At 38.0% G+C, this 144,179-nt stretch overlaps 2 protein-coding genes across 7 annotated transcripts; one reads left to right on the top strand and one right to left on the bottom strand.

Annotated features, from left to right (window-relative positions):
* Window positions 1–8,117: 8,117 nt before the first annotated feature.
* Window positions 8,118–120,275, bottom strand: EDA2R (ectodysplasin A2 receptor). 6 transcript variants are annotated; one of them, XM_053202410.1, is made up of 4 exons: window positions 120,049–120,275; window positions 91,027–91,123; window positions 60,626–60,790; window positions 8,118–8,825 (listed from the first exon to the last, which is right to left on the bottom strand). In XM_053202410.1, exons 2-4 carry the CDS (start codon window positions 91,079–91,081, stop codon window positions 8,776–8,778), a joined length of 270 nt encoding a protein of 89 aa, XP_053058385.1. In that variant the 5' UTR covers window positions 91,082–91,123; window positions 120,049–120,275; the 3' UTR covers window positions 8,118–8,775. The 6 variants fall into 6 exon arrangements, 5 of the variants coding, with proteins under 5 accessions (XP_053058385.1, XP_053058384.1, XP_053058383.1 ...); XM_053202409.1 differs by lacking the exon at window positions 8,118–8,825 and adding an exon at window positions 40,878–51,139 and having other exon boundaries at window positions 91,027–92,039; window positions 120,049–120,251; XM_053202408.1 differs by lacking the exon at window positions 8,118–8,825 and adding an exon at window positions 40,878–51,139 and having other exon boundaries at window positions 120,049–120,247.
* Window positions 53,997–57,751, top strand: LOC113597467 (tumor necrosis factor receptor superfamily member 27-like). The gene is made up of 3 exons (XM_027053628.2): window positions 53,997–54,141; window positions 54,286–54,372; window positions 56,974–57,751. Exons 1-3 carry the CDS (start codon window positions 53,997–53,999, stop codon window positions 57,354–57,356), a joined length of 615 nt encoding a protein of 204 aa, XP_026909429.1. The 3' UTR covers window positions 57,357–57,751.
* Window positions 120,276–144,179: the final 23,904 nt, after the last annotated feature.

Consider the following 144,179-nt stretch of genomic DNA (forward strand, 5'->3'; position numbering starts at 1 on the left):
ATGGTGGCATAGTAAGAGAACCTACACTTGGGCTTCTTCTATGACTTGGATATTGTAAATAATTCTCAATTAATCATAAGGGTTCATATAACCTTTTGAATTAGTGTTTTCACATTCTTTGGGTAAATACCCAGTAGTATGATTACTGGATCATATGGTAGTAATTTTTATTTTTATTTTTTTAGGGAACATCCATACAGTTTTCCAGAGTGGCTGTATCAGTTTGCATTCCCTGCAACAGTGCATGAGGGTTCCTATTTCTATATAACATTGCCAAAAACTGTGTTTCTTGTGTTTTTGATTTTAGTTATTCTGACAGGTGTGAAGTGATATCTCATTGTACTTTTGATTTGTATTTCCTGATGATAAGTGATAAGCATCTTTCCATGCTTTGTTGGCCATCAGTATGTCCTCATTTGAGAAATGTCTACTCATGCATTTTTCCCAGTTTTAATTGGATTGTTGGGGGGGGGTGTTGAGTTTTGTAAGTTCTTTATAGATTTTGGATACTAACCCTTTATCAGATGTGTCATTTGCAAATATCTTCTCCCATTTCATAAAGATGCTTTTTAGTTTTTTGATTATTTCCTTCACTTCTACAGAAGTTTTTATTTTTATATTGTCCCAATATTTTATGTTTGCTATTTTTTCCCTTGCCTCAGGGAACCTATCTAGGAAAATGTTGCTAACGCTGATGTCAAAGAAATTACTACCTGTGCTCTTTACTTGGATTTTTATGGATTCAGGTCTCACATTTAGGTGTTTAAGCCACTTTGAATTTATTTTTGTGTATGGTGTAAAAAAGTGATCTTGTTTCATTCTTTTGTGTATTGCTGTCCATATTTCCCAACACCGCATGTTGGATAGATGGTCTTTTTTCCATTGGATATTCTTTCCTGCTTTGTTGAACATTAATTGACCATATAGTTATGTCTTTATTTCTAAATTTTCTATTCTTTTCTATTTATCTACATGACTATTTTTGTGCAAGTACCATACTCTTTTGATCACTACAGCTTTGTAATATAACTTGAACTCTGGAATTATGATTTCTTTAACTTTGTTTTTTCAAGATTGCTTTTACTGTTTGGAGTATTTTGTGCTTCCATACAAATTTTTGGATATTTGTTCTAGCTCTGGGAAAAATTATGGTTGTATTTTGATAGGGATTGCGTTAAACGTGTAGATTACTTTGGGTTTGTAGACATTTTAACAATACCTTTTCTTTCACTCAAAGAGCATGTAATGTCTTTCCATTTCTTTGTGTTCTCTTCAATTCCTTCTATCAGTGTTTTATAACTTTCAGAGAAAAGATCTTTCACCTCTTTTGTTAGGTTTATTCCTCTGTGTCTTCTTATTTTGGGTGCAATTGTAAATGAGATTGTTTTCTTAAGTTATTTTTATGCTGCTTCATTTTTTTGCGTATAGAAATTCAATAGATTTCTGTACATTGATTTTTTATCCTGTCGGTTTATTGAATTTGTTATCAGTTCTAGCAGACTTTTGTTGGTGTTTTGGTTTTTTTATAGAGAGTATCATGTCTGCAGAGTGAAAGTTTTACTTCTTCCTTCCAATTCATATTCCATTTATTTCTTTTTGTTGTGTGATTGCTGTAGCTAAGAATTCCAGTACTATGTTGAATAATAGTGGTGAGAATGGACATCCTTGTCTTTTTCCTGACTGTAGGAAAAAGACTCTCAGTTTTTTCCCATTGAAGATGATGTTAGCTGTGGCCTTTATTATGTTGATGTTTGTTCACTCTGAACCTACTTTGTTGAGGGTTTTTATCATGATTGGATGTTGTAGTTTGTCAAATGCTTTTTCTGCATCTATTGAAACCATCATATGGATCTTATCCTTTCTTTTATTGATGTGGTGTATCACGTTGACTAATTTGCAAATACTGAACCACATTTGCAACCCAGGTGAATAATTCTTTAAATGTATTGTTGGATTAGGTTTGATAGTATTTTGTTGAAGATTTTTGTATGTATGTTCATCAGAGTTATTGGCCTATAGTTCGCTTTGTGGTGTGCTTACCTGGTTTTGGTATCAGGATAATTGTGGCCTCAGAGAATGAATTTTGAAGTTTTTCTTCCTCTTCTATTTTTTGGAATTGTTTGAGAATAAGTGTGAGTTCTTGAAATGTTTGGTGGAATATGCATACGAGACCACCTAGTATTGGACCTCTATTTTTTGGAATTTTTTGATTACTTAATTTTTATTTAAAATTGTTAAATATTTATTTATTTTTGAGATATATAGAGACAGACACAGAGTGTGAGCAGGGGAGGATCAGAGAGAGAGAGGGAGACACAGAATCCTAAGAAGGCTCCAGGCTCTGAGCTGTCAGCATACATACAGCCTGATGTGGGGCTCAAACACACGAGCTGTGAGATTATGACCTGAGTCAAATTTAGACATACAACCGACTGAGCCACCAGGAGTCCCAGCTTAGTAAATTTCTTAAAGCTTATTATTTATTTTTGAGGATGGGTAAGGGACATAGAGAGAGGGAGAGAGAAAATCCCAAGCAGGCTCTGCACCATCAGCATAGAGCCTAAGGCAGGGCTCAATCACATGAACTGTGAGACAATGACGCAGGCTGAAATCAAGAGTCAGACGTTCGACTGACTGAGCCTCCCAGGCACCCTTAATTCATTTATTTATGGTATATTTGACTATTTCAATTTTCTGTTTTTTTTTCTGTTTCAGTTTTGGTAGGTTATATATTTCTAGAAATTTATCCATTTCTTCTAGGTTTTCCAATTTATTGGCATATGGTTTGCGATAACCATCTCATAATTGTATTTCTTTGATATTGCTCTTTCTTCTCTCTTATTTGTGATTTTAGTTATTTGGGTCCTTTCTCTTTTTTCTTAATAAATCTTGATAGTGGTTTATCAATTTTTAAATTTTTTTCAAAGACTAGCTACTGGTTTCATTGATCTGTTGTATTGTATTTTCACTTTTTATATACTTAATGACTGCTCTATTCTTTATTATTTCCTTGCTGATGATTTGGGGTTCTGTTTGTTATTCTTTTTCTAGCTCCTTTAGGTGTAAGATTAGGCTGATTAATTGAGTTTTTTTTGTTTTTTGTTTTTGTTTTTGTTTTTGTTTGTTTGTTTGTTTGTTTTGCTTCTTGAGGAAGACCTGTATTGTAATAAACTTCCCTCTTAGAATTGTTTTTGCTACATCCCAGAAACTGTGGACTGTTGTGGTTTCATTTTCATTTGTTTCTATGTCCTTTTTTTTATTTCTTCTTCTTCTTTTTCTTCATTGATCCATTCATTCTTTTGTAGCATGTAATTTAACCTCCAAATATTTGTGGTGTTTCTTGATTTTTTTTTTCTTGTGGTTGACTTCTACTTCCATAGAATCTTGGTCAGAAAAGATGCATAGAATATTGATATATTTTTTTAATTTGTTGAGGCTTGTTTAGTGAACTAATATATGATGTATTCGGGATAATGTTCCACATGCATCTGAAAAGAATGTGTAATTTTTAAAAAAGAATATGCTGTTTTAGGACAGAATGTTTTGAATATATCTGTTAAATCCACCTGCAATTTTTCATTCAAAGTCATTTTATCTTGTTGAGTTTCTGTTCAGAAGTTCTGTCAATTGATAATAGTGGCATGTTAAAGTCCCCTAGTTTTAATGTATTCATTAGTTCCTTAATGGTTATTATTAACAGTTTTATTTATTTGGGTGCTCCTTTGTTGGATGCATAAATATTTACATTTGTTGCATCTTCTTGATGGATTGTCCCCTTTTATATTATGTAGTGTCTTTCTTTGTCTCTTTTCAGTTTTTGTTTTAAAGTCTATTTTTTTCTGTTGTCAGTATTGCTTTCCTGACTTTCGTTTGGCTTCCATTTGCACAATAAATATTTCTCTATTACATCACTTAATTTTTTTTAATTTTATTTTTATTTTGTTAAAATTTACATCCAAATTAGTTAGCATATAGTGAAACAATGATTTCAGGATAGATTCCTTAATGCCCCTTACGCATTTAGCCCATCCCCCCTCCCACAACCCCTCTAGCAACCCTAAGTTTGTTCTCCATATTTATGAGTCCCTTTGTTTTGTCCCCTCCCTGTTTTTATATTATTTTTGTTTCCCTTCCCTTAAGTTCATCTGTTTTGTCTCTTAAAGTCCTCATATGAGTGAAGTCATATGATATTTGTCTTTCTCTGACTACTTTCACTTAGCATAATACCATCCAGTTCCATCCACCTATTTGCAAATGGCAAGATTTCATTCTTTCTGATTGCTGAGTAATACTCCATTGTATATATATACCACATTTTCTTTACCCATTCATCCATCAAAGGACATTTGGGCTCTTTCTATTATTTGGCTATTGTTGATACTGAAGCTATAAACCTGAGGGTGCATGTGTCCCTCTGAAACAGCACGCCTGTATCACGTGGATAAATGCCTAGAACTGCAATTGCTGGGTCGTAGGGTAGTTCTATTTTTAGTTTTTAGAGAAACCTCCATACTGTTTTCCAGAGTGGCTGCACCAGCTTGCATTGCCACCAACAATGCAAAGGAGATCCTCTTTCTCCACATCCTTGCCAACATCTGTTGTTGCCTGAGTTGTTAATGTTAGCCATTCTGACAGGTGTGAGGTGGTATCTCATGGTGGTTTTGATTTGTGATTCCCTATGATGAATGATGTTGAGCATTTATTCATGTGTCGGTTGGCCACGTGGATGTCTTCCTTGGAGGAGTGTCTATTCATGTCTTTTGCCCATTTCTTCACTGGATTCTTTGTTTTTTGGGTGTTGAGTTTGAGAAGTTCTTTGTAGATTTTGTTGTCTGTGTCTTTATCTGATATGTCATTTGCAAATATCTTCTCGCATTCTGTCGGTTGCCTTTTAGTTTTGCTGTTTGTTTCCTTTGCTGTGCAGAAGATTTTTATTTTGTTGAGGTCCCAGTAGGTCATTTTTGCTTTTGTTCCCTTGCCTCCAGAGACATGATCAGTAAGAAGTTGCTGTGGCCAAGATCAAAGAGGTTGTTGCCTGCTTTCTCCTCAAGGATTTTGATGGCTTCCTGTGTTACATTGAGGTCTTTCATCCAGTTTGAGTTTATTTTTGTGTATGGTGTAAGAAAGCGGCCCAGCTTCATTCTTCTGCATGTCGCTGTCCCGTTTTCCCAGCACCACTTGCTGAAGAGACTGTCTTTATTCCATTGGATATTCTTTCCTGCTTTGTCAAAGATCAGTTGGCCATACGTTGGTGGGTCCATTTCTGGGTTCCCTATTCTGTTCCATTGATCTGAGTGTCTGTTCTTGTGCCAGTACCATACTGTCTTGATGATTCCAGCTTTGTAGTATAGCTTGAAGTCTGGGATTGTGATGCCTCCTGCTTTGGTTTTCTTTTTCAAGATTGCTTTGGCTATTTGGGGTCTTTTCTCGTTGCATACAAACTTTAGGATTGTTTGTTCTAGCTCTGTAAAGAATGCTGGTGTTACTTTGATAAGGATTGCATTGAATATGTAGATTGCTTTGGGTAGTATCGACATTTTAACAATATCTGTTCCTCCAATCCAGGAGCATGGAATATTTTTTTTTCCTTTTTTTGTGTGTCTTCTTCAATTTCTTTCATAAGCTTTCTGTAATTTTCAGTGTATGGTTTTTATTTTATGGTTTTTGGTGCACCTGTAAATGGGATTGATTCCTTGATTTCTCTTTCTGTCACTTCATTGTTGATATATAGGAATTCAACAGATTTCTGTGCATTAATTTTTATACCCTGCCATTTTGCCGAATTCATGAATCAGTCTAGCAGTTTTTTGGTGGAATACTTTGGGTTTTCCATATAGAGTATCATGTCATCCGCAAAGAGTGAAAGTTTGACCTCCTCCTGGACAATTTGGATACCTTTTATTTCTTGTCTTATTGCAGAGGCTAAGTCTTCCACTACTATGTTGAAGAACAGTGGCAAGAGTGGACATCCATCTCTTGTCCCTGACCTTAGGGGGAAAGCTGTCAGTTTTCCCCAAATGAGGATGATATTACCATTGGGTCATTCATATATGCCTTTTATGATCTCAAGGTATGATCCTTCTTTCCCTACTTTCTTGAGGGTTTTTATCAAAAAAAGGATGTTTTATTTTGTCAAATGTTTTCTCTGAATCTATTCAGAGGATCATATGGTTCTTGTCCTTTCTTTTATTGATGAGATGAATCATGTTAATTGTTTTGTGGATATTGAACCAGCCCTGCATCCCTGGTATAAATCCCACTTGGTCCTGGTGAATAATTTTTTTTAATGAATTGTTGGATCCGGTTGGCTAATATCTTGTTGAGCATTTTTGCATCCATGTTCATCAGGGAAATTGGTCTATAGTTCTCCTTTTTATTGGCGTCTCAGTCTGGTTTTGGAATCAGGGTAATGCTGACATCATAGAAACAGTTTGGAAGTTTTCTTTCCATTTCAATTTTTTGGAAGTGTTTCAAGAGAATAGGTGTTAACTCTTCCTTAAATGTTTGGTAGAATTCCTCTGGAAAGCCACCTGGCCCTGGACTCTTGTTTTTTGGCAGATTTGTTATTACTAATTTGATTTCCTTACTGGTTTTGGGTGTGTTCAAATTTTCTATTTCTTCCTGTTTCAGTTTTGGTAGTGTATATGTTGCTAGGAATTTGTGCAATTCTTCCAGATTGCCCATTCTGTTGGCATACAATTGTGCATAATATTCCCTTATTATTGTTTTTATTTCTATTGTGTTGGTTGTGATTTCTCCTCTTTCCTTCTTGATTTTATTTATTTGGGTCCTTTCCTTTTTCTTCTTGATCAAACTGGCTAGTGGTTTATCAATTTTGTTAATTCTTTCAAAGAACCAATTTCTGGTTTCATTGATCTGTTCTACTGTTTTTTGTTTTTTGTTTTTTGTTGTTTTGGTTTCGATAGCATTAATTTCTGCTCTAATCTTTATTATTTCCTGTCTTCTGCTTGTTTTGGGTTTTATTTGCTGTTCTTTTTCCAGCTCCTTAAGGCGGAAGGTTAGGTTGTGTATATAAGATCTTTCTTCCTTCTTTAGGAAGGTCTGGATTGCTATATACTTTCCTTTTATGACCACCTTTGCTGCGTCCCAGAGGTTTTGGTTTGTCGTGTTTTAATTTTCATTGACTTCCATATATTTTTAATTTCCTCTTTAACTGCTTGGTTAGCCCATTTATTCTTTAGTAGGATGTTCTTCAGTCTCCAAGTATTTGTTACTTTTCCAAATTTTTTCTTGTGTTTGATTTCGAGTTTCATAGTATGGTCTGAAAATATGCATAGTATGATCTCGATCTTTTTGTACTTACTTAGGGCTGATTTGTGTCTCAGTATATGGTCTATTCTGGAGAACGTTCCATGTACACTGGAAAAGAATGTATATTCTGCTGCTTTAGGATGAAATCTTCTGAATATATCTGTTAAGTCCATCTGGTCCAATTTGTCATTCAAAGCCATTGATTGTTTGTTTATTTTTTGATTAAATGATCTGTCCATTGCTTTGAGTGGAGTGTTGAATCTCCTACTATTATGGTATTACTATTGATGATTTTTTTATGTTTGTGATTAATTGATTTATATATTTGGGTGCTTCCATATTTGGCACATAAGTGTTTATGATTGTTAGGTCTTCTTGGTCTATAGAGCCCTTGATTATGATATAATGCCCTTCTGCATCCTTTGATGCAGTCTTTATTTTAAAGTCTAGATTGTCTGATATCAGTATGGCTACTGTGGCTTTCTTTTGTTGACCATTACCATGACAAATGGTTCTACATTCCCTTATTTTCAATCTGAAGGTGTCTTTAGGTCTAAAGTGGGTCTCTTGTAAACAGCATATATATGGATGTTGTTTCTCATCCATTCTGTTACCCTATGCCTTTTGATTGGAGCATTGAGTCCATTGACATTTAGAGTACTGAAAGACATGAATTTATTGCCATTATGATGCTTATAGAGTTGAGTTTCTGGTGATGTTCTCTGGTCCTTTCTACTCTTTTGTTGCTTCTGGTATACCAAAAGCAATATTTATATATATATATATATATATATATATATATATATATATACACACATACATATATATTTATCTTTTCTCCCCTCAGAAAGTCCCCCTTAAAATTTCTTGCAGGGCTGGTTTAGTGGTCACAAACTCCTTTAATTTTTGTTTGTCTTGGAAACTTTTTTTTATCTCTCCTTCTATTTTGATTGACAGCCTTGCTGGATAAAGAATTCTTGGCTGCATATTCTTCTGCTTCAGCACACTGAATATATCTTGCCACTTCCTTCTGGCCTGCCAAATTTCTGTGGATAAGTCTGCTGCAAACCTGGTCTGTCTTTCCTTGTATATTAGGGACTTTTTTTCCCTTGCTGCATTCATGATTCTCTCCTTGCCTGAGTATTTTGTGAATTTGACTATGATATGTCTTGTTGATGGTCGGTTTTTGTTGAATCTAATGGGAGTCCTCTGTGCTTCCTGGATTTTGACGTCTGTGTCTTTCCCCACGTTGGGAAAGTTTTCCACTATGATTTGCTCACATAACCCTTCTACTGATTCTCTGTTCTGCCTTGTCCATCCTTGCCGCCACTTCATCCATCCATGCTTGCAGCTCAGTTATACCATCTTCAATTTCATTCTGGCTATTTTTTACTTCTTTTTTCTCTGAAGAAAGGGATTCTAATCTATATTCAACTCCAGCTACTATTCTTATTATCGTGATTCTAAATTTTGGTTCAGACATCGTGGTTGTATCTGTGTTGGTTAAATCCCTGGCTGTCGTTTCTCCGTGCTCTTTCTTTTGGGGTGAATTTCTTCATGTTGTCATTTTGAAGGGAGAAAAGGAATTAAAGAGGTAGAAAAATTGAAATTAAAAAATTAAAATAAAAAATATTGAAATTAAAAATTAAACACACACACACACACACAAAAATCAAATAGATGTTAGATCCTAGGTGTGTTGTGTTCTGGGTGTTGAAAGTGGTTTGACAGATTAGAGAAAAATAAAAAAGGGGGGAGGAAATTGAGAATTTGAAAAAATGAATACACTGAAGTAGACTAAAATGAGTTGATAGGGGTAAAGTAGAATTTGAAAAAATATACACAAAAGTTAAAAATGTAGTAGAAAAAATTTAAAAATATATATATTTTTAATAAAAATTAAAAATAAATATGTTTTTTTATTTTCTGTATTTAAGAAAAAATAAAAGAAATGAAAAAGAGAAAAAGAGATAAATAACCGTATGAAAATTTTACAATGTGAATACACTGTATTAGAGTAAAATAAAATGATGGAAGTAAAATAGAATTTGAAAAAACTTACATAACAGCAAAAATATAGTAATAAAAATTAAATAAAATATTTTTAATAGAAATTGAAAATAAAATTGAAGGTTTTCTCTTTCTGCATTCAAGAAAATGAAAAGAAATAAAGAAGAGGAAAAAAGAAAAAGAAAAAAAGGAAATTGAGAATTTTAAAAGGTGAATACACTGAAGTAGATTAAAATAAAATGATGGAAGTAAAGTAGAATTTGAAAAAATTTACACAAAAGTAAAAAGTATAGTAATAAAAATTAAAGATATTTTTAATAAAAATTGAAAATAAAAATGAACTTTTTCTCTTTCTCTATTCAAGAAATAGAAAAGAATTGTAAAAGAGAAAAAGGAAAAAGAAAAAAAAAGAAAATTGAATAGATGAACCTGGTAACAGATTGAAGTAAGACTGAAATTGCTTTAGAAGTCAGTCTATGTAGCTCTTTATAGTCCATAAATTAAGTTGGCGCTGAGACTTGTGTTCTTCACGAGCGAGGTTGTCCCAGTTGGGCGGGTCTCAGGGTAACAGCTCCACTCTCCACTAGGTGGCGCTCCTAGCCTACTGGGGTGGATTGTTGCAGGTCGTAGGTGCATATGCACATGCATAGGAACAGTGAAAATGGCCCCACCCGGCTACCCAGTCTGTTCTCCCAGATCAGCAATCGCGCACCTGTCCTCTGTCTTCAGCTCTTGTCCACTCCGCACTTCTTCACTCTCCGTGACTAGGCCCCAGGCAGCACCTCTCCCAAGCCTTGCCTCAGATGTGGCTATTTTCCCCAGCTCCCTACTTCTGAAGGACTGTGGCTTTGGCCCATTCCTCCCCTCTGCAGGAGGGTCTCGCTGAGAAATGGCTGAAATAGCAATGGCCAAATATTGGCTGCACCCAGGTATGCCCACTGGACCCTGTAGTTGTCGGTGCCCCTAGACTGTGGCCAGGTGCCAGCCCATTCCAGAAAATGTTCACAAGACAGTGTAGCAGTAGTGTCTCAGGGATTATGGAAAATCACAACACACATCTGACACCAGGCTTCATTCACCCTTAAGGATCTTGCCCCAGCACCAGCGAATGTGGCCACCTTCTGGGGTCTGCTGGGACCAGGTGGCATCAACAGTCTCTACAAAATGTCCTTCCAGCAGTGGAACCGCTTATCACAGTGTGGTCCGAGAACCTCCCGGACCCCACTCTGTTCCTGGGGATTTGCCTTTCCCACCAGAGCACTGCCAGGTATCGAGCTGCAGAGTTGCAACCTTTGCACTCCCCTTGTTTACAATCTTAATGGAATTTAAACCCTCTCCTTTCTCCTTTCTCCGTTTTTAGTTTAGACCCTGTGGCTGTTTCCAATTTTCCACTTTCTCTACAGCTGCTCTTGGGGAGGGGTGATTTTTCTGTATTCTCCCCTCCTCCCCAGTCTTTATCCTTTCTCCACCCACAAAAGCAGTTCCCTACCTTTCGGGGCTTCTTGTTCCCCAAGTTCAGCTGTCTGCACTGCACATGTACCTGCTGAATTCTGTGGTTCAGGTTGTGCAGATTGTTGTGTTAATCCTCAGATCAGTTTCTATGTGTGTATGATGGTTCAGTGTTGGTCTGGTTGTATTTTATGGACGTGAGACACACAAAAAGCTTCAATGCTGTTCCGCCATCTTGGTTCCTCCCCTCACTTTAAATTTTTTAAAAATGTTTACTTATTTATTTTTAAAAACAGAGAGAGAGAGAGAGAAAGAGAGAGAGAGAGAGAAGGGTGGGGAGGGGCAGAGAGAGAGGGAGATAGAGAATCCCAAGCAGGCTCTGTGCTGTCAGTTCAGAGCCTAATGCAGGGCTTGATACCATGAAACCATAAGATGATGACCTGAACCAAAAGCAAGAGTCAGACACTCAACCAAATAAGCCATCCAGGTGCCCCTCCCATCATTTTCAGTGTATAGATGTCTTTAGGTCTAAAATGTGTCTGTTTAAGCAGCATGTAGATGGGTCCCGTTTTATTCCAAATTGTCACCCTATGTTTTTTATTGGACCATTTAATCCATTTGCATTCAAATAATTATTGAGATATATATATATATATATATATATATATATATATTGCCATTTTATTACTTGTTTTGTCATTATTTCTGAAGATTTTCTCTGTGCCTTCCTTATCTTTCTTTCTTTTGTGTTTTGCTGATTTTCTTTGGTGGTATCTTAAATTTCTTTCTCTTTCTCTTTTCATATTATTAGTGTTTTTTGATGTATGGTTACCATTAAATTTGTATATAATCTCTTCTGCATGTAACATTCTATATTAAGTTGGTGATCCTTTAAATTTGAACCCATTCTTACTCCTCCTCTACCCAAGTTCTAGGTAAATTTTGTCATATTTTACATCCTTTTATTTGTGAATTCATTGACTTATTTTAACAGAAATATGTTTTTTTACTACTTTTATGTTACCTACATTCATAATTTCACTTTTGGTCTCTCCTTTCCACTCCAAGAGTCCCCTCTAATATTTCTTGCAGGGTTGGTTTAGCCATCACGTACTCTTTTATTTTTTGTTTCTCTTAGTATGGATCTGCTTTTGTTGATTTGTTTGGGGGTGCCCTGTGACTCCTGGATCTGGATATGTTTCCCTCCCCACATTAGGGAAGCTTTCAGCTATTATTTCTTCAAATAAGTTCTGTGTTCTCTTTCATCTCTTATTCTTCTAGGTCTCCTATAATACAAATATTATTATGTTTGATGGAGTCACTAAGTCTATTCTTGTTTTGCATAATTTTTTTTCTGTCTTTTGCTCAACTTGATTACTTTCCATTATTCTGTCTTCTGGGCCATTACTTTGTTCCTCTGCTTTTTGAACCTCCTGTTCATGTGTGCTTCTCACTTCATTTATTGAGCCATTTATCTCTGCTAGCTATGTTATTCCCTATCTCTGTGGTAATGGTCTTAATGATGTTCTCCACTCTTTTCTCAAGTCAAGTGAGTATCCTTATAATCATTTCTTTAAAATTTCCATCAGATATATTATGTCTGTTTCAGTTAGATCTTCAGTCATAACCTTGTTCTATTGTTTTATTTGGGACAAATTCCTGTTTTCAGCACAGAGCCTGACGCGGGGCTTGAACTCACAGACTGTGAGATCATGACCTGAGCCGAAGTCGGACGCCAAACCGACTAAGCCACCCAGACGCCCCTGTGCAGTGTTCTTTAGATGTCTAATTGGTTTATAGTGTTTAAGTCTCCTATTCCCTTCCATTTATCTTCATATTTGTTCTATCCATTATTTAAATTGGCTATTGAAGTCTCCAACTATGGTTGAAAGCATATTTATTTCTTCAATTCAGTCATTTTTGACTCATGTGATTTGGGACTCTCTGTTAGGGTCATGTATGTTTCTAATTGACATATCTTCCTGATTGATTTTTCTCATTATAAAATGCCCTTCCATGTATTAAGTGGATGCATATTTATTGAATTACAATTAGTTCTATATTAGTTTCAGGCATGCAATATACTGATTCAACAATTATATACATTACTCAGTGCTCGTCAAAATAAGTGTACTCTTTATTCACTTTATCTATTTCCTGCAATGACCTTCCCTCTGGCAACCACTAGTTTCTCCATAATTACAAATTGTTTTTATTTGTTTGTTTGTTTCTCTATTTTATTTTTACTTTGAGCATTTATATTTTTTCTTAAATTCCACATATGAGTGAAATCATATGTTATCTGTCTTTCTCAGATGACATATCACTTAGCATTATATGCTCTAGATCCATCCATGTTGTTTCCAATGGCAAGATTCTTTTTATTGATGAGGAATATTCTGTCGTATATAAATATCACATTTTATTTATCCATTCATCTATGGATGAACACTTGTGTTGCATTCATATTTGGACTATTATAAATAATGCTTCAATAAACATATGGATGCATATATCTTTTCAAATTAGAGTTTTTGCACTCCTTGGGTAAATATTCAGTAGTAAAATTTCTGGGTCACATAGTAATTCTATTTTTAATTTTATTTATGAACCTCCACATTGTTTTCCAGAATACCTGCACCAGTTTTCATTACCACCCTTAGTACACAAGAGTTCCTTAATCTCCACATCCTTGTCAACTTTTTGTTTCTTGTGTTTTTTATTTTAGCCATTCTGACAGATGTGAGGGGACATCTCATTGTGGTTTTGATTTGCATTTCCCTGATGATTTGTGATGTTGATCATCTTTTCTTTCCCTTTTTTTTAAAGATTATGTATTTTGAGATAGAGAGCGATCAAGTTGGGAAGGAGCAGAGAGAGAGGGAGAGAGAATCCCAAGCAGGCTCCACTTTCAGTGCAGAGACTGACATAGGGCTTGATCTCACAAACTGTAAGATCATGACCTGAGCTGAAATCAAGAGTTGAACGCTTAACTGACTGAGCCACCCAGGCACCCCTGCATCTTTTCATGTGTCTTTTGGTCGGATGTATGTCTTCTTTGAAGAAATATCTGTTCATATCTTTGGCCTATTTTTAATTGAATTATTTGTTTTTAAGTGTAGAATTGTATAAGCTCTTTATATAATTTAGTAGGTTGTCTTTTAATTTTGTTGATTGTTTCCTTGCAGTGGAAAAGCTTTTTATTTTGATATAGTCCCAATAACTTATTTTTGATTTTGTTTTCTTTGCCAAAGAAGCATATCAATAAAAATGTTGCTATGGTTGCTGTCAGAGAAATTACTACCTTTGTCCCCTTCTATGATTTTTATGGTTTCAGAACTCGTATTTAGGGCTTAAATCCATTTTGGGTTTATTTTTGTGTATGGTATAAGAAAACAGTCCACTTTCATTCCTTTGCATGTAGCTGTACAGTTTTCCCAGCACAATATGTTGACTAGACTGTCTTTTCCCATTGAATATTCTTGCCTCCTTTATTGAAGATTGGTTAAGTTTATAGCTAGGTATTTTATTATTTTTGGTCCATGTAATTGACCATATAATTGTGAGTTTATTCCTGGGTTATCTATTCTGTTTTATTGATCTCTGTATCTATTTTTGTGACAATATCATAGTGTTGTGATTACTAAAGCTTTGTACTATATCTTGAAATCTGAGTTTGTGATACCTCCAACTGTTTTCTTCTTTCTCAAAATTCTTCTTCCATTTGGGATATTTTGTAACTACAAAGTTCCATACAAATTTTAGGATTTTTTGTTCTATTTATGTGAAAAATGCTACTGGTATTTTGATAAGGATTGAAATAAATGTGTAGACTACTTTGTGTAGTATAGATATATTCACAATATTTGAGATTCCAATCCATTAGCATAAAATATCTTTCCATTTGTTTGTGTCATATTCAAATTCTTTCACCAGTGTTTTATGGTTTTCAGAGTACAGGTCTTTCATCTTGTTGGTTAAGTTTATAGCTAGGTATTTTATTATTTTTGGTCCAATTGTAAATGGGATTTTTTTCTTAAATCCTCTTTCTGCTACTTTATTATTAGTGTATAGAAATGCAAACAATTTCTGTATATTGATTTTGTGTCCTTTGTCCTTACTGAAATCATTTATCAGCTCTAGTAGTTTTTGGTGGAGTTTTTAGGGTTTTCTTTATATATTATCTTGTCACCTGCAAAGAGCGAAAGTTTTACCTCTTCTTTGTAAATTTGGATGCTTTTTTTATTCCTTGTCTAATTAGAGTGGCTAAAATTTCCAGTACCGTGTTCAATAAAAGGGGGAGATGGACACCTGAGTGGCTCAGTTGGTTGGGCGTCCAACTTCGGCTCAGGTCATGATCTCACGGTTTGTGGGTTTGAGCTCCATATCGGGCTCTGTGCTGACAGCTCAGAGCCTCGAGCCTGCCTCTGATTCTGTGTCTCCCTCTCTCTTTGCCCCTCCCCGGCTCATGCACTGTCTCTCTCTCTCAGAAATAAATGTAAAAAACAATTTAAAAATGGGGAGATTAACATCCTTGTCTTGTTTCTGACCTCAGGGGAAACACTCAGTTTTTCTCCACTGAGTATGATGTAGGCTATGAGTTTTTGATATATATGACATTTATTTTGTTGAGGTATATTTCCTCTAAACCTGCTTTGCTAAATGTTTTTATCATGAATGGATATTGTACTGTGTCAAATGGTTTTCCCTCACCTATTACAATGATTATATGGTTTTGATTCTTAATCTTCTTGACGTGATATATCATGTTGATTCATTTGCAAATATTGAACCACTCTTGCATTCCAGGGGTAAATTCTACTTTATCATGATGAATGATGTTTTTAATATTTTGTTAGAGATCGTTGGCTAATATTTTTTGAGGATTTTTGTGTCTATGTTCTTCAGATGTTGACCAGTATTTCTCTTTTTTTAAGTGTCTTTATCTGGTTTTTGTATCAGAATAATGTTGGCCTCATGGAATAAATGTGGAAACTTTCCTTTGCCTTCATTTTTTTTGAGTATTTTGTGAAGAATAAATGTTAACTCTTTTGATATTTTTAAAAATTTACCTGTGAACTCATCTGGTCCTGGACTTTTTATTTAAGTTTTTATTTAAATTTCAATTAGTTAACTTACAATGTAATATTAGTTTCAGGTGAAAATATAGTGATTTAGCACTTCCATACAACATCTGGTGCTCATGAAGAGTACACTCCTAAAACCCCATCACCTATTTAACCCATTCCCCCACCCTTCTCCACTCTGGTTAGCCAGCAGTTTTTTCTCCATAGCTAAGGGTCTGTTTCTTGGTTTGCCTTTCTGTTTTTTCTTTGCTTGTTTCTTTTTTTTCTTAAATTACACATATGAGTGAAATCATAATTCATTTGTCTTTTTTTGACTGATTTGTTTCACTTAGCAAAATACCCTTTAGCTCCATCCACATTGCTGCAAAAATCAAGATTTCATTCTTGTTTATAGCTGAGTAAAATTCCATTACACACACACACACACACACACACACACACATCTGGTGCATGTATCCCTTTGAATTAGCATTTTTGTATCCTTTGGGTAAATACCTACCAGTGCAAATTCTGGTTCATAGGGTATTTCTATTTTTAAGTTTTTGAGGAACCTCAATACTGTGTTCCAGAGTGGCTGCACTAGTTTGCATTTCCACCAACAGGGTAAGGTGGTTCCCCTTTCTCCACATCCTAGCCAACATCTATTATTTCCTGTGTTGTATTTTAGCAAATTAGACAGGTGAGAGGTGATATATCATTGTATTTTTGATTTACAGTTCCCTGATGATGAGTGATGCTATGCATCTTTTCATATTTCTGTTGGTCTGTATGTCTTCTTTGGAAAAATGTCTATTCGTGTCTTCTGCACATTTTTTAATTATATTTTTCATTTTTAGGGTGTTGAGTTTTAAAAGTTCTTTATATATTTTGGATAGTAACCTTTTATCAGATTTGCCATTTCCAAATACTTTCTTCCATCCCGTATGTTGCCGTTATAGTTTTGTTGATTATGTCCTTCCTTGTGGCAGAAGTTTTGTATTTTGATGAATCTGCACTTTTATTTGTTGGGAGTCATTTGTTTTTTATTTTTTACTAGTGATTTAATTTCATGGCTGGTAATTGGTCTGTTCAGATTTTCTATTTCTTCCTGATTCAATTTTGGGAGGAAATAAGTTTGTTATGTTATAATCCTTTGTATTTATGTAATGTCAGTTGTTATTTCTCCCCTTTAAATTCTGATTTTGTTTACTTGAATTCTCTCTGTCTCTCTCTCTGTCTCCCTCTGTCTCTGTCTCTCTGTCTCTCTGTCTCTCTCTCTCTCTCTCTCTGAGTCTGGTTAAGGCTTATCAGTTTTATTGATATTTTTAAAGAACCAGCTCTTGCATTCATTGATCTGTGTTAGTTTTTTTTTTTATTTCAAGTATTTTTGCTCTCATTTTTATTTTTTTTCTCCTTCTTGGAATTTTGTTTGTTGTACTTTTTCTAGAAAATTTAGGTGTAAGTTTAAGTTGTTCATTTGAGGGTTTTATTGTTTCTTGTGATAAGTCTGTATTGCTATAAACTTCCCTTTCAAAACAGCTTTTGCTACATGACAAAAACTTTGAATGGGTGTGTTTTTATTTTAACTTACCCATATGTAATTTTTTATTTCTTCTTTGATTCTTGGTTGACCCATTCAGTGTTTAGTAGCATGATATCTAACCTCCATGTATGTGTGTTTTCTTCTGATCTTTTCCTTGTGATTGATTCCTAGTTTCAGAGCTTGTTGGAAAGAAAACGTGCATGGTAAGAATTCAATCTTCTAAAATTTTTTAAGACTTGTTTTGTGGCCTAACATGTGGCCTATTCTGGAGAATGTTCCATATGCATGTGGAAACAATTTGTAGTATGCTATTTTAGGATGAAACGTTCTGAATATATTTTTATCTCCATCTGGCCCAGTGTATCATAAAACATAATTATTTCCTTGTTGGTTTTCTTTTTTTTTCAATATATGAAATTTATTGTAAAATTGGTTTCCATACAACACCCAGTGCTCATCCCAAAAGGTGCCCTCCTCAATACCCATCACACACCCTCCCCTACCTCCCACCCCCCAACAACCCTCAGTTTTTTCTCAGTTTTTAACAGTCTCTTATGCTTTGGCTCTCTCCCACTCTAACCTCTTTTTTTTTTCCTTCCCATCCCCCATGGGTTTCTGTTAAGTTTCTCAAGATCTACATAAGACTGAAACCATATGGTATCTGTCTTTCTCTGTATGGCTTATTTCACTTAGCATCACACTCTCCAGTTCCATCCATGTTGCTACAAAAGGCCATATTTCATTCTTTCTCATTGCCACGTAGTATTCCATTGTGTATATAAACCACAATTTCTTTATCCATTCATCAGTTGATGGACATTTAGGCTCTTTCCATAATTTGGCTATTGTTGAGAGTGCTGCTATAAACATTGGGGTACAAGTGCCCCTATGCATCAGTACTCCTGTATCCCTTGGGGCAATTCCTAGCAGTGCTATTGCTGGGTCATAGGGTAGGTCTATTTTTAATTCTCTGAGGAACCTCCACACTGCTTTCCAGAGTGGCTGCGCCAATTTGCATTCCCACCTACAGTGAAAGAGGGTTCCCATTTCTCCACATCCTCTCCAGCATCTATAGTCTCCTGATTTGTTCATTTTGGCCACTCTGACTGGCGTGAGGTGATATCTGAGTGTGGTTTTGATTTGTATTTCCCTGATAAGGAGCGACGTTGAACATCTTTTCATGTGCCTGTTGGCCATCCGGATGTCTTCTTTAGAGAAGTGTCTATTCATGTTTTCTGCCCATTTCTTCACTGGGTTATTTGTTTTTCGGGTGTGGAGTTTGGTGAGCTCTTTATAGATTTTGGAAACTAGCCCTTTGTCCGATATGTCATTTGCAAATATCTTTTCCCATTCCGTTGGTTGCCTTGTAGTTTTGTTGGTTGTTTCCTTTGCTGTGCAGAAGCTTTTTATCTTCATAAGGTCCCAGTAGTTCATTTTTGCTTTTAATTCCCTTGCCTTTGGGGATGTGTCTAATAAGAGATTGCTATGGCTGAGGTCAGAGAGGTCTTTTCCTGCTTTCTCCTCTAGGGTTTAGATGGTTTCCTGTCTCACATTCAGGTCCTTTATCCATTTTGAGTTTATTTTTGTGAATGGTGTGAGAAAGTGGTCTAGTTTCAACCTTCAGCATGTTGCTGTCCAGTTCTCCCAGCACCATTTGTTAAAGAGACTGTCTTTTTTCCATTGGATGTTCTTTCCTGCTTTGTCAAAATGAGTTGGCCATACGTTTGTGGGTCTAGTTCTGGGGTTTCTATTCTATTCCATTGGTCTATGTGTCTGTTTGTGTGCCAATACCATGCTGTCTTGATGATGACAGCTTTGTAGTAGAGGCTAAAGTATGGGATTGTGATGCCTCCTGCTTTGGTCTTCTTCTTCAGAATTACTTTGGCTATTCGGGGCCTTTTGTGGTTCCATATGAATTTTAGGACTGCTTGTTCTAGTTTCGAGAAGAATGCAGGTGCAATTTTGATTGGGATTGCATTGAATGTGTAGATAGCTTTGGGTAGTATTGACATTTTGACAATATTTATTCTTCCAATCCATGAGCAGGGAATGTCTTTCTATTCCTTTATATCTTCTTCAACTACGTTCATATGCTTTCTATAGTTTTCAGCATACAGATCTTTTACATCCTTGGTTAGATTTATTCCCAAGTATTTTATGCTTCTTGGTGCAATTGTGAATGGGATCAGTTTCTTTATTTGTCTTTCTGTTGCATAATTGTTAGTGTATAAGAATGCAACTGATTTCTGTACATTGATTTTGTATCCTGCAACTTTGCTGAATTCATGTATCAGTTCTAGCAGACTTCTGGTGGAGTCTATCGGATTTTCCATGTGTAATATCATGTCATCTGCAAAAAGCGAAAGCTTGACTTTATCTTTGCCAATTTTGATGCCTTTGATTTCCTTTTGTTGTTTGCTGATGCTAGAACTTCCAGCACTATGTTAAACAACAGCGGTGAGAGTGGGCATCCCTGTCGTGTTCCTGATCTCAGGGGAAAAGCTCTCTGTTTTTCCCTGTTGAGGATGATGTTAGCTGTGGGCTTTTCATAAATGGATTTTATGATGTTTAAGTATGTTCCTTCTATCCTGACTTTCTCAAGGGTTTTTATTAAGAAAGGGTGCTGGATTTTGTCAAAGGCTTTTTCTGCATCAATTGACAGGATCATATGGTTCTTCTCTTTTCTTTTATTAATGTGATGTATCACGGTTGATTTGCGGATGTTGAACCACCCCTGCATCCCAGGAATGAATCCCACTTGATCATGGTGAATAATTCTTTTTATATGCTGTTGAATTCTATTTGCTAGTATCTTACTGAGAATTTTTGCATCCATATTCATCAGGGATATTGGCCTGTAGTTCTCTTTTTTTACTGGGTCTCTGTCTGGTTTAGGAATCAAAGGAATACTGGCTTCATAGACTGAGTCTGGAAGTTTTCCTTCCCTTTCTATTTCTTGGAATAGCTTGAGAAGGATTGGTATTATCTCTGCTTTTAACATCTGGTAGAACTCCCCTGGGAAGCCATCTGGTCCTGGACTCTTATTTGTTGGGAGATTTTTGATAACCGATTCAATTTATTCGCTGGTTATGGGTCTGTTCAAGCTTTCTCTTTCCTCCTGATTGACTTTTGGAAGCATATGGGTGTTTAGGAATTTGTCCATTTCTTCCAGGTTGTCTAATTTGTTGGCATATAATTTTTCATAGTATTCCCTGATAATTGTTTGTATCTCTGAGGGCTTGGTTGTAATAATTCCATTTTCATTCATGATTTTATCTATTTGGGTCATCTCCCTTTTCTTTTTGAGAAGCCTGGCTAGAGGTTTGTCAATTTTGTTTATTTTTTCAAAAAACCAACTCTTGGTTTCGTTGATCTGCTCTACAGTTTTTTTAGATTCTATATTGTTTATTTGTGCTCTGATCTTTATTATTTCTCTTCTGCTGGGTTTAGGCTGCCTTTGCTGTTCTGCTTCTAGTTCTTTTAGGTGTGCTGTTAGATTTTGTATTTGGGATTTTTCTTGTTTCTTGAGATAGGCCTGGATTGTGATGTGTTTTACTCTCAGGACTGCCTTCGCTGCATCCCAAAGCGTCTGGATTGTTGTATTTTCATTTTCATTTGTTTCCATATATTTTTTAATTTCTTCTCTAATTGCCTGGTTGACCCACTCATTCTTCAGTAGGGTGTTCTTTAACCTCCCTGCTTTTGGAGGTTTTCCAGACTTTCTCCTGTGGTTGATTTCAAGGTTCATAGCAATGTGGTCTGAAGGTATGCACAGTATGATTTCAATTCTTGTATACTTATGAAAGGCTATTTGTGACCCAGTATATGATCTATCTTGGAGAATGTTCCATGTGCACTCGAGAAGAAAGTATGTTCTTTTGCTTTGGGAGGCAGAGTTCTAAATAGATCTGTCAAGTCCATCTGATCCAAAATATCATTCAGGGCCCTTGTTTCTTTATTGACCATGTGTCTAGATGATCTATCCATTTCTGTAAGTGGAATGTTAAAGTCCCCTGCAATTACCACAGTCTTCTCAATAAGGTTGCTTATGTTTATGAGTAATTGTTTTATATATTATGGGGCTCCGGTATTTGGCGCATAGACATTTATAATTGTTAGCTCTTCCTGGTGGATAGACCCTGTAACTATTATATAATGTCCTTCTTCATATCTTGTTACAGCCTTTAATTTAAAGTCTAGTTTGTCTGATATAAGTATGGCTTCTCCAGCTTTTTTTGGCCTCCAGTAGCATGATAAATAGTTCTCCATCCCCTCACTCTCAATCTAAAGGTGTCCTCAGGTCTAAAATGAGTCTCTTGTAGACAGCAAATAGATGGGTCTTGTTTTTTTATCCATTCTGATACCCTATGTCTTTTGGTTGGCACATTTAGTCCATTTACATTCAGTGTTATTATAGAAAGATACGGGTTTAGAGTCATTGTGATGTCTGTATGTTTTATGCTTGTAGTGATGTCCCTGGTACTTTGTCTCACAGGACCCCCCTTAGGATCTCTTGTAGGGCTGGTTTAGTGGTGACAGATTCCTTCAGTTTTTGTTTGTTTGGGAAGACCTTTATCTCTCCTTCTATTCTAAATGACAGACTTGCTGGATAAAGGATTCTCGGCTGCATATTTTTTCTGTTTAGCACACTGAAAATCTCGTGCCAATCCTTTCTGGCCTGCCAAGTTTCAAAAGAGAGATCAGTCACGAGTCTTACAGGTCTCCCTTTATAAGTTAGGGCACGTTTATCCCTTGCTGCTTTCAGAATTTTCTCTTTATCCTTGTATTTTGCCAGTTTCACTATGATATGTCATGCAGAAGATTGATTCAAATTACGTCTGAAGGGAGTTCTCTGTGCCTCTTGGATTTCAATGCCTTTTTCCTTCCCCAGTTCAGGGAAGTTCTCAGCTATTATTTCTTCAAGTACACCTTCAGCACCTTTCCCTCTCTCTTCCTCCTCTGGGATACCAATTATGCGTATATTATTTCTTTTTAGTGTATCACTTAGTTCTCTAATTTTCCCCTCATACTCCTGGATTTTTTTATCTCTCTTTTTCTCAGCTTCCTCTTTTTCCATAACTTTATCTTCTAGTTCACCTATTCTCTCCTCTGCCTCTTCAATCCGAGCCGTAGTTGTCTCCATTTTATTTTGCATTTCGTTTAAAGCGTTTTTCAGCTCTTCCTGACTGTTCCTTAGTCCCTTGATCTCTGTAGCAAGAGATTCTCTGCTGTCCTCTATACTGTTTTCAAGCCCAGCGATTAATTTTATGACTGTTATTCTAAATTCACTTTCTGTTATATTATTTAAATCCTTTTTGATCAGTTCATTAGCTGTTGTTATTTCCTGGAGATTCTTTTGAGGGGAATTATTCCGTTTGGTCATTTTGGATAGTCCCTGGAGTGGTGAGGATCTGCAGGGCACTTCCCCTGTGCTGTGGTGTATAACTGGAGTTGGTGGGCAGGGCCGCAGTCAGACCTGATGTCTGCCTCCATCCCACCACTGGGGCCACAGTCAGACTGGTGTGTGCCTTCTCTTCCCCTTTCCTAGGGGCGGGATTCACTGTGGGGTGGCGTGGCCCATCTGGGCTACTTGCACACTGCCAGGCTTGTGGTGCTGGGGATCTGGCGTATTAGCTGGGGTGGGTAGGCAAGGTGCACAGGGGCAGGAGGGGCAGACTTAGCTCGCGTCTCCTTAGGTGATCCTTTTCAGGAGGGGCCCTGTGGCAGCGGGAGGGAGTCAGATCTGCTGCCGGAGGTTTGGCTCCACAGAAGCATGGCATTGGGTGTTTGCGCGGAGCGAGCAAGTGCCCTGGCAGGAACTGGTTCCCTTTGGGATTTTGGCTGGGGGATGGGTGAGGGAGATGGCGCTGGCGAGAGCCTTTGTTCCTCACCATACTGAGCTCTGTCGTCCGGGGGCTCAGCAGCTCTCCCTCCCTTTGTCCTCCAGCCTTCCCGCTTTCCGAGCAGAGCTGTTAACTTATGACCTCCCAGACGCTAAGTCGCGCTTGCTGTAGGAACACAGTCTGTCCGGCCCCTCAGCTTTTGCCAGCCAGACTCAGGGCTCTGCTTGGCTGGCAGGCTGCTCCTCTGCCCAGGCTCCCTCCCGCCAGTCCGTGGAGCGCGCACCGCCTCGCCGCCCTTCCTACCCTGTTCCATGGGCCTCTTGTCTGAGCTTGGCTCTGGAGACTCTGTTCTGCTAATCCTATGCCGGTTTTCTGGGTTATTTAGGCAGGCGTAGGTGGAATCTAAGTGATCAGCAGGACGCGCGGTGAGCCCAGCGTCCTGCTATGCCGCCATCTTCCGACCTCTCTCCTTGTTGGTTTTCTATTTTGAAGATCTATCCATTGATGTAAGTGGGCGAATAAGTTTCCTACTATTATTTTTTTACTATCAGTTACATCCTTTATGTTGGTTATTAGCTGTTTTAGGTATTTGTTTATTTCCGTGTTGGGTGCATAAATATTTATAATTGTTATATCTTGTTGGAATCTTCTTTTCAAGATTATGTACTGTCCTTTGTTGTCTCTTCTTATGTCTTTTTTTAAGGTCTTTTTTTTTCAATATAAATAATGATACCCCAGCTCACTTTTTGCTTCCTTTTACATAATAAATGCATTTCCTTCACCTTCACTTTCAATCTGCATGTGTCTAAAGTTTTGTAATGGGTCTTTTGTGTACTACATATAAAAGGGCCTTGATTTTTTATCCATTCAATCCCCCCATGTATTTTGACACATTTAGTCTGTTTACATTGAAAGTAATTATTCATAAGTATGTACTTATTTCCATTTTGTTACTTAGTTAATGGTTGTTTTTGTAGTTATTGTCTATTCATTTCTTCTCTTCTCTCAAATTTTGCTGGCTTTCTTTAGTGATATGCTTTGATTCCTTTCTCTTTATTTTGCATCTCCATTACCAGTTTTTGATTGTGTTACCCTTAGGTACATATATAACCTCTTATACATATAACATTCTATATTAAGCTGATGACTGCTTAAGTTTGAGCCCATTCTAAAAGCACTAAATGTTATTTATCCTTTCCCCATGTATCATGTATTTGATGTCATATTTTACATTCTTTCATTTTGTGAATGTCTTGAGTGATTTTGATTGATATACTTAATTTTACTACTTTTGTGGTTCATACTTTTCTTACTCCTGCTTATAGTATTTTCATTCCAAAAATTTTCTTTAATATTTCTGGTCAGTCTCATTTAGTGGTGACAAATTTCTTTAACTTTTGTTTATTTAGGAAACTATCTCTCCTATGTTGAATGATAGACTGATGGATAGAATTTTTTTAGGTGTTTTTTGTTTGTTTTGTTTTTATTTTTTACTTTATTTTTGTTTTTTATGTTTCACCACTTTGAATATATCATGCCGCAACCTTGTCTGCAATTTTCTACTGAAAAATCATTTGACAGCCTTATGAGGTTTCCTAGAATGTGACTGTTTTCTTTTTTCTTGCTGCTTTAAAATTTTTCCCTTCATCGCTATGTTTTGCCATTTAAATTACTATTTGTCTTGATGTGGCTCTCCTTCAGTTAATTTTGTTGAGGGTAATCTGTGCCTCCTGTATTTGGATTTCTGATTTTTCCTCCCCATTCAGGAAATCTTAAGCTATTATTTCTTCAAATAACTTTTATGCCTCGTTTTCTGTCTCTTCTGGTATCCCTATAAGGCAAATGTGATTAAACTAATGTTGCTGAGATCCCTTAATCTATTCTCACTTTTTATTAGTCTATTAGCTTGTTTTCCATTACTCTGCCCTTTAGAATGCTGATTCATTCTTCTACTGCCCCTAGTGTGCTATTTATTCCCTTTTGTATATTTTTAACTTCAGGTATTGACTTGTTCATTTCTGATTGGTTATTTTTTTAGTTTTTTTTTCTTTGCTGAGGATCTCATTGAGGTCCTCCACTCTTTTCTCAAGTACAGTGAGTATCTTTATGAGAATTAGTTTAAATTCTGTACCATGCATATTATTTACCTACATTTCATTTAGCTGTCTTGCTGTAATTTTGTTCTTTTATTTTGGAAATATAAATTTGTCTCTTCACTTCATCTAACTCTTTCCATCTTTTTCTTTGTGTTGGTAAAGTCATATACATCTATCACTTTTTAAAGTAATGTCCTTATGAAGAAAATTTCCTGTGGTGCCCTGTAGTGCAATGTCCCATATTCACCAAAATTTGGTGCTTCACGGGTGTCTCTTATGAGTGTTTTGTGTTTCGTACAGTTGTAGCTGAGCCACATTTACCTTCAGTCCAGTTGTCTGCAATGAATGTCAGATCTAAATAAACTTTTCTTTCCAAATATGACATACACATGAACAACAGGTACATGAAAAAATGTCCAAATTCCTAAATATCAAAAAAATGTTGATCCAAACAACATTGAGATATTATCTCACACTTGTAATAGCTAGTATCATAAAGACCAGAAATAACAAGTGATTGTGAAAATGTGGAGAATAGGGAACCCTTGCTCACTGTTGGGCATATAAATTGATGCAGCTCTATGGGAAAAAAGTATGAATGTTTCCCAAAACATTGAAAATAAACTACTATACAATCTGTCAGTTACCTTTCTTGGGATTTACCTGAAGAAAATAAAATGCTAACTTTAAAAAATATATTTATTTCTGGGGGACGATCCAAGATGGCGGAACACCATGGAAGTTTTTTGTGTGTTTTGTGTCCATGAAATATAGCCAGACCAACACTATACCATCCTACACACCTAGAAAACTGATTGGAGGATTAACACAACAATCTGCACAACCTGAACCACAGAATTCAGCAATAACGTGGTGCAGAGAGTTGAACTTGGGGAGCAAGAAGGAGCAGGAAAGGAGGTGCTTTTGCGAGCAAAAAGAGGACAGAGGCTGAGGGGAGTAGAATACGGGAAAAGCACCCCTCCCCAAAAGCTGCTGGAGAGAAAGTGGAAAATTGAAGCAGTTGCAGGGACTAAACTAAAAGGGAGAAAGGAGAAAGGAGAGGGTTTAAATTCCATTAAGACTGTAAACAAGGGGAGCACATTCTGCAACTCTGCAGTTTGATACCTGGCAGTGCTCTGGTGGGAAATGTAAATCCCCAAGAATAGAGTGAGGTCTGGGAGGTTCTCAGACCACACAGGGAAAAGCAGTTCCACTGCTGGAAGGAAATTTGGTAGAGACTGTTGATGCCACCTGATTGCAGCAGAACCCAGCAAATGGCCACATCTGATGGTGCTAGAACAACGTCTTTAAGGGTGAAGCCTAGTTCCAGATGTGTGTTGTGATTTTCCATAATCCTTGAAAAGCTGCTGCTACACTATCTCACTTTTTCTGGGGCAGGCTGGCACCTGGCCACAGTCTCAGGGTATCAGCAGCAGCAGGGTCCACCAAGCATTCCTGGGTGCAACTGGCATTTGGCCATTGCTCATTCAGCCATTGCTCAGTGAGACCCTCCCACAGAGAGCTGAAACGGGTCAAAACCACTGTCCTTCAGAAGTAAGGGGCCAGGGAAAACAGACGCATCTGAGACAAAACTCTGGATAGAGGTACTGCCTCGGGCCTGGTCACAGTGAAAAAGTAGGGAGTGGACGAAAGCTGAAGACAGAGTACAAGTGCGCGATTGCTGATCCAGGAGAACAGAGTTCCAAAACTAGAGACTGGGTAGCTGGGTGGTGCCATTTACACCACTCCCGCGCATGCGCATATGCACCTATGAGCGCCACAACACTCCACCCCAGTAGGCTAGCAGCGCCATCTAGGGAAGAGTGGAGCCCTTACACTGAGCCCTGCCCAACTGGGCCAACTTTGCTCTTCAAGAACACAAGTCTCACCACCTGCTTAGTTTATGGACTACAAAGTGCTACATAGTCTGACTTCTAGGGGAAAACGAAGTAATTTCAGTCCTACTTCATTCTGTCAGCAGGTCTATCTATTCAATTTTTTTTTCTTTTTCACTTGTTTTTGTTGAATACAGAAAGAGAAGAAGTTCATTTTTATCTTCAAATTTTATTAAAAATATTTTTCTTTAATTTTTATTACTATACTTTTTACTTATGTGTAATTTTTTTTCAAATTCTATTTTACTTCCATCATCATATTTTAGTCTACTTCAGTGTATTCATTTTTTTCAAATTCTCAAAAGATTTCCTTTTTTTCTCCCCCCCCCTTTTTTTCCTCTAATCTCTCAAACCACTTTCAACACCCAGAGAAAAACACACTTAGGATCTAGCATCATTTATTCTATTTTGTGTGTGAGTGTGTGTGTGTTCAATTTTTTATTTTAAATATTTTTTTAATTTTTTTTTAAATTTTAACTTTTCTACCTCATTAATTCCTTTTCTCCCTTCAAAATGACAAAATGAAGGAATTCACCCCAAAAAAAGGGCACGAAAAAATGACAGCCAGGGATATAACCAAAACAGATACAAGCAAGATATCTGAACCAAAATTTAGAATCACGATAATAAGAATACTAGACCCCAAATAGCCAAAGCGATCTTGGAAAAGAAAACAAAAGCAAGAGGCATCACAATCCCAGACTTCAAGCTATACTACAAAACTGTAATCAATACAGTATTGTACTAGCACAAAAACAGACACTCAGATCAATGGAACAGAATAAGGAACCCAGAAATGGACCCACAAACATAGGGCCAACTAATCTTTGACAAAGCAGGAAAGAATATCCAATGGAATAAAGACAGTCTCTTCAGCAAGTGCTGCTGGGAAAACGGGACAGCGACATGCAGAAGAATGAACCTGGACCACTTTCTTAAACCATACACAAAAATAAACTCAAAATGGATGAAAGACCTCAATGTAAGACAGGAAGCCTTCAAAATCCTCAAGGAGAAAGCAGGCAAAAACTTCTTTGATCCTGGCCACAGCAACTTCTTACTCAATGGAGGGAAGGGAAACAAAATAAAAAATGAGCTACTGGGACCTCATCAAAATAAAAAGTTTCTGCACAGTAAAGGAAACAATCATCAAAACTAAAAGGCATCCAACCAAAGGGGAGAAGATATTTGCAAATGACATATCAGATAAAGGGGTAGTATCCAAAATCTATAAAAAACCTATCAAACTCAATACCCAAAAAACAAATAATCCAGTGAAGAAATGGGCAAAGACATGAATAGACACTTCTCCAAAGAAGACATCCAGATGGCCCACCGACACATGAAAAAATGCTCAACATCAGTCATCATCAGGGAAATACAAGTCAGAACCACAATGAGACACTGCACTTGCCAGAATGGCTAACATTAACAACTCAGGCAACAACAGATGTTGGTGAGGATGGGGAGAAAGAGGATCTCTTTTGCATTGTTTGTGGCAATGCAAGCTGGTGCAGCCACTCTGGAAAACAGTATGGATGTTCATCAAAAAACTAAAAATAGAACTACCCTCTGACCCAGCAATTGCACTACTAGGCATTTATCCATGTGATACAGGTGTGCTGTTTCAAAGGGACACATGAACCCCCATATTTATAGCCACACTATCAACAATAGCCAAAGTATGGAAAGAGCCCAAATGTCCATCAGTGGATGAATGGAGAAATAAAATATCGTCTATGTATACAATAGAGTATTACTCGGCAATCAAAAAGAATGAAATCTTGCCATTTGCAACTACATGAATGAAACTCGAGGGTAGTATGCTAAGTGAAATTAGTCAGTCAGAGAAAGACAAAAATCATATGACCTCACTCATATGAGGACTTTAAGAGACAAAACAGATGAACTTAAGGGAAGGGAAACAAAAATAATATAAAAACAGGAAGGGGGACAAAACAGAAGAGACCCATAAATATGGAGAACAAACTGAGGGTTGCTGGAGGGTTTGTGGGAGGGGGAATGGGCTAAGTGGGTAAGGGGCATTAAGGAATCTACTCCTAAAATCTGTATGCTAACTAATTTGGATGTAACTTTTAATAAATTAAAAATAAAATTAAAAGAAAATGTGTGTGTGTGTGTGTGTGTGTATCCATGTTCATTACAGTATCGTTTACAATACCCATGATATGGAAACAATCTCAATTGTTCATCAATGAATAAATGGATAAAGAGAATGTGGTATATATATGCAATGTAGTATTCAGCTGTAAAAAAAGAATAAAATCTTGCCATTTGTGAGAACATAGATAGATCTCAAAGATTTTGGGTTACATGAAATAAGTCAGATAGAGAAAGAAAAGTACCATATAATCTCACTTATATGTGGAATCTGAAAAAACAGAAACTTAAAAACAAACTAAAAAACCATGTTCATTGACACAAAGAACAGAGTAGTGGTGCTAGAGGTGGGGAGTAGCAGTGGGAGAAATATGTGAAGGGGGTCAAATGGTAAAAGTTTCCACTTATAAAGTAAAAAAGTAATGGGAATGTAGTGTACAGTATGGTAACTATAGTTAATGATACTGGCAGTGCATGTTTGAAAGTTGCTGAGTAGTTTTTAAAAGTTCTATTCACTAGAAAAATTTTTATTTTTATTAAGGTGACTGATGTTAACTGAATTTATTGTAATAATTTCACAATGTATACAAACAATTATGTTGTACACTGAAACTCATATAATCTTATATGTCAATTATACTTCAATTGGAAAACATTTAAAAAGAAAACATTGTTTTCCTTTAAGACTATAAAAATAATACATACTCAGAGTTGAAGTGTGGACAATACATAAGCACCTGTAATCATATCTGAGATAACTACAGTCTGAAGTATTTACTTCAAGTTCTTAAAATTATGCACATTGATTTTTATTTTTACATAATTACATAATTACATTTTAATAATACACACAAGGTACACATACATGCCCTAGTTTATTTTTACTAAATATTACTTTTATTTGTTACTGTTATTACAGACTTTCTTTAGAATATGCTTTTCCTGAAATATGCAGGTATTGGGGGGGTTAAGATGGCTGAGTAGTATGGGTACCCTGAGCTTGTCTTGACCCTGAAACACAGCTAGATCAACATCAAACCATTTTGAACACCTAGGAAACTGATCTGAGGATTAATGCAACAATCTTCATAATTAGGCAAGTACCTTGACAAGTATGTGGTGCTGAGCAGTGAATTGGGGGAGAAAAAAGCCACAGTACTGCGCAAGGTAGGGAGTTGTTTTTGTGGAGGTAGAACATAGAAAAAGTGGGAGAGAATGCAGTGCATTGAGATTATACAAGAAAACCATTCCCTCTGAAAGTAGCTGGAAGGAAAGAGGGAGGGAAAGAAAGAAAACACTTGCAGGAGACTAGAAAAGAAATCTGTTCCCCAAAAACATTGATGGGGAAAAAGAAGAGGATGTCAATATTGCCATTGTTTTTATAAACCATGGACTGCAGCGTCTGAAGTTTTGGAGCTCAGTTCCTGGAGGTGCTCTGATGAGGAAGTAGGCAGTGTGGTCTGAGGGGTGCCTGTTCCACATGGGGTGAAACAGTTCCCCAACTTGCAGTGCATTTGGTAAAGGTGATATGGCCTCTCTGTGAGCAAAATCCCCAGAGAGCTGCCATATTTACTGGTATGGGAACAAAGACATTGGCTGAGGGCAGCAAACCCTGGTGCTGGCTGTGTGTTGCAAATTACTATAAACTACGAGCCACTGCCACTATAGGAACAGGTGAGTCCTTTCTGGGATAAGTAGGTACCCAGCCATTGTTTGGGAGACCCTCCCCCAGAGGATCAACAAGGACCGAGCTGCAGGGGTCTCTGAAGTGTGAGGTTTTGAATTTGAATGTATTTTGTTTGTTTGTTTGTTTGTTTGGAGAGTGGGAGGAGGGGAAAGGGCAGAGAGGGGGAAAGAGAGAATCTCAAGCAAGATCCGAGCTATCAGCAAAGAGCCCAATGCAGGGCTGAATCCTATAAACTGTGAGATCATGACCTGAGCTGAAATCATGAGTCTGACACCTAAGCAACTGAGCCACCCAGGGACAACTGCAGTGTGAAGTTTTGAAACACAGCCCCATCTGAGATAAAAGTCTGGAAGGATCAAAAAGAAAAAGGAAAGGACCCAAATAAATAAAACCAAGAATAAAAGAGGAGAGATCACAACCAACACAGCAGAAATAAAAACAATAATAAGAGAATATTATGAGCAATTATATGCCAATAAAATGGGCAATCTGTAAGAAATGGATCAATTCCTAGAAACATATATACTACCAAAACTGAAACAAGAAGAAATAGAAAATTTGAACAGACCCATAACCAGTAAGAAATCGAATTAGTAATCAAAAATCTCCCCCCAAAAAAACAGACTTCAGGGCCAGATGGCTTTCCAGGGGAATTCTACCAAACATTTAAGGAAGAGTTAACACCTTTTCTCTTGAAGATGTTCCAAAAAATAGAAACGGAAGGAAAACATCCAAACTCTTTCTATGAATCCAGCATTACCTTGATTTCAAAACCAGACAGAGACCTCAGTAAAAAGGAGAACTATAGACCAATTTCCCTGATGAACATGGATGCAAAAATCCTCAACAAGATATTAGCCAACTGGATTCAACAATACATTAAAAAAAATATTCACCACGATCAAGTGGGATTTATACCTGGGATGCAGGGCTGGTTCAATATCTGCAAAACAATTAACATGATTCATCACATCAATAAAAGAAAGGACAAGAACCATAAGATCCTCTTAACAGGCGCAGAGAAAGAATTTGACAAAATACAGCATCCTTTCTTGATAAAAACCCTCAGGAAAGTAGGGATAGAAGGAGCATACCTCGAGATCATAAAAGCCATATCTGAACGACCCAATGCTAATATCATCCTCAATGGGGAAAAACTGAGAGCTTTCCCCCTAAGGTCAGGGACAAGCGATGGATGTCCACTCTTGCCAGTGTTATTCAACATAGTATTGGAAGTCTTAGCCTCTGCAATCAGACAACACAAAGAAATAAAAGGCATCCAAATTGGCCAGGAGGAGGTCAGACTTTCACTCTTTGCAGATGACATGATACTCTATATGGAAAACCCAAAGTATTCCACCAAAAAACTGCTAGACTGATTCATGAATTCAGTAAAATGGCAGGTATAAAAATTAATGCACAGAAATCTTTGAATTCCTATATATCAACAATGAAGTGACAGAAAGAAATCAAGGAATCAATCCCATTTACAAGTGCACCAAAAACCATAAAATACCCAGGAATAAATCAAACCAAAGAGTTGAAAAACCATACACTGAAAATTATAGAAAGCTTATGAAAGAAATTGAAGAAGACACACAATAAAAGGAAAAAAAAATATTCCATGCTCCTGTATTGGAGGAACAGATATTGTTAAAATGTCGATACTACCCAAAGCAATCTACATATTCAATGCAATCCCTATCAAAATAAAGCCAGCATTCTTCACAGAGCTAGAACAAATTATTCTAAAATTTGTATGGAACCAGAAAAGACCCCAAATAGCCAAAGCAATCTTGAAAAAGAAAACCAAAGCAGGAGGCATCACAATCCCAGACTTCAAGGTATACTACAAAGCTGGAATCATCAAGACAGTATTGTACTGGCACAAGAACAGACACTCAGATCAATGGAACAGAATAGGGAACCCAGAAATGGACCCACCAACGTATGGCCAACTGATCTTTGACAAAGCAGGAAAGAATATCCAATGGAATAAAGACAGTCTCTTCAGCAAGTGGTGCTGGGAAAACGGGACAGCGATATGCAGAAGAATAAACCTGAACCGCTTTCTTACACCATACACAAAAATAAACTCAAACTGGATGAAAGACCTCAATGTAACACAGGAAGCAATCCAAATCCTTGAGGAGAAAGCAGGCAACAACCTCTTTGATCTTGGCCGCAGCAACTTACTCAACATGTCTCCAGAGGCAAGGGAAACGAAAGCAAAAATGACCTACTGGGACCTCATCAAAATAAAAAGCTTCTGCACAGCAAAGGAAACAATCAGCAAAACTAAAAGGCAACCGACAGAATGCGAGAAGATATTTGCAAACGACATATCAGATAAAGACACAGACAACAAAATCTACAAAGAACTTCTCAAACTCAACACCCAAAAAACAAAGAATCCAGTGAAGAAATGGGCAAAAGACATGAATAGACACTTCTCCAGAGAAGATATCCAGATGGCCAAATGACACATGAAAAAGTGTTCACCATCACTCATCATCAGGGAAATACAAATCAGAATCACAATGAGATATCACCTCACACCTGTCAGAATGGCTAACATTAACAACTCAGGCAACAACAGATGTTGGCGAGGATGGGGAGAAAGAGGATCTCTTTTGCATTGTTTGTGGCAATGCAAGCTGGTGCAGCCACTCTGGAAAACAGTATGGAGGTTCCTCAAAATACTAAAAATAGAACTACCCTACGACCCAGAAATTGCACTACCTGACATTTATCCACAGAATACAGGTGTGCTGTTTCAAAGGGACACATGCACCCCCATGTTTATAGCTGCACTATCAACAATAGCCAAAGTATGGAAAGAGCCGAAATGTCTCTCAATGGATGAATGGATAAAGAAAATGTGGTATATATATATATATATATATATATATATATATATATATATACACACACACACAATGGAGTATTACTCGGCAATCAAAAGGAATGAAATCTTGCCATTTGCAACTACATGGGTCAAACTGGAGGGTATTATGCTATGTGAAATTAGTCAGTGAAAGACAAGTGTCCTATGACTTCACTAATATGAGGACTTTAAGAGACAAAACGGATGAACATAAGGGAAGGGAAACAAAAATAATATAAAACAGGGAGAGGGACAAAACAAAATAGACTCACAAATATGGAGAACAAACTGAGGGCTGCTGGAGGGGTTGTGGGAGCTGGGATGGGCTAAATGGGTAAGGGCCATTAAGAAATCTACTCCTGAAATCATTGTTTCACTATATGCTAACTAATTTGGATATAAATTTTAAAAAATAAAAAAATAAATAAAAAAAAAGAATACTAGTTCAGGTTGAAAAAGCATAGAAGACAAAAAGAATATCTTTCTACAGAGATAAAGGAACTAAAATTTAACCAGACAGGAAGTAAAAATTATATCTCTGAGATGCATTCTCAAATGGATACCATGATGGCAAAGATAGACAAAGCAGAACAGTGAATAAGTCATATAGAAAAAAAATTATGTAAAATAATGAAACTGAAAAGAAGAGGGAAACAAAGGCAGAAGATCATGATACAAGACATAGAGAACTCAGTGAGTTGTTAAAGAGGAATAACATTCATATCATAGGACTCATGGAAGAGGAAGAGAGAAAAAAAAGGGGGCAGAAAATGTTTACTTGAGCAAATTATAGCTGAAAAATTCCCTAATCTCGGGAAGGACACAGACAACAAAATCTAACAAACACAGAGAACTCTCATTAAATTCAATAAGAGCCTACCATCACCAAGGCATATCATAGTTAAATTCACAAAATACTACATACAATGAAAGAATCATGAAATTAGCAAGGTAATAAAAGTCCTTAACAGACAAGGGGAGAAAGATCAGGTAGGCAGAAATCTGTTCACAGAAACTTGGCAGGCCTGAATGGAATGCCAAGGATGTGTTCAAATTGCTGAATGGGAAAATTATGCACCAATAATTCTTTATCCAGCAATGATACTATTCAGAAGAGTGGGAGAGATAAGAGTTTCTCAGGAAAGCAAAAACTAAGAGTTTGTGACCACTAAACTAGCCCTGCAAGAAACTTGAAGGGGGACTCTATGAGTGGAGGAATAAAAAAAAAAAAAGACCAAAAGCAGCAAAGACTAGAAAGGATTGTAGAACATCACCAGAAACACCAACTCTACAGGCAACACAATGGCACTAAATCCATATCTTTCAATAATTACTTTGAATGTAAATGGACTAAATGCTCCAATCAAAAGATATAAGGTATCATAATGGATTAAAAAATAAGATCATCTCTATGCTGCCTACAGGAGACTCATTTGAGACATGAAGACACCTGCAGATTGAAAGTGAGGGGAAGGATTACATCTATCATGGTAATGGATGTAAAAAGAAAGCCTGATTAGCCATACTTATACACACAAACTAGATTTCAAAATAAGACTGTAAGAAGAGTTGAAGAAGAGCATTATATCATAATTAAGGGGTCTATCCCTTAAGATCTAACAATTGTAAATTCTTATGCCCCCAACATGGAATTCCCTAAATATATAAATAAATTAATCACAAACATAAATAATCTCAATGGTAATAATAAAATAATAGTAAGGTACTTTAACACCGGCCTTACAACAATGAACAAATCATCCAAGCAGAAAATTAACAAGGAAACAATGGATTAAAATAACACACTGGACCAGATGGACTTAACAGATATATTCAGAACATTTCATTATAAAGCAGCAGAATAGACATTCTTCTCAAGTACACATGGAACATTCTCCAGAATATATAACATATTGGATCATAAATCATCTCTCAACAGGTACAAAAAGATTGAGATAAAACCATGCATATTTTAAGATCACAATACTATGAAACATGAAATCAACCACAAGAAAACATTTGGAAAAACCAGAAATACTTGGAGGTTAAAGAACATCCTACTAAAGAATGGATGGTTTAACAAAGAAATTAAACCGAAATTAAAAATTACATGAAAGCCAATGAAAAGGAAAACACCTTAGTGCAAAATATTTGGGATGTAGCAAAGGCAGTCAAAAGAAGGAAGTATGTAGCAATTGAGGCCTTCTTAAAGAAGGAAAAAATGTCTCAAATACACAACCTAACCTTACACTTAAAGGAACTAGAAAAGAACAGCATATAAAGTGTAAAACAAGCAAAAGAAGTAAAATAATAAAGATTAAAGCAGAAATCAATGATGTTGAAATAAAGAAGAAAAAAAAAACAGTAAGAGAGATCAATGACACTAGGAGTTGGTTATTTGAAAGAATTTAAAAAAATTGATAAACTTCTATCCAGGCTCACCAAAAAGAAAGTAGAAAGGACCCAAATAAATAAAACCATAAATGAAAGAGGAGACATCACAACCAACATTGTAGAAATACAAATAATAATAGAATATTATGAACAATTATATGCCATGAAAGTGGGCAATTGGGAAGAAATGGATAAATTCCTAGAAACATATAAATGACAAAAACTGAAACAGGAAGAAATAGGAAATTTGAGCAGACCCATAAGCAGTAAAGAAATTGAATATGTAATCTAAAATCTCCCAACAAATAAGATTCCAGGGCCAGTTGGCTTCCCAGGGGAATTTTAACAAACACTTAAAGTAGAGTTAATACCTATTCCTTTGAAACTCTTCCAAAGAAAAGAAATGGAATGAGAAATTCAAACTCATTCTATGAAGTAAGCATTGCCTTGATTCTAAAACAACACGGATACCCCCACTAAAAAGGAAAATTACAGATTAATTTCCCTGATGAACAGGTATGTAAAATTTTCCAACAAGATATTAGCAAATTGAATCCAACAACACATAAAAAAATTATTCACCATGATCAAGTGGGATTCATACCTGGGCTACAGAGCTGGTTCAATATCTACAAATCAATCAACATGATATACCTCATGAATAAGATAAAGGATAAGAAACTTATGATCCTCTAAATAGATGCAGGAAATGCATTTGACAAAATACAGCATCCATTCTTGAATAAAAAAACTCTCAAGAAAGTAGGGATAAAAGGAACATACCTCGACATAATAAAGGCCATATACAAAAGACCCAGAGCTAATATCCTCAACTGGAAAAATCGAGAGCTTTCCCCCTGAGCTTAGTAATACAACAATGATGTCCACTCTCAACATTGTTATTTAACATAGAACTGGAAGTTCTACCTTAAACAATCAGACAAGAAAAATAAACAAAACGCATATGAATTGGCAAAGAGGAAGTCAAATTTCCACTCTTCACAGATGACATGATATGCTACATGGAAAACCTGAAAGACTACACCAAAAAATTGTTAGAACTGATACAAGAATTTAGCAAAGACACAGGATATCAAATCAACGTACAGAAATCTGTTGCATATCTATACACCAATTATGAAGTAGCAGAAAGAGGAATCAAGGAATCTACCCCATTTACAATTGCAACAAAAACCATAAGATACTGAGGAATAAACCTAACTAAGGAGTAAAACATCTGTACTCTGAAAACTATAGAATGCTTGCAAAAGAAATCAAAGAAGACACAAAGAAATGGGAAAATATTTCATGCTCATTAATTAGAAGGACAAATATTGTTAGAATGACACATTTCTTTGTGAATTCATGAGTCAATGGGCATTTGGGTTCTTTCCATAATTTGGCTACTGTTGATAATGCTTCTTATAAACATTGAGGTGCATGTGCCCCTTCCAATCAGTATTTTTGTAACCTTTGGGTAAATAACTAGTAGTGCAAATGCTGGATTGTAGGGCCTTTCTATTTTTAAATTTTTTAAATATCTTCCATGCTGTTTTCTGGAGTGGCTGTACCAGTTTGCATTTCCAACAACAGTATAAGAGAGTCCCCCTTTCTCCACATCCTCAATAACAACTGCTGTTTCCTGTGTTGTTAATTTTACAATTCTGACTGTTGTGAGGAGATATTTCATTGCAGTTTTGACATATATTTACCTGATGATGAGTGATGTTGAGCATCTTTTCATGTGTCTGTTAGCAATCTAGATGTCTTCTTTATTAAATATCTATTCATGTCTTCTGCCCATGTTTTATATGGATTATTTCCTGTTTGGGTTTTGAGTTTGATAAGTTCCTTATTTTGGATACTAATCCTTTATTAGATATGTCATTTGCAAATATCTTCTCTCATTCTGAATGTTGCCTTTTAATTTTCCTGATTGCTTTCTTCACTGTGCAGAAGCTTTTTATCTTGATGAAGTACCAATAGTTTATATTTTCTGTTTTCCTTGCCTCAGGAGACATATCTAGTAAAAAGTTGCAAAGACTGATGTCAAAGAAACTACTGCCTGTGTTCTTCTCTAGGATTTTTATGGTTTCCTGTCTCATATTTAAGGCTTTGCCTCCTGGATCTGGATGTCTATTTCCTTCCCCAGACTAGGGAAATTTTCAGCTATAATTTCCTTAATTAAGCCTTCTGCCCCTTTTCTCTCTCTTCCTCTGGGACTCCTATGATACAAATGTTATTATGTAACATGTAGTCACTGAGTTCCCTTAGTCTACTTTAGTGATACAAAATTTGTCTTTCTTTTGTTTCTTCAGCTTCATTATTTTCCATAGTTCTATCTTCTATATGACTTATTTGTTCCTCTGTTTCATGCATCCTTGTGGTCATTACAACCTGTCGGTTTCAAATCTCGGTTATTGTACTTTTCATTTCAGTCTGATTTTTTTTTTTTTTTAGCCTGGCTACTACCTTTCCGATTGTTGCTTTAGTTTCTGGATAAGTCATATTACTTATATCTGCTTTGATTAGATCTCTGGCAATGAACTTGTTCTTTTTTGGGGGATGAATTCCTCCATCCTGGCATTTTGTCTAGGTCTCTGTATTCTTCTCTTTGTTAGAGAAACCTGTTATGTTACCTGCTCCTGAGAGTAATGGCTTTATGAAGAAGAGATCATATTATGTCCAGGGCCTACTGTCTCAGGAAGTGTCTCTGGTGTATGCTGCTGTATGAATTCTGCTCCTGTGTTTTGGTTGCTCTATCCCTCAAGTCAGTCTTATGTAGATGTCTCCTTGCTTGAAGTATGGAGTGTTTGGGCTTTGGCCAGAATGTGGTGAGTTTTAACTAGGTGTGCTCTGTTTTGCTTGTTAAAAGAGACCTTATCCTATTTCCACTAGAGCTGAAGCTTTGCAGAACTCTATGATCAGTAGATGAGGTGCCTGTGGAGGTTTGTGCCAGTTTTCTGGGGAAGGTCTTTGCTGTGCTGGTCCTTACACACATTTGCTCAAGAAAAGCAATACCAGCAGAGTGCAGGGGCCAGAACTTGGTGTAAACAAGTTAGACCATCAGTGTTGGCCCTGCACTGTTGGTGATGTTGGTTTATCCTGAGGGGCAGGGGAGGAAAATAGCACCTATCTTTTCCTTTGTCCCCACAGAAGGGAGTTCATTCTATTTGCTGCCAGTGAAGCACTTTCAGGGGAACAAAAAATTTCCCCTCATGTGTCACAGGTATTTGTCAGATCGCTGTTTTCACACAGTCTCTGGGTCAGTGGCCTGCCTAGAACAGTGCAGTGCACTGTAGGCTCTACCCCAACAAGGCCTGCTGATTTTTAAAATTCCAAACTTCAGTGACCTGTTGTGGCTGGGACCTATGCTGGTCCTCTGGAAAACGGTCTCACCCTGGTGGAACTGATGCAGTTATGATTAAAAAGGGCAGTTGCATCAGAGTGTAGGGGAGTGGGATTTGGAGCAAAGCACATTAAACAGCCAGTATCTGGGTTAGCCACCTTCATCAGCTGTCTCTTTGACTTTGGGGAGTGAAATGGCTTCTGACTGTCTTGCCCCCAGAGAGGTAATACTACCTCTCAAACATGAGCTCCAACTGTCTCTCCCTATGTGCCTTAGGCAATCCTCAGATTGTGCAGTCTTCTCCAGGGTCATTTTCCTGCCTCTTTTCCAGGTGTAGGGAGACATCTTAAGGTTCTGTATTCCAGCCAAGCCTGGAGACCTCTAAAACTTCAGTCTTTGAGCCCCACTGGTTGCAAAAACTCATGAAAATAAGTCTCTCTATTTTCCCCAGCCAATGGCATTGGGGAAGTGTTCTCCTTATGCATATCCATGTGCTCTCCTCTCTCTCTCTCTCTCTTGCCTTCCCTTATGACCATGGCTCCCTCCCCTTCACAGTACCTGAGATCCATTCCTCCCCCAAACCACTTCTCCCTACTTCCTACCTTCCTCAGTGTGGCCTCTTCTCTGCCTCTAGTTGTGCAGTTTGTTCTCTAAGTCCTCAGTTCAATTTCTTGGGTATTCAGAATGATTTTATCATTATCTAGCTGTGTTCAATGGATGAAGGGATGAAGCAAGGTGTCCATTGATAGATTAATGGATAAAGAAGATAGGTATATTTATACAATGGAAAATCACTCAGCCATAAAAAAAATGAAATATTGCCATTTGCTACACCATGGATGGATATAAAGAGTATAATGCTAAACAAAATAAACAAGTCAGAAAAACAAATGTCATGTGATTCACTCATATGTGGAATTTAAGAAATAAAACAAGCAACCAAAATAGAGAGAGAGAGACGAACCAAAGAAACGGATTCTTAACTGTAGACAACAAACATATAGTGAATAGGGAATCTGCATGGAGGATGGGTAAAGTAAGTGAATAGGATTAAAAGTACGCTTACCTTGATGAGCACTGAGCAATATATGGAATTTTTGAATCACTATATTGTACACCTGAAAGTAATATAACATTGTATGTTCACTACAATGGAATTAATATAAAATAAAATAAAATAATTAAAAACTATTAACTGAAAATAAAGAATTGTTATATCGTCATTCTGTACACCTACAACTAATATAGCACTGTATGTTAGTTATACTTCAATAAAAATTAAATATATATATATATATAAACATATTTAAATATACATAACATTTTAAATAAAATCTAAAGAGAAATTGAATGGCCAATGGTGGCCAAGTGGGGTAAGAATATTTGAAAAGATCTGTTCTTGTTTTTCCTCCTGTTTTCTAAATTCCCTGCTATATGGTCATATTGCTTTTTAAGAAAGTAGAATAAAATCTATGTAGAATGTGGATATGTTTGAGTTGTGATATTAAGCAAAAAGCAGAATGCAAAGCTGGATCAACAATATAATTACAAGTATATAAAAACAGGCATAGAAAAAATACTGGAATGATGTATTTCAAATTGCTAAAAGTGTTTTTGTTTTGAGAGTTGAATTAAAGAGATTTTATCCATGTTCTCAATTTCAAAAATGCTGTAAAATGTGGTTATATTGCTTGTATAATATTTAAAGAGTAGATTAATTATGAATACTTCTTAGAACCTCGGAAAATATTTATGAAATAAGTGTCAACAGCCCCTCATACTGGGCTGAAGGTAAGGTTACAATTATGATTAAATCCTTCTGCCTTTAAATAAGGTGTTACTTTAAAGGAAGAAAGAGAAGCATAATGTTATCGTGTTAGGGTGGTATGGTGAAATATGTTATTTTCCTTCTTTTTAAACATTCAAAAGTCACAATGTTTTTCAATGAAGTGATGGTTTGGAGTATTACAAAGCAATATGGAAAGAAGGAAAAGTGAAAGATCCAGAATAATATAATTAGCTGAACTCTTTGCATACAATTTTTAAATATATTTTTAATGTTTATTTTTGAGAGAGAGACAGAGCATGAGCAGGGGAGGTGAAGAGAGAGAGAGAGGAAGACACAGAATCCGTAGTAGGCTTCAGGTTCTGAGCTGTCAGGACAGAGCTTAATGTGGGGCTCCAACCCAGGAACCACAGGATCATGATCTGAGCCAAAGTTGGATGCTTAACCAACTGAGCCACCCAGGCGTCCCTATTTTTTTAAAGTATGTACAAGCTGAGAAAATGCTGAAATGAAATAGAACAGAGTGATCAACAGTGACCTATGTTCCAGTATTTTGTTTTGTTTTGTCTTGTATTTTGTATTAGGGTATTTTGTCTTCTCTGCAGTCTCCAAGTATTCTGTATTGTGATTATTTTCCTTATATAATTAGTAAATGTTCTTTTTTAAAATGAAGGAATAGACTACATGATATCTAACAGATGAAAAGGTGGTTAGATCTGAGGTCCAAGGCTGTATTCTAGTTATAATGTTTAGAGATGAAATGGAAGATTAGAAGTGGTTGACTCACTGATTAGTTCACTGCTGGTGGTTCTGCCAAACAAGTGAAAGAGACGCGGTTCCACAGAGTGGAATGTAATGCAAATGGTGTCAGCTCAAGACTTCACATTGCTCCCTGTAAAGAAGATGGGAATATGAAGTAGGTATTGACTAGAAAATTAACCTCACAGGAGGAGTTAAGATGGTAGAAGTGAAAGGGAACCCTAAGCTTGTCTCATCCCTGGAACACAGCTAGATAGTAATCACATCACTTTGAACACCCAAGAAATCAATTGGAGGTGTAAAGGAACAAAGAAACCCTGCAAGTCCACAAGTAGAAAAGCAACAATGTTTTGGAAGTTAGAAGGTGCAGAGAGTTGACTTGGGGGAGATATAAGTGAATATGATGGCAGGGACGGAGCTTGCTTATGGGAAGCTACTGTAAAATATTATAAACAGTGGAGCACAAAATCTGAACTTTTACAAGTCCACTACTGTGGGAGACATGCCTGGCTTAAAGATTTTCAGGTGGAAAAGCAGGGTGGAGTCCCAGGAGTGACAGCAAAGATGGAGAATCCCCTGGGTTGCAAGAAGAAACCAGAGTGGTGCCAAAGTGCTGCACTCTTACCAGACATAGAAACAGGGACTCTAGCTGCAGGAAACGAGCTGGGGGGCTGGCTTAGTTCTCTATTTTGCCATAAACTTTGAACTGCTGGAGTCATGCAACCACTTTCCTTGCATGACCAACAAATGGCAAAAGCGTGGTGAGACCCTCCTCCAGAGGAACAGTGCAGGTCTGAACTGCAGGAGTTTCTAAAATTTGGAGTTTCAAAACTCAGTCTCATGCCTGAGATACAAATGTTTGGACACAAACAGGGTAAATGCAAGGTTAGATGAAAACTGGGGACAGAAGAGGGGTGACTATTTGCTCCTCTGTGAAGGTTCTCTGAAAACTGAAGGGCACAAACTTTCAGCTCTGGGGCTAGATAATGGGGTGCTAACATATTCATCCCTTGCATTAGTGCTAAAGGTCTTCAGAGAGCAAAACAGCACCACCTAGTGGAGCCCAAATCTATGTACACCAAACCCAGCCCCTCTACCTCAGAGGTGCATTTACACTACAGCAAGTCCACTTGAGAATCAGTGCAACAGGACCCTGCCCCAGAAGACCAACACAAACAACTCCCTTGCAGCAATTCTGCTGATTGTAGGGTGCTGCAAATTTCAGTTCTTGGGGAAATGGGATCAATTTTCCTTTTTACTTTTATTCTTTATTTTTTATTATTATTTTTCATTTATTTGCTTATTTTTTCAATTCCTATTATTCATTTATTATTATTATAATTTTTTTATATTTCTATTTAAATTTTAAGTTTATTTACTTTGAGAAATGGAGACAGAGACGACATGAGTGGGAGAGGAACAGAGAGACAGAAAGAGAGAAAGAATCCCAAGCAAGCTACATGCTGTTAGCATGGAGCCGGACATGGGGCTCAAACTCACAGTGAGATCCTGACCCTAACCAAATCAAGAACCAGACACTCAATCGTCTGATTGAGGTGTCCTATATATAGGGCATAGGTGTCCTATATATATATATATATATATATATATATATATATATATATATATAATTTTTGTGTATTTATTTTATTTTATTTTTTCTATTTTTAGATCTAGTTATTTTAACAAGCAGACTAAAACACACCCAAGATCTCTTTTTTGTTTTGTTTTGTTTTGTTTCTTTGTTTTTTGTTTTGTATCTTTTATTTGTTTTGGTTCAATTTTCTTTTATGGACAAAATGACAAGATGGAAAAATTCAACCCAAAAGAAAAAACAGGATCTATACCTCATGACCAGGAATTTAATCAATATAGATATAAGTAAGCTGTCTGAACTAGAATTTAAAATAACAATTATAATGATACTATACTAGCTGGGCTTGAAAAAAGTATGAAAGACAATAGAGAATGCCTTTCTGCGGAGATAAGAAAACTAAAATGTAATAAAGCAGAAATTTAAAAAGCTACAATGAAGATGTAAACCCAAATGAAAGCCATAAAAGCGAGGATAGGTGAAGCAGAGGAGCAAATCAGTGATATAAAAGATAAAATTATGGAAAATAATTAAGCTGAAATGGAGAGAGAAAGAAAGGTAATGGATTATGAAGGTAATGGATTAGACATAGGGAACTCAGTGACTTATTAACATGGAATAACATTCATATCATAAGAGTCCCAGAAGATAAAGAGAGAAAAAGAGGCAGAAGGTTTATGTCAGCAAATTATAGCTGAAAAGTTTCCTAATCTAGGGAAGGACACAGACATCAACATCCAAGAAGCACAGAGAACTCTCATTAAATACATCAAAAGCTGACCATTGCCAAGACATATCATAGTCAAATTCACAAAACACACAAAGAAAGAATCCTGAAAGCAGTAAGGGAAAAAAAAAATTCTTAACCTACAAAGGAAGACATATCAGGTTCACAGCAGATCTGTCTACAGAAACGTTGTGGGCCAGAAAGGAGTGGCAGGATATATTTAACGCGCTGAATGCGAAAAATACGCAGTCAGTATTTTTTTATCCAGCAAAGCTATCATTCAGAATAGAAGGAGAAATAAAGGGTTTCCAAAGCAAACAAAATGTAAAAGAGTTCGTGATCACTAAACAAGCCCTGCAAAAAAATTTTAAGAGGGACTCTTTGAAGGGAGAAAAATAGACCAAAGCAACAAAGACTAGAAAGGACCACAGAACATCACCAGGAACACCAATGCTACAGGCAACACAATGACACTAAATTAATATCTTTCAATAACCACTCTGAATATAAATGGACTAAATGTTCCAATCAAAAGACATAGGTTATCAGAATTAATTAAAAAAGAAAGATCCATCTATATGCTGCCTATAAGAGACTGATTTTAGACCTAAAGACGCCTGCAGATTGAAAGGGATGGAGAATCATCTGTCATGCTAATGGTTGTCAAAAGAAAGTCAGAGTAGCCATACTTATAACAGACATACTAGATTTTAAAACAAAGACTGGGGGATCCTGGGTGGCTCAATCACTTAAGCGCCTGCCTGTTGGTTTTGGCTCAGGTCATGATCTCACGGTTCATAGAATCAAGCCCTGCATTGGGGTCTGTGCTGACAATGCAGAGGCTTCTTGGGATTCTCTGTCTCCCTCTCTCTCTGCTGTTCCCCCACTTGTGCTGTCTCTGTCTCTCTCAAAATAAATAAATAAAACTAAATAAACTTTTAAAAATTTGAAGCAAAGATTGTAACAAGAGATGAAGAAAGGCATTGTATCATAATTGAGGGGTCTATCCATCAACAAGATATAAAAATTATAATCAATTTTGCCCCCAAAGTGGAATCACCCACCATATAAATTAATCAATAAACAATGAAGCAACAGAAAGAAAAATCAAGGGATCAATCACATTTACAATTGCAACAAAACTATAAAATAACTAAGAATAAATCAAACCAAAGAGGTGAAAAAAGTATACACTTGAAAACCATAGAAAGCTTATGAAAGAAATGGAAGAAGACACACACAAAAAAAGGAAAAAGATTCCATGCTCCTGGATAGGAAGAACAAATATTGTTAAAATGTTGATACTACCCAAAGCAATCTACATATTCAATGCAATCCGTATCAAAATAACATCAACATTTTTCACAGAGCTAGAACAAACAATCCTAAAATTTGTATGGAACCAGGAAAGACCCCGAATAGCCAAAGCAATCTTGAAAAAGAAAACCAAAGCAGGAGGCATCACAATCCCAGACTTCAAGCTATACTACAAAGCTGGAATCATCAAGACAGTATGGTACTGGCACAAGAACAGACACTCAGATCAATGGAACAGAATAGAGAACCAGGAAATGGACCCACCAACATAGGGCCAACTCATCTTTGACAAAGCAGGAAAGAATATCCAATGGAGTAAAGACAGTCTCTTCAGCAAGTGGTGCTGAGAAAACGGGACAGCGACATGCAGAAGAATGAACCTGGACCACTTTCTTATACCATACACAAAAATAAACTCAAACTGGATGAAAGACCTCAACGTAAGACAGGAAGCCTTCAAAATCCTCGAGGAGAAAGCAGGCAAAAACCTCTTTGACCTTGGCTGCAGCAACTTCTTACTCAACATGTATCCAGAGGCAAGTGAAACAAAAGCAAAGTGAACTATTGGGACCTAATCAAAATGAAAAGCTTCTGCACAGCAAAGGAAACAATCAGCAAAACCAAAAGGCAACCGACTGAATGGGAGAAGATATTTACAAACGACATGTCAGATAAAGGGTTAATATCCAAAATCTACAAAGAACTTCTCAAATTCAACACCCAAAAAACAAAGAATCCAGTGAAGAAATGGGCAAAAGACATGAATAGCACTTCTCCAGAGAAGATATCCAGATGGCCAACCAACACATGAAAAAATGCTCAACATCAGTCATCATCAGGGAATCACAAATCAAAACCATCATGAGATACCACCTTACACCTGTCAGAATGGATAACATTAACAACTCAGGCAACAACAGATGTTGGCATGGATGGGGAGACAGAAGATCTCTTTTGCATTGTTTGAGGCAATGCAAGCTGGTGCAGCCACTCTGGAAAACAGTATGGAGGTTCCTCAAAAAATTAAAAATAAAACTACCCTATGACCCAGAAATTTCACCACTAGGTATTTATCCAAGGGATACAGGTGTGCTATTTCAAAGGCACACATTCACCAGAATGTTTATAGCAGCACTATCAACAATAGCCAAAGTATGGAAAGAGTCCAAATGTCCATCGGCGGATGAATGGATAAAGAAGATGTGGTATATATATACAATGGGGTATTACTTGGCAATCAAAAGGAATGAAATCTTGCCATTTGCAACTACGTGGAGGGTATTATGCTAAGAGAAATTCATCAGTCAGAGAAAGACAAATGTCATATAACTTCACTCGTATGAGTACTTTAAGAGACAGAACAGATGAACATAAGAAAGGGAAGTAAAAATAATATAAAAACAGGGAGGAGGACAAAACATAAGAGACTTAAATATGGAAAACAAACAGAGGGTAACTGGAGAGGTTGTGGGAGGGGGGGATGGGCTAAATGGTAAGGGGCAGTAAGGAATCTACTCCTGAAATCATTTTTGCACTATATTCTAACTAACTTGGATGTAAATTAAAGATAATAATAATAACATTTTGTCTTAAAAATAAATAAATAAATTTAACAATAAAAAAAGTAATGAATGTGTAAAAAAGATGTGATTATATATATTTCTCAGCCATAAAAATGAATGAAATATTGCCATTTACAAGGACATGGAAGGAGGTATTGTGTATTATGGTAAGCGAAATACATCAATAAGAGAAAGACCCTATGAATTCACTCATTTGTGGAATTTACGAAACAAAAAGAATGCTCATAGGGGAATAAAAGAGAGAGGCAATTAATTAATTAATTAATTATGTAATTACTTACTTACTTAATTAATTGCAACATAATTAATTAATTTATTGTAATTAATTATTAGAGAACAAACTGATGGTTACCAGAGGGGAAGTAGGTGGGGGTGGATGTGTTAAATAGATGAAGGTGATTAATGAGGGCACTTGTGATGAGCACCGGGTCTTGTTTGTAAGGGTGGAATAACTACATTATACACTTGAAACTAATATTACCCTGTATGTTAATTAACTGGAACTTAAACACTTAAAAAGTGAGGTATATCTATATTTTTATTTTTTTTAATGTTTATTTATTTTGAGAGGGGGAGAGAGGCAGAGAGAGAAAGAGGGAGACACAGAATCTGAAGCAGGCTCCAGGCTCTGAACTGTCAGCACAGAGCATGTTGTGGGGCTGGAACTCACCAACCGCGAATTCATGACCTGAGCTGAAGTCGGATGCTCAACTGCCTGAGCCACCCAGGCACTCTATGATATATACTTTTTTAAGTTTTGTTTATCTATTTTGAGAGAGAAAAAGAAAGGGTGGGGGGACGTGAGTAAGGGAGGGGCAGAGAGAGAGAGAATCCCAAACAGGCTCCACACTGTCAGCAAGGAGCTCCCCGTGGGGCTCAACCCACAACAGGTAAGATCATGACCTGAGCCCAGGCAAGAGTTGGACACTTAACTGTCTGAGCCACCCAGGTGCGCTGAGATATGGTTTTATAGATAGCGCATGAATGAGTAGAAAAGTTATATATGCACCATTATATATGTCTCTTTGTTGTTCCTACTTAAGGAAAGTTTACTTTCTTAGGAGCTGCTGGAAGATCTGTGGATAATCTTTAGGGGCACTTTTTAATCAAAATTTGGTTAAAATGTCAGGGGATTAAAAAGAGCTGATTCCAAAACGGAATGAAAACATCAATAAAGTTCATAAATTGAAAAAAAAAATCACCTCTTGTTATTCACTCAGTTGTTTTCTAGTCACCATTTCTGGTTATTCTTTTCCTGCCTCTCCTTTGAGAACTCCTGCTACCAAGAGTGAGTCTACAGCAAAGCTAGATCTTTCATGTTCATTGCCTTTCAGTGTTGTAAGGCTCTTAGAGATCATTGTGTCTAATCTCCTTTGCGCACCAAGGGGAAAACTGAGGCCGAGGAAAGGGAGAAGGGTATTTCACCTAGGGAATGATGGAGGTGCAATAAGAACTCAGATCTACAGGATGCTCTCTCATTGACAGCATTGTGGCCAAAAGACAGCATAAGCAATGTGGTTCTTCTGATAATATGGGAATGATCATCATGAGCTGATAATACATTGACACTATTTTGTTATACATAGAAATTCCCAGGGAGACTCTTTGATGTAGCCTTCTAAACTATGAGAAATCCAGTGGGATAAATAGGATTCTCTTTTCTGGGGCCTGTCTTAGGGAGGCAGCTGTGGCATAATGGGGAATGCTTATGCTTCAGAATCAGACAGACTGGGGCTGGAATTCCAGCCCAGCACTTACTGCTGTATAACCATAGAAAAACCATTAAATCTTTTTGGCTTCAGTTTCTTCTTTTGTAAAATAAAGATTATAAAGAACACTCATCACCTAGGAACATCATGAGTATTAAATGAAACAAAATATGAAAGTGAGAAAACACATGAAAGGTAATTTGTAAGGGCTCAAAAAAAAAAAAAAAACAACAACTGAATCGGACTCAGGTTCGATCTCTTTTGTCCTGAATTGAGTAATTGGGTGTTGTGTGTGTGTGTGTGTGCATGCATGCACGTGTGTGTATGTGTGTGTATATGGGGGAGGGGCAGGGGAGGGAGGTAGAAAGATAAATTGAAATTGTTTGGGATTATTTCTGGCAATGCAGGTGTTTGGAAAGTAATAAAATTGGTAAACACCAGAGTCTACTCATAAATCTGTGATCATAGAATATTTTTAAAAACAGCTTTTTTGAAGTATACTTTACATACTGTAAAATTCATTGATTTTGAGTGCACATTTTAATGATTTGTATTACCTTTACTGAATTTTGCAGCAGTCATTATCATAACCCAATTTTAGAACTTTAATCCCCAAATAAGATCCTTCATGCCTATTTACATTTAATATTTTTTTCTCACCTCCAGCTCCAGGCAACCACTAATGTACCTTATGTCTCTATTAGCTTGCCTTTATGAACACTTTATAGAAATTGAATCATACAATATGTGGTCTGTTGTATCTGCCTTTTTCAATTATCATGCTTTGAGGCTCATGTATAACATACTGTGTGTCAGTTCAATCCTTTTTTATGACTGAATAGTATTCCATTATGTATATATGATTATTTGTTTATCTACGCACAATTGATAGACATTTGGGTTGTTCCTACTTTATGGATGTTATAAATAATGTTTCTATAAATATTTGTGTAAATATTTTCAGAAGATCTAAATAGAATAAGCTTGCATTTAAAAAATATGATAAAAATGAAAAAAAACACACACACAAACTCCTACAAATTGCAGACTTCAAAAGACATATGCACAGTCTTTTAGAACCATGGAATCCTGTTTAAGAAGTATTAGTTTAGAACTCAACAATTTCTAGTACATCTATAGCCCAGACTAGAAGATAAATGTTATAAACAATTTAAAAAGATAGAAGGATAGCTTGGACTATAATCCATATATTCTGAGTGACAAGTTACTGGATTCCACTTCCCCTGATGCCACACCCACTGTAAGAAACACATTTTCTTATTCCCTGTCTGTATTCACTGAGCAAAGATACACCAGCCAAGTGAAACACTCTGGTTTTTTTAAAAATAGAGGAAAAAAAGTGTTTGGAAGTATTTCTGTTTACTGGCTAACATGAAATTTTTCCAGAACATCAAAAACAAAACCTAACTCTGCCAGTAGCCACACATACATATGACTCAAGATTTAACACAATTTCTATAAATCACCAATTTATGAGGGAAAAGTAATTAGAATTTAGTTACATTCAAAGTTAAACACCAAAGAACTTGATAGTAAGGTGGGCAGGGTGTTAGGGGCATGAGAGATTATCTTCCAAGTATAGTAGGACTGTATGTGGTGGAAAGAGTGCAGCAGTAGTGACATTCTTACCTAGCCTGGGTATGAGAAACTTGAAGAAGAAAATTGCTCTCCCAGATTCTTTCCTGTCAAAATCCAAATCCAGGTATACAGAGAGGAAAATAGTGAACCAAAAGCAAACTCATTCCCAGCAAATATCTCCCCTCCCATACAAACAAAAGCAACCTATTTAGCTAGTTCAAATATAGACAATTCAACAATTATGTAGACTTGGGGGCATGTTGAAAATGTTTTTATCAGGGGCACCTGGGTGGCTCAGTTGGGTAAGTGTCCAACTTTGGATTTCAGCTCACGTGATGATCTCATGGTTCATGGGATCAAGCCACACATCGAACTCCATGCTGAGCATGAAACTTGCTTTGCATTCTCTCCTTCTCTGTCTGCTCTTCTCCAACTTGCGCTTTTTCTCTCTCTCTCAAAATAAATAAACTTTAAAAAAGTTTTAAAAATTGTATTTATCAAGTGCCCTTTGTTCTTCCACTGACCAATAACTCTCCAGTAGAAAATAAATAAATACATACATAAAAACAAAGCACTCAAAGATGCCCACACTTTAACAACAATGGGAAGGAAATCTTTAAAAGTATTCTCCAGAAGCAAACAATTGAGTGTGATATTTGACATGGCCAAACAGCAGTTACAAAGAATAAAAATATGTTTTACCTCACCTCTGCATAAGACACCTTAAAAAGCAAAGTAAAACTTCATTTCCCTATTCCAATTGCCAATGCCAATTTTTGAACTTTAGAAAGGAAATTAGAACCAAGGTGATTCTGAGTATATTTTGGGGTGGACACATTGTGTTCATACTATGTGGACTTTGCTGTTGGCTGGCACACCTGTGAACTAAGGTAGCCCGAGCAACCAAGGCTTGTATTTTCATTTCTACAGGAAAAGTCAGTGCTAAGAAGCTCTTCTGGGCTAGGTAGTCCATCAAGGAAGTCTGTTGTTTTGGGTGGAGCTCACACTGACCTTTGTAGTTACTGTGTTTATAGACACACCACTGGGGAATTTTGCTACCTGGAAGCTGCTTTTGTTTTGTTTTGTTTTGTTTTGTTTTCTACAGTGTTGCCCCTAATGCCACTATGGTAACTCTACATTAAAACAGTTGTTAAAGGGGAATCCATGAAGCAAAGGAGAAAGCTTGCTCTGGGAATTAGAAGACTTGGGTCAGACTAACCTCTGGCCTGACAAGCCATATATCTAATCTGAGCTTGTTTCCTCTTCTTTAAAAAGGGATATAATAACACCCAATTCAGTATATCTTTCTCTGTCCCTTGTGGGATTTCCTCTCTCTCTCTCTCTCTCTCTCTCTCTCTCTTCTTCTCCCTCTCCCTTTCCCTCTCCCTCTCTGTCCCTCATTCACTTGTGTCCTCTCTCTCTCTCAAAAATGAATAAATAAATAAATAACACCCAATTCAGGATCTTATGGGGATGAAATGGGTGTGAATGAGCTTTGTAAATTATAAAGTTTAGAGCAGGAACAGTGAAGAGTGCCATGTCATTTTTGTCATTGTATTATTGTTGTTATTGCTGTGTTACAATCACTATCTTTTCCATAGAACAGCAGTATTGGACTTAACCACTGCCAGATGCATGGTGACATTGGAATACCTAAGGCCTGCTCAAGCTGAGTTATCATCTTTTTTTTTTTGAGAGTGAAAGGGGGAGGGGCAGAGGGAGAGGGAGAGAGACAATCTCAAGCAGGATCCATGCCCAGCGTGGATTGAGCCACCCAGGCACCCCAATCTGAATCATCTGTTTGGGTACTAGTTCTTTCCCTACTAGAAGGTAAAAAGATGACTAATTAAAGCCAGTGACATAAGAATAAGCCATCTCAGAAATAAAAGAACAGAGAACCTAAACTCCAAGGCCTAAATCCTTGGTTCATACATATTTGCTAATACCTGTGTGATGTTAGGCTGCTTGGTGCAGGCTTGTGTTCAATTGCTTCTAATACCCAGTACAGTACAATGGGGCCATTTTACTTTTTCTTAGGTGCTTTTAGCACCCTGATCAATGGGTTGCCCCAGGAGCCCTTAATCAATGATTATAGATGGACTATCCCCAAAGATGCATTTAATAAAATCCTGAAAGCAAAGAACTTGCTGTAGAGAACATTCCTTTGCCAGGGCTAAAACCTGATGATAAAGTGTGCAAGCTGCCTAAAGTACTTTATTAACCACCAAGTATTTGTGGGGTGGGAGCTAGCTCTACAGTATTCAGAAAGATAACTGGATAATAAAGAAGAATACAGTCTCCAAGGAGCTTATTCCCCTCTACTCTAGAGATACATGAGTAGAAGCTAAAGCAAAAACACACTTCAGCATCATATGGGAAGGGGTTATGAGAGACCTGGGATCCAATTAACATGATAATAGAAACACACAATGAGGCTCCTTCCCTCCTCCCACTCAGATGCCCCTAAATTGATTGAAGGATCTTTTTGGGAGACTTCTGGGAGGTAGTTTGGGGAAATTAAACTCCAGAAGGACGGTCAGCTTGGCTCAGAAAGCTTCTGTAAGGTTCAAAGAAGGCAAGCCCCAGCCTTCCTCCTTTCTGGAGTTGCAGAATTATAGCACCTCAAATAAAGGGTGAGGCTCAGGTAATCCACTGGAAAATCACTTGCCCTGCCCTATGCTGCAGTGCAGAAACATTGCTCTTCAAACATGTGTTAAGAGCCTCCAGCTGACCCAGGGAGTGCAGTGCATCTAGAGGAACCTGGAAAAAGGCAGAGGAAAACATAATGGCCATTGGAGGTAAGAACTACAGAGAGAGAAAAGAAAAAAGACAACTTTTATATCCTGGATGCAGATGAAATCCTATGTTATTTTTCAATGGAAGACCACTGTTACCTTAGCAATTTACAGACTATTGGGCCAGACGTTTTTCATAATAGTAGAGATGAACTGCTTTAACCCATCTCCTAAGTCTCTTCCCTGGGCGCATTAGTGATCCTATAGGGTTATTTAGGCAGTGTCTAGTGGAAAGAAAGAACTAGTGCCCTTCAATAGTCTTCCCTGTCCTTTGTCATAACCATGGGCAGATTTCGCTCTACTTGTCCTTCCCTGGACTGCATATACGCTTATCCATAGGATCCACACTTAGGTCTGAGAGTGGGAGTGGGCATGTGGGACAGGTGGCATTTTCCAAATATGCATTGCTTTGGGTAAGTTACTACCTTTTTAGGCCTCACTTTCCTCATCTTTAAAATAGGCATAATGTGTGAGTAAATTTTTATAGACTATGAAGTACTGAAGTTATAATTGACATGTTTGCTCAAATATCTGCAATTTACTTGGAGGAGGCTTTCAAAGATGAAATAACTGCACTCCTCCCACCTCCAAATAAAGTAAAGTCTCAAGTCTTTGTCCAAACTAAGATCAGGGACTATGAAATTGGACAGTGGAATGTGGGTAGGGGGCAGTAGAATGGATGCTCTTACTGGCTCCAGGCTTTATCTACTGTCTTTGTACCACACAGGTAAAAGACAATAAGATAGGCAGATAAAAAGAATCTTGTCTGGCCTTGCAGCCCTTCTCACTTTTTGACCTCTCAAGGGACAGTGCTAAATGGAAAGTCTCTTCGATTTACACTGGGGTCAGACTTGGCAGAGAATATACATCCATACCGGCTGCAGGATGGGGGTAAGGGAGTTTCTGGAAAGGGTAGAGCATAGACTTGGTACAGTGAGCAAGAACATTACCTCATTCACATCCAGGTATAAGCGCTTTATTTGTCTCTCCACCTTTTTTCTTCCAAAGATTATTGTTTTCTGGAACACATATGCCAGAAAGTCAATATCTCTTTACTCAAAAACATTGTCTTCAAGAACATCAAATTTTCAAGAAATTAGAGAGGACTTGCTATTCACCCTACATCACTGAGTAACTTAAGGCTAGTCACGTTCCATCTATGGACCTCAGTTTCCTCATCTGCAAACTGGGAATGGTAATCCTTGCCTTGCTCATCTTAGGGTTTGTATAAAGATCCAATAAGATAATGTCTGTAAACACACATTGCAAACTGTAAAGTGCAGCACCTGTGTATGCAGTACATTTCAGCACTTTCACTCCTAGGATAACTGTGTCCTATCTTCATCCTTTGTTTTTACAAATTAAGTTACATCCAACATTCTGGACTATATAAGCTGTTCCAAAAGAGAGAGTTGCTCTACTCATCTGGGAACTTTTTTTTTCTTCCAAACCTGATCTACTGTGGGGGAGTGTACATCAGATCAAGTGGCCCTTTATAGACATAAGAGGAACTTAAAAATAATCCATGATGCTCACATCTCAGCGCTGAGGTTCTCATTTGTCCTGTGCCATCAGTGTTGGAGAGTGAAGTTCCACCTTATTCTGGGAAGCAGGTGAAACTGGTGGTGAGTGCTCAGAAATTGATTTGTTCTACTCTAAACCAAGAAAGCACAAATGGTCCCTTAGCTTCCCTAAGGTCAGACCTCAATGGGAAACATTGGCCCTCAGTGCTCCCACCCCAACCTCAAGAACTTCACTGTCACCTCAAAGACCAAAGTTCTGAAGTAAGTTTGGCCCTTGGGATCTACAGATTCAGCCTTGGGCTTTTAGATGACCAGCACCAGGAAGGGACAAAAGAGGCAAAAGTAGGAACTTAAATAAAAATAAAATGAACTTTACGAAGTACCATTTTAAAGATCAAAAAGATATTGAGTTGAATCTCTGCTAAAGAATGGTAGAGCCCTATATATGGGGAGGAAGACCCTGGTAAGTGGGCTAGATCCAGAGCTGTCCCAGCCACAGAAGTCTAGGAGATGAATGGGGAATCAAGGTGTCAGGCCTCCCCCAAGATGCATATAGAGGTGTGTGTGTGTGTGTATGTGTACTAAGAAGGGGGCAGTGTGAAGAAGCTAAAGGGGGAAGGATTTGATTTTGTCCCTAAAGTGCTAGATAGACATATCAATGTCTGAAGAAGAGGCATCTCCTTCAGGTGTGCCAGACAAATATGCAAGGAGTAAAACTCTGCCCCATTCATTGGCATCCCCTCCCTTTTTATCTATAAATAACTGAGGTAGGAACATGCCTGGTTGTTCCATGGCCAAATAATCTGGCTCTCCAAGCTGGCTAGAATAGGGAAGCAAGAAATGCTGCAGGTAAGTCTTGGGGAAATGGTGAAGAATCAATCCTTGGTGGGATGGGATAAGATGTTCCCCATCCATAGAGCACTGGCTGTTGTGGATACCACATCTCAGGCCCCTGCTACCATTGTGGTATAGGAACAAAGCAGGAGAGTCCAGAGAGAATGACTGGGCAAGGTTGCCAGAAGCCCAAGGAGGGAGGAAAGGGAGGAGGGAGGAAAGTAAGTTAGAAATCTGTAGGGGCAATCTCAATATTTTTCTGAGCTCCTTATCTCTGAAAACAAAAACAAAAACATAGTGTAGGTTAATCATTGAGGATTCAATAGCAGAAATATATCACTTAGCTAGGTTGATGATAGTTCTACCCTCTTCTATATGGGTGAGACCACTCCTCATGAAACTGGGTTCAGTTTCATACTGAACATACTTTAGAGAAATCCAAAGTGATATTTTCCAGAGAAAAGATGCTTTCTTCAGATCTTTATAGGGCTGTCAGAAGACAGAGGAAGTAGATGAAGTCTGTGGCCCATGGAACAGAGCCAGGACCCATGAGTAGGTACTACAGGGAGACAGAGGTTTTTCTTTACATTGAGCTCCAATCTACCAGTCACAGCTGCAATACACATTGGGCAGTAGTGAGCTCTCTGACATTGCAAGTATGTGAGCAAAGGTGACACAAATATTTGTTGGAGATATTACAAAAGGACCTCAAACATGGATTGGAAGACTTGGAGGGGAAGTTGGACTAGATAATCTGGAAGGTATCTGAGCTAATCTTAATTCCATTTGCAATGTGCTTCTTGCCATATGACACAACATAACACACAAGCATAACACCAAAGGATAAAGATTATGGGGGAAGAGGGTCAAAATCCTGCTGCTCACAAAAGGTTTCTCTTTCTCTGGAGAAATTGACTGTTTTCCCTGATACACCACTAGATAACCTCAATTTGATACCTCAGTGTAAGGGTGTTTCCCAAGTGTATCACCTCATCCTGGTGCTAGGTACTTTGATCCTCAGGGAGGGGAAGGGGAACACTAGTCCCCAGACAGTTTCCCATCTTGTACTCAGGACCAGGTACTCCACTGAGAGGAGCTCTTGCCTCTGGGTGACCCAGTGACTTTCTGCTTCAAGTTGCAGGAGATTCGCTGCAGTTTGAGGCTGACAAGGCATCAGAGGAAGAATCTCTTTTCACCATGCCACCTGGCCAGGAGACTAGTCCTAAGTCCCCACTAGGTGAAAGCATCTTTGAGAGCCAGCCACTTAACCCCATCCTGGATGACGACTGCAGTTCAACTTGTGGCTTCCCCACACAGAAGTCTTTTACCATGGCTTCCTGTGCCTCAGAAAGCCACTCCCATTGGCTCCACATCCCCATCGAATGCACAGAACTAGACCTGCAAATGTTTTCCAGCTCACCCTCCTGCACTGGATCTGAGACATTGGGGGGGAACACAGCTGAAAACTCTGAAGATAGGCTGGAGTTCAATATGCCCTTTGAAGTCCCCAGTGATTAACTCTACAGAGGTGAGCTCGAAAGGTGGGACAGAAAGACCAGAAATTGGGTACCACCCTCAAGGAATTTTCTTTACAGTACTGTTGTTCAGTAGGGCTAGGGGTAGAGGAACAGCAAACTGGAAACACTAAAGGGGGCAACAGTGACTATGCTAATCTTTGGAGTCTGTCAGCCAAACATCACATTTCTGGGCCTACAGCTGTCAAGGTAGTAAGTAGCTTGGTTGATATGATTGCCAGTCTTTCCATCCTGGCCTTTTACAAGCTTTCTCAGGACCTCAATATCTAATAGTGATATTCAATTATCTCTGCTCATTTATAAGCACCATGAAACAGTGGGAAAATATGGAAACTTTGGCATCTGGTAGTCCTGTGTTTCAAATCTACCTCTATTCCTTAATAGCTATGTGAACCTTGTGTAAATCAATTTAGCTCTTTGAGCCCAGAGCCTGACGCGGGGCTGGAACTCACAGACCGTGAGATCATGACCTGAGCCGAAGTCGGATGCTCAACCAACTGAGCCACCCAGGCGTCCTTTTTTAATTTTTTTTTTAATTTTTTTTACATGTAATCTTAAAAGTAGAAAAGAAAAAGCAGAATAGTCAGAGAAAGTATCAAAGAGATGTAACATGGAAAGGACTTGACCCACCATTCTAGTTTTGAAAATGAAAAGTAGTCATAAGCCAAAGAATGTGGGTGGTCTCTAGAAACTGGAAATGGTCCTCAACTTATAGATAGCATATAAATGTCACCTCATCCCTAAAACTGCAAGTAATTAAATTATTCCATGTTCTGGAATGATAAAGAAAATGGATTCCCCCCAGAGCTTCCAGAAAGCAACACAGTCCTGTGAACACCTTGATTTTGGCCTTGTAAGACTCTAAACAGAGATCCAGCTGAGCCTACAAAGATTCTGACTCATGGAAATGGTGAGATAATAAATGGGTGCTGTTTTAATCTATTAAATTTGTGGTAATTTTTTATGGCAGTGATAGAAAAATAGTACATACTTCATGAATAAGTCTGATTCATCATTGAGTTATAAACTGAGAGCCGATGGTATCTGTACTTGTTTGACCCTTCGCATTGTGGTGGTTTTATTTGTTATTTATTTATTTATTTATTTATTTATTTATTTATTTATGATGGATGGATTAGAATTCATCGTCAGAGGTTAAAATTATTTCATACGGAAATTCAGATTTCTGGATTCTTTTGAAAATTCAACAGATCTCAAGCATTGAATATTTCTTCATGGTAAAAAAAAAAGAGAGAAAGAAAGAAAAGAGAAATTAAGTCACCTGGGCTGAGTAGCAGATTCCCATTTGGATAGTAAATGAACTCACTCTTTACTTTACCATAGCCCCTACTTCTCTCTATTGCACTGTTGATCAGATCTGATTCACACACTGATTTTCCCTATACAACTCCAGTATGCATAAGTCCTGATAAACACCCTTTCAAAAAAAAAAGGTTCATCCTCTTTCCCCTATGGAGACCCTAGTGAGCTGCTCACCCTCACATCCCCAGAGAAAGGTACAATATTATTATCTTGAGGACAGAAGAGGAGCAGAAAAGTGTTACCCATTTCTCATTTCCTGTGACAATAGGAAGGACACAGGCAGCTCTCAAACATTGCCTCATCTTCATCTTTCTGGGCTGTGGGGCCCAAATGCTTCATTGTCCGTATTTCATGCCCATGCTCAGACACTGGGTAGCAGCTTTCTTATTTGACAAACTGGCTCCAAAGTGGGAGACAAAATGGTCCACCCTGAACCACAATGTTCCAGAATCCACCAAAGAGTAGAAGAGAAAGAAGCAGAGCTTGAGAAGGGTCATAAAGGGATAATAGTACTCCTTTTGTGTCCCTGCAGCCCATGAAAAGATAGATTCACCACTGCTTAAGTCAAAAATATATGCTAGGTCTTTTGAAGATTAGCTGATATATCTTACAGCCAAACTTACCCATGTCTATATAAAAGAGATCTTCCCACAAAAATAGAGGGAGGTTAAAAAAGTGATATCGTTTTGTTCCTAGTATCCAGTGGGCTGAGGAGGAGTCCTGAGCACCAGTGTAAGAAAATTTATCCTGTAGGGGCGCCTGGGTGGCTCAATTGGTTGAGTGTCTGACTTTGGCTCAGGTCATGATCTTGCATTTGTGGGTTTGAGTCCCATGTGGGGCTCTGTGCTGACAGCTCAGAGCCTGAAGCCTGCTTTGGATTCTGTGTCTTCTTCTCTCTCTGCCCCTCCCCTGCTCATACTCTGTCTCTCTCTGTCTCAAAAAATAAAATAAAAACGTTATATATTTTTTAAAATTATCCTCTCCTTTTCTTACTAAATACACTTTATTCACTAACATGGATTCCTGTTTAGGTATCTCTGCATAGATTTTAGTTCTCTCAATGACACTGAAGCTGTCCAGAGCCTTTGTACTCTTGGCTGGAGCTCTAAGTCTCTTACCTATTGCTGGCCGGTGCACCATCCCATCTCCCCCAATCTTTGCCCTCAGTGATCTGAACTTTCTGTGCCACATTTTGGCTAATGGCCAGAGTTGTGCTGAAACAGATCATAATGGTACTCTTGACTTTAAATATGACCTTCCATCTGCAATTTCACATGACAATCTCCTATGGACTGGGCCAGACCTCTTTGGGTATCAGTACTGTCTGGGAAAAAATGTCTGGGTCCACCAATTCCTCTGGACACTGGGCTCTCAGTTACCCACATTTGAGATATTATTATACTAATAATAGTTGCCCAAGACCTCACCCACTTTTATTACAGTCATGTCTCAAATCCATCCATCCATCCATCCTCCATTCCTGACAAGCTCCAGTGTCTATACCTATAAGTGGAAATGGAGAATTGGAAAATAACTTAGAAACCAACTAATCGAACACCATCTCTCATTTTAAAGATTAGGGATAAAGAAGCCCAAAGAAGTTAGATGACTTGTCTACATTTACATAGTAATTTATGAGTTGATTTAGAACCTAGGTATCCAGATTCCTTCCCCGAGGGTTTTCTCATGATGTTGTGTTAATTTATGAATTCCCATACCTTAGTGGATCAGGTTCCATAAGCTCATAGGGTTGAACTCAGTTGTCTCTGAAGCCCCATACTTTCTACTGCTACCTCCAGATCATTTACCGTTAAGGTTTTCCAGCACTGTAGGGAAGGCCCATTAACTCTCATCCCCAGAAAATTCCTCTCCTCTGCTAATCAGAACCTTGCCCCTAATTCATGTAATATGTGAAGAAGCCACCCTTACCACGCTGGCAATGTCTGTTGAAGAACTGCTTGCAGTAGAGGAAGAAGAGCCCCAGGAAGACCAGGGTAAACACCATGAGAAGACTGCTCATCATTGCAACAAGTGTGGCCTCCTGAGGGGGCACTGTGTGTACATTTTCCTTCATTAAGCTCAACTGGAAGGCACCTGTGAGACAAGAAAGTGGGGGAAGTCAGTCACTGTGTGCAGTCAATAAACACCCTGACCCTGGGCCTGGAATTCCTTAGGCCATTGCCCTCTCTCTATAACCTTCCCCAGGTAGGGTTGCTAAGCTGGTTTTAATTCTTTGTAGAGCAGGAAAAAATATAAAGAACAAAGTGAAGGAACTTGCATATACTGTTGGTATGGTATAAGTTAATACAATTATTTGAAGATGCACATGTTGTGTAGTCTTTCTATGTCACATCTAGTTATAAAACCTAGAAAAATGGAAACAAACTAAGATGTTCATCAGTAAGGCACAGGAACAATAAATCATGATATAATCTTATGATTTAATATTATTATATAACTTAAAATAAAAGACCTGTATGGATCAACATAAATAATCCAGAAGGGAAAAGCAAATTGAAGAAAGTGAGTATATAGCATGAAGTAATTTATAGGAAACATCAAATATAAAATAATGGCATATATTTTCTATGAATATATATCACTAAAAATACAAGTATTAAAATATGGCAGTCATAGTTCTCACCAATTATCCACCTGTGTTTCCTATACACCATTGTAGTAAGGCCATCAGAGTACTTCTGGCCAATGGTCTGTGAGTGGAAGTAATGTGTGTCCCTTGCAGACTGAAGTAGTTAAGAGCCACTATGTCTCTTCCATATTTCCCTTGTCCCATCAACCTAAAAGCCACATGGTCTAGATGGTATAGTCACAAGATGGAGGGATGCTTTTGTGCAGTAAAAAATAAACTTTTATTGTATTAAGTCATTGAGATTTAGAGATTTGTTGTAGCATAACCTACCAACAAGATGCATGCAATTTTATGACTGTCGTTGCCTTTGGGGAAGTAGGGAGAGAATGAAATTCAGGGAGGATCAAAAAGGGAATTCTATTACACCTGTAGAATCTTTGTTCTTTTTTTTAAAAAAATATTTTAATGTTTATTTATTTTTGAGAGAGAGAGAGAGAGAGAATGAATGTGAGAGCAGGGGAGGGGCAGAGAGAGGGGGAGACACAGAATCCAAAGCGGGCTCCAGGCTTTGAGCTGTCAGCACAGAGCTCGATGCGGGAATTGAACTCATAAACCCATGAGATCAAGACCTGAGTCGAAGCTGGATGCCCAACCAACTGAGCCACCCAGGTGCCCCAATTATTTTTCTTTTAAAAAAATATAAAGCAAATATGCAAAACGTTAAAATGTATTAATTCTACGTGTTCTGTAACTAGCCATTTATATTTTTATTTTTTTCTGGATTTTAAATATTTTTACATATTTGAAATATATCATGATAAAAAAGTTTCAAAAACTTAAAAAGAGTTAGTATATGTATGTATGGTAAGTAGATAAAAATGATAGATAAATGGATAGTGGTATGGGCATAGACTAGATCCTAGTATTTTATTCAGCCTTTTCTATTATTAAGCAGTAGAGATTCCTATAAACCTCATTATCATCTACAAATATACAAATGTTATAACTTATAAAGTGTTTTCTCAATATATTAATTTATTAGACCTGGGCAGCCATCCAATAAGGTATGAAGAATGGTGATTATCATGATTTACATTCTTTTCAGATGATGTGAAGAAGGTTGTGCATCTGCACAATATATTGTGAAACAATATATATTGTGAAATAAGAATTCAAATCTGATCCCTTACCAATCTGTTCTACAGGAAAGAGTACGACAGGATAGGGGAAGTCTTTACTATCCCATCTTGATACTACTCAATGGGTTGGAGAGAAAACTGGAGAAAAGAACTGGATACATGCACTGAACCTCATAGGTGGGTGTCTGTTTTGTGCATGGGATACACTCTTGGTCTTGCAGTCCTCCAATGCGTCTTTTGGTAGAAACTATGGTTAGAGATATAAAGAAAGGCAAGGTAATAAAATGAGCAATGCACTTGGGCTGATCTTTACTGAGACCATAAACAGCTTCTAAAAGTCTTGCTTTCTTGGAAGCCAGCACCCATTCCCAACCTTCATTAATTATTTGCCTCTATGTCTGATTCTGAATCAAAGTACCAGATGCTCCACCTCTTTGCTCATTCACCACACCCTATAGCCAAAGGGAAATTAGTCTCATAAGAGAGGGAACACTGCTTTGACATCCACTGTTTCATAACCTCTTTGAGGTCTACAGTGGGATTTACCTTGAATCTTGGGTCTTGGCTTCAACATGCCAGCATGATGAAAAAGCAGTTAAGTACTTATTTGTGGCTGACCATGCACTAGGCACTTTGTAGGTTGATCACAGGAAGACACTGTTTCTCCCTCATGGGAGCTTAAGCTCATCATGATATGGACCATTAGAATGCTTCAACTAGACTCTGGGAAAAGACCTCCAAAGAATATAAAGGTCCAGAAAAGCTTTCTCTCATACAACAGTCTCACCTAGGCAGACAGTCCCCACAGACGGCATTAGAGGTAGCTGTGCATTTGGCTTTTTGGATACAATTGATGACAGCACAGGTGATGCAAGTCTGACATCTATGGTGGCCCCAGCTGCTTTTGTATCTGCAGGGAGGACAGGCTGTGCAGTATGCATCTCCACCTTCTCCATAACCACAATCCTGTAGAGAGATAGGAATCACTAACTTTGCTCTACAGAAACTTGGAAAGAAGATCAGCTACAGGAAAAGTGGACATTGTATACAAGAGTGCTTTACAAACTGCAAGTTGCAATGCATTTATGACTTATGCTAGTTTAAGACTAGCATCGAAAATTGGGAAAAAAGACAAAATAATGATATCAAATATCAAAGTGCTTGTACTAAAGCTAAGTATGAATCAGCATAGGCTAGGTTATGCTATGGAATAAACAAATCCTAAATCTCAGTGTCTTTTTTTGTTGTTCGTTTAAGAACAAAAGTTTATTTCTCACTCACACTATTTGCCTACCAGAGCTTTACTGGGAACTCTGCTTTACAATATTCTCACTGGGTTACACAGGGAGACAGGAACTTTATCTTTGTGTTGTCATGAGTGGAGCATCAGGGAAAAGAAAACATTGTGAATTGCCACTGGCTCTTACTTTCTTCCAGAAATAATCCATTTCACTTTGCTCACATGCCTTTGACATATCACCTGATCATTAGTAATTACAAAAAGTAAAAGAAAGTGAAATTCTACAGTGTGCTAGGAGGTGGGGAGATAGAAAGATTTGACAAATACTGCCTGTAATCATTACCTATACCTCAATATTGTTTTGTAAATTTTTTACAGATAAAATATATATAAGTATGTGTTAGATCGTGATGAAAAATTTATTCCTTACTCTTGGCAATGGTAAAAAAAAAAGTTTTAATGCCAATGATATAGAGGAGAGATGAGTGATCTAGCTGGCTCTTGTCTTAGGTCTGATATTGGCTTAGTGTGGCTCTAGCCATTTCTGAGCATCAGAGGCTCCAACATAGGACTAGGCTGAAGTGGATAGTGTCTAAATATTCTTCCAATTCTGACATTCTAATTTAGGTATGAGGCTTCTGCCTGATATGTCATAGTTCTTTCTCCAAGACACAACTCTAGTTATCAAGGGATATTAACTATTTGTTAATCGTGGTAGAAGCTGGTTGATTATTTGCCAAACTCATTCTTCTTCCTAAGAATACCTCTAGCCAACATTCCCTAATCTCACTGTAGTTAGGTGGGGCCATGTGCCTAATTTTTACCAAATGGAACACGTATAAAATGATATATGCCTCTACTAAGTGTTAAAGGAGTGCTTCAGTATAGACCCAATCTGTAAAGACTGGGAGAGGTATGTTTTTGTTTGTTTGTTTTTGTTTCTTTTAACTTCTGGCAATCAAGGAAATCTATCAAAATATTAGCTAACCATGATATAAATGAACACATATTAAGTGATAACATATGTAAAGGAATACAGTGACTTCAAAAATAGTTTGGAAGTGGGGTGCCTGGGTGGTGCAGTCAATTGAGCATCTGATCTCATGGTTATGGTTATGATCTCATGGTTCGTGAATTTGAGCCCCTGTTGGGCTCTGTGTTGACAGCTCTGAGCCTGGAGTCTGCTTCAGATTCTGTGTCTCCCCACCCCCTCTCTCTGGCCCTCCCTTCCTCATACTCTGAGTCTCTGTCTCTCAAAAATAAATAAACGTTAAAAAAATAGTTTCGAAAAACACCTAAATAAATGAACTTATATAGCCTTCAATGAATAAAATTTAAAAAGCTAAATGAAAGGAAGGAAAAAAGTCTGATTTCTAGTTACCAAATTATAATAAAAAATGACTAGTTTTGAACAAACAAAAAATGACAAGATATACAAAGAAACCCAAATGTATTAATCATTTAAAGAAACAAATAGAATTGATGAAAAGTGTTTTTGAAGGAGTCCAGACATTGGACTTAGTAGCAGTGACTGAAAGACTAAAATCTTAAATCTGTTCAAAGAAAACCATGAACTTTAAAAATCAGGAAATAAGTATGTGAACAAAATAGTATTATCAAAATTATAAAAAGAAACAAGAAAGAAATTATAGAGGTGAAAATTAAGATAACTGAAATGAAAACTTCACTATAAGAGTTCAATAGCAGCTTTCAAAAGGTACATAAAAGAATGAGCAAACTTGAAGGCAGGACAGTTGAAATTATCAAGTTCTGGGGAACAGAAAGAACAAGGAAGGAAGAAAGTAAACAAAATCTAACAGACACCACCAAGTAGACTAACATACAGTTGGGATTCCCAGAAGGAAAAGAGAGAGATAAAAGAGCAGAAAGAATATTTTAAGAGATGATGGCTGAAAACTTGCCAAATTTAATGAAAGACATGAATAAATACATCCACAATGTTCAACGAAATTTAAGTAGGAAAAATTCAGAGATCCATAATGAGATATATTACAAATAAGATGTAGACCTTTGGGGTTCAAAGTCCTTTGGCATCAGCATTTCTTTGAGAGACATGGGAAGTACAGATCGCACTTTCAACAATAGCCAAATTATGGAAAGAGTCTAAATGCCCATGAACTGACGAATGGATAAAGAAGATGTGGTTTACATATACAATGCAATACTACTTGGCAATGAGAAAGAATGAAATCTGGCCATTTGCAGCAACATGGATGGAACTGGAGGGTATTATGCTAAGTGAAATAAGCCAGGCAGAGAAAGACAGATACCGTATGTTTTCACTCATATGTGGATCTTGAGAAACTTAACAGAAGACCATGGGGAAGGGAAAGGGGGAAAAAAAAGTTACAGAGAGGGAGGGAGCCAAACTAAAAGAGGCTTTTAAGGACTGAGAACAAACTGAGGGCTGTTGGGAGGTGGGAGAGAGGGGAAAGTGAGTGATGGGCATGAAGGAGGGCACTTGTTGGGATGAGCACTAGGTGTTGTATGGAAACCAATTTGACAATACATTTTATATATATATACATATATATATGTATATATATATCATATATATATCATATATATATGTATATATATGTATATACATGTACATATATATATCATATATATATATCATATATATACACATATATATATATGTGTATATATATATGATGTAGATAGCCAAACACATAGAAAAATATTTATGCAGCAACACAGAAACAACTTGTCAAGTACAATGGATCACATTTTTTTCTCAAAAAATTATGGAGGCTATGAGGCACCTGGGTGTATCAGTCAGTTAAGTGTCCAACTCTTGATTTTGTCTTAGGTCATTATCTCATGGTTCATGACTTTGAGCTCCATGTCAGGCTCTGCGCTGACAGCTGGGAGCCTGCTTGGGATTTTCTCCCTTCTTTCTCCCTACCTCTCCTCTGCTTATGCTTGCTCTCTCTCTCTTTCTCTCTCTAAATAAATAAATAAACATTTTAAAATGTTGCTGTCAGAGCAGAGCCTGCTTTGGATCCTCTGTCCTCCTCTGTCTCTCTGTCTCTCTCTGTCTCTGTCTCTCTCAAGAATAAATAAAAAACGTTAAAAATTATTTTGAAAAAGATGATGTAGAGATGTCCAACAGGCACATAATAAATGTTCAACATCACTAATCATCAAGGAAATGGAAATCAAAACCACAATGAGGTATTACCTCACACCAGTCAGATTGACTTTCATCAAAAAGAAAAAAATAACAAGTGTTGGCAAGAATGTGGAGAGAAGGGAACCCTCATATACTGTTGGTGGGAATGTAAATTGGTGCAACCATTATGGAAAACGGTATGGAGTTTCCTCAAAAAATTATAGATAGAAATATCATACAATCCAGCAATTCTACTTCTTTGTTGTTATCTGGAAGAAAACGAATACATCAATATGAAGAGAACTATGCACCCACTATGTTTGTTGCAACATTATTCACAATTGCCAAGCTATATGGCTTATGGAAGCAAACAACACATGGCTATCAACACATGAATAGATAAAGATGTGGTGTGTGTGTGTATCTGTGTGAGTGTGTATCCACACACACAATGGAATATTAATGATAAAAATAATGAAATATTATAATTTGCAACAACATGGATGGACCTAGAGTGTATTATGCTAAGTGAAATAAATCAGAGAAAGCCAAATACAACATAGCTTCATTTTTATGTGGAATTGAAAACAAAACAAAACAAGTAAACAAAACCAAATGGAAAAAGACTCATAGATACAGGGAACAAACTGTTGGTTACCAGAGGGAGAGGGTTTGGTGGTGGGGGTAATAAGTGAAGTAGATTAAGAGGTACAAAATTCCAATTATAAAGTAAACAAGTCGCAGTGATGTTATGTACAGCATAGGGAATATAGTCAATAATATTGTAATAACTTTTTATAGTGACAGATGGTAAGTAGATTTTGTGAGTATCATTTCTTGATGTATAGAAATATTCAATCGCTATGGTTTACACCTGAAACTAATAAGCTAAATGATAGTATGTGAATTATACTTCAATAAAATTTTTAAAAAATTAAAAATTAAATTATATTGAATTACTATTTTTTTACTTATTAGATTGACAGAAATCTAAAAAGATTGACAACAGAGTTGCTAAAGCTGTAGGGAAACAGGCATATTTTGGTGGTGATACAAAATGGCACAACCCTTCTATAGGGGGATTCGGCAATATCTAACAAAATTGTATAAATATTTACTCTTTAACCCAACAATTGCAAATTTAGAGGTCTATCATACAGATACAATCACAAAAATACACAAAACTGTGTGCATAATTCTACTCATTGTAGCAATATTTTTAATAGCAAAACCGTCTATCAAGAGGAGACTGGTTGAATAAACTGTGAAAGTTATACAGTGGAGTAATTTGCAGGTATAAAAAGAATTGTGGACTATCGATATACAATGGAATGCAATGATCTCCTAGATATATTGCCAATTGAAAAATATTAAGGTAGTGGAAAGTGTGATATCATTTATCTAAAAGGTGGGTTAGGCAAGTCTGGTCACAGTTCACACACACACACACACACACACACACACTTTGGTTTATATTACAGAAATAAAAAAATAAAATGGTAAGTGATAAAACTAAAAAACAAAAACAAAACAACAACAACAGCAACAAAACAGGAGAGAAATTGCCTTTAAAGGGAAGTGAAAGAATAGGTGGGATAGGACAAAGATAGAAGTAAAAATTTGAGAGTATCCCTTGTTTTGTACTTTTGACCTTGGAATAATGTGTTTTTACATAATTATTAAACAAAATTAAATTTAGAAAAAAAATCCCTAAAAATTCAAGTTAAAAAATGAACCTAAAATGAGAGAGTTTGCAGATGGTGGCATAGTGGGAGGACCCTAGACTTTTCTGATCCCTTGAACACAGCTAGATAACTAGCAAATAATTCTAAATAGTCAATAAATTGACCTGAAGACTGATTGAACAAACTGTACAACTACAGGGGGGAGAAGAGGCCACTGTGAGGAAGGAAGGAAGTACAGAGATAATGGTTACAGAGAGAAAAGGATTACAGATGATGCAGAGTGGAGGGAGCTCTGGTCACAGAGAAAGGTGAAAGAGAGTGGAATGTACAAGGACATGCACAAGAAGAACAATTCCCCAAAGCCATTGGTTAGGAAAAAGACAGGGGCTGAATTTTGTGAGTTTTTTCAACCAGCAAGGCTCAAAGAACTGGTTTTAGAAGTCCTTGGGCTTGACTGGGATAGAGACTCTGAGGACGTTGTCCTAATCCTGGAGCAGAGGCAGGAAAACAACTCTGGAGCAGACTACATGATCTCAGGATCACCTAAGAGGCTCAGGGAGAGACTATTTGTATTTTTGGAGCATATCTGTGAGAGGTGGCATTGCTTCTCTAGGGATGAATGAACCAGAAGGCACCAATTCCCTCCTCTGCCCTTTAGCATATGCAGAGACACTGGCTGAGAGCAGCTAACCTGGAAACTGGCTATTTAGTCTGCTTACTCCAAACAAACACCCCTAAACTCTTGCACGACTGCCTTTCTGGATCAAGCCTGTATCAGTCCCAGTGCAATGAGACACTTTCAGGGTACCAGTGTGGGTCCCTGCCACACCATGTCCCTGAAGTTTGGAATTTTAAAGTCAGGAGCCCTGGCTACAGTACAGCCCAAGTTGTGCTGCTCTACTCCAAGTAGGCAAGTGAACCAGAGATAGTGTGAAATCAGCAATATGAAAAATTCCTGTGATGCACAAAGAAACATATTTGCTCCTCTGAAAGTGTTTCCTTAAGAGCAGAAAGCAAAGACTTCCCTCTCCAGGGACAAAGGAGCAGGCTGGTACCATTTCCCTCCCCTGACCCTCAGCAACAAACAACTTCAGTAAATAGCACAATCCCAACACTGGTGGGCTAAAGGGCTTACACCAAGATCCACCACCTGCACTCTGCTTGTACTGCTTTTCTTTTTTTTAATTAATTAATTTTATTTTTTTAACATTTATTTATTTTTGAGAGTCAGAGAGAGGCAGAGCATGAGCAGGGGAAGGGGAGAGAGAAGGAGATATAGAATCTGAAGCAGGCTCCAGGATCTAAGCTATTTGTTAGCACAGAGCCCGATGCAGGGCTCGAACTCATGAACTGTGAGACCATTACCTGAGCTGAAGTCGGATGATCAAATGACTGAGCCACCCAGGCACCCCTGCACTTCTTTTCTATAGCAAGTGTGCCTAATGATCAGCATAGCAGATGCCTCCCACAAAACACCAGCACAAAACCCTGCAGGAACTATGTCTACTGATCATAGAGTTCTGTAAAATTTCAGTTCTAGTGGAAATAGCATGAGGCCTCTTTTAACAAGGAGACCAGAGCACACTTAGTTAGAACTTGCCATACTGTGGCCAAGATCAAAACACTCCCTAGGGCAAGAAAGAAATTCTGCATAGGACTTACCTGAGGGATACAACAGCCAAAACACAGCAGGTGAGTGCATACAGAGACACTTCCTAAGTGCCAGGACCTGGACATTATAACCTCTTCTTTATAAAGTTATTACTCTTAGGAACAGGAAAATTAACAGCCTTTCCTAACACAGAGAAGAAGACAGAGACCTAGACAAAATGCCAAGATGGAAAATTTCATCCCAAGAGAAAACGTCATGGCCAGTAATCAAAACAGATATAATAAATATACCTGATCCAGAATTTAAGCAATACCCGTAAGGATACTCACTAGGCTTGAGAAAAGCATGGAAGACTTCAGGGAGACCCTTATTGCAAAGATAAGAGGTCAAGAAATCAGTCCAAAATGAAAAAGGCAATAACTGAGATTAGAAACTGACTGAATGTAGGGGCACCTGGGGGGCTCAGTCGGTTAAGTGTCCGACTTTAGCTCAGATCAGTACCTCACGGTTGGTGACTTCGAGTCCCGCATTGGGCTCCATGCTGACAACTCAGAGCCTGGAGCCTGCTTTGGATTCTTTGTCTCTCTCCCTCTGCCCCTCCCCTCACTCAAAAATAAATAAAACATTAAAAAAATTTAAAAAACAAACTGACTGAATGTAATGACCACAAGGATGAAAGAAGCAGAGGAACTGATAAGTGATATAGAAGATAGAATTATGGAAAGTAATGAAGCTAAACAAAAAATAGGAAAAATTTGGATCATGAAAGTACACTTAGGGAACTCAGTGACTCCTTCAAACTTAATAACATTTGTATTACAGGAATCCCAGAAGAAAAGAGAGAAAAAAGCAGCTAAACAGTTTATTTGAGGTAATTATAACTAAAAACTTCCATAACCTCGTGAAGGAAACATATATCCAAATCTAGGAAGCACAAATAACTTCCATCCAGATCAACAAAAGCAGGCCAATACCAAGGCATACTATAGTTAAATTTTCAAAATATTGTGATACAGAAAGAAAAAAAAAAACAACTTAAAGCAGCAAGACAAAAGAAGTCCCAAACAAGGTAAGGCCAATAGATTAACAGCAGATCTTTCCACAGAAACTTGGCAAGTCAAAAGGGAGTGTCATGATATATTCAAGGAGCTGAATGGGAAAAAATATGCAGCCAAGAATGCCCTATTCAGCAAGTCTATCATGCAAAATAAAAAAGAGAGATAAAGTGTTTCCCACACAAACAAAAACTAAAGGAATTTGTGACCACTAAACCAGCCCTGCAAGAAATTTTTTAAAAATATTTACTTATTTTTTGGGAGAGCACACAGAGGGACAGAAGACCTTAAGTGGGCTCTGCGCTGACACACTGACAGCATCAAGTCTGATGTGTGGCTCAAATTCATGAACCATGAGATCATGACCTGAGCCGAAGTCAGACACTCAACCAGCTGAGACACCCAGGTGCCCCAGCCCTGCAAGAATTATTAAAGGGGGGTCTTTGAGTGGGAAGGAAAGACAAAAAATAACAAAGACTAGAAAGGAACAAAGAAAATCCCCAGAAACAGTAAGACAACTAATAAAATGGCATGAAATACTTATAATCAGTAATTATATTGATGTAAATGATGAAATGTTCCAATCAAAAGACACAGGGCGTCAGAATGGATAAAAAAAAGACCCATCTATATGATGCCTACAATAAACTCATTTTAGATCTAATGATACCTGCAGATTGAAAGAGAGGGAATGGAGAAATATTTACCCTGAAAATTGATGTCAAAAGATAGCTGGAGTAGCAAAACTTATATCAGACAAATGAGATTTTAAACCAAAGACTGTAACAAGAGATAAAGGGGACTATCCAAAAAGAAGATATAACAATTGTAAATATTTATGTTCCTGACATGAAAACACCAAAATATATAAAACAAGTAATAGCAAGCATAAAGGAACTCACTGATAATAATCCAACAATAATAGTAGGGGGACTCAACACCCCACTTAGAGCAATGGACAGATAATCTTAGCAGAAAAGCAACAAGGAAACGATGGCTTTGAAAGACACGCTGGACTGCATTTACTCAACAGATATATTCATAGTATTTCATCCTAAAGCAGCAGAATACACTCTTCAAATGTACATGGGACATTCTCCAGAATATATCATATCCTACCTCACAAATCAGGCTTCAACAAATACAAAAAGATTGGGATCATACCATGCCTGCTTTATTTTCTTTAATTTTTAATGTTTATTTATTTTTGAGAGAGAGAGAGAGACAGAGTGTGAGTGGGGGAGGGGTAGAGAAAGGGAGACAGAATCCAAAGCAGCTACAGCCTCTGAGATGTCAGCACATAGCCCGATGCAGGACTCAACCCCGCGAACTGTGAGATCATGGCCTGAGCCAAAGTCAGATGCCTAACCAACGAGTCACCCAGTGCCCCACCATGCATGCTTTATGACCACAATGCTAGGGAAATTGAAGTCAAACAGAAGAAAAAAAAATGGAAAGACCATAAATACATGGAGGTTAAAAGAACATGCTGTTGGGGTGCTGGGGTGGCTCAATTATTTAAGCCTTTTGCCTTAAGTCATGATTTCATGATTCATGAATTTTAGCCCCACATTGGGCTCTCTGCTGTCAGCAGAGCCTGCTTTGGATCCTATGTCCACTCTCTCTCTGCCTCTTCCCTGCTCATGCTCTTTCTCTCTCTCAAAAATAAATAAGAAAAATAATTTTAAAAAATTCTGCTAAAGAATGAATGGGTCAAGAAGAAAATGAAAGAAGAAATAAAAAAATAATTACATGAAACCAAATGAACATGAAAACACCACAGTCCAAAACAACTGAGAAGGAGCAAAATTGTTCCTAGGAGGGAATTGTACAGCATTATAGGTCTATTTCAAGAAGCAAGAAAAATCTCAAATAAACAAGCCTTACATTTCAAAGAGCTAAAAAAGAAAAACAAATGAGGTCTAAAGGCAGCAGAAAAATGGAAAAAAATAAAGATTAGAGCAGCAATAAATGAAATAGAAGCAAAACACATGGTAGAACCGATCAATAAAACTAAGAGCTGATTTTTCAGAATAAAATAATAAAAGTGATAAACCTCTACACTGACTTATCAAAAAGAAAGATAAAGGACCCAAGTAGATAAAATCACAAATGAGAAAGTACAAATAATAACCAATATGACAGAAATACCAAGTAAAAGAAAATATTATGAAAAATTATATGCCACAAAATCAGACAATCTGGAAGAATTCAATAAATTCCTAGATATGTATAAACTACCAAAGTTGAAAAAAGAAGAAATAGAAAACTTGAATAGACTGATAACCAGCAAAGATAGTAAATCAGTAATCAAAATTCTCCCAAAAAACAAAAGTTCAGGGTTAGGTGGTTTCACAGGGTAATTCTACCAAACATTTAAGGAAAAGTTAATACTTTTTTTTTCAAAATAGTCCAAAAATAGAAATGGAAAGAAAAATTTCAAACTCACTTCATAAGGCTCTTATTACCTTCATTCCAAAACCAGTGAAGTCTCCACTAACAGAGAGAACTAACTACAGGCCAATATCCCCGATTAAAATGAAGGCCAATATCCCCGATTAAAATGAAGGTAAAAATTCTCAAAAAAATACTAGCCAATTGAATCCAACAATATATTAAAGGAATCATTCACCGCTATCAAATGGGATTTACTCCTGGGCTGCAAGGTCAGTTCAATATTTGCAAATCAAACAACATGATATGCCACATTAATAAAAGAAACAATAAGAACCATATGTTCCTTTCAATAGATGCAGAAAAACCTTTTGACAAAGTACAATACCCATTCATGATAAAAACTCTCAACAAAGTAGTTTGAAAGGGAACACACCTCAACATCATAAAGTCCATATACAAAACCCCTACAGATATCATCCTCAATGAGGAAAAATTGAGATCTTTTCCTCCACATTCAGGAGCAAGATGGGTTTGTCCACTCACCACTGGAAGTCCTAGTCACAGCAAACAGACAACAAAAAGAAATATAAGGCATCCAAACTGGTAAGGAAGAAGCCAAACACTACTTATAGATGACATGGTACTCTATATAGAAAATGTTAAAGACTCTACCAAAAAAATTGCCAGAACTGATACATGAATTGAGTAGAGTTGCAGGATATAAAATCAACATACAGAAATCTGTTGCATACAGATATTGGTGTCACATACACCAGTAATGAAGCAGCAGAAAGAGACATCAAGGAATCGATCACTTTTACAATTGCACCAAAAACCATAAGATAGCTGGGAATAAACCTAACCAAAGAGGTAAAATATTTGTACACTGAAAACTACAAAACACTGATGAAAGAAGGTGAAGATGACACAAAAAATGGGAAAACACTCCATGCTCATGGATTGGAAGAACAAATATAATGAAAATATTTATATTACCCAAAGCAATCTACACATTCAATTCAATCCCTATCAAAATACCACAAACATTTTTCACAGAACTCGAACAATCCTAAAATTTGTATGGAACCACAAAAAAAAAATAGCCAAAGCAACCTTCAAAAAGAAAAGCAAAGCTGGAGACATCACAATTCTGGACTTTAAGTTATATTACAAAACTGTAGTGATGAAAACCCTATGGTACTGGCACAGAAAAAGACACATAGATCAATGGAACAGAAGAGTTATCCCATAAATGGACACACAACTATCTAGTCAACTAATATTCAGCAAAGCAAGAAAGAATATCCAATGGAAAAAAGACAGTCCCTGCAGCAAATGTTGATGGAAAAGCTGGGCATCAACATGCAAAAGAATGAAACTGGACCACTTTTTTAAACCATACAAAAAATAAATTTAAAATTGTTGAAAGACCTAAATGTGAGACAGAAAACCATCAAAATCCTAGAGGAGAACACAGGCAGCAACCTTTTTGACATTGGCTGTAGTAAGTTACTAGATATAGGTCTTGAGTCAAGGGAAACAAAACCAAACATGAACTATTGGGACTTCATCAAGATAAAAAGATTTTGCACAGTGAAGGAAATAATCAACAAATCTAAAAGAAAACTTTTGGAATGGGAGAATATTTTGCAAATGGTATATCTGATAAAAGTTTAGTATCCAAAAAATATATATAAATTATCAAACACACAAAAAAACAAACAATCCAGTTAAGCAATAGGCAGAAGACTTGAGCAGACGTTTTTGTTTTTTTGTTTTTTTTTTTTCCGGAGAAGATATACAGATGGCTAACAGACATATGAAAAGATGCTCAATATCACTCATCATCAGGGAAATACAAATCAAAACTACAATGAGATATCACTTCACTCCAGTCAGAAAGGCTAAAATTAACAACTCAGGAAACAACGGACAGGTTTTGGCAAAGGTACAGAGAAAGGGAACTCTTTTACACTGCTTTTGGGAATGCAGGTGGTGCAGCCACTCTGGAAAATAGTATGGAGATTCCTCAAAAAGTTAAAAATAGAACTACCCTACAATCAAGCAATTTCATTAGTAGCTATCTATCCAAAGGTTACAAGGATACTGATTCAAAGGGGGTACATGTATCCCAATGTTAAGCTGTATTATGAAAAATAGCAAAATTATGGAAAAAAGTCCAAATGGATAAAGAACATGTAGTATACATACAACAGAATATTAATAAGCTATAAAATAGAATCAAATCTTGTCATTTGCAAAGATGTGGATGGAGCTAGCAAGTAGTAAGCTAAATGAAATAAGTCTGTCAGAGAAAGACAAGTACTATATGATTTCACTCATATGTGGAATTAATGAACCAAAACAAATGAACATGGTGGAGGGAAATACAGGAAAACTAGAATACAGACTAGTAACTTAGAAAACAAACAGAGTTGTTAGAGAGCAGGTGGGCTGGAAATTGCATTAAATGGGTGACAGGAATTAAGGAGGGCATTTGTTGTGATGAACACAGGGTGTTGTATGTCAGTCATGAATCACTAAATTCTACACCTGAAACTATTATATTGTATATTAACAAATTGGAATTTAATAAGCAACTTTGAAAAAATAAAATGAATGATAGAGTGGGGTGGAGAGGAAGAGGTATAGAGATAGAGAATATGAATGGATATAATATACTGTTATCATGCCTGGCATTAGTAAGTTCCAAATGAGGATTGGGTATTTTCTTTCAGGAGGAAAGTTTTTATATTATCAAAAGCACTGGAATCAGAAGACATGAACATGACTCATCACTTATTCACTTACTGGGAAGGGAATGATGGGAGTTAGCTAGTGTTTACTGACAATTAACCATGTGTCAGCTACTTCTCAATATACTAATTCAGAATATATTATTGATCAACTACTATGTGCTAGGATGCTATTATGTATGTTATGTCCTGATAATTAAATTAATAAAACAAAAATTCCTTTCATGTACTTATATTCTTGTTTATTCTTCATAAATTTCTGTAAGGTGTGTATTGTCATTTATGTTTCACAAATAAGCAAATATGGGGCACAAATGTTGTGTCATGAATGGTCTCTCCTGGGAAGCTTCTTCCCTGTTACCCTGAGTCTCCTCATCCACAATTAGAGACACCAGGCCACAGGGGTACTGCCCAGAGGGATCTCAAAGACATAAGTGCCCAGTCCAAGAAGCTCCTTTGTCCTGTGGGTCTGATATTCTTCTTCTCCACCTACAGACAAGTTGCCATGGTGCACTGGCAAATGATATCCTATAACAGCAAGCAGTCTGACCTGGGTTGTGTTCTTCCTCTCTACAACTGAGAGACTTCCTTTTTCAAGAGAAGCAACAGTTTCCTGGCCCAGAGAAATTCTTATACTCCTCAGGCAGCACCAGGAAAGAGTAGTGAGGGCCACAGTAGCACAAAATAAACCACATAGACCAAAGTCATACTATAAAACCATATAGACCAAAGTCATACTATAAAGATCATGAAAATCACAATCTCATTACAACCATATTCACAAAAGTAAGCCAAGACAGATATGCTAAACCTAAACAAGTGATCATCTCCTAAATTAAAAGATTTAAATAGAACACTTGGTCTCTTAGCAATTATGAAAATATCCAAGAGATATTTTTTAATTTTTTTAATGTTTATTTATTTTTGAGACAGAAACAGACAGAGCATGAATGGAGAAGCGTCAGAGAGAGGGAGACACAGAATCTGAAACAGGCTCCAGGCTCTGAGCTGTCAGCACAGAGCCCGACGCGGGGCTCGAACTCATGGACTGCGAGATCATGACCTGAGCTGAAGTCGGACGCTTAACAGACTGAGCCACCCAGGCGCCCCTCCAAGAGATATTTTTAAAAACATCTCTTATCATAACAAGAATTAGGAAAATTCCACGAATGAGAAAAGGCAATCAACTGACACCAACACTTAAATAAATCAGATGTTGGAATTATCTAACAAGTATTTTAAAGCAGTCACCATACAAATGCTTCAGTCAGCAATTACAAATTATCTTGCAATAAAATAATTATTAGAAAATATCAGCAAGAAATTACAAAATATTTTTCACATAGAAACTGTGAAAAGAAAAAAAAAGTTGAAATATAAATTAAAAACTCCCTGAATGGGCTAAATAGCATAGAGGAACTAACAGATGAAAGAATCACTGAACTTGAGTACAAAGCAATAGAATTTATGCAAAATGAACAGGAAGGAAACAGACTGAAAATACAATGGACCTGTGGGAAGATAAAAAAAATCATTAAACAATTATATTATCAAGTCTCATGAAAATAAAAACAAAATAATATATTTCTGAAAAAGTTTTCAAAGACATAAAGACTGAAAACCACAAATTTGGTAAAAGACCTACAGATTCAAGAGGGTGAGCAAAACCCAAGTAGAATAAATTCAAATAAATGTATACCAGTAAGCATTAAAATGAAACTTCTGAAAACTAATGACAAAGGAGAAATCTTAGAAGTAGTCAGGAAAAAACATTACATTCTAAAGGCAACACCCATTGGAATGACCATGGATGGGTTTCTACTGAAGCCATGGAGACCAGAAGGAAGTGACCAACATTTTTCAAGTGATGAAAGAAAATAACTTACAAATGTAAATTCTATATCTATCAAAACTACCCTATGGGAATGAAGGGGAAAGAAAGACATTCTATGGCAAAGAAAAACTAAAAGAATTTGTTATTTAAAAGTGGAGAAAGCAAAGAAAACTAAATGGAAGTAATGTTTTGATATTTAGAATGGTAATTTTTTCCAGTTTTATTGTGAAATAATTCACATTCATCACTGTATATGTTTAAGGCATATAGTATGATGATGGTCTGATTTACATATATTGTGAAATGATTACCACAATAGGTTCAGCTAATATCCATCTTCTCATATACATACAATAAAAAGAAAAGAAGAAAAAGTCTCCCCTTGTGATGAGAACTGTTAGGATTTACTCTTTTAACAATATTCCTGTATATTATGTAGCAGGGCTAGTTATAGTCATCACATTGCACATTATGTCCCTAGCACTTATATATCTTACAACTGAAAGTTTGTACCATTTGATCACCTTTATTCACCCCCCTCCCATCTTGACTCTGGTAACCATAAGTCTGATCTATTTTTCCATGAATTTTTGTTTTGTTTTAGATTCCACATGTAAGTGATATTATACAGGATTTTTTCTGTCAGACTTGTTTCACTTAGCATAATGCCTTCAATGTCCATCCATGTTGTTGTAAATGGTAGGGTTTTCTCATTATTTATGGCTTAATAATATCTCATTATGTATGTATGTAATAATATATCATTATGTATGTATGTATTTCTCTCTCCCTGTGTGTGTGTGTGTGTGTGCGTGAACCACAACGTCTTTATTTATTCACTCATACATGAAGAGTTAAGTTGTTTTCACGTCTTGACTATTGTAAATAATGATGCTATGACCATGGGGGTGCAGATATCTTTTCAAGTTAGTGTTTTTTTTCTTTTAACCTTTGGATATATTCCCAGAAATGGAATCGCTGAATTATATGGTTGTTCTATTTTTAAATTTTTGAGGATCCTCCATAATGTTTTCCAATGGCTGTACCAATTTACAATTCCATCAAAGTTTCAGAAAGTTTATATATATATATATATATATATATATATACACACACACACACACACACACACACACATATATATATATATATATATATATATATATATATATATATATATAATGGCCTTTCTAACATGTGTAAGGTGATATTTTACTGTGGTTTTATCTGCATTTCCATGACTAGTGATGTTGATCATTTTTCATGTACCTGTTGGAATTTCTTCTGTGGGGAAAAGTCTGTTCAATTTCTTTGCCCATTTTTTAATTGGACTATTTGTTATTATGCTATTGAGTTGTATGAATTTTCATATGTTTAGTATATTAATCCCTTATGAGATATATGATTTATAAATATATTTTTCCCATTCTGTAGGTTGTCTTTTCACTTTGTTGATGGTTTCTTTTGCTGTGCAGAGGCTTTTATGTTTGATATGGTCCCACTTGTTTATTTGTGGTGGCTGTTGCTTGTGCTTTAGGTGCAATATTAAACAAAATCACTACCAATACCCACATCATGACATTTTGTTCCTATGCTTTCTTCTAGATTATTTATGGCTTCAGATCTTACATTTAAGTATTTTATTTATTTAAAGTTAATTTTTGTGAGTAGTTCAAGATATGGGTTGAGTTTAATTCTTATCAATGTAAATAATACAATTATCCCAACATCATTTATTGAAGAGACTGTCTTTTCTCCATTGAGTACTCTTGTCCCCTTTGTCAAATATTAGTTGACTATATACTTGGGTTTATTTCTGGGATCTTGATTTTGTTCGATTGGTCTATGTGTCTGCATTTATGGCAGTACCATACTGTTTTGATGACTACAGATATATGGTATAGCTTGAAATCAAGAAGTGTGATTTGTTCTTTTTCAGTATTTCTTTGGCTATTTGGGGTCTTTTGTGGTTCAGTATAGAGGTTAGGAATGTTTTTTCTACTCTTATAAAAATGTCATAGGTATATTGAAATAAATTTCATTGAATCTATAGATAGCTTTTGGTAGTAGTGACATTTTAACAATATGAATTCTTCCATTTCATGAACATGAAATACCTTTCCATTTATTTATGTTTTCTTCAATTTCTTTCATCAGTGTTTTATAGTTTTCAGTGTAGAGATCTTTTCCTTCCTAAGTTAATCTATTCCTACTTATTGTTTTTGATGCTTTTGTAAATGTACAGAAATGTTACTGATTTTGTATGTTAATTTGTATTCTGCAGCTACTGAATTCATTGATTAGATCTAACAGGTTTTTGATTGAGTCTTTAGGATTTTCTAGGTATAAAAGCGTGCCATTTGCTAATACAGACAATTTTACTTCTTTCTTTCCATATCTGGTACATTTTATTTATTTTACTTGCTTAATTGCTCTAGCAAGGACTTCCAGTACTATGTTGAATATAAGTGATGAGAGTGGGCACCCTGATCTTACAGGAAAAGCTTTCATTCTTTCACCATTGAGTATATTAGCTGTTGGCTTATCATATTTGGCCTTTATTATATTGAGATGTGTTGCTTCTATGTGTTGGCCTTGTAAATTAAGTTTGAGAGTGTCCCTCCCCTCTGATTTTTTGGAAGAATTTGAAAAGGATTCGTGTTAATTCTTGAAATATTTGGTAAAATTCACCAGCGAAGTCATCTAATCCTTGCCTTTTCTTTATTGGGAGATGTTTTAAATTACTAATATAATCTCCTTTCTAGTAATTGGTATATTCAGATTATTTATTTATTCCTGATTCAGTTTTTGTAAATTCTATGTTTCTAAGATTTTCACCTTTTCTTCTAGGTTGTTCAGTTTGTTAGAATATAGTTTTTAATATAGCCTTAGCCTTTTATGATACATGGAATATTTGTGCCATCAATTTTAATGTCTGCTTTTTCATAGATAATTCTGTTTGATTGGTGTCCTTTCTCATTTTTCCTTGATTATTTTAGCTAACAGTTTATAAATTTTATCTTTTCAAAAAAAGAACACAACTCTTAGTGTAGTTAATCTTTCCTATTGTTTCTATTGTTCCTATTTCATTTACTTATTATCTAATATTTATCATTTCTTTTTTTTCCTACTAGCTTTGGTGTCAGTTTGTTTTTACTTTTCTAGTTCCTTAAGCTATGAATTAGGTTGTTTATTTGGGATCTTTCTTGCTTCTTAATGTAGGCATTTATTGCTAAGAACTTCCTTCTTAGAATTGTTTCTGCTGTATCACATAAGTTCCTGTATGTGGTGTTTCTATTTTCATTTGTCTCAAGAAATTTTTATTCCTTTTTATTTTGTTCTTTGATCCATTGGATATTCAAGAAAGTGTGTTTTAATTTCCATGTATTCAAAATTTTCCAGTTTTTCTCCTGTTATTAGTTTCTAGTTTCATGTCATTGTGGTCAAATAAAATCTTTGGTATGATTTCAGCCTTCTTGAATTTGCTAAGACTTGTTTTGTGGCCTAACATGTAGTCTATCTTAGAAAATATGCCATTTCCATCTGAGAAGAATGTGTATCTGCTGTTATTGGATAGAATGTTCTACATACATCCATTAGGTCATTTGGTCTATAGTGTTGTTCAAATTCACTGTTCCCTTATTGATACTCTGTCTGGATCTATTGAGTGTTGAGAGTAGAGAATTAAGTCCCCATCTATTATTGTATTACTGTTTATTTCTCCTTTTAGCTCTGTTAGTTTTTGCTTTAGCACTTAGGTGCTCCAAAGTTGGGCACATAAATATTTGCAATTGGTATATTTTCTTGATGTTTTGACTCCTTTATCAATATATAATTACCTTTTTTTGTCTCTTTAACACTTTCATTTTCTTTATTCTTTTTAAATGTTTACTTTGAGAGAGAGGGAGAGGGAGAGAGCACAAGTAGGGGGGAGAGGCACAGAGAAAGGAAAGAATCCTAAGCAGGATCTGCACTGTCAGCATGGAGCCCAATATGGTGCTCAATCTTACCAACCATGAGTTCATGACCTGAGCTGAAATCAAGAGTCAGACTCTTAACCGAAGGAGCCACCCAGTTGTCCCATCTCTTTAACAGTTTTAAGGTGTATTTTGTCTGATATAAGTATAGTTACACCTTGTTTTGTTGTTGTTGTTGTTTGTTTGTTTGCTTTTACCATTTGTTTGAATGTCTTGTTCCATCCCTTCACTCTCAGTCCATATCTATATTTAAGGCTAAAGTGAGCTCTTTGTAGGCAGAATATTGTAGGATCTTGCTTTTTTATCTATTTACCCCATCTATATTTTTTGATTAGAGGGTTTAATCCATTTATATTTAAATAAGTATTGATAAGCAAATACTATTGCCACTTTGTTAATTGTTCTCTGGTCATTTTCTAAGTCCATTGCTCCTGTTCCTTAACCTTCTATCCTTTGTGCTTTAATGTGTTTTAGTATCAGTGTTGCTTGATGTTTTTATTGTGTTATTTTGTGTAATTATTACAATACTTTCCCTTTTGTCACCATGAGGCTTACATAAAATATATTAAATTTTTGACACCTTATTTTAAACTGATAACTTCAATAGAATTCATATACTTTACACTCTTACTTCTTCTCTCTCACACATTTTAGGTATTGCTATTACAATTTAAAGATCTTCCTCAATTGACAATGTGGTTACATCCCAATAAATGAATCATCATTTGAAAATGTTATAGTTGAGAATGCATTTAATACTCCTACTGAAAATCATAGCCTAGTCTAGCCTACCTTATATGGTTCCAAGAATGCATACACTAGCCTAGAGTTGGGCAAAATGATCTTAAACGAAGCATATTTTGTAATAAAGTATTGAATATCTCATGTAATTTATTTAATACTGTACTGAGAGATAAAAAAAAAAGAGTAATTTTATGGACATGGATTGCTGTAAGTGTATTGATGCTTTAACCTCGCAATCATTTGGCTCAGTGGGAGCTGCAGCTCACTGCTGCTGACCAGCATCATGGGAGAGTATTGTCTCACATATCACTATCCAAAGAAAAGAGCAAAATTCAAAATTCAAATTAAAGTTTTTACTGAATGTACATCACTTTAACATCATAATATTGAAAATGTATATGTCAACCATTGTAAGTTGGGAACTGTCTGTACATGTTTTATATATATATATATATATATATATAATGTAATTGATAGCAGAAGATTATTGTATTTATAGTTATATATCTATATATCTATATAGATATCTATATCTATATCCATATCCATATCTATATCTATATCTATATCTATAGATATATATATATTTCTTTTAAACTAGAGTTGTGAAAAATGCACCAATATTACCATATTGCAGAATTTAACTATGACTATATGTTTGCCACTACCAGTGAAATTTATGTTACAAAATGATAAAATCTTGATACTGGTAGGGAGTGTTAACTTACATGTGTATATAATAATACCCAGAATGATCTCTTTCTTACTGGTCTATACAACAATCAAGATACAATCCCGCCCAAATTAATTTACCCACAGGAAGTCAAGAAAAGACAAACAGAGGAACAAGAAAAATAAAATTTAAAAAGTAATAAAATGGCAGACTTAAGCTCTAATATATCAATCATTACCTTATATATAAATGGTCTAATACAAGAATTAAAAGCAGACATTTGCATACCATATGAAAATAAACACTATCAAATTTTCCTCAATAACTTATCGAATAAATGAATGAGTCATTTTCAGGAAATTAAAAAAGAACAAGGTATCATGCAAAAATTATACAAAGAATCTTCTTTCCTAATTAGGAGGCAAAGGCAATTCTCTCAAATGATTAATGTACCCCAAATGTTAGCTATTAACCAGTTTTTTGTGTTTTTTTTAAAATTTTTTCAATATATGAAGTTTATTGTCAAATTGGTTTCCATACAACACCCAGTGCTCATCCTAAAAGGTGCCCTCCTCAATACCCATCACCCACCCTCCCTTCCATCCCACCCCCCATCAACCCTCAGTTTGTTCTCAGTTTTTAAGAGTCTCTTATGCTTTGGCTCTCTCCCACTCTAACCTCTTTTTTTTTTCCTTCCCCTCCCCCATGGGTTTCTGTTAAGTTTCTCAGGATCCACATAAGAGTGAAAACTCATGGTATCTGTCTTTCTCTGTATGGCTTATTTCACTTAGCATCACACTCTCCAGTTCCATCCATGTTGCTACAAAGAGCCATATTTCATTATTTCTCATTGCCACGTAGTACTCCATTGTGTATATAAACCACAATTTCTTTATCCATTCATCAGTTGATGGACATTTAGGCTCTTTCCATAATTTGGCTATTGTTGAGAGTGCTGCTATAAACATTGGGGTACAAGTGCTCCTATGCATCAGTACTCCTGTATCCCTTGGGGCAATTCCTAGCAGTGCTATTGCTGGGTCATAGGGTAGGTCTATTTTTAATTTTCTGAGGAACCTCCACACTGCTTTCCAGAGTGGCTGCGCCAATTTGCATTCCCACCTACAGTGCAAGAGGGTACTCATTTCTCCACATCCTCTCCAGCACCTATGGTCTTCTGATTTGTTCATTTTGGCCACTCTGACTGGCGTGAGGTGATATCTGAGTGTGGTTTTGATTTATATTTCCCTGATGAGGAGCGACGTTGAGCATCTTTTCATGTGCCTGTTGGCCATCCGGATGTCTTCTTTAGAGAAGTGTCTATTCATATTTTCTGCCCATTTCTTCACTGGGTTATTTGTTTTTCGGGTGTGGAGTTTGGTGAGCTCTTTTAGATTTTGGATACTAGCCCGTTGTCTGATATGTCATTTGCAAATATATTTTCCCATTCCGTTGGTTGCCTTTTAGTTTTGTTGGTTGTTTCCTTTGCTGTGCAGAAGCTTTTTATCTTCATAAGGTCCCAGTAGTTCATTTTTGCTTTTAATTCCCTTGCCTTTGGGGATGTGTCGAGTAAGAGATTGCTACGGCTAAGGTCAGAGAGGTCTTTTCCTGCTTTCTCCTCTAGGGTTTTGATGGTTTCCTGTCTCACATTCAGGTCCTTTATCCATTTTGAGTTTATTTTTGTGAATGGTGTGAGAAAGTGGTCTAGTTTCAATCTTCTGCATGTTGCTGTCCAGTTCTCCCAGCACCATTTGTTAAAGAGACTGTCTTTTTTCCATTGGATGTTCTTTCCTGCTTTGTCAAAAATTAGCTGGCCATACGTTTGTGGGTCTAGTTCCGGGGTTTCTATTCTATTCCATTGGTCTATGTGTCTGTTTGTGTGCCAATCCCATGCTGTCTTGATGATTACAGCTTTGTAGTAGAGGCTAAAATCTGGGATTGTGATGCCTCCTGCTTTGGTCTTTTTCTTCAAAATTACTTTGGCTATTCGGGGCCTTTTGTGGTTCCATATGAATTTTAGGATTGCTTGTTCTAGTTTCGAGAAGAATGCTGGTGCAATTTTGATTGGGATTGCAATGAATATGTAGATAGCTTTGGGTAGTGTTGACATTTTGACAATATTTATTCTTCCAATCCATGAGCACGGAATGTTTTTCCATTTCTTTATATCTTCTTCAATTACCTTCACCAGCTTTCTATAGTTTTCAGCATACAGATCTTGTACATCTTTGGTTAGATTTATTCCTAGGTATTTTATGCTTCTTGGTGCAATTGAGAATGGGATCAGTTTCTTTATTTGTCTTTCTGTTGCTTCATTGTTAGTGTATAAGAATGCAACTGATTTCTGTACATTGATTTTGTATCCTGCAACTTTACTAAATTCATGTATCAGTTCTAGCAGACTTCTGGTGGAGTCTATCGGATTTTCCATGTATAGTATCATGTCATCTGCAAAAAGTGAAAGCTTGACTTCATTTTGGCCAAGTTTGATGCCTTTGATTTCCTTTTGTTGTCTGATTGCTGATGCTAGCACTTCCAACACTACGTTAAACAACAGTGGTGAGAGTGGACATCCCTGTCGTGTTCCTGATCTCAGGGAAAAAGATCTCAGTTTTTCCCCATTGAGGATGATGTTAGCTGTGGGCTTTTCATAAATGGCTTTTATGATCTTTAAGTATGTTCCTTCTATCCCGACTTTCTCAAGGGTTTTTATTAAGAAAGGTGCTGGATTTTGTCAAAGGCCTTTTCTGCATCGATTGACAGGATCATATGGTTCTTATCTTTTCTTTTATTAATGTGATGTATCACATTGATTGATTTGAGAAAGTTGAACCAGCCCTGCATCCCAGGAATGAATCCCACTTGATCGTGGTGAATCATTCTTTTTATATGCTGTTGAATTCTATTTGCTGGTATCTTATTGAGAATTTTTTCATCCATATTCATCAGGGATATTGGCCTGTAGTTCTCTTTTTTTAATGGGTCTCTGTCTGGTTTAGGAATCAAAGTAATACTGGCTTCCTAGAATGAGTCTGGAAGTTTTCTTTCCCTTTCTATTTCTTGGAATAGCTTGAGAAGGATAGGTATTATCTCTGCTTTACACGTCTGGTAGAACTCCCCTGGGAAGCCATCTGGTCCTGGACTCTTATTTGTTGGGAGATTTTTGATGACTGATTCAATTTGTTCGCTGGTTATGGGTCTGTTCATGCTTTCTATTTCCTCCTGATTGAGTTTTGAAAGCATATGGGTGTTTAGGAATTTGTCCATTTCTTCCAAGTTGTCCAGTTTTTTGGCATATAATTTTTCATAGTATTTCCTGATAATTGCTTGTATCTCTGAGGGATTGGTTGTAATAATTCCATTTTCATTCATGATTTTATCTATTTGGGTCCTCTCCCTTTTCTTTTTGAGAAGCCTGGCTAGAGGTTTATCAATTTGGTTTATTTTTTCGAAAAAACAACTCTTGGTATCATTGATCTGCTCTACAGTTCTTTTAGATTCTATATTGTTTATTTCTGTTCTGATCTTTATTATGTCTCTTCTTCTGCTGGGTTTAGGCCGTCTTTGCTGTTCTGCTCCTATTTCCTTTAGGTGTGCTGTTAGATTTTGTATTTGGGATTTTTCTTGTTTCTGGAGATAGGCCTGGATTGCAATGTAGTTTCCTCTCAGGACTGCCTTCGCTGCATCCCAAAGCGTTAGGATTGTTTTATTTTCATTTTCGTTTGTTTCCATATATTTTTTAAATTTCTTCTCTAATTGCCTGGTTGACCCATTCATTCTTTAGTAGGGTGTTCTTTAACCTCCCTGCTTTTGGAGGCTTTCCAGACTTTTTCCTGTGGTTGATTTCAAGCTTCTTAGCATTGTGGTCTGAAAGTATGCATGGTATGATTTCAATTCTTGTATACTTATGAAAGGCTGTTTTGTGACCCAGTATGTGATCTATTTTGGAGAATATTCCATGTGCCCTCAAGAAGAAAGTATATTCTGTTGCTCTGGATGCAGAGTTCTCTATATGTCTTTCAAGTCCATCTGATCCAATGTATCATTCAGGGCCCTTGTGTCTTTATTGACTGTGTGTCTAGATGATCTATCCATTTCTGTAAGTGGAGTGTTAAAGTCCCCTGCAATTACCACATTCTTATCCATAATGTTGTTTCTGTTTGTGATTAATTGTTTTATATATTTGGGGGCTCTTGTATTCGGCGCATAGACATTTATAATTGTTAGCTCTTCCTGGTGGATAGACCCTGTGATTATTGTATAATGCCCTTCTTCATCTCTTGTTACAGCCTTTAATTGAAAGTCTAGTTTGTCTGATATAAGTATGGCTACTCCAGTGTTCTTTTGACTTCCAGTGGCATGATAAATAATTCTCCATCCCCTCACTCTTAATCTGAACGTGTCCTCAGGTCTGAAATGAGTCTCTTGTAGAGGGCAAATAGATGGGTCTTTTTTTTTAATCCATTCTGATACCCTATGTCTTTTGGCTAGAGCATTTAGTCCATTTACATTCAGTGTTATTCTAGAAAGATATGGGTTTAGAGTCATTGTGATGTCCATAGGTTTCATGTTTGTAGCAATGTCTCTGGTACTTTGTCTCACAGAATCCCCCTTAGGATCTCTTGTATCACTTGTTTAGTTAACCAGTTTTATAATTAGAAGAACATTGTTGTTCTTAATTAATTTTACTCAGCTAACATAATACTTATTCAAAATTTGGTGCTGATAGTGCTATAAGACTATTAATTATAAATAAAATATTAACTTATAAACATAAAGTGATATGTAACCCCAAATCACAATAAAAATTGGTTTATCTTAGAAATGCAATATATCTTAATTTGTGGAATTTATTAATATATACAAATTAACATGTCAAAACGAAAATAGATGAAATTGTCAACAGATGTTGATAAAATGAAACAAAATTCAAAGCCATTTGATTTTTAAAGTCATATATATTATATAAAATATTTAAAAACTCTCTATATTCTGCTATTTGTTTACTCAGGTTCCTTACACTAGTAAAGAATAAACAATGAATAGATGAGTAAAAAAAGCAATTTGAAATATTACACAAAATTCTAAATGCAAATAAACAATAAGCACAAAAAAGTTGTTTTTACCCCATCAAATAGAAAAAAAGTAAATAAAAAAGGATATACCATAAAGTTCTCATTAATTAGTAATTTAATATTACAAAGGAAAGCATAAAATTAATAGATGGTAGATACATGCATTGTTCATATGTGGTATGGCTTTTAGGATATAAGAATTCCATGCACTATTGATAATAAATATAATTATAATGTAAATTAGCAAAAAAAAATTCAGAAGTGTTCTGCTTATATATTTCAAGAATTTCTTAAGAGTATGCATTATTTTGCCTGGTAATTATACTTCTAGAAATGTGTCCTGAGGAAATACTGTTGATTTTCTGTAATGATTTATTTCCAATGATGTTTAAAATCCATATGAATGAACTTTAAATCTAAATAAAAGTAATTATAAAAACAAGGCTAATTAGGAAATTAGCTGCTTATCCAAAAGTTATAGCCCATTTTCTCACTTACTAATAGATAATTGATTTAATTCTGGGTTGTAAGGTGACCATCCTCAAGAACTGATTCTTGATTGGTCTTATTTAATTATGGTAATCCCATTCCCATTTGCCAGGTACTCATTTCCTAGCCTCTCTTGCAGTTTAGAGATATAGCATCCAATTCTCGCCAATAAGATATAAAGAAAATTTGCTCGGTTGCTTCTAGGAAGATAGATTTTCCCTACTAAAAGTCAAGGTGTTTTGTCCTGGTCCCTTCTTCATGACTTTCACTTTGGTGTGGAGATATGATGCTTTGAGTTATGGCAACCAAGAGGCCACAAGCATGAGGAGAAAACAAGGTACACAAGATGAAGAGTAAAAAAAAAAAGTCTGTGTCCTTGGCAACATTGTTGGTCTGCTCAATCAAGCACATTCTCTTAACCTTTAGACTTCATTACATAAATAAATGTGTTTATGGTTCAAGTCACTGCTAAGTTTTATGTTACTTCTAGCTGACCATATCCTGAGTCATAGATAAACTAATTTCTCCACAGCAAAGCTGAGGCTCAAACCCTTGTTTATGTGGCTCATGATTATTTTTACTGAACTATTTTGACTTTGAGCAAGTCGTGCATTCTCTCTGAGTCTTAGTTTCCTCATGTAAAATGGGGTTCATAATACCTCCTTGGTGTGACCGAGGGCCAAATTAGGTAAGCTCTTTACAAGGTACAGACTGCTATACAAGTACAATCTGTTTATATATAAAGCTTTTTAGGAGCACAACATTGCAATTCCTTCATTTTCTCTGAGCTTTCTAGTGGTGCTGAAATAAACACATGCACATTTCATCATTGGTCATGTTTTAAGAGTTTGGTAACGGAAGTTTGAAAGACTCACTTTTCTCCCTTGGAGAAGTTCAATATGTAAATATGTAAATGTGGATGGCTTTAAACATAATGGCAATGTACATGATAGAAACATTTGTAAGAGACTGTTCTTAATGGGAGTGCCAGGACTAATCAAGATCAGTGTATAATTGAAAATAGATTCTGTCAAGCCAAGCAGCTTGGCCCATCAGGTCCATCCCAATGGCCAGCATGATCTAACCTCTGATAACCTTTCCTGGGTCCTGGGAACCCTTATCAACCATGTGGGCACTCATCTGTGATACCAAATATTATGTGTAAAGAGTTAAAATTAGAGTTTGTACTTGCATCTGTTGGTATCTCTTGGACTCAGTCTCTTCATTTGTGAAATACAGATATAGGAAGGTGGGCTAAATAATTGTGATATTTTACTTTACTTAGAGGATCATGTTACTCTTCTACTCAAAACCCTCCAAAGGGTTCCTGGTGCACTGAGGGAAAAAAATATGAAAATTTCTTATCATAGACTTCAAGACTCCACAGAGTTTGGCCTATACCCCTTCTATGACCTCATTGTGTACCACTCTCTATTTCACTTACCATACATCAGCTGCCCTAACCTTTTTCTTCCTTGAACATGCGTAATACATTTCCACCTTGGGACTCTACTACCTATATTCTGTCCTCAGAAGGCACCTCCTTAGAGTTCCTTTGCTACTTGATATGAAATAGCTCTATAGCAGATCAGACCTGATATCTGACTCTTGAACCCCAAGTGGGTGAGCCCTACTTTAATTGACAGATTTCCCTAATGCTAAGGAGTTTTCATGGGCCTCTGCACTCCACATCTCCTCTTGATATATGTCATTATATTGTGGAAACCTCCCTTGGCCCTGATCCTGTCAGGTGGAATTTTGTTGGCATTGCCACTGCTATTATCATAATCTTTGGACTGTATGTTTTGCCCACTAAACTGTATTAGCCACAGGTAGGGCTGACTCTCCTAATCTTGGACCCACTCAGTTGCCAGGCTTGTTCCTAGAATGTGACATAAATAAGTATCCTGATCAGAGGGGCTTACCTTGGAGAGTTCTTGTCCAGGTCCACACAGTTGGCAGGTGGCACACTGTCCCCATTGGTCCCAGTACTCATTTTCTTGGCAATCCATTGTGGAAAGGCTATGGGTACATAACACAAATACTGGGGAGCTAGTGAAAAGGTATCAAAATGTAAGTAGTGGCTTCCATTTCACTTGATTTATGCGTCCTTTTAACATAGTCTCTGGCTCTGAGTTACAGGGTTGAGGAAGCCAATCCAAAATAGCTAATGCTAATGTGCCAGGAAATCTTTTAAATACTTTACATTTAATATTTCATTCAATATTTTACACCAGCATATCAGAGATTATCATTAGCCCCAATTTGCATATGAGGAAACAGAGGCACAGAGGCCAAGAAATTCACCAAAGTTCACAGAATTAGTTGCTATACCACTTGCTGACCTGGAAAGAGAATAAAGCAAGGAGCTAGCTTCTGCCTGGATGAGTAAAGGATAACCACAATTTCTCACATGTGAATAGCTATTAGCAGCTTATAAAACAGTTTAACATCCTTTATTATTTGATCCACACAATAACCATGTGAAGTAAACAATATAGAAATTATTGTCATTGTTTTGTGGATAAGAAAGCTGAAACATGGCCCTCTTTTGCCAAAACTGTCTTGAGTACCTTTGAGGTCCACTAGATGTTATTGCTTCTGTCCTAGGGGAAGATGACCCACCATGAAGAAATGTCCTGATATACTAAGGTGTAGACAAGGAGGAATACTATTCAGATAATAGTTTTTAGAATAAAGATGACATAGGGCATTATCTTTAGCACAGGTTTGAGAATTGAGAGATAGACATTTTAATCCTGGCTATAGGGTAACCAATCATCCAGAACTAAAGGGTTTTCCCAGTATATGGGGTTTTCATTGTTAAAACTGGGACAGTTTAAGGCAAACTGGGATGGTGGGTTAACTTACCTAACATTTGTTTCAACCTATGACCTTGGATGAATCACTTTATTTTTTCTGGCCATAGTTATTTAGCCTGAAAAAAGAGAACAGTGCATTCCTCACCTACCTTATATAGCTCTTGGGAAGATTAAATGAGCTAAGGTTCATCAAAGCATTCTGAAGGCTTTGAAAAGCTGTACAAAGTAAGACAGAGGTAAGTATGCAGAGGAACAGTTTTCTACAAAGATGAATTATAATGAGGGGGACTCAAATAATGGATACACATGGTTTGCACTGTTAAAAGATAAAGGTGGAGTGAGACTCTTTTGCTAACTCCTTAACCTCATAAAGTACTGAAAGTACTGAAAGTCCTAAGGATGTACATCAGAAGAGAGGAGAGTGAATGTGAACTTTGAGAGGGCATGAATCTTCCTCTCAAAAGTCGCCAGTGGTGATAGGACAAGTCATCCTAGCTGGCATTCTTGCTTGAATGCATCTTTTCCCACCATCACCTGGGCCATTCTTCCTCATTCCTTCACTCAGAAGTAAGTGGGCTACAAAATTCATTTTTGTACAAGCTAAAAACACTCCCTCTTGTGTTGTTTCAATTACTGGCCCATAGTATCAGCCTCAATAAGCATGCTCCCCTCCCTACCTACCCTTCTTAGTAAGGACAAAAACAAAAACCATCAGTGGTAGCATAGCCCTTATGACAAGGGAATTAAGTGTCATGGCCACAGGGCCAGCATACTGCTCTGAACAACTACCCTGTATCCTTTTCTTGCCCACAAAAACAAACAAACAAACAAACAAACAAAAACATTGGCAGAAGCCAAAGAGCAGCCCTGCCCTTGAAATGAGCTCTTGACATAGGTATATGAATCTCCACGGCACCTGCTTCTGGTGTCTGAAACACTCTATTCTGTTTAACTTAGGAGCCTCATTTATCTAATAAATGTCATTTGTCATGTGTCTTAACATGTTTCTCTAACACTGACTTTGAAACCTATGTTTAGGCAAGGCAGGCTTATTACCAAATCCTCATAGCAAAATCCAGGGAATGAACAGAAGGCTTTTTTTCTCCTCTGTTTTTGTCAAACTGCTTACCTGAAGCATACCAAAAATATTCTTTCATTATAAGTGTAATGAATTGTCTTTATTAAAGAGAATGAAATATCATAGACTCTAGACTGTTTTGAAGTCATGGTATATGAGTAAAACCGTTTAATAATGACTACATGTCATTATCCAAGGACAAACTCCAAAGTTATGTCAAAATTTTCCCTGTGGTCATCAGTGTTCTCTGGTAGATGTAATTGCCCTTTTATTGTGAGAGAAGGTAATAGATAATAATTAGGTTTTGAGAAAATCAGGGCTACTCAGAGGTTTCTCATAACTGCATCAACACATTCTTCTAGAGTCACAGAAGATGGAGCTGAATCCTTAAAATTCAAATAGACAGGCCTATAAAGTTTTTACATATGTATATAATCATATAAACACTATGCAGATAAAGATACAGAACATTTTCATTACCTTAACAGGCTGTCTCATTGCCCTTCCCAGTCAATATCATCCCATTCTCCCAAGTAATATCTATTTTGGCTTCTTTCACCATTATTAGTTTTACCTGTCCTTGAACTTCATATAAATTAGTTTAATGCAAGAGCACTCTTGCTTCTGACTTTCTTTGCTCAATGTTATTTCTCAGTGAATGAGATTCATCCATCATGTGTGTAGAAATCTTTGTTCCTTACCATTGCTGTTTAGTGTCCCATTGTATGGATATGCCACAATTTATACATTTTTTTGGTTGATAGACATTGGGCTGTTTCCAATTTGTACCCATCACAAAGTTGTTATGCTATGGTTAATTGATTTTCAAAAAGAGTGCTAAAGGCAATTTAATGGGAAAAGAACAGTTTTTTAAGGTGTTGTGACAACTGGATATTCACATGAAAAATAATTAGATTAGTCCCTTACTTCAAACTACATACAAAATTAACCCAAAATGGACCAAAGATCCAAATGTGAGAGACAAAACTATAAAACTCTTATAAGAGTTTTCTTATAAGAAAACATTTTTTGGTAATTTTTCTTTCTTTTCTTATAAAAAATATAGGGGTAAATATTGGTGACATTGGATTAGTAAATGCTTTCTTAGATATAATACGAAAAGCACAAGCAACAAATGAGAAAAAAAAGAACAAATTGTACTTAATCAAAATTTAAACCTTTTGTGCTTCAAAGGACACTATTAAAAAATAAAAAGATAATCCATATAAAGGGAGAGAAAAAACTGAAAATTATAGATATCTGATAAAATACTTACATATATAATATATAGATATATCTTAAAACTTAATAATAAAAAAACAATTAAAAATAGGCCAAGTATTTGAATATACACTATTCCAAGATGATATACAAGTGGCCAATAAGCACATAAAAAATGCTCAACATCATTAGCAATTACAGAAATGCAAATCAAAATCACAAATGGAATCCCACCTCACAGCCACTAGGGTGGCTATAATAAAAAATAAGAGAGGTAAGTAAATTTTGGCAAGGATTTGAAGAAGTGGGAACCCTCAAATATTGCTGGAGAATTGGGACTATTTTGTGTTTTCCAACTGATCTATAAAGTATCTCTTTATTCCTTTTTAGTGGGTTAAAGTTGTTTAACTCAGACAAATAAAAAGGTGAAATAGCTGGCTGCTAGGTCCTTGCATGTGGTAACCAACTGTTAGAAGCCTAAAAGAATCAAAAGGTCTGCCACAGTCTCTCTTTATTAGCTTTCTAATTAAATATTCATTATCATTAGCCCTATGCTCTCAGAAGATATATTTTGTTTAGAGCTATTTGGCTCCAGAACTCTTAATCCTACACAAAGTAACTGGTATATCAATTAATAATTTTACTGTGAGTCAAAACATTTTAACTAGCCAATCAGTTGATAATTTAACTTTTTTTTCTTTTCACTCATCAGCTGCAAGCAAAATCTTGTAGTTTTTTTTTTACTTTTTATAAATATTTTATTTGTAGTTTTTAATCTTAAACACTGAATAAATTTTTTCCAAAAAAATGTAATGTAAATGTAATGCAAAATGTGATGTAAAAAAAGAATGTGAAATTGTGCAGTCCTTTTGAAAAATGTTTTTGTAGTTCCTCAAAATGTTAAATATAGAGTTGCCATGTGACCCAGCATTAGTCATATACCCAAATAATTGAAACTATATATCCACACAAAAATTTATACACAAATGTTCCTAGCATCATTATTCATAACAGCCAAAATAGAAACAACTTGAATGTCCATCAATTGATAATAGCTAAATAAAATATGGCCCAACCTCACATCGAAATATTCAGCTACAAAAAGGAATGGAGTACTTGATACTTGCTGTAACATGGATAAATCTTGAAAACATTATGCTAAGTGAACAAAGCCAGACACAAAAGGACATATATTGTATGATTACATTTACATGAAATATCCAGAATAGGTAATTCATAGAGACAGAAAGTAGATTAGTAGTTGCCAGAGGTCAGAGAAAGGAAAAAATGGAGAATGACTACTTAATGGGTGAGTTTCATTTGGGGGTTCTGAAATGGTCTGGAACTAGATAGTCATAATGGCTGCACAACTTTGTGAGTATGTTAAAAACCAATGAATTTTACATTTTAAAAAGGTGAATTTTATGGTATGTGAATTATACCTCAATTATTTTTAGAAAAGGCTGATTCTTCAGCTTTTTCTTTAATACTATGAACTACCCTATATTATTCCAAGTTATTACCTGAGTTAGGCCCAAAATTAAAATTTTAAATAGATACTATTAATATTCTTATATGTGCCCCTAACTGATTTTTTTCACTCAACTTTTCACCCAAATTTATATAGTAAGTGTTGTTTGGATATATCGATTGGGTTTAGCCAGAGGGTCTGACAAGTGGCAAAATATCAAGAGGGTCTCCTTATTTCATCTCTTTGTCATGTGGCTGCTCTCCCTGCCAATCCCCAACCCCTGTCCTAATTCCAAAATAATAATAATAATATAACCTAGAAGAGTAAGAGAGCAAGTAGATAGGGAAGAGGAGAAACAATGAGGTTGACATTAACAATAATCCTCACATTAGCTTATTGTGTCCTGAATGATCAATGTTGGCCAAGTTTCTGGTGGATGTGAGGTACTCTGATTGCTGCCAGTGTACCTGCCTCTGGCCACAGCTTTCGGCTGCTGCTCTTCTCAATTTGCACATGCCTATGGGGTGAAACATGCTCTTTCTATCTAGGGTGAGTGGGCAAGACAGGATGACAGGTCTAAATTAAGAACTCAGGACTTTAGGGAAGATATTTACTTTGCCTAATCAGTGCAGGGGGTGGTACTAATGAGGGTGAGGAAGACAGCAGCTGGCCCATACACTATCTATTCCTCTCCTTTGGGCTTCCCGGTCACCCACATACATAAGACTGGTGAAAATCAAAGCGGTTGCTCAGCCTGGCCTTGGGAATATTGCCTTCTTTGAAAATTAAGCTTCTAATCTCTAATAATGAGTTCCTTCATCATTTCCAGGTGTTTGGCCTGTAATCCAGATGTTGCTTTATTATTTGGTTCTGGTTCTCAGCTCTTTATTTCCTAGCCTGGCCTACAGCTACTCCTAACCCCAGCTTTCTCTTGTTTATAAGCTATCAAGCATCTCATCTTCTTCCTGCCCCACTATCTGTGAACTTTACATTCCTCCATTTGGTGAATGATCCCAGGCCCAACTCTTCTATCAGAAGCATGTTCCTCCTCAGTGCTAGACTCAAGGTCTCCATTCATACTATAAGGGTTTGCCCAATCTCTTTGACTAGTGGTTCTTTGTATAGACTGAACCTTGGGAGCTTCAAAAAATTCTGATAGTCCTGTCCCATTCCTGAGATTCTGATGTAATCAGTCACAGGTATGGTCTTAATATTTGGAATTTTTTAAGTTCACCAGGTGATTTTTATGTGCAGCCCACTTTGAAAATCATTGCTTTAAGGGCTTTTTTTTTTCTCTTGTCTGTTTGCCCGAGTATAAGGTGTAGTCAGAAAGGTTTTTGTTCTCCTACATTCAGAGAGAATTTGGTGACAGAATTAACTGTGGCCTACCCAGTATTTATTTAAAGTTTATTTATTTATTTATTTTGAGAGGGGCAAGGGGCAGAGAAAGAGATAGAAAGAGAGAATCCTAAGCAGGCTTTGCAACATCAGTGTAGGGCCTGACATGAGGTTTGAACTCAAAAACCGTGAGATTATGACCCGAGTCAAACTCAAGAGTCACACTCTTAACCAAATGAAACCCTCCATTTTTTTTTTTTTTAGAAAAAATGAGTGATAAAGACAAAGAGGTTGAGAGCAGAGTGTTAGTTTTAAAACATGTTATATCATGTCATTTCCAATCTCAAAATCCATTGATGGCTCTCCACCTTACTCAATACAATTAAAGTCCTTAGAATGGTCAATGAGGCCTTAGATGATCTGCCTACCTCCCCTTACACCATTACCTCTTTGACCTTATGATCTCTTATTCTTTTAACTCCAGCCATGCTGGCCTCTTTGCTATATTATTCAAGCTAACCTAGTAATGTTCCCAACTTAATTAAGTGCTTCACCTGCTATTCCCTCAATCATGCATGTTTTCCCCTGGATATCCCCATGGCTTCCTCCCTTATCTTCTTCAGTTCTTTATTATACTATCTTCTTAGTGAGGTTTCTCTGACCATTCCTTTAAAACCTTAACTTTGCTCCATATTTCCTATACCTTTTTGCTATTTCATTCTTCTCAATAGCCCTCCTGACCATCTGAAATCTTATATATCTTATTTATTTACTTCTTTATGGCCTGATCTTACTCTAATTAGAATGTAAGCACCATGAAATCAAATTGCTTTTTATGCTCACTCCTTTATCGCATATGTTTAGAACAGTGCCTGGCACATAGTAGGCCCTATATATATATATATATATATATATATATATATATATAATTTAGTGAATGTTTAAAGTCTACAGAATAATGGTCACAATCTTCTGACTGAGTGAAAGGAAGCCAGGAATTATCACAAATTATTAAGTTAAAAAAATGTTGAAGCTCAAAGAAAAATAGATTCCTCTAATTTATTTATCTAGTAAGAAACGCACCCAGAACTCACAGGAAACTTAAGACCCATGAGTCCATCATATTTTCAAAGGCAGTATTGAACTCTAAAATAGGGAACTGAGGTTTTCCAGCCTGTGACTGAAATTTAATTTTTTTATCAATAATATTTTAGGTTGGAAAAAGGCCTTTTTCTGAATGTTAATCTGATTCTACTTTAAAGAATAGCTAGACAGGGTTACTTCCCAAGCCTTAAGTGATAAGGGCCAGGACATAGGTGGTAGCAATAAGAATAGAAAGCAAGTAATGGTGGGGAAAACAGACTTTACAAAAAATGCCTATAGAACCTTAAAATTCCATGGATGTGAGAGCCAAAAGAAGGACATGAGTCAGAGAAAATTCTGAGGTATCTGCCTGGAAAACAAAGAGAATCTCAAAGCCCTGAAGAGTGTGATACAGTTCCTTATTAGAAAATAAAAAAAAAAAAACAATATACTTAGTTTTTTCAAATTATTTCAAGTACAGGAGGGACAAAAAAATGTCAGTGATGGTGCTTAGCAGGCAATTAAAATATGTAGAACATAGGTTGGGGTTAGAGATAAGTCAAATTTGGATGTACACCAAAATCATCAAGAGGACTTACAAAATATACCTGTATCTTAGATCAATTAAATAAATACCTCTGGGAGGTTAAGAGCCACTGGCCTAGGTAAATTATGGTGGAGGCTTAGATGAACAAAAAAATGTCAAGAACAAAACACTGAGAGACATCCATATTTGAAGGTAGAAGAGGAAGAAAATCCAGTAGCAACCAAGAAGTGGAAGCCAGGGAAGAAACAATAAAACCCAGATAGGGAAATACAGGATAGAGTTTTAAAAAGAGGTGAGCAGCACTGTCAACTGTTAGTACAGGAAGGTGGAAGATCATCAGGACTGAGGATGCATTATTTTGATCTTATTTTGTGGACATGTAATAAAAGTAAATTGTATTTTAATATTAAAGTTGATATGTTCATAGGATAGAAAGATTCAGATACCACAGGTAGTTACAGTTTTTAACAGGCTTCTCTTTACATTTCCAAAGTAGCTAAACAATTTCAATTATTAGTGATAACAACTGGTCCAATAATGTCAGGATTATCAACAGAGGAGAATGAAGGGAGTTGTGCAAAATCAAAGAAGCCTCACGTATTTACTTCGTCTTATTCCAATGTGCAGAACAACAGATAATGTTTCTGTAAGAATAAAGATGCTGGAGTAGAAAAAGAAAAAAATCTTATTAAAAGCATATTATAATTTTGTAGACAGAATTAATAACCAACTGAACTGGGCCATTTCCATTTTAGCCAAAACCAAATGCTAACCATAAGAAGTAAATTATTTCTCCTTCAAAACATGTGTGAGCACACACATTCAAAAGAATAACAATTAAAAAAACACACAAACTTAAAAAGACAAACATAAGTTAAAAGACTATACATTGAGGAGGAGAAAAAGCTACAAAATATACAAATATTGTGTTACTATCTGGCAACTGCTGAAATAAAATTGTTAAAGGAAGAGGAGAAAAGAACTGTGTAGCCAAAAATATAGCAATATAATTAACGTAAATGGGATGAAATGAAGACCAGCAAACTCTGGGCTGATTATGAGGGGAAATATAATTTTAATAATTATTGAAACAGTCTTCCCAAGTGGGAGCAAAGGCACAGAAACTACCCTAGATGATGTTCAAAGGAAAAATGAGATAATGCATGTGTGAGTGCTGTGGAAACTCTGGTTTGTGCTACAAATGTGAGGGTTGCTATGATTGTTGTTACCATCCCACCTACGGGGTATAGAAAAGGGAATTGGAAACAAAGCACAGGCTAAACAAACACTTAGCCAATACCCAAAGCCCCTGTTTTGCTCCACTGTGGTCTCAAACAAAGTGAGTCACTTATTAATGTAAAAACCACCAACACCATGAAATTATGGTATCCTCAAAAATTAGTTATCCCACCAAGAGGGCTGGGAGTAAATATTTATTGACTTCCCAGGGGGATATGCTTTTTAGCTGAGTTGTCATAACTGGGAATTGGATTCGTGGTTTGATTTTTTGCAGGGCTGCACACTGGATAAAACTCAGTCAAGGGTATTAATTTCTGATTTCTATTAAGGTTTTTTGATCTTACCTCACATTCTCTCCACCCTGTCCAATTTACCAAGCAATCTGGAATAACTATACCTCTCTGAAGGTGTCAGTGAGAAGAGTGCCTTATCTCCCAAAGCAATTTAAATTCAATCAAGCACACTATCCCTTCCTCATAGGCAGAGAATGAAATATCCCAAAGAAGCAAAAATACAACCTGATGACCATTTGAAAGTATAGGTCAGAGCCACTTATCTTTCCAACAGAAATGGAAGAACCAGTCCATAAAATGAAGCCTGTCTTTACAGGATGTGAGATATTGACACCAAAATGGTTTTTTTTTTCATTTTTTTAGGATGCTCAATAAAAAGAAGAAACATATAAGGGTTGCCAGGGTAGTGGAAGAAAAAGGAAACCTATAATAAGAAGCCTACGATCTCATATATAAACACATATTCTGTAAGACAATTTATACATACCACAATCTTAGAAAGAAGTTTAAAACTCTTTTTATCCCCAATTACCTGTTGCCAAATAAAGAAATATCATCTAAATCTACTTGTTTTTGTTTTTTGTTTTTAGTAACAGAAACCTCATGGAGTGGTTGGGTGGCTCAGTAGGTTAAGTGCACGACTCTTGATTTCAGCTCACGTCATGATCTCAGAGTTGGTGAGATTGAGCCCCAAGTCAGGCTCTGTGCTGACAGCATGGAGCCTGCTTGGGATTGTTTCTCTCCCCCCCTCTCTCTCTCCCTGCCCCTCCCATGCTTGAACTCTCTCTCCACCACCTCTCTCTCTCAAAATAAACAAATAAATTAAAAAAAGAAAGAAACAGGCACCTCAATATTCACATGACAGCATATTCCATTATTATTATTTTTTCCTCTTTGGCAGCTGATTAAAACTTCAAATCACCAGATAATTGAAAAACATACTGTCATGGAATCCCAAAAGGATTCTTCAAGACAACCTAACCCCATTGTTTGATAATCTAGATGCAAAGACTGAAACACAGAGAAGAGGTGAAATTTTCCCAAAGTCACATAGTTGGTCAGTGGCAGGGACAGGACTATAATCCAAGTATCCAAATTTAGGTCCCAGTGGCTTGTCTATTTTCCATAATTAAAAAAAAAATGGGGGGTGGGCCCAGGTTGAAGACTAATTATTCAGTGAGTATATTAACAAGTTTCTGGCTTCTTTCCCTACCCCACCCTCACAGACTAATCTTGGCTCATTTTATTTCAACAGAAAAATTTTTAAAGGGTAGGCTGGGTCAGGAATATGTGGCCCATAGAAAGGAAGTGGTCCTTTTGGCTTACTCACCATGGTGACTAACAATTTCCTGTAAGTAAAAACATCTTAGTCTTTGGTTCTACCATAAACATTATGTGACAATTCCTTTATTTTTAATAATGTCATGATATCTTTTGGGATACTTAATGGATATCATTACTATAGTCACCCTGGGAGGGGAAGGATGGATTTCTTTTCACTCAAAAAGCACCTGAGAATTACCTTCTATGATAGGCCTTCTATTAGGACATGGTGGAAAGAGGACAAACCAGAGGTGAGTAAAGTATCTTCTCTACTTTAAAAAAAAATCATAGTCTTATGAGGAACATAGAAAACATATATAGTTAACTCTAACCCAAGACAAACTATAGTCATCTTCATATCTCCCATGAACACAGAATAATACCTTCCATTTTTCAGACAGATGGTGAAGTTGACTCACATTCCCCTTGTTATACACCTAATGGGAAAATTGACAGTTTCTAATTTCCAGACAGAAAGGAGAGAAAATTAGCTTTTGGTTCAATATCCAGCTTCAGCTGTGAGGAATGGCTCCAAAATGAGCCTCACTGTCTGCAGAAGGCATTCAAATACAGCATGTCAAAGAAGACATCTAAAGGAAGGTTATACAGCCTGGTGTGTATTCCCAGGTACAGGCATTGTTTGCCTTTCCTCTGGCATGAGGGGCTTTTTCTACCTTAAAAAGCTTCTCTAAATGAGGTCCCTTAAAGAAAGAATAACTATGTAAGGCAATTAGATAACCCATTCTCCTCCAGTCTCTTTAGTTTCAAAGTTGGCCCAGTTGCCCAGCCTATACCTTAAACAAAAACAGCTATGGAAAATGAAAAAAAAAAAAAAGGAAGAATGAATGAAAACAACAACAACAACAATAACCACTAATCTTCGAGTAAGACAAATTTTACTTCCAGTTGTGGCTCAGACACTTAGTAACTAAACTACCACTGGCAAGTTTTATTTTCTTTGGGCCTGTTTGGCCACCTGTACAATTAAGAGAAGAAAACCCACACCTCTCCTAGTAGGGGTGAGGAGTCAGTGGGATGATGGATTTGAAAGTATATGGCACATAGTGGGAATGTAAGAGTTAATAAATTATAAAGGAACTTGTCACATTCACCCATCCTGTTCCTTATGTAGTTTTTATTACCACTTTTAAGGTACCACCATCATCCCAATTTACAGAGTTAAAAATCTCAGAGTCCTATTTGACTTGAAAACATGCCATGTGAGATATGGTAAGGTATGGGCTGTTTGACCTGGGATCAGAAGATACAGGAGGATATAGTCTCCATCTTTCAGGTCTATAAAAACTGTCATGGAAGAGAATAAACAAACTGTTCGGAGTGGCTCCAGGGAGAATGACTAGGATCTCTGAGTGAAAACCATAGGGAGAATTAGTTAAGCTTAACAAAAGGAAGAGCTTTTGAAGAGTCAAGGCTTTCCATGAAGGGGATGGACTTTCTCATAGATCACTAAGTACATTCCCCTCTGGAAGTGTTTAGGCAGAAACTAACAAGGATGTTTTAAGGTGAAGTCACTTGTGGTGGCAGGAGATTATGATTCCTGAAAACCTACTATGTGTCAGATACTGTGTCAGTACTTTACAGGGATTACCTCCTTTAATCATCCCAATAAAACTATGATGTAAGTACTGTTCTTCCTGTTTTTCAGAGTAGAAAACTGAGAAGTTCAACATTTTTTACTGGGCTTACAGCTGGTATTTTAAGTGGGTGTACTTCAGTCTTTGTATAGAAAACAAAATCATGCTCCCCACACATACTTCTAAATGTTCTATAGAAATACAATCCTGACTAGGAATTATGGATAAATAATATGTGTAGGATCACAGACAGCAGATAAGTAGACTCCGGACTTAAACACAGCTGTCTAAATCAGAAAGTGGATATACCTTCTGCACCATCAGAGAAGTGGATGGAAATGGGATGTATAACCTTTTAAATTTTAAGCCAGTCCTAAGAGATTTTGATTCTTATCATTCCTCCTTTTTTCAATCTCATATAATTTATCAACTTTTAATTGTGTAGATTTAACTTTACGATGTCTTGCTAAATTTATTGCCTCCTTTCTATTCCCAAAGTTACCACCTCAGCCCCAAGGCCTCATCCCCTCTCTACATCCGATTTATCCACATTTTATGCTTTCCCATTCCAATCCAGCTGACTCATATTTACCAGGTTATTCTTCCTCTAATGTATATTTGACTTTTTTCTTTAGCTCAGAAATTTTCAATGACTTTCCACTGTTTTTCAATTCAAACAAAAAGTGTAGCATCCAAAAGTTTTCCACAGTTTGCCACCAATCTACCATGGCAAACTTAACTTCCACTTTTTCCTGATTGTACCCTAAAATCCAGTGCAGCCTATGCTCTTTTCACATGCCCAGATCTTTCCTGCCTCCAAACAGTTGTTCCTGTTGTTTTTCCTGCTTTGCTTGCCTTCTATCTCCACCTGTTGAAGTCTTATCTGTGCTTCATGGTACATCTTAAATAATAATAATAATAATAATAATTAACATTTATTGAGTGATTATTTTGGTCTATTGTGATAAGTGTATACAAATATTTTACATGGATTATCTAATTTAATACTCACATAAACTTGATGAATTAAGCTCTATTATTATCTCCATTTTAGTCTGGAGTAAACCAGAGTTCTGGAAGGGGGAAGTAATTCTAATTGTCCAATGTCACACAAGTTAATAAATAGTGGGGACGGGATTTGAACTCAAGTAGTCTGTCTCTGGAGCCCTAAAAGGTGTGACTATATCAAAAATGTCTTTCTGATTATCCCTGGTTCAACTTGACGTGATTCTTACTTTGACAACCTCAAAGTTGTCAAAACTTTGACTAAAGTTTTTGACATTTTGACTAAACCTTTAAAGCCTATATTGTGTCATATTTATTTGTTCTTAAACCCATGATGAAACTATCAGGTCCCAGTGCATCTTAGGCATCTATCTTGCGCAGTATTGACAAAAGCAGGTGTTCAGTGAGCCTGCTACATTGAATTGAAGGAATATTGAGGTGAAAAGGGGGATAGTGTAAGGGTTAAATTGTAGTGTAGGGCTAACTCTTAGCTTGAAAAATAACAGCTTTGTGTTGACACTGAAGGTTAAGAGATAACAGCCTTGCTTTACTCTTGTAAATTACACCTCATACTCTTGTAAATTAGGCTTTACCAATTAAGGAAACAAAAGTTCAAAGAAAAGAGCATCAGAGGCAGGGTCAAGGAGATCCACTGGTTGCAACTTAGAGGCAGAAAGTCTAAAATAAACACCTCATTAGGCAACTGTTTCTAACTCATCTGGAAACTGTTTCTTTGTTCTGTTCCCAGGTGATGATAAAACGATGTGATCGGCTATAAAAACTCTGTACCCTGGCTGTTTGAGGCCGCACTCTTATCAGAAGTGTTGGTCCCAATTGGTCGGCCTTGCCTCTCATTGTAATAAACTTTGTTGTGACTGTCACTGGTGCCCATAGCATTCTGTTTCAGGAGTCGTGTGGATGCAACATTTGGTGCATTGGTCAGGAAAGTTAAAGGTCTGAAACAGGGCCCTTTCCTCAGATTGTTCCGCCGGGAAATTTAAAGGTCTGAAACAGGGCCCTTTCTGCAGATTGCTCCGCGGACCCCTGGGAGGAAGCTCGGGATTGGGAGAGGTAAGGAATTCTTGGGGCGCGCCATTTGAATGACTCAGGAGGGTCTGCTGGACGCAGCTATAGACCCAGAGTCAGGGAACCTACCGGGACACCGGTGGACCCCATTCGGTTTGGTTTTTGTCAAGAAGGATCCTATTTTCAGGTGGCTGCCACAGCCTACTGGCCTAGAGATCTCAAATTTGTGTTTTCTTCGTGTCTTATTTGTCTTCTTCCTGTTGACTGTGCACCTTGTCAGTTCTGCCTATCTTTGTCATGGGTCAAAATCAGAGTACCCCCACCCCTCTGAGTCTCATACTAACCAGGACTATAGGAGAGCTGCCTCAGTTTTCTGCCTCCACGTTAAGAAGCCAGTCCTTCGAGCTCTCTGCGAGGTGGAATGGACCAGCTTTCAGGTGGAATGGCCTCCACAGGGGACCTTTGACCTTACATTGATATATAAGGTTCATGATATTGTCTTTTCTAGGCACGAAGACCAAATCCCATATATTGGGGCATGGAGGACCCTCATCGAAAACCTTCCAGATTGGTTAAAACTTCTGCTTCACCTTCCCCCTTGCCTCCCTAAAGTTCAGGCTTTACCACTCAAAGGCAGCCCATCTGGAGCTCAAAATAAGAATCTTGATGGCACTAACAGGCTGCCCGCTCTATCACCTGCACCAGAGGAAGAAGAAGAAACTTACCGCATGCCGCCCTATAGTTCTCGCTCAAATAATACAAGTCAAGATGCTTCAGATCAGGAGGCAAGCCCGAGTCGGGACACTCCCCTGAGCCCATCTCATACCCTGTCAGGGACACCCTTCCATACCCCTCCCACTGCCCTACCCCTTTGTCCAGGGCCACCCCTGCAGGGTCATACCCTTTATGACTTATGTACCCTTCTCCACTAGCGACCTTTATAATTGGAAGCTTCAAAACCTCTCATTCTCAGAGAAACCCCAAACCTTAATTTCTCTTCTTGAAACTATATTTGTGACCCATCAGCCAACCTGGGATGACTGCCAGCAGCTCTTGCAGGTTCTCTTCACCACTGAGGAGCAAGATAAGATCCGTTGCGAGGCCCAGAAAGTAGTGATGGGGCTAAACGGGCAACCCACCGAGGATCCTGATGTGCTGGAGGAAGTTTTTCCTTCCTCGCATCCTGAGAATTGGGACCCAAACACTCCTCATGGTAGGCAATCATTAACCCTATTTCGCCAGACTCTATTGGGAGGTCTCCGAGCGGCTGCCCTCCAGCCCACAAACATGTTTAAGGTAACAGAAGGAATTCAGGGAACTGAGAAAAGCCCCTCAGCCTTCTTAGAAAGACTCATGGAGGCGTACTGCACCTTTACCCTTATTGACCCTGAGGCACCTGAAAATAGAAGGGAATTAAATCTGGCTTTTGTCTCACAGGCAGCCCCAGACATTCGGAAAAAGTTAAAAAATTAGATGGGTTTGAAGGAAAAAATTTATCTGAGTTAGTTAAAATAGCCCAAAAAGTTTTCAACAATAAGGATTCTCAGGAAGAAAGACAGACAAAAAAAATTAAGTAGGGTGGTGGCGGCCGTCCTGGATGCCCGTGAGGGAAGAGGACCCAGAACGCCCACAGAATTCTGGTTTGGACAAAAGAAAAAAGATAAACAAAGGGTTAAAGTGTCACTAGGAAAAAACCAGTGTGCATATTGCAAACAAGAGGGACACTGGAAAAAGGATTGCCCCAACTTAACCCAACGCAAAACTCGGCCACCCCAGGTATCTGTGATGGGAGTCGATTCCGATTGATGGGGCCGCGTATCGGTGGCCCCTTCTAAGCCATTGGTTATTGTTAATATAGGGGCCAAACTAAGACCTTCTTGGTGGACACTGGGGCAACCTTTTCAGTTCTAAAACAAGATCCTGGCCCCACCAGGCAAGGGGCAACCCTGATGCAAGGGGCAACTGGGTCCCAGACTTGTAAATGGACCACTGAACAAGTAGATTTAGGCCGTAAAACTGTTACACATTGTTTCCTAATCATGCCTGAATGCCCCTACCCTGGATTACTAGGTAGAGACATACTGCATAAACTAACGGCTTCTTTGAAATTCACTGAAGGGGGTATGCATATTATAGTCGGCCAGGATGGCCCAACAACAGTAATGGTGACTGTGCCACTTGGGGAAGAGGGCCTGCTCACTCCAGTGCCTAATGAAAATGTCCATGCAGTCGATCCCCTCCTTAGAAGCCTCCAGGCGGAATTCCCCCAGGTACGGGCCGAAACCAATCCACCTGGGCTGGCAATTGATCATGCTCCCATAAGAGTGGAACTTAAGGCATCCGCACTTCCCGTAAGACTAAAACAATATCCCATGTCCCGGGAGGCTAGGCGGGGAATCACTATTCACATCAAGCATTTGTGCGACTCCGGCATTTTGATCCCATGCAAGTCACCATGGAATACTCCACTTCTTCCTGTCCAGAAGCCTAACTCATCCGATTTCCGGCCAGTTCAAGACCTAAAAGCAGTAAATGCCAGGGTAATGGACATTACCTGTACCCAACTGTACCCAACCCTTATACTCTCCTTAGTTTGCTTCCCCCTTCTCAAGTGTATTATACAGTTCTGGACTTAAAAGATGCCTTCTTTGCCATCCCACTGGCCCCACAAAGCCAGCCACTATTTGTATTTGAATGGACTGATCCTGAAGAGGAAAAAGCCAGACAGCTCACCTGGACGTAACTCCCCCACGGATTTAAAAATTATCCTACTCTTTTTAATGAAGCCCTGCACCAAGATTTAGAGCCATTTCCGATCTCCAACCCACAGGTAACTCTATTGCAATCTGTTGATGATATCTTGTTGGTGGCCCCTTCTCATTCGAAATGCCTGAGTGCCACCAAAGAACTCTTGAGTCTTCTACAAAAACTAGGGTACGGAGTGTCAGCCAGAAAAGCACAGATCTGTCATACTGCAGTGACCTTTTTAGGTTACAACCTTAAAAAGGGTAAGCGCTATCTAGGTGAACAAAGAATTCGGGCTATGCTCGATATTCTTCAGCCTAGAACTCACAAACAAGTCCTCGAGTTCCTTGGGGAAGCAGGCTACTGCAGGCTATGGATACCTGGCTTTGCTGAACTGGCAGCCCCTTTATATGCCACTCTCAAAGGATCTCCAGAGTCCTTCACGAGGGGAGAGACTCAAACTAAAGCCTTCCAAGCCTTACGAGATGCTCTTATGACCCCACCAGCCTTGGCTTTGCCAGATACCACCAAGCCATTCCATTTGTTTGTAGCTGAAAAAGGGGGGGTAGCCAAGGGAGTTCTGACTCAGCGCCTAGGACCTTGGCGCTGACCGGTGGCTTATTTATTCAAACGGCTGGACCCAGTTGCTTCCGGATGGCCCCCATGTATTCGACAAATTGCCACCACCACGCTTCTAGTTAAAGATGCAGACGAACTAACCTTGGGGCAAGCATTGTCTGTCACAGGGCCCCATGAAGTGGAAACTTTACTGCGGGCTCCCCCAGAGCGATGGCTGTCAAATGCTCGGATTACCAAATATCAAGCATTGCTACTCGACCAGCCCCGAATACGTTTTTGTGCCCCCACAACCTTAAACCCCGCCACTTTGCTACCCAAAGGACAGAATCCCCCTCTGCACTCTTGCCCAGAAACCTTGGTGACAATCTCGTCCCTCTGCTCTGATCTTACGGACATTCCCTTACATGACCCTGATATCAGCATGTTTTCAGACAGCAGTAGTTTTGTGTTTCTTTTTTTTTTTAATCTTTATTTATTTTTGACAGAGACAGAGACAGAATGCGAGTGGGTTAGGGGCAGAGAGAAGGAGATACAGAAGCAGAAGCAGGCTCCAGGCTCTGAGCTGTCAGCACAGAGCCTGACACGGGACTCGAACTCATGAGCTGTGAGATCATGACCTGAGCCGAAGTCGGACGCTCAACCGACTGAGCCACCCAGGCGCCCCAATAATTTTGTGTTTCAAGGGCAAAGGCATTCCAGCGCTGCGGTGATGACAGACCATGAAATTTTATGGCAACAGACCCTTCCCCCAGGAACTTCAGCCCAACACACAGAGCTCATCACACTAACAAAAGCCCTAAAACTTGGAAGAAACAAGTCAGTTAACATTTATACAGACAGCCGCTATGCTTTTGCAACCGCGCATGTACACGGATCCATTTATCAAGAGCGCGGTCTCCTCACAGCAGAAGGCAAGGCTATCAATAATAAAGCTGAAATTTTAGATCTTCTAGCAGCCATCTGGGAACCTGCAAAGCTGGCAATCATTCACTGCCCAGGACATCAAAAAGGCAACTCCCTAGAGGCAATCCGAAACTGCCTGGCTGATGCAGCAGCCTGAGAAGCTACCCTAACTAAAAGTGAAAGTGCCTTGGAGCTACCGATCTTGACAGAGCCCTTGCTTCCACCAGAACCCAGTTATACTCCTAAAGATTTGGAGTGGATTTCCAGAAAAGGGGGAAGTAAGATGCCGGGACAAAAGTGGTTTCAGGATCCTGAAGGTAAGATACTCTTACCTGCGGCACTCGGGCGGCGCATGGTGTATCTCCACCAAGGGACTCATCTGGGAAAAATGATGATGGTGGAATTAGTGTGGAGAAAGTTCAGGGTGCAAGGGCTGGGAAAAGAGATCGAAGAGATGATTGAAAGGTGTGTAAGTTACACCCAAGTAAATCAGGGTGCAAATAGGAAGGTTTCAGAAGCTAAAAGAGATAGAGGGATTGAGCCAGGCCGCTTTTGGGAAGTAGATTTTATTGAGATTAAACCAGGGAAATACGGATATAAATACTTGCTTGTTTTTGTAGACACCTTCTTCGGGTGAGTCAAGGCGTTCCCCACTAAATCAGAAACAGCTCAGACGACAGTTAAGAAATTATTAAATGAGACTGAGTGTAGGGAAGATGGCGGCTTAGGAGGATGCTGGGCTCACCGCAAGTCCTGCTGATCACTTAGATTCCACCTACACCTGCCTAAATAACCCAGAAAACCGCCAGAGGATTAGCAGAACGGAGTCTCCTGAGCCAAGCACAGACGAGAGGCCCACGGAAGAGGGTAGGAAGGGTGGCAAGGCGGTGCGTGCTCCACGGACTGGCGGGAGGGAGCCGGGGTGGAGGGGTAGCCCGCCGGCCAAGCAGAGCCCCGAGTCTGGCTGGCAAAAGCGGAGGGGCCGGACAGAGTGTGTTTCTACAGCAAGCGCGACTTAGCCTCTGGGAGCTCATAAGTGAACAGCTCTGCTCGGAAAGTGGGAAGGCTGGAGGACAAAGGGAGGGAGAGCTGCTGAGCCCCCCGGATGACAGAGCTCAGTTTGGTGGGGAACAACGGCTCTCGCCAGCAACATCTCCCTGCCCATCCCCCAGCCAAAATCCCAAAGGGAACCAGTTCCTGCCAGGGAACTTGCTCCCTCCCCGCAAACACCCAATGCCGTGCTTCTGTGGAGCCACCCCTCCATCAGCGGATCTGACTCCCTCCCGCTGCCACAGGGCCCGTCCCGAAGTGGATCACCTATGGAGAAGTGAACTAAGCTTGCCCCTCCTCCCCTCTTGCACCTTGCCTACCCACCCCAGCTAATACGCCAGATCCCCAGCACCACAAGCCTGGCAGTGTGCAAATAGCCCAGACGGGCCACGCCACCCCACAGTGAATCCTGCCCCTAGGAGAGGGGAAGAGAAGGCACACACCAGTCTGACTGTGGCCCCAGCAGTGGGCTGGGGGCAGACATCAGGTCTGACTGCGGCCCCGCCCACCAACTCCAGTTATACACCACAGCACAGGGGAAGTGCCCTGCAGGTCCACACCACTCCAGGGACTATCCAAAATGACCAAACAGAAGAATTCCCCTCAGAAGAATCTCTAGGAAATAACAACAGATAATGAACTGATCAAAAAGTATTTAAATAATATAACAGAAAGTGAATTTAGAATAATAGTCATAAAATTAATCTCTGGGCTTGAAAACAGTATAGAGGACAGCAGAGAATCTCATGCTACAAAGATCAAGGGACTAAGGAACAGTCACTAGGAGCTGACAAACGCTTTAAACGAAATGCAAAACAAAATGGAAACAATGACGGCTCGGATTGAAGACCCAGAGGAGAGAATAGGTGAACTAGAAGATAAAGTTATGGAAAAAGAGGAAGCTGAGAAAAAGAGAGATAAAAAATCCAGGAGTATGAGGGGAAAATTAGAGAACTAAGTGATACACTAAAAAGAAATAACATACATATAATTGGTATCCCAGAGGAGGAAGAGACAGGGAAAGGTGCTGAAGGTGTACTTGAAGAAATAATAGCTGAGAACTTCCCTGAACTGGGGAAGGAAAAAGGCATTGAAATCCAAGAGGCACAGAGAACTCCCTTCAGATGTAACTTGAATCGATCTTCTGCACGACATATCATAGTGAAACTGGCAAAATACAAGGATAAAGAGAAAATCCTGAAAGCAGCAAGGGATAAATGTGCCCTCACATATAAAGGGAGACCTATAAGACTCGTGACTGATCTCTCTTTTGAAACTTGGCAGGCCAGAAAGGATTGGCAGGAGATCTTCAGTGTGCTAAACAGAAAAAATATGCAGCTGAGAATCCTCTATCCAGCAAGTCTGTCATTTAGAATAGAAGGAGAGATAAAGGTCTTCCCAAACAAACAAAACCTGAAGGAATTTGTCACCACTAAACCAGCCCTACGAGAGATCCTAAGGGGGATCCTGTGAGACAAAGTCCCAGAGACATCACTACAAGCATAAAACATACAGACATCACAATGACTCTAAACCCGTATCTTTCTATACTAACACTGGATGTAAATGGATTAAATGCCCCAACCAAAAGACATAGGGTATCAGAATGGATAAAAAAACAAGACCCATCTATTTGCTGTCTACACGAGACTCATTTTAGACTCTGAGGACACCTTTAGATTGAGAGTGAGGGGATGGAGAACTATTTATCATGCTACTGGAAGCGAAAAGAAAGGTGGAGTAGCCATACTTATATCAGACAAACTAGACTTTCAATTAAAGGCTGTAACAAGAGATAAAGAAGGACATTATATAATAGTTACAGGGTCTATCCATCAGGAAGAGCTAACAATTATAAATGTCTATGTGCCGAATACCAGAGCCCCCAAATATATAAAACAATTACTCATAAACATAAGCAACCTTATGGATAAGAATGTGGTAATTGCAGGGGATTTTAACACTCCACTTACAGAAATGGATAGATCATCTAGACACACGGTCAATAAAGAAACAAGGGCCCTGAATGATACGTTGGATCACATGGACTTGACAGATCTATTTAGAACTCTGCATCCCAAAGCAACAGAATATACTTTCTTCTTGAGTGCACATGGAACATTCTCCAAGATAGATCATATACTGGGTCACGAAACAGCCCTTCATAAGTTTACAGGAATTGAAATTATACTGTGCATACTTTCAGACCACAATGCTATGAAGCTTGAAATCAACCACAGGAAAAAGTCTGGAAAACCTCCAAAAGCATGGAGGTTAAAGAACACCCTACTAACGAATGAGTGGGTCAACCAGGCAATTAGAGAAGAAATTAAAAAACATATGGAAACAAACGAAAATGAAAATACAACAATCCAGACGCTTTGGGATGCAGCGAGGGCAGTCCTGAGAGGAAAATACATTGCAATCCAGGCCTATCTCCAGAAACAAGAAAAATTCCAAATACAAAATCTAACAGCACACCTAAAGGAAATAGAAGCAGAACAGCAAAGGCGGCCTAAACCCAGCAGAAGAAGAGAAATAATAAAGATCAGAGCAGAAATAAACAATATAGAATCTAAAACAACGGTAGAGCAGATCAATGAAACCAAGAGTTGGTTTTTTGAAAAAATAAACAAAATTGACAAACCTCTAGCCAGGCTTCTCAAAAAGAAAAGGGAGATGACCCAAATAGATAAAATCATGAATGAAAATGGAATTATTACAACCAATCCTTCAGAAATACAAGCAATGATCAGGGAATACTATGAAAAATTATATGCCAACAAACTGGACAACCTGGAAGAAATGGACAAATTCCTAAACACCCTCACTCTTCCAAAACTCAATCAAGAGGAAAGAGAAAGCTTGAACAGACGCATAACCAGCGAAGAAATTGAATCAGTTATCCAAAATCTCCCAACAAATAAGAGTCCAGGACCAGATGGCTTCCCAGGGGAGTTCTACCAGACATTTAAAGCAGAGATAATACCTATCCTTCTCAAGCTATTCCAAGTAATAGAAGGGGAAGGAAAACTTCCAGACTCATTCTATGAATCCAGTATTCCTTTGATTCCTAAAGCAGACAGAGACCCATTAAAAAAAGAGAACTACAGGCCAATATCCCTGATGAATATGGATGCAAAAATTCTCAATAAGATACTAGCAAATCGAATTCAACAGCATATAAAAAGAATGATTCACCATGATCAAGTGGGATTCATTCCTGGGATGCAGGGCTGGTTCAACATTCGCAAATCAAGCAACGTGATACATCACATTAGCCAAAAAAAAAGAGAAGAACCATATGATCCTGTCAATCGATGCAGAAAAGGCCTTTGACAAAATCCAGCACCCTTTCTTAATAAAAACCCTGAGAAAGTCGGGATAGAAAGATCATACTTACACATCATCAAAGGCATTTATGAAAAGCCCACAGCTAATATCATCCTCAATGGGGAGAAACTGAGAGCTTTCTCCCTGAGATCAGGAACACGACAGGGATGCCCATTCTCACTGCTGTTGTTTAACATAGGGTTGGAAGTGCTAGCATCAACAATCAGACAACAAAGGGAACTCAAAGGCATCAAAATTGGCAAAGATGAAGTCAAGCTTTCACTTTTTGCAGATGACATGATATTATACATGGAAAATCCAATAGACTCCACCAAAAGTCTGCTAGAACTGATACATGAATTCAGCAAATTTGCTGGATACAAAATCAATGTACAGAAATCAGTTGCATTCTTATACACTAACAATGAAGCAACAGAAAGACAAATAAAGAAACTAATCCCATTCACAATTGCACCAAGAAGCATAAAATACCTAGGAATAAATCTAACCAAAGATGTACAAGATCTGTATGCTGAAAAGTATAGAAAGCTGATGAAGGTAATTGAAGAAGATATAAAGAAATGGAAAGACATTCCTTGCTCATGGATTGGAAGAATAAATATTGTCAAAATGTCAACACTACCCAAAGCTATGTACACATTCAATGCAATCCCAATCAAAATTGCACCAGCGTTCTTCTTGAAACTAGAACAAGCAATCCTAAAATTCATATGGAACCACAAAAGGCCCTGAATAGCCAAAGTAATTTTGAAGAAGAAGACCAAAGCAGGAGGCATCACAATCCCAGACTTTAGCTTCTACTACAAAGCTGTAATCATCAAGACAGCATGGTATTGGCACAAAAACAGACACATAGACCAATGGAATAGAATAGAAACCCCAGAACTAGACCCACAAACGTATGGCCAACTCATTTTGACAAAGCAGGAAAGAACATCCAATGGAAAAAAGACAGTCTCTTTAACAAATGGTGCTGGGAGAACTGGACAGCAACATGCAGAAGGTTGAAACTAGACCACTTTCTTGCACCATTCACAAAAATAAACTCAAAATGGATAAAGGACCTGAATGTGAGACAGGAAACCATCAAAACCCTAGAGGAGAAAGCAGGAAGAGACCTCTCTGACCTCAGCTGTAGCAATCTCTTACTCGACACATTCCCCAAAGGCAAGGAAATTAAAAGCAAAAATGAATTACTGGGACCTTAGGAAGACAAAAACCTTCTGCACAGCAAAGGAAACAAGCAACAAAACTAAAAGGCAACCAACGGAATTGGAAAATATATTTACAAATGACATATTGGATAAAGGGCTAGTATCCAAAATCTATAAAGAGCTCACTAAACTCCACACCCGAAAAACAAATAATCCAGTGAAGAAATGGGCAGAAAACATGAATAGACACTTCTCTAAAGAAGGCATCTGGATGGCCAACAGGCACATGAAAAGATGTTCAACGTCGCTCCTTATCAGGGAAATACAAATCAAAACCACACTCAGATATCACCTCACGCCAGTCAGAGTGGCCAAAATGAACAAATCAGGAGACTATAGATGCTGGAGAGGATGTGGAAAAACGGGAACCCTCTTGCACTGTTGGTGGGAATGCAAATTGGTGTAGCTGCTCTGGAAAGCAGTGTGGAGGTTCCTCAGAAAATTAAAAATAGACCTACCCTATGACCCAGCAATAGCACTGCTAGGAATTGCCCCAAGGGATACAGGAGTACTGATGCATAGGGGCACTTGTACCCCAATGTTTATAGCAGCACTCTGAACAATAGCCAAACTATGGAAAGAGCCTAAATGTCCATCAACTAATGAATGGATAAAGAAATTGTGGTTTATATACACAATGGAATGCTACGTGGAAATGGGAAAGAATGAAATATGGCCTTTTGTAGCAACGTGGATGGAACTAGAGAGTGTGATGCTAAGTGAAATAAACCATACAGAGTAAGACAGATACCATATGTTTTCACTCTTATGTGGATCCTGAGAAACTTAACAGAAACCCATGGGGGAGGGGAAGGAAAAAAAAAAGAGGTTAGAGTGGGAGAGAGCCAAAGCATAAGAGACTCTTAAAAAGGAGAACAAACTGAGGGTTGATGGGGGGGTGGGAGGGAGGAGAGGGTAGGTGATGGGTATTGAGGAGGGCACCTTTGGGGATGAGCACTGGGTGTTGCATGGAAACCAATATGACAATAAATTTCACATATTGAAAAAAAAAGAAATTATTAAATGAAATAATTCCTAGATTCAGGCTGCCTCTGAGCATAGGATCAGACAATGGCCCGGCCTTCACAGCGCAGGTGTCCCAGGGTCTAGCCCAAGCATTGGGAATAGATTGGAAATTACATTGTACATATAGACCACAGAGCTTGGGTCAAGTAGAAAGGATGAATCGGACCCTAAAAGAGACCTTAACCGAATTGTCCCTTGAGACAGGCAAAAATTGGGTTGATGTCCTGCCTTTTGCCCTTTTGTGAGTGTGTTGTACTCCATTTATCAAGGGATTTTCCCCTTATGAAATTTTATTTGGCAAACCTCCACCTATCCTGCCGAGGCTAGGAGACGACGTAATGGAACAGTTGGAACAGGACCATTTGCTGGCTTCACTCATGGCCCTGAAACATGTACAAAAGGAAATAACCAGGGCCTTGAGAGAAACCTTCGCTCATCCTCCTGTTCTTCCCCACCCCTTTCAACCAGGAGACTTAAGGCATGAGTCAAAAGGCACGAGCCTAAAACCCTGGAGCTGCGCTGGAAAGCACCACACACCGTGATTATGACTACGCCCATGGCCGTGAAGGTAGATGGTGTCCGAACCTGGATTCATCACTCTCAGGTTAAGAAAAACTGCATGAAGGCGGGAACACCCCAGACTGATACAGAACCAGATAACAAACAGCAATGGAAGGTTCAAAGGCACCCAGAGGATCCTTTAAAGCTAAGACTGATGCGGGCATAACAATAATTTTCTGGGTTTGTATGGTGATAAGTGTGGGGTACTGCATGGAATTGCATCCCCTATCTTTTTGGCCATACCAATGGGAACTCAGGGACACTGTCATGGGAAAGTTGATAGCATCTAATACCTCTTCCACTGTGCCTTGTTTTTTGTTTGATTTATGCGACTTGGTGGGGGACTCATGGGTGACTTTAGTTACTAATTATAAACAGCCAACGGGCTTCGCTCCTCTGGTCCCCGAAAACCCCTATATGGTTACCAATGGATGTGGACACAGGGATCAAGAACAAAAATTGGCTAACATACCTGGGTTATACAGTTGCCCAGCAAATGGAAAGGTCGAATGTGAAGGAGAAGGCCAATACCATTGTGCAAAATAGGGTTGTGAAACGCTGGCTCCCTGGCTGGCAGGACAGGGCCATGTCCCCTGAATCACCCTCCTTAGAACTCCAGATCCCAAATGTAAGACTCAAGGAAAATGTAACCTAACAAAAATATGTTTAAAAAAGGTTTCTAGTTCCAGTACCTTTTCCTCTTCCTGGGACACTGGACACACTTGGGGTCTCAGGATGTATGCTCCAGGAGTTGACAAGGGCATTTCCTTTAGTATACAAAGGGTTAAAAGAAAAACTCCACCCAATCCGGTAGGGCCAAACAAGGGCATGATTTTACACCCCCCACTTTTTCCGACTGTCCCTTCCCAACCTACCCTGCAATCAGGTGCCCCGACAAAGTCAGAGTTACCAACTATAGGTCATATCCAGAACTCGTTCTCCCCTGAGACGCATTGGCTAGATGTAGTAGATTCTATGTATGCTTGGCTAAATTCATCTCACACCGAGATTGTACAAGATTGTTGGCTGTGTTTAAACCCTAAACCCCCATATTATGTGGGAATGGCTACAAATGCTAGCATTGGACAAGACATAGAAAAGCATGTCGTGAAATTGCTAAATCCAAGCATGACATTGTACCCTTGGGGTTCACAACCAATCTTAACCCTAAGAGACCTCCAAGGGCAGGGTTGGTGTATAGGGTCCCAAGAATATAATTGGCACAACCCCCCTTACAAAAAGTCTTGTGCAGAAGTGTATATTCCAAGTAGTTCAGATACCCAGTAGTTCAGCGCCCAAAATATAGCATACCGAGCCCTTACTGGAGCCTGGTTTGCTTGCTCATCAGGAATTACCCTCTGCATTGCAGCCGCATACTTTGGGGTCGGCACCCAAGAGATTTGTATCCTAGTTCATATTCTCCCACAAATATACCTATATAGCAGAGAAGCAGGGAGAGAACATTTACGTCTATTCGAAGGACATTCCAGGGTAAAAAGGCCAGCACCAGTCCTCATTCCACTCTTGTGGGACTGAGAATTGTGGGATCCACAGCTAATGGAACTGCTGGACTCATTGTGGGGGACCAAAATTTCAAAACTGTAAGCGAGCAAGTAGACCAAGACCTAGGCTACTTGGAAACTTCAATTTCTCGGCTGGAACACCAAGTAGACTCTTTAGCCAAGGCTGTATTACAAAACAGAAGAGGGCTTGATTTACTCTTCATGAAGGAAGGAGGCCTCTGTGTGGCCCTCGGAGAAACGTGCTGTTTTTATGCGAACAATTCCGGAGTAATCCGAGACACTCTCAGTTTGGTCAGGGATAATCTTAGGACCAGGGAACGTGCCAGGGAGGCCAGCAATAATTGGTATCAGAGTTTATTGTCTTGGCCCCCCTGGCTCACATCACTGCTCACCACCTTAGCTGGGCCACTGCTATTGTTACTTCTCGGGTTAACTATTGGCCCGTGCGTTATCAATTAGTTAGTACAATATGTCAAGAGGCGAGTTAGTGAAATAAAAATTATGATGATTATGTCCAATTATGTCCCCTTAGTTCCTAATGATAAGTCAAGGGATTGATTCACTGACAAGAAAAGGGGGAAATGTAAGGGTTAAATTGTAGTGTAGGGCTAACACTTAGCTTGAAAAATAACAGCTTTGTGTTGACACTGAAGGTTAAGAGATAACAGCCTTGCTTTACTCTTGTAAATTACACCTCATACTCTTGTAAATTAGGCTTCACCAATTAAGGAAACAAAAGTTCAAAGAAAAGAGCATCAGAGGCAGGGTCAAGGAGATCCACTGGTTGCAACTTAGAGGCAGAAAGTCTAAAATAAACACCTCATTAGGCAACTGTTTCTAACTCATCTGGAAACTGTTTCTTTGTTCTGTTCCCAGGTGATGATAAAACGATGTGATCGGCTATAAAAACTCTGTACCCTGGCTGTTTGAGGCCGCACTCTTATCAGAAGTGTTGGTCCCAATTGGTCGGCCTTGCCTTTCATTGTAATACTTTGTTGTGACTGTCACTGGTGCCCATAGCATTCTGTTTCAGGAGTCGTGTGGATGCAACAATAGGAGAGGAAGACACGCCACATACTCTCTTGCCTAGCCACATTACATGACATGACACTGGCCAACACTGCCAACACCCGTCCAAACCAGACTTTGCAGTCTCTGCTTTCTGAGGTTTCTGGTGGGTCTCTTCTTGCCCCCTAGTTCTCACAGCTGCTTTAGCCCTGGCCAGTGTTTGGGGTAAGGCAGAATCAAAATATCACTGCCTTGGGCTCAGTTTCTAGAAGTGAGGGATCAAGTAAAACCTAGTAGGGTGGATGAAGGGGCAGACTGAAAGCCCCCAAATAGAGCCTGAGTGCTCTTTACACAAGCCCTGACTTGCCAAGGGGCCATGAGGGTGAGCTGGCAGCTCTACTTCCCTCCAGATGCTTAACATGTCTGATCCAACCCCTCCCTTTCATCTCCTAAGCTCCCAGCCTCCTTCTTTTACTAAGCTCTAAATCCCAGGTGCTCAGGGTGTTTGGACATGTCCAGGCATGTCTTCAGAAGCCCTATGGGTCCAGTAAAACACTACACAGGGGGAGGAACTGTCCCTCCAAAGCCATTGGGGTATTAACCCAGGTCCCTGGCACCTTAGATAGTATTCTCTGAATACAGATGGATGGACAAACAGACCACTAGAATGTCTTCTCAGACACTTTGATTTTGTAGCCTTTTAACAAGGTCACCCTATCCTCATTCTGAGCTTCCACCCTTATGTCCCACAGGTCTGAGCTGCCTTGCCATGCCAGAGAGTGTTCCCTGACTTACCCTGTAAATTTATGGATGGATGGATCTTGAACCAGCAACAGAATTCCTGGACAAACATACCTCAGCACAGGCCAGACATATCACTAACCTCCCCACCACCACACACACACACACACACACACACACACACAGCCTCCAGCTTACATACCACGTTCACAGTAGATGAAATCCGTTGCAATCACTCAGGCTAATTTCACATCCATGTGTAGCAAGAACAGCCTAAATCTATTCTCCTTTTCTTTTATGTTATGCCTACTTCTCAGCCCCCCAGAAGCTCCCAAAGCTGCAACTAGATTACTTGAGTATCTAGGTGTGGCTATGCAAAGAAGTCCCACCCCTGAAAGGGGCACTGCTGCTGGAAGGCAGAGAAGAAGAGGTAAACAGAGACCAAGCCACTCCTATGGAAAGAATCCAAAAGCTCCAGGGACTGTGGACAGGCAGGGATTTAGGTTTTGCCCGGTCTGTGGGAACAGAGGGAGGGTCAAGTGGTTACAAGCGTGTGCAGACTTATTTTCTTGTAATTATTGCACAGTAGCATGCAGCTCAGCTCCTTGAAGTTCTGTACATGAATGTTAGCAGGCCTAGAATTTAATACAGGAAATTAGTGACAGAAAATTAATGATTTTCAGACACAGGAAAAAGCCACTTCCCAGCTCTGGCCCTCCCTTTTCTTATATTCCTTTGTTCAGAATTTGGGCAGGAAGAAAGGAAATATAAAACAAAGGAAAATAATTCAAATTGAAGGAGAATTTGATTCTCTGCTCTGGGCCCCTGATTCTCTATACAAAGAATGGGCTGTACTAGACACTAAGGTGTTTTTGTTTGTTTTTTGTTTTTTTTTTGTTTGTTTGTTTTTTTGTTTTTTTTTTTCCAGTAATGACACTGCGGGATCTCAGAGGCAGCAGTGGAGAAGTACTGGAATGTTACTAGTCCCTGACCTTGAGGAACATGCAGAAGAATAAGGGAGATAAGACAGACTGGCTACTGTCAGAGAACAGCACACAGTACAGAATAAGGGGCCAAACTGTGAGGTACAGGCTAGAAATGTAGCAAGGAAGCAGAGAAAAGGGAAAAATAAAAGAAGAAATATGTGCAGGGAAGGGCAATGCTCTTCAATAGATTGAGACGGCCTAAAAAAAATGTGGAGGAACAAATTGCATTTGCGTAAATGGAAAAGAAGCTTAAGCCAAAGCATGGAGAAGGGTCTAATCAATGTGCCATGTTCAGACTCTGGGGGGCCCCACTTGGTGTGGGCTGAGGCTGTATGCTAGGAGTTCAGGGTAAGGTCTCAATACATAGGCTGCAATGCCTTCAGTGGAAAAAAAAAAGGGGCTGAATAGGTTCAGAGGTGACTTTGAATACGTCCTGAGTGAACTCCAAATATGGCCTCTGGTTACAGCTGGGACAAGAATGTGGCCTTTTAGACTGCTACTATAGGTTCAGGCCTACAAGGACAGAAAACTGAGTTAGAATCCTAGGTCTTTCCCTCCTAGCTGTGTGAACTGGGGAATTACTTAACTCCTCCATGGTTCAGTATCCTCATCTGAAAAATGGGAACGATAGTAATCCTTTCTTCATAGGTTGTTTCCAGGATTGAATGAGTTAATATATGTAATAGAACCTGAAACATGGGAAATGTTATATAACTAGATGTTATCATTATTTCCTTGGGTCTACAGTCGTTACACATAGGTAAAATACAAGTTTAGGAAGGCATCTGGAAGGAATACAGACTCTGGAATCCACAGATCACTATTACAACTCTGGTTCTAACATCTACTAGCTGTTGGATCTTTAGTGGAGGACTTATCCTCTCTGAGCCTCAGTTGTCCCATATGCAGGTGGAGGCTAATAATTCTTTATGAAATTGTGAATATGGAATGAGCCAATGTTCATAAAGCAAGGAGAATACAGTAGGTGCTCAAAGGAAATTCTAGAACCTAGAATTAAAAAAAAATGGGTGTGGCTGCAGGTTAGGCAACAGATTGGCTGGTGGTAGACACTGATTAGGAGATTACTGCTAGGATCAAAGCAAAGCATAATAAGGGTAGGATCTATGTGATGAAAAGGGGGAATGGAAGCAGGAGAAATTGTGAAGTTAAAGTTAAAATCTGTGCTGTCAAGGGAGGACCTGAGTCTTCATGACAGAGTGTCACTTCCTCATATAAGCCTTACTTGCCCAGTCTTGCCTTTGTCCTTGCACCCTGTTAATTTCCTTACTGGCACTGAATTAAACCTATAATCATTTAATTAATTTGCTTACTTGTTTAATGTCTGTCCGTTTCCTTCCACTAAGTGATAAGCATCATGAGCTAATAATAATTTTTAGAGAGCATTTGCTATCTGCCAGGCATTCTTCACAATATTTTGCATATATTAACTCACCCAATCCTTGTAAATACCCTAGTACTAGCCACAACGTAGAGATGAGAAAACTGAGGCACAGATTGACTTGCCCAATGTCAAACAAGTAGGAAATGGCAAGGCTCTGAAGGAGCCCGATACACAGCAGAGGGAACAAAACAAATTAATGAGAGGACTAAGATGCAAAAGACAAATTGGGAGAGCCCAGGAAGACTTTGAATATATTGAACTTCAGTTGTCAAAGAGCCCCATATGTTGAAATGTTTCACAGATGAAGAAATATTAATTGGGAACAAGGACTCTTTAGCCTGGGGACATTCTCCCACCGGGCACAACCATGCTGTCTTTTATTTTTTATTCATTTATTTTTAAGTTTGTATTTATTTATTCATTTAAGTAATCTCTACACCCAACGTGGGGCTCAAACTAATGACCCTGAAATCAAGAGTCACATGCTCTTCCAACTGAACCAGCCAGGCACTCCTATCTTTTATTTTTTTAATCACAAGTCCCTTCCAGCTAAGATGGAGCATGCTTCAAGGCCAGGATTAGGGGCCTTTCTACAAGTTCAGTCTCACAGGCTCACCCAACTTTTGTGCTCTCAGCATAAGTGCTCTACCTCTTATGATCCTACTTAGCAAACTGAGTATAAGAACCAGGAGCCATATTAGACCATTGACAACACTTACCTAAGTGAACTGAAGTGAAAGGACATTTGATGGTACATCAGCTAGGAGACAGCATAATCAAAATTTGCATTTGAAGAAAAGGTAGGAAGGAACATTTACAGAACATTTATAAGTCATGAAAATGTGTCCCTTTGTAGCTTACACCAGTCCTATGAGATAGGGATTACTATGCCCATTATACAGATTAAGAACCTTGTACTCCATAATGCTTCCTGGATGATAGGAGGAAGCCTGAGACAAAGGTACCAGGGAAACTTCAGGGTCCACAAGCTTTTTCCTCATTATTTGGAAAATGACCTTAGGCAGCATATATGAAACTACTGTACACCACCATAACTTGTCTAATAATACTATAATATTGACTAACCTTCACTAAGCACTTGCTAGGTACTGTTCTAAGTGTTTTACATGGATTAATTTATCTCATTTGGCTCCGTATGGAGCCAAAAACATTGGAATCATCCTTGTCTCTTCTTTTTTCTCACATCTCAAACATATTCAATCCCTCAGCACAATTGATCAGCTTTGTCTTCAAAATATACTATGAATCCCACAACTTCTCAGCACATTCACTGCAACTACTCTGTTGCAAGCCACCATCACCTTTCAGTTGGATTACTGCCATAGCCTCAATAGGTCTCCTTGTTCTTGAATTTACTCCACTCCAGTCAATTCTTAGCACAGCAGCCAGAGTGATCCTTTGAAAATGTAAGTCAGCTCAAGTCTACCAAAATCATTCCAGTGGCTGGCTTCTAAATCAGAGTAAAAAACAAAGTACTTAACAATAGCCTACACTCCTCCTGACTTCATCCCACCTCCACCATCCTACTCTTATATCTCTAATCTCTAATCTCTTCTCCTACCACTGCCCTTTGGCCACCATATCCAACAGCACTGGATGCTTTGCTGTATCTTTCAACACTCAAAACATTCTTTCTTTTTTTTTAATATGAAATTTATTGTCAAATTGGTTTCCATACAACACCCAGTGCCCATCCCAACATGTGCCCTCCTCAATGCCTATCATCCACCCACCCCTCCCTCCCAACCCCCATCAACCCTCAGTTTATTCTCAGTTTTTAAAAGTCTCTTATGGTTTGGCTCTCTCCCTCTCTAACTTTTTTTTTCCCTTCCCCTCTCCAATGGTCTTCTTTTAAGTTTCTCAGGATCCACATAAGAGTGAAAACATATGGTATCTGTCTTTCTCTGTGTGACTTATTTCACTTAGCATAACACTCTCCAGTTTCATCCACGTTGCTACAAAAGGCCATATTTCATTCTTTCTCATTGCCAACTAGTATTCCATTGTGTATATGAACCACAATTTCTTTATCCATTCATCAGTCTGGAAAACAGTGTGGAGTTTCCTCAAAAAATTAAAAATCGATATACCCTATGACCCAGAAATAGCACTGCTAGGAATTTACCCAAGGGATACAGGAGTGCTGATGCATAGGGGCACTTGTACCCCAATGTTTATAGCAGTACTTTCAACAATAGCCAAATTATGGAAAGAGCCTAAATGTCCATCAACTGATGAATGGATAAAGAAATTGTGATTTATAAACTCTCAAAGCATTCTTTAGACTGTGTTTGTACTTGCTGTTCCTTCAGCTGGGGCAACTCTTCCCTCATATATCTACATAGATTCTTCCCTCATTTCTTCTAAGTATCTGCTCAAATTTCACCTTATAAGAGAGGACTTTCCTAAATACCCTATCTAATATAGAGTAATGGAATTGCCAAGGCCTTTTGGACTTTTCCTCAGCACCAGCCCCCAAGGACCTGAAGGGGGATATAAGGGTCAATAGAGTTAAGACTCTCAGCTCTGCCCTCTATGGGGAGCCATTCTGGCTCCCATACCTGAGCAGAAGTGAGGTTGAGTCAGCTCATTTCTGGGGAGATCTCCTACTCTTTAGGTGGGCAGGAGTCACTTAATGAACTCAAACCAAGTGCTCTCAGGTAAAGGGTATTTTTGATTACACCTCACTGCTGGAATCAGACTGAAATGACATAACAGACAGGGACAACCTACCCCCTGCCTATCTTTGGGGCCAGAGATGCTCTTATGGGGCCCAGTGAGAGATTCAGGACCCCCTGATGCCATACTCATCTCTCTTTCAGAGGTTACCTAGGATCACTTGGGGGAATATTGGCCTTGGCAATATTGGCAGAAGCAGAGACCTAAGGCACCAGGGAATACTGAGGCATATGGGGCATTCCCTGTGGAATCTAGCATCTATAGGGATGTATATACCTGAATACCAAGATCAGTTCCTGGTGCCCTTTTTCAGCCTATGTGATGTGTATAGATAACCATGGCCATCAATGTCTGAGGCATATACAACAGTCTTGGATCTTCTGAATTAGAAAGGTGGGGTATAAGAAAGAATTAATTCTAAGCCTGGGAGTTTTCACAGTTCAGTTAAGTCCTAGTTTAATCAAACAGTCTTTTCTCTCATCTTTACATCTTTCTTTCTACTTGCCCAAGATGGCTATTTCAAACTTACTCCTCTTATTCAAGCACCCAACACTAATATATAATACCCAAAACCCCTAGTAGATAAGACTTCTTCTACAGTTTCACTGAGACCATAACATAGCACCATGCTAGAAACTTCTGAACAACCTCTTATCCCTCTACCTTCAAGCTTATCCTTGTCTTTATATCAGAGTTATTTTTGTTCCAGACTAATCTATCTGTCCCCACTTTATCTATTCTGCTTTGATTTACCTGCTATCTTCTCAGTCTCTCTTCCTCTGGATCATTCCCCTAAACTCTGTCTTTCCATTTTGAGCCAAGATTCTGGAAAGCGTTTTCGAATAGTCATTGTTTCCATATCCTTACCTTTATCTCTTAATTTCTAAACTCACTACATTCTTATCTCTTCAGGATAGCCCATGAATCCCTTACTGTCAAACCAATGGTTTCTTCCTGTCATCTTATTTGAATTCTCTGAAACATCCAAAATTATGTTTTTCTTTCCTTTACTGTCTAACTGCCTTGAATTTCATGGAACCCATGACTCCTGTTTCATTTCTTTTCTTTATAACTTTTCCCATGCTCTCCTTCTCCATTTGTCCCTCAAATGCTGAGGTTTTCCAAGCCCCCCCAACCCCCACCACACACACACACACACACACACACTGGACTCCTTTCTTGATTCTAAGTTTTTTCCCTGGAACCTATGTGGCAGAGATCTTACCTGCCATCTCACTGATTGATTAATTCTCACACAGAAAACAGAACCTAAAGCATACTAAGGGTTCAATATATCCTTGTTGAGTAAATGAATGAATAAACAACTGAATGGAGAATGTTCACCTTTGAATTAATCCTTCTTCTATGAACACCCTGACCTCAGATGAGGCACCATACAAAGAAGATAGCCAAAAAGAACATTTATGCCTATACACAAAATAATAACAATAACTAACACTTGATTAGCACATGGATTAACTCTGTATCTCAGGCCCTGTGCTAAGTGTTCTACATGGAATATTTAATTTAATCTTTTAATAACCTTATGAGGTAAATATCATATCCTTCTTATTTTATAAATGAAGAAATTGAGTCACAGAAATGAGAGGTAACTTGTTCATGGGGCCACAACTCGTGACAACTGACCCGACTCCCAAGAATAGTTGATGTTTAATTATTTACTACTGCACTCAAAAGTAGAATCTTTCCTTTCTAATCAGACTTTTCCCATCTTCTCTGGACAGCTATTTTAAACCACTAGCTTTTTAAATAAGTTTTTACTTGGGATTTGGACAAAAGATGGCAGCATAGAAGGGTGCTGAGCTCACCTCGTCCTGCTGATAACTTAGATTCCACCCACACCTGACTAAATAACCCAGAAAACTGCCAGAAGACTAGCAGAACGGACTCTCTAATGCCAAGCTTAGATAAGAGGCCCAAGGAAGAGGGTAGGAAGGGGGCGGAGAGGTGGTGCACACTACACAGGCTGGCGGGAGGGAGCCAGGCAGTGGAGGGACAGCCCATTCGGCAAGGCAGAGCCCCCGAAGTCTGGCTTGCACAAGTGGAGGGGCCGGACCCCGTGAGTTCTGACAGCCAGCGGGACTTAACATCTGGAATGTTAAAAGTCAACAGCTCTGCTCGGAGAGCTGGAGGGCAAGAGGACACCGGGAGGGAGAGTTGTTGAGGCCCAGAAGACAGAACTCAGCTCAGCGGGAACAATGGCGCTGACAAGAGCCATCTCCCTCGCCCATCCCCCAGCCATAATCCCGAAGGGAACCAGTTCTCATCATCGAAATTGCTTGTGCCACACAATCACCCATTGCTATGCTTCTGTGGATGGATCCCTCCCATGGGTCGGCCTGACTCCTGGAGCTGCAGGGGCCCTCCTGCAGGGGACCACCAACACCAAAGCTAGCTAAGCCTTCCCTTCCCACCCCTTTGCACCTTGCAGATCCACACCAGCTAATGTGCCAGATCCCATCAAAACAGCACCACAAGCCTAGCAGTGTGCAAGTAACCTGGACAGGGGCCATGCCACTCCACAGTGAGTCCTGCCCCTGGGAGAGGGGAAGATAAGGTACACACTAGTCTGACTGTGGCCCCAGCGGGGGGCTGGGGGCAGACATCAGGTCTGACTATGGCCCTGCCCACCAATGCAAGTTACTCCAAACAACACAGAGGAAGACTCTGCAGTTCCATGCCACTCCAGGAACTATCCAAAATGAAGAAACAGAAGAATTCTCTTCAAAAGAAACTCCAGGAAGTAGCGACAGCTAACAAACTGATCAAAAACGATTTAGGCAATATAACAGAAGATGAATTTAAGATAATAGTCATAAAATTAAACGCTGGGCTTGAAACAAGAATAGAGGACAGCAGAGAATCTATTGCTACAGAGATCAAGGGACTAAGAAACAGTCAGGAGGAGGTAAAAAATGTTATAAATGCTATAAATGAGATGCAAAATAAAATGGAGTTGACCACAACACGGATTGATGAGGCAGAGGAGAGAATAGGTGAATTCAAAGATAAAATTATGGAAAAAGAGGAAGCTGATAAAAAGAGAGATAAAAAAATCCAGGAGTATGAGGGGAGAATTAGAGAACTAAGTGATGCAATCAAACATAACGATATCCATATCATAGGAATTCCAGAAGAGGAAGAGAGAGAAAAAGGGGCTGAAGGTGTACTTGAACAAATCATAGCTGAGAACTTCCCTGATCTGGGGAAGGAAAAAGGCATTGAAATCCAAGAGGCACAGAGAACTCTCTTCAGATGTAACTTGAATCAATCTTCTGCAAAACATATTATAGTGAAACTGGCAAAATACAAGGATAAAGACAAAATTCTGAAAGCAGCTAGGGATAAACACACTGTAACATATAAAGGAAGACCCATAAGACTAGTGGCAGACCTATGTACAGAAACTTGGCAGGCCAGAAAGGAATGGCAGGAAATTTTCAGTGTGATAAACAGAAAAACTATGCAGCCGAGAATCCTTTATCCAGCAAGCGTGTCATTCAAAATAGAAGGAGAGATAAAGGTCTTCCCAAACAAACAAAAAGTGAAGGAATTCATCACCACTAAACCAGCCCTACAAGAGATCTAAGGGGGATTCTATGAGTAAAATGTTGCAAGGACCACAAAGTACCAGAGACATCACTACAAGCAGGAAACCTACAGACATCACAATGACTCTAAACCCATATCTTTCTATAACAACACTGAATGTAAATGGACTCAATGCTCCAACCAAAAGACATAGAGTATCAGAATGGATAAAAAAAAAAAGACCCATCTATTTTCCGTCTACAAGAGACTCATTTTAGACCTGAGGACACTTCAGACTGAAAGTGAGGGGATGCAGAACTATCTATCATGCTACTGGAAGTCAAAAGAAAGCTGGAGTAGCCATACTTATATCAGACAAACTAGACTTTAAACTAAAGGCTGCAACAAGAGATGAAGAAAGGCATTATATAATAGTTACAAGGTCTATCCATCTGTAAGAGGTAACAATTATACATGTCTATGCACCGAATACGGGAGCCCCCAAATATCTAAAACAATTACTCACAAACATAAGCAACCTTATTAATAAGAATGTGGTAATTGCAGGGGACCTTAATACTCCACTTACAACAATGGATAGATCATCTAGACATAGGATCAATAAAGAAACAAGGACCCTGAATGATACATTGGATCACATGGACTTGACAGATCTATTTAGAACTCTGCATCCCAAAGCAACAGAATGTACTTTCTTCTTGAGTGCACATGGAACATTCTCCAAGATAGATCACATACTGGGTCACAAAACAGCCCTTCATAAGTATACAAGAATTGTAATCATACCATGCATACTTTCAGACCACAATGCTATGAAGCTTGAAATCAACCACAGGAAAAAGTCTGGAAAACCTCCAAAAGGATGGAGGTTAAAGAACACCCTACTAAAGAATGAGTGGGTCAACCAGGCAATTACAAAAGAAATTAAAAAATACACGGAAACAAGTGAACATGAAAAGACAACAATCCAAATGCTTTGGGATGCAGCAAAGGCAGTCCTGAGAGGAAAATATATTGAAATCCAGGCCTATCTCCAGAAACAAGAAAAATCCCAAATACAAAATCTAACAGCACACCTAGAGGAAATAGAAGAAGAACAACAAAGACACCCCAAAGCCAGCAGAAGAAGAGAAATAATAAAGACCATAGCAGAAATAAACAATATAGAATCTAAAAAAAAAACCGTACAGCAGTTCAATGAAACCAAGAGTTCTATTTGAAAAAATAAACAAAATGGATACATGTCTAGCCAGGCTTCTCAGAAAGAAAAGGAAGAAGACCCAAATAGATAAAATCATGAATGAAAATGGAATTATTACAACCAATCCCTCAGAAATACAAGCAATGATCAGGGAATACTATGAAAAATTATATGCCAACAAACTGGAAAACCTGGAAGAAATGGACAAATTCCTAAGCACCCACACACTTCCAAAACTCAAACAGGAAGAAATAGAAAATGAACTGACCCATAACGAGCAAATAAATTGAATCAGTTATAAAAAATCTTCCAACAAATAAGAGTCCAGGACCAGATGTGTTCCCAGGGGAATTCTACCACACATTTAAAGCAGAAATAATACCTATCCTTCTCAAGCTGTTCCAAAAACATAGAAAGGGAAGGAAAACTTCCAGACTCATTCTAGGAAGCCAGCATTACTTTGATTCCTAAACCAGACAGAGACTCAGCCAAAAAAGAGAACTACAGGCCAATATCCCTAATGAATATGGATGCAAAAATTCTCAATAAGATAACAGCAAATCGAATTCAACAGCATATGAAAAGAATTATTCACCATGATCAAGTGGGATTCATTCCTGGGATGCAGGGCTGGTTCACCTTCCGAAAATCAATCAATGTGATACATCACATTAATAAAAGAAAACATAAGAACCATATGATCCTGTCAATTGATGCAGAAAAAAACATTTGACAAAATTCAACATCCTTTCATAATAAACACCCTCGAGAAAGTCGGGATAGAAGGAACATCCTTAAACATCATAAAAGCCATTTATGAAAACCCCACAGCTAATATCATCTTCAATGGGGAAAAACTGAAAATTTTCCCCCTGAGATCAGGAAAAGGACATGGATGTCTACTCTCACCACTGTTGTTTAACATAGTGTTGGAAATGCTAGCATCAGCAATCAGACAACAAAAGGAAATCAAAGGTATCAAAATTGGCAAAGAGGAAGTCAACCTTTCACTTTTTGCAGATGACATGATATTATACATGGAAAACCTGACAGATTCCACCAAAAGTCTGGTAGAATGGATACATGAATTCAGCAAAGTCACAGGATACAAAATCAATGTACAGAAATCAGATGCATTCTTATACACTAATAATGAAGCAACAGAAAGACAAATAAAGAAATGGATCCCATTCACAATTTCACGAAGAAGCATAAAATGCCTAGGAATTAACCTAACCAATGATGTAAAAGATCTGTATGCTGAAGACTATAGAAAGCTTAAGAAGGAAATTGAAGAAGATATAAAGAAATGGAACAACATTCCATGATCATGGATTGGAAGAATAAATATTGTTAAAATGTCAATACTACCCAAAGCTGTCTACACATTCTATGCAATCGCAATCAATATTGCACCAGCATTCTTCTCAAAGCTGGAACAAGCAATCCTAAAATTCATATGGAACCACAAAAGGCTCCGACTAGCCAAAGCAATTTTGAAGAAGAAGACCAAAGCAGGAGGCATCACAATCCCAGACTTTAGCCTCTACTACAAAGCTGTAATCATTAAGACAGCATGGTATTGGCACAAAAACAGACACACAGACGAATGGAATAGAATGGAAACCCCAGAACTAGACCCACAAACGTGTGGCCAACTCATCTTTCACAAAGCAGGAAAGAATATCCAAAGGAAAAAAGACAGTCTCTTTAACAAATGGTGCTGGTAGGGCTGGACAGCAACATGCAGAACAATGAACCTAGACCACTTTCTTACACCATTCACAAAAAAACTCAAAATGGATAAAGGACCTGAATGTGAGACAGGAAACCATCAAAATCCTAGAGGAGAAAGCAGGAAAAAACCTCTCTGACCTCAGCCGCAGCAATTTCTTACTTGACACATCCAAAAGGCAAGGGAATTGGAAGCAAAAATGAACTATTGGGACCTCATGAAGATTAAAAGCTTCTGCACTGCAAGGAAACTATCAAAAAACTAAAAGGCAACCAACGGAATGGGAAAAGATATTTGCAAATGACATATCGGACAAAGGGCTAGTATGCAAAATCTATAAAGAGCTCACCAAACTCCACACCTGAAAAACAAATAATCCAGTGAAGAAATGGGAAGAAAACATTTATAGACACTTTTCTAAAGAAGACATCCAGATTGCCAGCAGGCACATGAAAAGACGCACAATGTCGCTCCTCATCAGGGAAATACAAATCAAAACCACTCTCAGATATGACCTCACACCAGTCAGAGTGGTTAAAATGAACAAATCAGGAGACTATAGATGCTGGCGAGGATGTGCAGAAATGGGAATCCTCTGTCCTTGCACTGTTGGTGGGAATGCAAACTGGTACAGGCGCTCTGGAAAAGAGTGTGGACGTTCCTCAAAAAATTAAAAATTGACCTACCCTATGACCCAGCAATAGCACTGCTAGGAATTTACCCAAGGGATACAGGAGTACTGATGCATAGGGGCACTTGTGCCCCATTGTTTATAGCAGCACTTTCAACAATAGCCAGATTATGGAAAGAGCCTAAATGTCCATCAACAAGAAATTGTGGTTTATATACACAATGGAATACTAGTTGGCAATGAGAAAGAATGAAATATAACCTTTTGTAAGCAACGTGGATGGAACTGGAGAGTGTTATGCTAAGTGAAATAAGTCATACAGAGAAAGACAGATACCATATGTTTTCACTCTTATGTGGATCCTGAGAAACTTAACTGATGACCATGAGGGAGGGGAAGGAAAGAAAAAAGAGGTTATAGACAGAGGGAGCCAAAACATAAGAGACTCTTAAAACCTGAGAACAAACTGAGGGTTGATGGGGGTTGGTGGGAGGGGAAGGTGGTTGATGGGTATTGAGGAGGGCACCTTTTGGGATGAGCACTGGGTGTTGTATGGAAACAAATTTGACAATAAATTTCATATTAAAAATAAATAAATAAATAAATAAATAAATAAATAAATAAATAAGTTTTTACTCTGGCAACTAATTCCTAGTCTAGAAAATGAACTTCTCTTCATCAATAAAACATATTCTGTTAAGTATGAAATCCCTGTACCAAGTCCCCTTATGCCTGTATTGTTCTCTCTTTCTTCAGCCACTCTGGCTTCTCCTCTGAGAGGACGGGAAAAGAGCATGCCCATCTTCCCCCCTGCTGCCCCTTATGGACCACGCTTTATCTTTTAACCCTTCTCTCACTGATATCTTTATTATTCACCTTTCTTCTTGGGTCCAGCTCCTCTGTCCACAAACATATTGAAATTCCTCCCACTACAAAATAAAATCAAACCTTCTTACACATTGCCTTCTCCTCAAATAACAGCCTCCTCTCTCTTTCTTTCTCAGCCAAATTTCTGGTTACAGTAATCTCGACTCACTGTTTCCATGTTTTTTCATTCTATTAGATTCCAAATCTAATGACGCCTGGCTCATAGCTCTATTTTCTCTCCCTGGGTTCACAAGTGACCTCTTTAACTGCCAAATTTTAAGGAACATTTTCACTCATTTTTAAAATTTATTTGAAGTGTTTTGTCCCCAAAGCTGGGCACTGTTTTCTTTGGGAAACATTATTTCTTTTTCTGGAAAACATCACCGTCTACTGGTTTCCCTTTATGTCTCTAATCCCACGTTCTCAGATTGTGTCCCTGGATATTGTCTTTTATCTCACTCTATGAGATTAGTGACTTTGGGGCCCTCATGCCACTTTATACATATGATTGTAATTGCTCAAAGAACAGCCTTTTGAAGTAAGTATTATTTTCCTTATTTTACACATGAGGCAACTTAGGACCAGAGAAGTTAAGTGAATTACTCAAGAGCACACAGAAAATGCAAGATTAATCCAGTACTATAGTTATAACCTAACTCTAAGCATGTCACATCATGCTGTGTTGCTCCAGTGAGTATAGCAGTAGAGTGGCTTTGGATTTTGAATTGGTATCCTGGATCTATGACTTACTAATTTATGTGCTACACGACCATAAGCAAGTACTTTAACAACTAAAAGTCTTAGTTCCCTCATCTATAAAATATGAAAAGAAACAAGGTGTCTGGGAAGATTAAAGAGGGACATTTGCAGACTTCTTGATCCAGTTCCAGATACAGGAACTTAATAATTGAGATCTATTAGAATGATGGTGATAATGATGACTATAGTTATTAATCTTTTGCCCCACAACTAATTTCTTACCCTTTGTCTAACCTTATTAGTCTTATTTTTGTTACTAGTTTCTATTTTTGTTTGTTTTTGCCTTACTCAAACCTCTTATGAAAGAATATAATTTTGACTGATGCAAGTCAACACTCCCCTGTGTCTTTTTTACACACTACCTCTGCAGGTCTAGGCTTGGAAGCTCAGCACACACAATGACCAGAAGGCTGTGCAACTCTGACTATTTTACACATATATTTGTTGATAATATTACTTTAAAGTAATCGGTACCAAAGCCCTTTCGATTTATGTATACATGTACATATCTAATCCAAACTTTATAACAACAGGAAGGTGGTATTACTATTATACCAATTTACTAATTGGAAAGGGAAGAAATGCAATCTCTTGAATGTGTACTATATGCAGGCACTGATAGGCAATTTAAACGTTATCTCACAAACATTAGAGCAATTCCATGATCTGAGTATTATTAGCTTCATTTGTAAGATGGAAAAAATGTACAAATATTACACTGTATGTAAACAAACTGTAATTTAAATACAGAGTTTTAAAAAGAAAAAAATGGATATATAAAACATTAAATGACATCCAAATGAGTACAACATCGATAAGCAGAGGTGTTGAGATATGAATCCAAATTTTCTAAGGCCAACCACAAAGTGTTTTTTGCTGCACCATGCTACTTCTTGTGGGGATATAAAAAAAACAAAACAAAACAAAACAAAACAAAAACTATCACTGAGAATGCAAAAAAGTTTGAGATAGTTCACTCTAAAATCCTACTTATAAAATAAGGGCCATAGGGCTTTACCACATCATTTTTGCAAAATTCCAGGGTTGTTTAGCTTGCTTTAATTCCCCCACCCCCGAAAAAAACTGAAGCATGATATTGGACAAAAATAAATAAATAAGTGAAGGAAGGAAGGAAGGAAGGAAGGAAGGAAGGAAGGAAGGAAGGAAGGGTAAAATTTATTGTTTTGAGTGACAACATTAAGGGATATATAATCATATAAACAATTCATAATTGTATGAGATTTATCTAGTGTTGATATGGCAGGTTCTAAGTTTCTTATTACTTTTAGTGTTGGTAGGACATCCAGACACTCATTGCACTACCCCACCATCACCGTGTTTGGTTTGAGAAGATTCAGGAAGATTTGGTCACTTTCTGCCAATATCTGAAGTGCTGTCATAGGGTAGAAGGAACAGATGAGATTTGTATAGCTTAAGGGAGCCAAGTGAGGATCTATGATTAAAAGGTACAGGCAGACAAATTTATGGTCAGTGTAAGGAATGATTTTCTAATAATCACTATGAAGGGTCAAGTCAGTCTCCAGAGCTCCAGATAACAGTTTCTTCTTCCATTTATCTCCACTAATATTATGTTGCCAACTTGGAGTCAGGCAGCCAAGGTCATTCTCCTCTGTGTCTGCCTCCAGCCTGTCTGGATTCAGAATGATTCTTCCAGGGGAGAGTTTAGACCTAAGATTTCCCTCAAACCATCTCTCAAGCCCTTTCTTCAGGAAGGCTTTGCAGGGCTTGGCTGTGTTACCCTCAGTAAGTTGAAAATTGGCCCCTCATGGGAAAGCTCAAGGCCAACCAGGCAGGCTGGGGCTCTCACAGTCTGTTCTGGAGCAATTCTAAAAGATGATCTAAGGATGAAGTAGATTCAAGTTTAGGTGTAGAAGCTCAGAGTTACAGATTAGCCTCAGGGAGCTGGCCTCTTAAGAAATTCCCTAGAAACCAGTCAGCACCTATGAGTGAGAAGAAGGCAGTCTTAGGGCCTGGACTTAGAGATGGGGATAGGGCAAAGAGGAAAGATTGCCAGAAAAATGCCCAGTCTTCTTGGATTTCCAGATAATCTTGAGTACTCAATATTACTGACACGCTACAGTCAGGCCCTGTTCTAAATGTCTTAACTAATTTAATTTTCACAACAGCCTTATGATAAAGTTACTATGACTATCATTCTTATTTTTCAGATGAGAAACCAAGAGACAGAGAGGCCAGTGAACTTGTTCACAGTCATACAGCCAGGAAACAGCAATGGATTCAAGAACTCTAATTCAGGTTTTTAACCATCAAAATAATCACTGGAAACTTGTTTGAAATACAAATTATCTAGTACCACCCCAAACATAATGAATCAAAATTTTCCAGGGGTAGGCCCAGAAATCTGTGGGATTTGTTTTGTTTTGTTTTGGCTTTTGTTTTTGTTTTTTGCCTCTGGAAGATAATTTTATTTATGGAGACCATTTGTGAAGCATTAGGAGAGAAGACGTGAGGTGAGATCCAAACTCCAGGACATTGCATGGACTGTGACCTTGTTGTCCTAGCACAGCAATGCACAAAGCCTCACCCCCGCCAGGGTTGGGGGCCATTAACTGCTTCTCAGAGCTCACCCTCTGTAGTTGGTGGTAAGTCTCACTGGTTCAGCCAGCAAATGCTCCAGGGCTTCCACTAGGTGTGGGCCCAGCCACCAACTTGGCTCAGTCTCCTGGACAGTCACTGGGTGTGTGGGGGAGCACAGCTCTCCAGCCTCCACTGGTGCCCCAAGTGTTCCTAGGGACGGGCTGGCAGCCCTGGCAGTGAGTCGTATCCTGATGGTGCCACCAGGGCACCCTTGCCCCAGAAACCATTCACAGAGCCATGCAAGGACTCAGGAGTGGGGGTGTGGTCCCATCTAGGCTCTGAAATCTGTGTTTTAGCAATATCTTTGGGGGTAATTCTGATGCCCATTCAAGTTTGAATACCACTGTTCTAAAGCACTAAGTAAAATATTTTCTCTTTTTCCAAAATGTTTTTCCCATCCTTCCTGCACAGCTATTCTAAACATCTACCTTTTTCCTAGAGTCCTTCCTCGGGCGTCTAGTTCAGTACAGGAAAATGGACCCCTCTCCAGAAAAAAAAAGATTCTATTAGGTATGAAGTCCTTCCACCTATTTCCCTTGGCCTGTGAATTTGTCTCTCTCTCCACCCATCCTGGCCTTTCCTCTTGGTGGAGAAGGAGGAGAGTGTGTGAGCCTCTTCCTTCTCCCCTGACCCCTTTGGACCATGCTTTATTATTTTATTTATGTATTTATGTATTTAAATTCAATTTAGTTAACATACAGTGTTACAATTAGCATATAGTTTTGGTTTCAGGAGTAGAACCCAGTGATTCATCAGTTACATGCAACACCTAGTGCTCATTCCAAGAAGTGCCCTCCTTAATGCCTCTCACTGTTTTAGCCTGTCCCCCTACCCACCTCCACTCCAGCAACCCTCAGTTGTTCTCTGTATTTAATAGTCTCTTATGGTTTGCCTCCCTGTCTCTTTTTACCTTATTTGTCCTTCCCTTTCCCTTTCCATGTCTTTTTTTTTAATTTTTTTTAATGTTTATTTATTTTTGAGACAGAGAGAGACAGAGCATGAATGGGGGAGGGTCACAGAGAGGGAGACACAGAATCTGAAACAGGCTCCAGGCTCTGAGCTGTCAGCAGGGGCTCGAACTCACGGACCGTGAGATCATGACCTGAGCCGAAGTCGGACGCTTAACCGACTGAGCCACCCAGGCGCCCCCCCTTTGCATTTCATCTGTTGTGTTTCTTAAATTCCACATGTGAGTGAAATCATAGACACAAAGTCTTTCTCTGACTGGCTCATTTCACTTAGCATAATACACTCTAATTCTATCCATTTTGTGGCAAATGGCAACATTTCATTATTTTATCACTGAGTATTCTTTATCTACTAAGCAGTTGATAGACATTTGGGCTCTTTAATTTGGCTATTGTTGATAGCACTGTTATAAACATAGGGTGCATGTGTCCCTTCTAATCAGCACTTTTGTATCCTTTTGATAAATACCTGAAAATGTTGTGTCATAAGATAGTTCTATTTTTAATTTTTGAGAGAACCTCCAGACTGTTGCCCAGAGTGGCTGCATCAACTTGCATTCCCACAAACAACGCAAAAGTGTTCCCTTTTCTCTGCATCCTTGCAGAGAAACAACATCTGTTGTTTCCTGAGTTATTAATTTTAGCCATTCTGACAGGTGTGAGGTAATCATCAAGACAGTATGACACTGGAACAAAAACAAACAAATGAATCAATGGAACACAATGAAGAACACAGAAAGGGACCCACAAATGTATAGCCAACTAATCTTCGACAAAGCTGGAAAGAATATCCAATATAAAAATGACAGTGGCTTCAGCAAATGCTGTTGGGAAAACTGGACAGCAACATGCAGAACAATGAACCTGGGCCACTTTCTTACACCATACACAAAGATAAATTCAAAATGGATGAAAGACCTAAATGTAAGACAGGAAACCATCAAAATCCTAGAGGAGAACACAGGAAGCAAACTCTTTGACCTTGGCCACAGCATCTTCTTACTAGACATGTGTCCAGAGACAAGATAAACAAAAGCAAAAATGAACTATTGGGATATCATCAAGATAAAAAGCTTCTGCACAGTAATCAACGCCAATGGAATGGGAGAAGATATTTGCAAATGACATCAGATAAAGGGTTAGTATAGAAAATCTATAAAGAAATTATCAAACTCAACACCCCCAAAATAAATAATCCAGTGAAGAAATGGACAAAGACATGAATAGACACTTTCCCAAAGAAGACATCCAGATGGTTAACAGACACATGAAAAGATTCTCAACATCACTCACCATCAGGAAAATAGAAATTAAAACCACACTGAAAGACAATTCTTTATTTTTATTCCCGCTCTTGCTGTACCTTTATCACTCACCTTTCCCTGTGTCTAGCTCCTGTACCCACAGCATATTCAAATTCCTCCCACTAAAGCAGGGGAACGCTTACTTCAACTTTGACTACTTCTTGAATTACTGTGCCTCTGGGTTTATTTCAAGAGACTTTAAAATTCTCCAGAAATAACCCTATGCATGCCTCCACCAAGCCACTTCTTTTTACTTCCCTCTGACAATCTACTCTCCCTCACCCTAGCCCTCCACCTATGGGAAAACAGCCTCATTAAGCTCAGAAGTTCCCTGAGACCCACCTAGAATCCACTCTTCAACTCCAAAACACTACTAGTTCTCATATTGTACCTGCTGGGGAGACTCTATTCTCATCTGGCATAATAAATAGTGCATATGAAACATTGATACAATGGTAGTAAATTAAGGGGGCTTATAGGTGGGAGTAGCAGCTAAGCAAGGTTGGAAAAGGATGAACTGAGGCTTAATCTCCTACATTAATAAACTAATCAGTAAAGAAGTCTCCTAATGACTCATAAGTGAACCTCTTGAACCCAGAAGGCATAAGTATCCAGTAGACATTATCCAGAGAGTCCAAGAAAACCAACAGAGAGAATCACAGGTATGAGCAGTTAAAAGATGTTTGTCCTTATTTTCCTGTCCCATCTGTCCCCAAGACCAGAGCAGTTAGTTGAGTCTTGAAAACGGTTGAAAAGGGAAGTGGAGAAATTACCTTCAGAACTTGACCCTCATCCTCTCGCAACACACACACACACACACACACACACACACACACACACACTAATTCCACAGTTCTGGAGAGGGAGGAAGAGAAGGAAAATAACATTCTGGATAATCTCCACAATTTAGGTCCCTCAAGCTGAGGATCTGAAGATGAAATCATTGTGGATTATCCAAGTGGGCCCTAAATCCATTGACAAGTATCCATCTGAGAGACACACAGAGGAGAGACATACAGGGAGAAGGAGGCAGCCATGTGAAGGTGAAGACAGAGATTGAAGTTGTGCAGCCACAAACCAAGGAACACCAACAGCCACCAGAAGCTCTAAGAGAAAAAAGAAAAAGAATATTTTTCCATAGAGCTTTCAGAGAGTGTGGCCCTGCTTACACTTTGATTTCAGACATCTGGTCTCCAGAACTATGAAAAAATGGATTTCCGCTGTTTTAAGCAACCAATTTTGTGGTAATTTGTTAGGGTAGCCCTAGCAAACTAATACATTGCCTTCTGTTTTTAAATCTTCCTTTATTAAAGCATAACACATAAACATAAATTAAAAAAAAACACCACCACCACCCCAGAAGTTCACCTTATGCCCTGTTCTAGTCACTATACACCTCCAAAGTAGCCATTAATTAGGACTTCTAACAGTGGTGAGTGGTGTCAATTCAATTTGTATTTTGATGATGACTAATGAAATTAGGCACTTTTTCGTGTGCTTACTGGGAATTTGGATATAATTTTTAAAAACGTATTCAATTCTTTTGCCTATTTTTTGAATAGATTGTCTTTCTTAATTTGTACATATTCTTCTCATATTCTGGATATGAGCCCTTTGTCAGATATATTGCTCATATTTTCTCCAACTCTGGGAATTGACTTTTTTCCCTTGACAGGACTTTTTTTAGATAGAGAGAGAATATGCAAGCTGAGGAAAGAGGCAAAAGAAGAGAGGGGGGTAGGGGGGCAGAGGGAGAGGAAGAGAGAATCTTAAGCAGGCTCTATGCCAAGTGCAGAGACCGAGGCCAGGCCTCATCCCATGACCCTGGGATCATGACCTGAGCCAAAATCAAGAGCCAGATGCTCAACTGACTGAGTCAACTGGGCACCCTGACATGACATCTTTTAATGAACAGAAGTTAGTAATTTTAATTTAGTTCATGTTATTGAACTTCACCTTTATGGATACAGTTTTTGTTGTCCTGTTTCATAAATCTTTGCATACTCTAAGGTCACAAAAATGTGTGTGTGTGTATATATATATATATATATATATATAGTCTTTATTGTTTACCCTTAAACTTTAATTTTATTACACATCTGAACTTGATTCCCAGGTATGGTTTTATAGAGGTCCAGGTTTACATTTTTCCCAATAGGTCAATAGAACTGACACAGAATCATTTACTGAAGAGACCATTATTTCTTCACTACACTGCAGCATTACCTTCATCATAAATCAGTTGTCTATATATGTGAAGGTATATTTCTGGACTATCTCTTCTGCTTCTTTGGTCAGTTTGTTTATTTCTGCGCCAGTGCCAAACTGTCTTATTTACTATAACTTTATGATAGGTCTTATTTGTACTATACATCCTCTGGCCAAGATTGCTTTAGCTATTTCTAGCCTTTGAGATTCTGTGTGGGATTGTGTTAAATCAATATATTTATTTTGTGAAGAATTGAAATCTAAAATGTTAAGTCTTCCAGTTCATTAACATGTTGCATCTCTCTCTTTATTTAGGCCTTCTTTAATTTGTTTCAATATCATTTTTTTGTTCTTAATTTTTTCATACTTTGTTCCTAGATATTTGATAATTTTGATGATAATATAAATGATATCTTTTTAAATTTCAATATATATTTTTGTATACTGACCTTGCATCCACTAAACTTGCTACATCTATATACTAATTATAATAGTTTTTAGATAGATAATTTTGGACTTAATACATACACAAATATGTTAACTGAGAACAATAACAGTTTTATACCTTTTTTTCCAATCTTTATTTTTTTTTCTTATCCTACTGTATGGGAAAGAACTTCAATATAATTTTGAATCAAAGTGGTGATAGCTGGCATTCTTTACTTATTACTTATTTCAGGAAGAAGGTTTTAATAATTCACTACTAATTGTACTGTTTTTGTAGGTTCATATATATTCTTTATCATATTAAAGAAGTTCCTTTCTATTTCTACTTTTCCAAAGATTTTTATCACGTATAGGCATTAATTTTTTCAAATGTTTTTCTGCATCTCCTAGAATTATCATAATTTTCTTCTTTTTCTGTTAATGATTTAGGTTGTGAAACCACCCTTGCAGTCCAAGAACAAACCCACTTGCTTGCTTAAAGCTGGGTTCAATTTAATAATACGTTGGTTATTTTTGCATCCATGTTCATGAGCGATTGGTTTATAGATTTGTTTCTTTTTTTAATATGAAATTTATTGTCAAATTAGTTTCCGTACAACACTCAGTGCTCATCCCAACAGGTGCCCTCCTCAAAACCCATCACCCACCCTCCCCTCCCTCCAATCCCCCAAACCCTCAGTTTGTTCTCAGTTTTTAAGAGTCTCTTATGTTTTGGCTACCTCCCTCTCTAACCTCTTTTTTTTCCTTCCCCTGCCCCATGGTCTTCTGTTAGGTTTCTCAGGATCCACATAAGAGTGAAAACATATGGTATCTGTCCTTCTCTGTGTGACTTATTTCACTTAGCATAACACTCTCCAGTTCCATCCACATTACTACAAAAGGCCATATTTCATTCTTTCTCATTGCCATGTAGTATTCCATTCTGTATATAAACCAAAAATTCTTTATCAATTCATCAACTCATGGACATTTAGACTATTTCTATAATTTGGCTATTGCTGAAAGTGCTGCTATAAACATTGGGCTACAAGTGCCCCTATGCATCAACACTCCTGTATCCCTTTGGTAAATTCTTAGCAGTGCTATTGCTGGGTCATAGGGTAGATCTATTTTTATTTTTTTGAGGAACCTCCACCCTGCTTTCCAGAGTAGCTGCACCAGTTTGCATTCCCAACAACAGTACAAGAGGGTTCCCGTGTCTCCACATCCTCGCCAGCATCTATAATCTCCTGATTTGTTCACTTTAGCCACTCTGACTGGTGTGAGGTGATATCTCATTGTGGTTATGATTTGTATTTCCCTGATGATGAGTGATGTTGAGCATGTTTTCAAGTGTCTGTTAGTCATCTGAATGTCTTCATTGTAAAGGTGTCTATTCATGTCTTTTGCTTATTTCTCCATTGGATTATATGCTTTTGGAATTAGTTTGATAAACTCTTCATAGATTTTGGATACTAACCCTTTATCAGATATGTCATTGGCAAATATCTTCTCCCATCCCGTAGGCTGCCTTTTAGTTTTGTTGACTGTTTCATTTGCTGTGCAGTAGTTTTTGTTTGTTTGTTTTTGTTTTTGTTTTTGTTTTTGTTTTTGTTTTTATCTTGAAGTCCCAGTAGTTCATTTTTGCTTTTGTTTGCCTTGGAGACATGTCTAGTAAGACGTTGCTACACCTGAGGTCAAAGAGGTTGCTTCCTGTGTACTCCTCTAGGATTTTGATGGTTTCCTTCTCGCATTTAGGTCTTTCATTCATTTTTAATTGATTTTTGTGTATGTGTTAAGAAAGCAGTCCGGGTTCATTCTTCTGCATGTTGCCGTCCACTTTTCCCAACACCATTTGTTGAAGAGACTGTCTTTTTTCCATTGGGTAGTCTTTCCTGCTTTGTTGAAGATTAGTTTATCATGTAGTTGTGGGTCCATTTCTGGGTTTCCTATTCTGTTGCTTTTTAATTTTGTTTTTAATCTATGTGACTATATTTGTGCCAGTACCATAGTGTCATGATGACTGGAATCATGATGACTCCAATTTTTCTTTTTCAGGATTATTTTGGCTATTCAGGGTCTTTTGTGGTTCCATACAAATTTTAGGATTGTTTGTTCTAGCTCTGTGAAAATATGTTGGTGGTATTTTGATAGGGACTGAATTAAACGTGTAGATTGCTTTGGGGTAAAATAGATATTTTAACAATATTTGTTCTTCCAGTCCATGATCATGGAATTGTGTGTGTGTGTGTGTGTGTGTGTGTGTGTGTGTGATCTTCAATTTCTTTCGTAAGTTTTCTATAGTTTTCAGAATATGGATCTTTTACCTCTTTGGTAAGGTTTAGGTATCTAATTTTTTTTGTGCAATTGCAAATGGATTCAGTTCCTTGATTTATTTTTCTGCTGCCTCATTATTTGTGTATAGATATGCAACAGATTTCTGTATACTGATTTTATATCCTGTGGCTTTGCTGAATTCATGTATTACTTCCAGCAATTTTTTGGTGGAATCTTTCAAGTTTTCTCCATAGAGCATCATGGCATCTGCAAATGGTAAAAGTTTGACTTCTTCCTTGCTGATTTGGATGCCTTTTATTTATTTTTGCTGTCTGATTACTGAGGCTAAATTTCCAGTACTATGTTAAATAGTAATGGTGAGAATGAACATCCTTGTATTTTTCCTGAAGGAAAAAGGGGAAAGGCTTTCATTTTTTCCTTGTTGAGGATGATATTAGCTGTGGGCCTTAATGATGTTGACGTATGTTCTGTCTATCCATACTTTGTTTACAGTTTTTATCAAGAATGGATGCTGTATTTTGCCAAATGTGTTTTCTGCATCTATTGATAGGATCATATGGTTCTTATCCTTTCTTTTATTAATGTATTGTACCACATTGATTTATTTGTGAATAATGAACAAGCCCTGCAGTTTAGAAATAAATCCTACCTGATAG

Source organism: Acinonyx jubatus, chromosome X, assembly GCF_027475565.1.
Source record: "Acinonyx jubatus isolate Ajub_Pintada_27869175 chromosome X, VMU_Ajub_asm_v1.0, whole genome shotgun sequence".
Lineage (NCBI taxonomy): Eukaryota > Metazoa > Chordata > Mammalia > Carnivora > Felidae > Acinonyx > Acinonyx jubatus.

What these genes read in the sequence shown, in the direction of transcription:
- LOC113597467 (XM_027053628.2), top strand. Translation starts at nt 53,997, where the DNA reads ATGTTTGCTCAAATATCTGCAATTTACTTGGAGGAGGCTTTCAAAGAT. An exon ending in AATTGGACAGTGGAATGTGG is followed by an intron (nt 54,142 to 54,285) that starts GTAGGGGGCAGT and finishes TGACCTCTCAAG; the next exon opens with GGACAGTGCTAAATGGAAAG. An exon ending in ATACCGGCTGCAGGATGGGG is followed by an intron (nt 54,373 to 56,973) that starts GTAAGGGAGTTT and finishes TTCTGCTTCAAG; the next exon opens with TTGCAGGAGATTCGCTGCAG.
- EDA2R (XM_053202407.1), bottom strand. Translation starts at nt 91,097, where the DNA reads ATGAGTACTGGGACCAATGGGGACAGTGTGCCACCTGCCAACTGTGTG. An exon ending in CTGGACAAGAACTCTCCAAG is followed by an intron (nt 88,060 to 91,026) that starts GTAAGCCCCTCT and finishes ATATCTTTCTAG; the next exon opens with AATAACACTGAATGTAAATG.